This window comes from the organism of the source record quoted next, unplaced genomic scaffold (assembly GCF_019419815.1).
Source record: "Pyrus x bretschneideri cultivar Hongxiangsu unplaced genomic scaffold, Pyrus_bretschneideri_v1 Contig48, whole genome shotgun sequence".
NCBI lineage: Eukaryota > Viridiplantae > Streptophyta > Magnoliopsida > Rosales > Rosaceae > Pyrus > Pyrus x bretschneideri.
Genome location: NW_025999785.1, coordinates 2,130,336 through 2,244,078, shown reverse-complemented (window position 1 = coordinate 2,244,078; position 113,743 = coordinate 2,130,336). Strand labels below are relative to the sequence as shown.

Genomic DNA, 113,743 nt, shown 5'->3' with positions numbered 1-113,743 from the left:
TTAAAAAATAACATTTCCCATGACTTATATAAAAACACGTGGTGTACCCCGTGTTCCGGTCAGAATGAAAAATTTCTCTGATTTTATACTGTAAAGTCATCCCTACGAAAATTCGTATTTTCCCACCAAGGATTGTTCTACATGGCCCTATGTGGTATAACAAAATACTTGGCCCATTTTCTAGCAATCATGAATCTATATAATTGTTTGATGGAGTCCTTCTGCATATAACACTGCAGATGTACCAGAGTGGACGACTAGACTGGAATTAATGTTTAATTAAAGTATGCAAATTTGACCGTTAACTGCACCAATGCATCTACTACAACTGTAGGTGCATTGTAAAATTTTCGTTGTTGATGTTCACAGCTGCCTTTACTTGAGCTTACTACTGACTTTAATTCTTATTGTGGTTTTGATTTCATGTCTAACTGAGTAATGTAACTTATCGATCATGAGTTCCACACCACGTAATTGCGATTATCACTCATCTAAACGTCCATATGGAGTCGATATGGATTGATGCCCCTATTTCTCCCATTTCTTTTTATGAATGAAACATGGAAATAGTATTGTTAATTGCAAGATAAAAGAGCAGCACTTGGCCACAATTAGACATAAATATATAGTACTCATGTAAATTAAACCAAGAGAACAAAGAGAAGTTCAAAATTTGGTACACCAAACCAAGCAAATTAAACAGCATTAATTAGACATATATATATAGTAACCATGTAAAGTAAACAATACATATTAACAAAATCCAAAATCCCCATACAGATAATCTATTATATATACACTTTAGAAAAGTGAAAGGGCTTTTTAGCCACTTAGATGAGATGAAATCAAAGCCTTGAGAAGAAAGGATTTGATTGGAGGCAGGCGAATACACTTTTTTCTTGTTAGAATTGGAAATAATAACAATGATGAAGCAAAGGTATTCAGTGTAGGACAGGTTGGTGAAAGACGTACGGGGGCGGTCGACAGATTGATTAAAGCTTTTAGATGACAACAATTTTTGCTGTTTGTTACGATGGATCTGGATAAAGCGTCTGCCTTTAATTATGTATTTTGTTGCTGAATTTGGTACTAAAATAGCCAACAGGACCGGATCTTTTGGTGAGGATTTTGAAGATCCGTAAATTGTGTCTGTTTATCGTATATCATGCGGTCAGCTTTTATTAAATATTGTTTGTGTTTAATTTTAAATAAAAATATTTAAAATAATTTATGACTCACGATGTACGATGAACGAACATGATTGACAGATCTCCAGGATTCTCACAGAGAAGATCAGGATTTGGATTCCTAAAATAGACCAACGACAGTGGTAATTCAATGGCCTTTACACACACACACACACACACACACATATATATAATAATAATATTTTTTGCATGCACAACAAAACACAAACTATATGCACAAATGTACTTATCATTAATCTAGATACATCTTGAAGAAAGTTGGGGTTTTATCATAAAATTAATTGGCAAAATAGGAAGTAGTCAAACACTTATAAGCCTATGCAAGGTTTATTCTTTCACCGATATAAGAGTCTCTTTTACCTTCACATCCTCACATATGATAGATTAAGAAGAAAAAGAAAACAAAACCTATCCTGTATTTGTTGGGAGCAATATCATAAATTGCTTGGAAATTGAAAAAGAAGTACACATATCTTGTGTTTCTATATGGTTTAGTGGGAAAATGTATTAAGGACTAAACTGATTGTATTAAGGAAAATATAGATGCATAAGGATTTTTAATGGACTTGTGCTGATCAGTGTAAACCCATTAGGGTTATTTAGCTTATACAATATCCTAAAATTCATACTAAACACGTCACAAAATAATTCTCCTCGTTTGATATTATAACCTAGTGAGTAAAAACCAATTGAAAAGCCTTACTAGCCCGTCGGGAGAGATTCAAAAGGATGTCTATTACCTCATAAATCCAGATTAGTGCGTTTGTTTGATTTAATTCGTATGAACACTTTTTTACAACATATATTACATATTTTGAAACTAAAAAGTACAAAACACGAATTTATACATGATGAGTTGTGTAACAATATTATACCCATATATCATCCAATCACAAAAGCTTTCTCAATTCTCCCGAGTTTGGAGTCAGATCGAGGGAATATATAAATTAAGCACTTATCATAATCATGCACGAGAGAGAGTGCTCACAAGAAGGAGGGTGTGGTGGGGTATTGATAATTCACATCGTAGAATATAAGGAATACAAAGCAAATAGTGTTTTCATTTTTTCCTCTGTAGATTGTCCGGACGTCTTATAGGTATCTTTCAAAGTCCTTTGGTGTTTCCGCATGAAGTAAAGATAAAGCAAAGCAACCATTGTTTGATTAGTTGGACCATAAAAAAAGAAAAGAAAAGAAACCATTGTTTCTTTCTGGGAACAGCAAGAGCAAATGGAATGCATGGTCTAATTAATCATGGCCGTGGATCTGAGAATTATGTATAGTCTGCAGCTGTACCACATATACTGTTGACTGTTCTGTTTGGAACCGTTTGGTACGTGGGACGGAACGGAACCCATCCCACGTTTGGTGCGCTTAAAACGGATGGAACGAGCTGTTCCACGGGACGAGTTTTGGGTGAATTTTCATTCCACCTCACCCCCCTGAAATGACTCGTTTCACATCCATGGAACACAAAACTATAACCTCTCCGTCTCCTTCTTCTTCCTCCTTGTTTCCATCAGAGGGCATCTTTGCTCCCGTTCCGTTCCGTTCTGTACTGTCCCGTCCCATTCCGTTCCGTCCCGTCCCGTCCCGTCCCATCCCGTCTGCATACCAAACGATACCTCTAGGAACAAAACTAAACAATTATATACTCCGGTGAAGTGAAGAAAGGTGTTATCATTAGTTAAGGTCGTAATTATATGGAAATTAGTTTGAATCGCATCGCATGCAGATCTTATGCAAACTGCTGCGCCCGACCAAGGGCTATTTGGACAGTTTTTTGTATTCAGCAACAAAACTTATCGTTTTAGTTTTGTTCCTAGTACTAGGGTCTTCCAGAAGGAATAGGAATTATAATAAATTTCTTATTTGCTATTAGGGTTTAAGAATTAAGATTGCTCTCTGTTTGTTATATCTTTATAAATATACCTCTTCTAACTCTATACAAATTTACATTTTGGAAAGGTGTAGTATTCTTGGAAATCTTGTAAAAAAAATTTCGCTTATATCTATGAAAAATTTAAAGTTTTGCAATCAGTTTCCCTTAATGCATTTGTAGGTATACATAGAACCGTCAGAACATTAGGACTGTCCCTTAAACTAGCTAGCTAAGGTAGATAAATTTGGTTGGTCGTTTATGTCAAACATTCAGAGAGACGGGTCATTGGCGCATTCCTAGCTACACTGATATTGTCTCAACTTGACTACCTATTTTTAGGTGTTGGATTTTCTTTTTTCACAAAAGATCTCAGTGTTATTAGTGGAACCATACACTTATATATTTTATTTTATTTTATTTTTCAATCATCCAATGTGAGACTTATATGCAACACGCCCTCTCAAGTGAGATCAACACATAGTTGGCCACACGTGCAACCAATCCTAGATCGGAGGTTAAGTGCAGAACTATGGTGGTACATTAAACCCGGTAACTCGAGCACGACACAAACCCACATGACCCACGATCAAACCCGTTATGATACCATGTCAAATATTCAAATAGGCGGGCCATTAACCCACCCCTAAACACACCGATATTGTCCCACATTAACCATCTATTGCTAGATGTTAGGTTTTATCACAAAATATTTCGATATTATTAAAAGTGAAAATATATATATTTATATATTTTATTATTTTATCAATTCTCCAATGTGCGACTTATATACAATAGTTTATACCTAAGTATAATAAACCCAAGTCTACATATGAAGGGAGACAGATTTACAGTTGCACGAGGCAGCCCATCTACAGAAACATGCTAGCTCAATCAATCCATCTCTAAATGACATAAAGTTCAATATTACCTCCATCACTGCTAGTAGTGCCATAGAACTATGTAGTATAAATAGTTTGTTAATATTAATGTTAACTATAGACCCTACGATCCACTACTCTACTTATTCTGAATTATATGGCTTTTACTCAAATACTTGAGTCCACGTGAAAGTAGTAAATAGAGAATTTACTATAGACCCTATGATCAGTCATGCTTAATAATGTTGGTCATGATAATTTTTAGTTAGGTAAAGAATCGTATAAACATAAGGGTCGGTGTTACTATCTACCCACTTATTTTTAGAGAATTTTAACGAAAAGCTCCCGGTATTGTTCACTTAACGAAAAATCACATTTTTACATTAAAAAGTCAATTATGGTACTATTCACTTTACCCTGTATTTTGTCCTTATCTTTAAAACTCAAAGTTTTCAAGCCATTTTCATTAGTTTTCCTTTATTTTTACCTCTCAATTCTCACACAACTTTATTAATTTTTAGCCGTCGGATCAAATAAATTGAAGAATATTAATAGACAAAAATTAATAAGGAAAACTAATGAAAATAGTTTGAAATTTTTGAGTTTTAACGATAATGACAAAATAAAGGGTAAAGTGAATAGTACCATGATTGACTTTTTAGTGTAAAAATGTGGTTTTTTGTTAAAGTGAACATACCGGAAACTTTTCGTTAAAGTTCCCAAATTAATAAGGTTGTGTGAAAGATAAAAGGGAGTATGTGCATAGCACTACCCCCTAAGCATAATTAGGGTACTGAGCTGTGAAACACAATTAGGGTTTTCATTGCACCAAATAGATTAATAAATATAGGACAAAGACTAAATAGTCCGGAGGGGTGTGTGTTTCCACATCCTACGGCAAAAACAAAATCCAAATCATTGACAATGTTGACATCTGTTTCCTTCCACAACTCTACATGATACAGTCAAAGTTTTGGGCATACATTAATTACTATCACAATGTACTATACTAAATGTTAAATAACTTGCATTCATTAAAAATATGGGCACGTGAATTATTCAACTTCTTAAAACTTTCATGTGTTTACTAACACTGATTTAATTTCTTTCCTTCGTTTAAATATATTCCTAATTTAACATCTAAATCTAACAAATCTATTATTTAACAAAATATATATATATATATATATATATATATATATAATTTTCTTCCCTTACTTCTCTTATCCCTAAGTCGTCAGATTTCAATTCATCTCTCATTCTTGTTAATTAAATATGTCTGCTTCAATTCTTCAAAACTACGCTAAAATATGGTTAGGCCAATCCTTTAATTATACACCGACTCCCTGAGCAACGCAGCATTGCGAATTCATGCATGCATTTGAACTATCAACTTCACCAAAACTTGAAATCAAAGAGAAAATCTGCGCTCAAGCTCGATATTGGAAGACTTTGAATACTATGAAAAAGACAACCGATTAATTTGTTCAAGGAAAATGAGAATTTTAGTTGATTAATTAATTTATTTAAACATTGATCTTTGACTTGATCAAAGTGTTAATTGATGTGAGAGACTGGATCAAACTTAACACACAATGTAAAAATTAATTAGCTGGTGCCATCTTATAGAGACCTAATTCATGGGACCAATTAACCGGCCGGCGGGCCGGCGTAATGCCTAATAGTCGACTGGACTATATAGCTCTAACTGCAGACCAACTTTGACTGTATTCGCAGGATCGATGATCTACCTTCTAAAAAATCATGCATCCTTTGAATTTCTTATCAATTTTGTCCACGTTACCTCTAGACCTAAGGTCCAAAATTACATTAAAGTGTGAACGTGTATTTGCAGATAACAAATTTCTTATCATTTTTCTAAAAAAATGGAGACACCATCTTGACCGTTAGATTTGACTTTAATGAAATTGTGTGGCCTATGATTTAATCTCAACTACACAATTTCATTAAAGTCAATCCAACGGTCAAGAAGTTATCCCCATTTAAAAAAAAAAAAAAAATAGAGATCCATCTTGTTAAAGGGCCTATATATATCGATCAGTACAATTTATAGTACTTTTTGCATCAAATGAGACAATACGGTGGGAAATAGCATAAATTTGGTTTGTCTTCAAATGGGTAAGCGATACTATAGTATATATCTATATAAGTGTTCCACATATTTTTATTTTATTAAAAGGATAATAACAGACTAGGTGAGTCGAGTTACACATAAATTTTGGTCATTGATTTACCATATAGCAGTCTTACTCTCTACACCTATACAAAATGGTTAGAAAGAATCAAGACCCTGACTTTTAGCCATGAAATACAAAGTAAGACTACTTCCTTCTGGTTTAGAGCAATTAGAAAGGGCTAACTTGCTGATGCAACAAGCCCCCTCCTCGTCCTCTATTCTAAAAATTTATTGAATATAAAAGCATACAAGCGGGAGAAGTCAAAACCCACAAAGAAAAACAATACATCATTCACTTGGAACCAAAGTCTCAAACCGAGCCAAGCGAATTGCTAATAAACCACATGGATGATCAACTCCAAAATTAGCTAATCAATCTGCCACCGAAAAGGTGTAGAACGCATTAATTTGAGAAGCGGAAGGCTGGCAAGCCAACAAAGTCTAAAAAACAAAGCAAAACAAACCACCAAAGAATGCATTAATAATTGCATAAAGTTTTGCAAAGAAAGAATTGCGATGGCCAATACCCTTATAGAAACCACCAAGAAACCGACCATGACAATCCCTGAAAACTCCACCGTATGTAGCAGGACCGGAATTTTTCTTAGATAAACTATCTGTATTAAGTTTAATCCAAGAGTCATGAAGAAGACCATAACACGAGAAGAATAGTAGGGGCTTTGTGAGGAATATGATGAATCCTTAGGAAAAAAATGATACGAGTATCTAAACTTTGAGAGCATGGACGGATCCATATAGGGACCCGAGAGGTCCCGGGACCCTCCGGAAATCCGAAGAAACACTTGTGATCGACCTTTGGGACCCTCCAACAATTTGAGCAGGTGCAGCGGAGAGGCTTGTTGCCTCCATGGATGTGCATGTAGCAGTGCTTATAACAAAGAAGAAGAGGTTTCTAATTTTTGTTCCACCACCTTTAGCTGCCTAAATTTATTTCTTCCAAATTCATTTAAGTTTTTTAATCCTAGACTCTAGTCTCAACTCCCAATTGTAATATATATGTTACATTGAACAAATTTCATCTTTGTAGAGTCATTAATTGATGCGTTATGTTGCTGAGGAGAATTTGTTGGTTTTATTACCTTTGAGATTAATCTTGATTATTATTATTTTATTTTATTAAAGACGGGACAACTAGTGGCAAGCCATGGTTCTCCTGGCCACAGTCAAGCAGACTCATCAGCTTAGAACCTCGAACCCAGGACCTCTCTGTTTTTTGTATTTTGAGAGCCGAAATCCGCGCCCTTATCACTGAGCCACTTGATGTGGTTGATTAATTTTGATTATTCAATGAACCAAATTCAATAAAAAATAGTGCTATGGAACCAAACTAGTCTAATATATATATTTTTTTTGGAACTTTTATCTTGGGACCCTCCGATCTTGAAATCCTAGATTCGCCACTGTTTGAGAGTATCCAGGATTAATTAAACTTCCCACCATAAACCAGCCCAAAAATAATAGACATGTAAAGACAATGGAAAGAGATTGATCTGCCCTTATAAATAAACTTGTTCCGAATTTTCCAAACAGCCAAAATCATTAAAAAAAAATTAAAAAAAAAAAACCCCGCAAAATTTAGAAATTGTGCAACTGATGAGAAAAGCATATTAAAAAAAACAGCCAAAGAATCTAAAAAAAAAAGCGAAGACAAAGAGATTGTGCAACTCAAGAAGCAATTGCCATGTATGTGTCACATGCTTTTAGCATGGTTTTGATACGATCGAACACTCTATTTAACTAAAATTCTACTATGATAGGACCACGTAGCACTTTTTTGTACTCTTTTCGCATAATAGATTAACTCAACCACGGACAATGTAATGGTTAATAATATTTTCAAGAAGATGCTTGCAGTCTAGATCATAAATAAAAAGGTAAAAAACAAATCGTTTAGCTATTAAACGAGTGGTTAGTCCAAAATTGTTTTGTATTAGATGCATCCAAGCGCGGGCCAGTTGGGTCTACAAGTATTCTCTTCTATTCTATCAAATCCCAAGAAATCAAGCTAAGCAAATGGTGAGTTAATTCTGCACATGTCTTGGAGCTCTAGGAGAAACTTTTGTATATATAATGAACACTCTTATATAGTGATATTATTTTACGTGTTTTAAAATGAGTGGACGATATAATTGATATGTGTCACTTCTATAATATATTAATAAAAAAATAAATGTGTTATAATTTGAATAAAATAATAAAAAAATTACGCGATTGTTCCGAATACACTTAAAATTACTCGTTTTTAGAGCATAAGTTTCTTACCCTTAATTTTTATTAAGACTAATGTTATGTGGTTTTTGAGAATCTAAAGCATTGTGTACCTCATATAGTGGACTCAATTCATAAAAAGATTTGTGTTTTTAAGTGCCAGCAAAAACTCATTTCGTTAACCGAAAAAACATCCATATAAAATTAACCAAGTTCAGGAACTACTTATACTCTAATACTATATTGTTTTTAAGGGCCTGATTTGGTGTTTTATTGGTGGCAGTTAGCATGAACTCATGCATAAGATAAGAGAATTCCAATCCTATATTTTGATAAAACAAATACTTTTAGGATACCATCTTACTAAACTCAAAATGTTTACTTTGTTCTAAAAATTTGATGCATTCCACCAACTTTCATTGGTCTTGGTACGTACCACAAATACTCGATTATGATATGTGTTGAGAATAAATCCGATATTGATGAGAGAATGGGCCTTATATAAACTTACAAGTAAGTTGAGCTATTCCCTATATTGTCAACATGTTTTATTAGGGCTGGAAAAAAATCCCAAAAATCCCAAACCAAACCGAAAAAATCCCGATCCCAAACCAAAATTCCCGAAATTTTCGGTATGTCATCCCGAACCAAACCGAAATTTTCGGTACGGGATTCGGTATTGCATCTCCATTTTTTCGGTATTCCCATACCGAACCGAAATAAATATTATATATATATATTATTTTTAAATTATAAGAGAATTATTTCAACCGTTCATTGTTTTAGATTTAATCTGTGCCGTTCATTTGTTTTTAGGTCAGATCCCCCATTTCAATTTTCACTTCTGTTCCATCAAGAGCTTGAAGCGCAGCCACTGTGCCACCAGCCTTCCTTCACCAGAATCACCACCCAGCTTGGCTTATAACTATTATTTTTGCTTTTGAGTTTGTTACTTTATTTATTTTAAAACCTTGGCTTGTAACTATTATTTTTGCTTTTGGGTTTGGTACCTAATTTATTTTTATTGCATGCATGATGCATGTGTATTGGGCAGATTGAAACTTTGTGCACAAATGGGCAGTGGGTAAATTGAAACTTAATTTATGAAACTATGTCAAATTCGTGCAGTGGGCAATGGGCAAATTAGTAGAAATAACAAATTGGCAGTTTAGGCCCAAAACATAATATGTCAAATTTTAACCCAAAAGCATAATATGTCAAATTTTAGTCCAAAAGTCCAAAAGCCCAAAAGCATTTCGGGATTCCCGATTTGTCCCGAAATCCCGAAATTATTTCGGGATTCCCGAAAATTGGGATTCCCGAAAATTTGGTTTGGGATTGGTATTGAATTTGGGATTCCCGAAAATTTCGGTTTGGAAATCGGGACAAGGGTTTTGGTATGGGATCCCATACCGAACCACCCCTATGTTTTATAGTGGAAAGTGGAAAGTGGAAACCCAACTTTCTTCGTGGGATCAAAGCAAGTTGTCACACGTGTGAAGCCCAACAGCCACACATGCTCCACGTCTTCTCATTTGTGTTGTCCATGTGTTAGGTTTGAAAATTTTCTATACGTGAGGGGACATATTGATAATAAATCTCACATTGATAGGATGAAGGATCTTGTATGGACTTATAAATAAATTGAGTTATTCTTCATATTACCATTTAAATTTATGGTAGAATCTTAACTTTCTTCTAACATGTTACTGTAACATGTCTTTGCCTTTGCTGATTCCATTTTTAGTTAAAAAGAAAATAATTTTAAAGGAGATCGAAATGGTGATATAAAATATTTCCTTATTCAAGTTTCAATAAAGATGAACCTAGCTAGTACAAATGAAATATGAAACACAGTAGCCTAACATTCAGTGGACTCCTGTGTATGATCTACTTACAGACATCTTAATGAAGGCTATGAAGTGAAACTCCTCTCTTTGAAAGACCTACAAGTAGTACTACACTAGTCTTACAAGCAGTACTACACTAGTCTTTGGGGAGATGATGGAGGTTATAATAGACCTATGGCAAAACATGTACACACATACACGCATATACATATACATTATACATGTACCAATTAATATTAGTTCATACAAGGAAAATGTTAGGAAACTTCTCATTTGAAATTTCTTGTTCTACTTTTTCGGCTCTCCTTCTCATTTATATTTCATGATGCATGATCTTAATCGTCTATTTTTTTAGGCCACTCTTTAAAGATCATGTGTAAAAAAATTCGAAAGCATTTAGTTACCGAATAATTATCCAATAAATAGATGAATTATGTTTTTCAACTAGAGAAGTGATTTCCACATACCATTTTCCTTCATACTCACGTTTAGTTTTGTTAATTAATTTGGATTGAAGAATTCAAAAGTGAATGAATAGACATAATTAACATGATGTGCAGAAAGTCAAAAATCGTGTATAAATCATTTTCTTTCAATTACACGTTTTTTTTTTTTTTTTTTAGAGTTTATTTTTAACTGGTGAACTAAAAACTAGACAATTTGAATCATTTTGTAACATTACAAATTGAGAAGAATTAAGAAAGTAGAACGAATATGTGTGAGCGAGAAGATTCCTAGCACCCATACTTCATATAATTCACACAAAAATGAGAGATGTACAGTGATTGTGTCACACTGTAGAGTGGTGATGTAGCAATTGGTTGTTTGTATTGGATATATAACATTGATTCCTTCGTACAAGCCTATGCATGCATGACAGCTGCTGCCATACCGTACGTGCAGGGTTCTCTCAAAGTTCTCAGGTTTTTGTGGAGAAATTTTCCCCTGTGACGGGAACATGGATGGTATATCGCATGTTTTTACATAAGTAGTAAGAAATTGTATTTTTAAGTTATTAACTTTTAGCACACATATTCTATCATTAATATAATGACACGTGATATACTATTCCGTGTTCCAATCACACTAAAAAATTTCTCGCTTTTGTGGTCTCAACTTTGTAAGAATCTCCGCATCGATCATCACCCTTTGGTTCGGTCTTCTCTCCCATCAGATTGTACTATATCGATCCGACCATATTATCACCAAATGACAATGCCTTTCGGCCTCTCAGAGTCACAGGCTCACAGGTTCCTCAAGCTTCCATACAATTACAGCTAGCTGGCAGAGTAGTCGTGCATACCACACTTTATTACCTAATGCAAAACATCATAATTAGTTCACTAATTTGTTTCTTCCACGGGTAATGAAGGAGAATGTTTATTTACCCTATCACTGGCTTTATACAATTCTATGTTCATTGCTGTCATCGTAAAATTAGTCAAAAAAATAAAAAGTTACTTGTTCAAATCTTCATAAAAATAATAAAGCTTACTTACATGGATACAATTTTCATGAATTACAAATACTTATCCTATATCTTCAACATGTCAAAATTCAACTAAATCTTTGAAAAGCAACAGAAGAACTGGTAATAGATGATTATGAAATTAAGAAGCAACGGTTTGTTCTGGATTAATTTAAATTATAAGAAGACATATTTGAACTTACATGCATAAAGATAAGCACACTACTCTAACTAACTTTACTAACTACAACCAAATTAATGATGTGTAATATCATTTTTCTAATTTCGTAATTAATAATCCATAATGTTTATCATCATTTTCACTAGTGTATATCATTATTGTTGATTTTAATGGTAATATTATTATTTTCAAATCAGAAAGATTTGACATTAAATGTCATTTTCAATCCATTCATGACGTGACATGTGTATATATGTCTGAATTGTATGTATCTTTGTTAAATGCATATACATATGGATAAAATAATCTTCCAACCGAGATCACTTGATGTGCAGCTAGCATGCAAAGTTAAATTCCCTCTCTTGCAATAATTAGTTCAACTTTATATCACGTGTGGTCTGCTGTGGATTTGGAGAGATTTTTTGATGTACTGACAAACGTAGTTTGATGATGTTATTATTTCAGTTAAATTATAATGCGTGCATTTGTATTTTTTATCAATATATTTTAGAAGTAAGATAGATCAATTCTATTATCCATCATTATTATATAACACGTGAAATAATAACATAATACAACTATATTTCCCCACACACAGAAATTTCTTGTGGATTTGGTTCATCATGAAACCCTTTAAAGGCTCAGTTTCCGCAACCTTAAATAACTCATGAATTGCATTTAAAAGCCGAAGTACCAACTACCAAGAAACACGAGAGAGCTGGCACAGAGAAAATGGCTCTGGAAGCCGTCGTTTTCCCTCAAGACCCATTTAGTTACACTACTAACAAAGACCTCTACAACTTGTTAGGAGGAAATTTGAGCTATGTTGATGATCAACAGCAAGCCTCTCTTGATTTTCTCGACTACCAAACAGACCAGAATTACCCTAACTATGGTTCTACGTATTCCTCACCGCCTTCAATGGTACCTCACTTCAACGAATTGCACCTCTCCAATCCAAACCCAGTTGCCAGCACTACAAACCCTACTGGTGATCAACCCGAATTTCAACTACCATTGGAGGACACAATCAACATGTCTAGAAGTTCTCGTGTGAAACGACGTCGTGCCAAGAGTAAAAAGAACGAGGAGGAGATTGAGAACCAGAGAATGACTCACATCGCAGTTGAGCGCAACAGGAGAAAACAGATGAATGAGTATCTCTCTGTGCTTCGATCGATAATGCCCGACTCGTACGTCCAAAGGGTACATAATTACATATACCTTCGCACTACTACTTTGTTAATGTCATTCTTATTTGTATGGTAAAGTTAAGAATCGTTTGATAACAATTTCGTTTTTATTTTTCAATTTTATATCATTGTATCTGAAAATTGAGAATGTATTTGATAATTATTTTCAATTAAAAACTGAAACTCAAAATGTTATTACACACGCACTTAATTATTGGACCGACCAAAAAATGTTACATTTCGGTTGTATTATTAGGGAGACCAAGCATCAATCATTGGGGGTGCGATTAATTATGTGAAGGAGCTAGAGCAAGAAGTGCAATTCCTGGGCGTCCAAAAGGCAAATGATCGTGTGCCTTTTTCCGAATTCTTCACCTTCCCCCAGTACTCATCGAGGTCATCTACTAGTGATCATGAGTCTGCGGTGGCAGCCATGGCGGAGCTGCCGCTGCTCGAGTGCAGGTCGAGCAAAATTGCGGCTGACATAGAAGTGACAATGGTGGAGAGCCATGCAAGCCTCAAAGTAAGATCCAAAAAGGTCCCAAAGCAACTCTTGAAAATTGTTTCAGGGTTGCATGATATGCACCTTACCATTCTCCATCTCAATGTTGTCACTGTTGATGATATTGTCCTCTATTCTCTCAGTCTCAAGGTAATTGGAAAATCAATTCAAAAATTAATTTCGTGAAGAAAATTTAGAAGATTAAGAATAAGGAATTTGTATATATTTTTGTGATGAATTTTCCAAAATTAAGCAGGTAGAAGATGAGTGCATGCTGACTTCAGTGGATGAGATTGCAACAGCTGTCCATGAGATGCTAGCTAGGATTCAGGAAGAGGCAATGCTGAATTTGAACTGATCGTCAAATCTTTTTTTTTTTTTTTTTTTTTTCTTCTTCTGAATTTCAGTTTAAGAAACTCTTTTCTTTAGATAAAATAGACTGAGAGTGAGTCTTCTCTCTCATTTCATATTTTTCTCTTTTGTTTGTTTTTCTTTTAAATAATGGATAATTTGCACCACCTGACCTATTTAGGGTGCATGCAAATACCATCCAAATTAAAAATCTTGGTGATTTACCATCTAGACTTGAATTTTATAGTGTGTTTTACCACTTCTGTCAATCATCATTAGAAAATTCGTAAAAATTCATCATCTGTTGTGCACATGAGCACTTCTTCATGTGCATTTTCACCACTTGAATAACTATAGATGACTTTGGGTAAAAAATTCGTTGAGGATATAATTTGTTATCGGGGAAGTGGAAGATATGTCCCACGAGTTTTAGTCAACTAAATTTTTTAATCTTAGCCATTTAGGGGATTTTAAGTTGTGAAATAACCTTGCAATGATGATGTTACATACCATCAAGCATCGAAATGTGATGGATTTGGAAGAATACAAAAAGAGCTCTTATAAAAATATTAAAAGCACATGCAACACACTCTCTAATATTTCATAGAGAGGACCTAGACGTTGGTACCACCTATAGAATAAGTAGTGAAAGAGCAAGAGAAGGCAGCCTCGCCAAAGAAAAGGAAAAAATATGGCTTTCTCGACGAAACTTTTTTGTCGATAAAGCTCAAACTTCGCCGCAAGCGCTGCTATCAGTGCCATGCATGAACAAGTTTAGAAGAGCTCAGCATTTTTGTTCCTATATAACTCTGCATATATATATCAAACTACAACTACTGCAATGAATATAGAGTTTTCCGCAATACATTATTTCATTGTAATTAAACAATGTACACGTTACATCCAATAGTTAAAAGAAATGATGCTTGACATACATTTTCATAGAATTTTGTATCTTTAAGTGATATCTTACATAATTTTATATATCTTCGAAAGTCAAAATTCTATTGTGTTTCAAAATATAACTTACTTTAAGTGTTTTATGTTTTTAACTCAAGATTTAACAATTAAAAAACCTTAGATTGTATCGAATTCTCTAGAGTCCTAGACCACTGTTAAAAAAAATTCCCCGAATGCTTTGAGAGGATAATAATCATTGGCGCTTTGAAGATAATTTGATGCCAGAAGCCGTACCTTGTTCATTGTCGAATCCCTAGGTAATTTTTAAAGTTTGATATGCTGGTGGGGTTTATATTACCTTTAAGCAAACATCATGTTGGAAAGAGAAATAAAGAAAAAGAAAATAGTTAACAGAAAGGATAATCATAAAACTAAAAGGTTACAAATTGCTATGCTCAAAGTAATTTTTACACATCATTTTTAACTTTTTACACATCTTTTCATCATTGTTAACCATTAAAGCAAATATATCAAACGATATCAATTATCAGAATTAGACAAAAGTAAGCTAAAAAAATGCATTTTTATTACTCTCAACGAATAAATCAAACAAAACCAACAATCCAAATTAGATTAAAGTGTGTAAAAAGCTAAAAAAACATGTGTGTTAAAGACTGTTGACTTAAAATAGTGTGGAGAACTTGGAAAAATGGTCATTCCTTGTCGAGCATGCGTACCCAACCCATTGCTCTGCAAATCAGTGAAATTGTTTGATCTGAGCTATGTTATTTGTGGAACCCTCCTATAAGTGGGTTGTTGTATTTGCATGTACTATATCTCCCTTTGTAATTCAATAACATTTTATAGTTTTCCCTAAGAAAATTAACGTACCCATTGTCTTTGGTTTTGGTCAATTTGCTTACATATTGTTTGTTTGGGTAGAGAGAAATGAAGTAAACCTCTAAAAGGATACATGGGCTCTTGTTGCTAATTACAAATGATTCATTTTTATAAGTGTCTAATGAACTGGTGACACTACTAAAACTATGTCTTAATTGCAAGAGATAATCTTTCGCTAAAAGTTGATGCCCCTAAAAAAAGAGTGCTACAAAAGTTTTTGTTAACCAAGCTCAGGAAGCAAAAATGAAGAAAAGGAGCCATTTTTTAGTTTTTATAATTAAGCACGAGGTGGAAGTTTTAGCGTTGTTTAGTGTTAGTAGTTTTCATGCGAAAGAAAAGAGTGGGCAAGAGGGTGATGGAGAAAGAAAAAAATAAGAGTTTGAGCTTGGTAATTGACTTGTCTTGCAAATTTGCAATATTGTTGGGTTTCTGTTACTAAGGTGCGCGGTTCATGTAATGTCTTTCAAAAGTTATTAGTTTGTGGTTTGGGTTGATAATTTTACTGACGTTCTACACCAACATATGTCTCTCACATGAGTGGGAATAAGATTGATTCCAAAGCATTTTCCTCCATGAAACATCCATGCTCATATCCGTTTTTGTTCAATTTTGCAAAACCACCTTTGCTTAGTCTTGTTAACTACTACAGAAGTGCGGTGGTATCCCATGTCAATCACTCTCTGCCATCCGTTTGATATTAGGAAAACTAATGAAAATTGCTTGAAAACTTTGAGTTTTAACGATAAGGACAAAATAAAGGGTAAAGTGAATAGTACCAGGATTGATGTTTTAGTGTAAAAATATGATTTTTCGTTAAAATGAACAGTACTGAAAGTTTTTCGTTAAAATTCTCTCGCATGACATCCTATGGATATAAGCTATAATCTTCGGTTGGGCTGCATATTTTGGATAGGCAGCCTTCGCTATGTTCTTCTCTTTGTTTTTGTTGGGCTTTTGCCCCACAACTCTTACACAAAATGAACAAAGAATTGTTTGCAAATTATGTGAAGTATGGCATCCCTAATCCAAAGGTTTATCCCATTACTCACATTAGTCCGATGAAAAAGCTCATACCTACCCTTCCCCATCTACTCAGGTCTTGATACCGAGAGTAACGCTGGGAGACCACATTTTTGTACCACCTTTACAAACCACTTAATGCCGTAGCGATTCATACAAATAACATAAAATTTAGAAGATAAAATGACGGATTGAACCGATCAAGAACTTCTTCAACTTAATAAGGTTGAAGAGTTGATAATATCATGATTTATAACATAGAAAGATAGGAAAAGGTACATCACATTAGTCTTTCATTAGAATTACAACAACGAAATTCGCTTTTAACCTCTCTATAACTCACTCAACTCATATGAGGAATACAGGGATGGATAACCAACCCAAAAATCATTCTACTTCTACCGTTACGAATCTATCATAGTCAATGCCAAGCTAAAGAGCCTATATGTAAAACCTACACGTACTTGCCTCTGTATTTTGGCTTTGGTTCTTTACTGGTTTTTGCATCAGCAGCACCATTCAATGGAAGATCAGAAGGACTGAAAACTGCGGAATGAAGGTTTCCATCTTCCAACCACTTCAGATGGTTCTCCTTGAAGTCCTTGTGTTTTAATCTGGCTTCTTCTGCAATTTCTTCGGTGTATTGACTTGTCTTAACCATGGTCAGTAGTACTCTACTGTAACGCGAGCTAAGTATCTGCTCTGAAGTAGCAATCAGTTGGAAACACGGGTGCTCTGGGAAAGAGTTATTGACATTATCATCTTCTCTCACTACAGGGTAGAAGAACACAAGCCTCCCACCCATCACAAGCATCCTGCCGGCTAGGTCAAGCAAGTCGTGCACACACTCGACCAAGCTGTAAGACGCAGTTGATGGTATGTGGTCTGTCCTCTTGTCATCAGGAACGGTGTAAGGGCCGACAACCCCTTTCATCAACTTCCGGCCACCAGATTTGCGTCCCCCAGCACGAACACCATATGGAGGGTCACAAATTATGGCATCAAAGATCTACACAAGTGAAAATGACCAAACACAAAATTATCAAAGCAAAATAGGCAATTTACATTTTTCAACAGAGAAAACAAAATGACCTAAAATGCAAAAACAAATTACGATACACTGTTTATGTAACAAGTGGTTGAAAGATAGGCAATCTTTCGTTGAATATCAACGATATCAAGATAACTAGGCCTTCTAGCGGGTGGATCTTATGCCCCTTCATAAAGGGAGAGGTATGGGACTTGATTCTTATTAGAGTAAGCGGTGAAACTCCAAGACTACGAAAAGCGATGAGATTAAGAAGCAGATAAGATATAAACAACAAGGACAGCCACAACATTGTCATGCTTTATGACTCTGAGTGTTCAACTACTACATGTTCTTTTCAATCCTTTAATTTCAAAAACTACAATCGGAAAACTAATAGGCTACTCAAGTGCTCCGGAAGCAAAACGTGGAATAGTTTGCTTTAATCTGGTGGTTTAAGGCATGATGGTCTATATCACCCAACACTATGCCACGGTAAAAAAATACAACGAGAATCAGGTAGATTAGTAACTACCACTTGTGAAGAAAAAGAAAGCATATGCTACTTACAGAAGACTTTTAAGGTTGTAAGTAGAAAATAAAATTAAAAAAACTAGTATTTACGTTGCAACGAGAACCAAAATATTATAAATACATACATGTGTGTGTATAGAAAGAGACAAAGATACATATAAATATATTATGTAAAGAGAGAGAGGGAGAGTACCTCTTTCAATCCAGTACGCCAAGGAGGTAGGTTGTTATCTGCCCTTAACAAAGCAATTGGCATTGGTAAACCGTACTGCAAAAAGGTATGAACTTAATGATTGTACAATCACTAGCACTCTTTTTCAAGAAAAAGAAATTTCAAAGTTTGTGGCACAGAACACGAATGATCTAATATAGTAAGTAGAAATCACTAATAGGTTTCCATATCACAAACTTTGCACAAAGAGAAGTCTTGGCATATTCATCATCATAAGCAAATCATGTGCTTGGTGATACCATAAACAACAGCTTTCGAACCAAAACTCAATCTCAAAGAGCATATTTACCTGCTTGAAATTACTCCAGACATTACAATCAGGGCCACGGCCATCTCGTACCACCCTGATATCAATATCTGCACCCTGAAAAAATTAATCTAGTCCATTTAGAGAGATAGTTAACTGCATGCCAGACATAAATTTAAGTACCAATTGTGACAAAACTAAAACTCAGACAAAAGAGAAAGAAGTGTAAACCATTGTCATGGCTCCAAAATGAGCAGCAGCTATAAGAATGCTCCCGGTGCCAACAAAAGGGTCATATACAAGCTTCCCTGGTGTGACCAATGCTTGGTTGGCCATCAAGAAAGCAATTTCTGCATCCATGGCTGTTGGGCCAAGATAAGTACGGCTTTTCAACTGGTATGTTGGCAGAAGCTTTCTATCAGCACCACCAATTTCGCGACCGAAAAAGATTCTCCTTTGGACAATTGGCGGAAGACCATTGTTAACTCCATAATCATCAGTTTCCATAAGCCAGAACTTGTGCTCTGGACTTTTCAAATTAACTCGACCCTGCAACATATTGATCAGTAGCAAACATCACCATTACTTACAATGAAGGATAATTCGAAATCACGGGAGCTAAAATGCGGATACTTCAAGTGCATATCTTGCAAAACTTCCATCTCAATCGAGTAATGCAAAATCAATCCTAAATCGAAAACCCAAATGCATAAGTTACAGTAACAAATTCACCTTGAAAGGGATGTAGCTAAGTCCATGAATCCGTTGCGTTTGCTCCTGGAGGCTGATGACCTTACCAAATGTGTCAACATTAATCTTGAAAGTACTATCAGGCTCTAGGTACGGCAACTTCCGCTCATCTGGATAACTTCTAATAGCCTCTTCCAGCTCCTCATAGCTACCCCCTTCTCCCCAAAGCTCATACATTCCCTTCACAAGTATGCCTACCACATAACAAATGAAAAAACACAACTTTACCACAACGATCTTTCTTGAAAACCAACAACTCCAATACTAATAGTAATTTCTAGTCAACAAGATCAATAAAGCTTTAAAGTTTCTTCAGCATTGCTTTCTATTTGAGGAGATTACATCAAATCGAAAAACATAAGTTTAATACCACGGTTTTCTCAAAAAACTGAGTAATCCAAGGCTAATTTTTACCACAAGATCAATAAAGTTTCAAAATTTCTTCAGCACTGCTTTCGATTCGAGCAGATTAACAAGACAAGTTTACAGCAACGATCATTCTCGAAAACTGACAAATCTAATCCTAATTTCCACTCAATCAAATTAATAAAGTTTCAACATTTCTTCAAAATCGCTTTCGATTCGAGCAAATTATGCAGAAAAGAGAACTGGGAAGTGAAGGAAAGCAATGCTTACTTCGATTGGCCACGTTCCTGGCGACGTCTTCGGAAGGGAGGTCGACGAAATGGAAAGGGGAATCCGGATGGTGGTGGAGCGGCAGCCGCCATTTCAAACGCTGCGTTTTGTACTGATCTTCTTCGTCGTTGGCGAAGAGTTGGGCTAAAGATTCCACCTCGGCTTTCCGGTAGTCTAACAGTCGGTGGTAGAACATGCACAGATACCACATCTTCTTCTTCTTCTCTGCGTTTCGATTTTTGATGGCGACTCGCAGAAGCAAAAGAGGGGAAAAACCCTAAACCCTTTTGCGGGATCTAGACCTTGTACTTTAGCGTACAAGTCACTCAGCATGTGGCCGGCGTATCAAGGGATTTTTTTCTCAAAAGTGAAAATTATAATTTTTTTTTATTTATAAATTAAGAAATTTAAGTTCAAATCTCTTGAATAATAATTTTGAATTAATATAAAATAAAAATAATATTGACCAAAGAAATTATTTTATTGCTCGAACAATCAGTTTTCTTTATGTTGTCAATAATTTAATTATTAATGTTGTCCATAAATGGTTTCTATGTCCTTGATTTTTAATTCTAATCATTTTAACAATTAAGATTTTATTTTCTTGAAGGATCACTAATTACATTTCAAAATTTAATTAAAGAGCAAGTGGTTTGTAATTTAATTGGATAAAAATATTCGTCCATGTACATGAGATGTTGCGTTGGGATCCTATAGTTTATATAAGTTTAGTATAGATTACTTTACTATTTTTTTTTAACAAACGATATTATCTACACTAAAGGGAAGGAATGGGCTATGCCTCACAATGTGCTAGTCATAAGATCGTTCAAACTCACATTTGGCGAGAATCGAACCTAAGATCTTTCACTTTTAAATAAAGAAGAATACCACTAAACCATAATAACTAAATACCTACTTTACCATTTGTTAAAACAGAAAAAAAATTTAAAGAAAAAGCAAGTTTTATCATGTTTATGAATAAGAGAAAATAATGTGCTTTGTAAGGGAATAAATATCTCATGGTAGTGGCCACGTGGCCCAATCAAAGTCCGGAATCCAAAAGAAAACCCTACAACCCGTTGACTTGAATCGGTTCCCATCCATACACCCACAAGCTCGCTCTCAGTTTATTTAGGTTTTGTGTTCAAAGCCGAAAGCCAAAACCCTCTCTCTCTCTCTCTCTCTCTCTCTCTCTCTCTCTGCGCGTTTGAGATCTAAAGACTAAAACCCTAGCCTCTCTTCGCTGGTATGTAAATTCAACTTCTTCCACGCTTATTGTTAGTTCCTATTTTGGTATTCTTGCATTCAATTACAGATTTGGGGCAGATTCGCTGAATTTCTATGAGTTTAATTTTCCCAATTTTTTGCTGTTTTGTGTGGTTAATTTGTTTATTACGTCTCGATTATTTAATAAATTATGGGATTTGGATAATTTGAAGTTACATGCTTGTGTTTGTGTGCTCGCAAGGAGTTGTAGGATACATATGACCAAAACCCTAATTGGGTTTTTTAATTAATTCAGACTCTGTCTATCTATATGAATAAGAACATCTTGAATCTGATAGGTTTATGGGATATGAAAGGTTTTTCTCACTGAGCAGATTTTGTATTGGTTGTGGCAAATTCAGGCATGAAAGCTTGTACTTTGTTGTATCGTGTGTTGGAGTCGGGGATTTTATTCTGCTTCGATGGGGATTTTTTTAATATTCTCTGGATTATGCAATATTGGTGGAAAATCATGTTAGTTTGTTGAATGGGTTATCTTGATTCCATTTGTTTTGCTTCCATGATTGATGCCTTTTGTTGCAAAATTTCAGTTTAGAAGATGTCAGAAGAGCTGGAGTATCGATGTTTCATCGGTGGCCTTGCATGGTCAACATCTGATAGAAGTCTAAGAGAAGCATTTGAAAAGTTTGGAAAGCTCGTTGAAGCTAAGGTAATCCTTTGTTATTGTTTCCCTTTAATGTTTGGGGATACAGTTTAGATAGGATATATTTGATTTCAATCAAGCATTTTTTTGTAACTATCTTCTTTCTGTTGATCAATGCATCTGGTTTTGATGTCCTATAAATAGGGAAAATATGATTTTGATTTGGTTTGATTGAAAAATTAGGTGCTAATTGTTCATGCTTTATCCAATATGATATTGCTTGACATTCATAATACTCTTCTATGGAACTTTGCGGTGGCAATTATTTTCCTCAAATAGGTGGTGGTTGATAAGTTTTCTGGACGCTCGCGTGGATTTGGGTTTGTCACTTTTGATGATAAAAAAGCAATGGAAGAGGCCATTGAGGAAATGAATGGATTGGATTTGGATGGACGAACTATCACTGTTGATAAAGCTCAGCCTCACCAAGGTGGTGGAGGTAGAGATTTTGACAGTGACCGGGGTCGTGACCGCGGTCGTGATCGTGATCGTGGTCGCGACTTTGGTGGTGGAGGTGGACGTGGAGGTGGAGGAGACTGCTTTAAGTGTGGCAAGCCAGGACATTTTGCCAGGGAGTGTCCAAGTGAAGGTTCAAGAGGAGGGGGTGGCAGGTATGGTGGTAGGGATGATAGGTATGGTAGCGGCGGCGGCGGTGGTGGTGGTAGTGGTCGTTATGGACCTGAGCGAAATGGAGACCGACCATCTAGTGGGCGCAGCAGGGATTCTGGTAGTCGTGGAGGTTCTGGAAGTGATCGATACAGTCGTGACCGCTCTGGGCCATATGAACGTAGGAGTACAGGAGGCTTCCGTTCTGGATAAAATAATTGCTTCTGATAGTGGTACGTAAAACTCACTTTTGTTTAATGATTTTTATGCTTTTGACAGTTAGTATTGTACTGAAGGTAATTTTGTTGATGTGCTAAGTGCAGCTTAGGAACCCGAGGAGCTGCTCGGCTGACTGTCACTGTCTGCAATGCTTTGAAGTTTCCCTTGCTGGATGTGTTCTCTGATGATTTTCTGGGTGGATTATTTTAGTTGGACCAGTATTTTGAAGTGCGGATCTTTGAAGTTTTTCACCTGTTTTTTGTTGCTAAATGCTCAACCGAATGTTTGATCCGGTGGAATTTTATGCTTGCTTGCAAATGATATTTCAATTTGGCCTTATACTCTATGAATTCCATTACGACTGGTGGTTGTCTGTGACTTTCATGCATCGGTGACTGCAAATGCTATGATTGCTCTGTTCCTGTTGACTGTTTTGCTTGGGCACTTGAATTATTGGAAGGTCGTTTGGTTCCTGTTGACTGTTTTGCATTGGCAATTGCGATATTGGAAGGTCATTTGATGTTTGGTATGTCCGGGGATAGTTTGTGAGGGGTCCTCTATTGGGAGTTTGCTTCTTGTTACTTGGAAGTAGAAGTGGTCCTATAAGTAGAATGTCCTTTTGGCTGCCCTGTTTTCGGTATCTTTACTAGTAAATGGGAGTGAACCGGGTAAATTTTCTCTTGTAAGTTACTTTGACGCATGATATCTCTTACTTTGCTATTCCTGCTATATTAATGTTTTTAACCTTTTGGCAGGATCTGGTCTTTTCGATCCATGATATGGGTTTCTGTGTTACTAATTGGACATGATAGTTTTTACCTAAATTTTTTGAAAGTCTTTTCGGCCAGAACAAGCCATCTGCAATTTAACTGAACGTAAAAGTCCCACATCTTATACAGAGCACACTGGTGTGAGAGTTCCTTGTGGCAGGATCTGCTCTTTTTCGATACATGATTGGGAGAGTTCGATTCTTGATGAGTTGAATAACTGCTCGGTTGTTTTGTTCTCCGGGTCTCCGTATCACATTGCACTTGGTTGGAATTGCCTTGTTTTTCTGTTCCTGCCCATGGTTTGTTTGCCGCGACAAGGTTCATATGCTTCTTTCTTTAGTTCAGTTGTAGCTTTGAAGTAGGTTTTATTTTTGGAGAATCTAGTTTTTGGTTATATGATTTCCTGTTCAAGGCTGCTCTGTTTCTTTTCTGGTTAACTTGGAACCCATTATTGTTCTATTTCTGCCATGGAATGCTGTCTGCATAATTATGATTATTACTTTTAATGAAGCTTATGGCTGTTATACGTCCATGAAGTACAAGTAGCACGCACCTCGTCTTTAACAGGCTTCCATCCCCATACAAAGAACAAAAAGGTAAGATTCTGAAAGTAGAGCTTTAGAAACCCTAAATTTTTTCGGCGGACTTTATATCGATTTTCTTTACTTTTGTGTTTGAGTCTTGTATGTATGCGGTCCATAATTGATTGAGAATGAGATGGTGCTTCAGGATTTTGTTAGTGTCATGTTTCGAAATAGTGGAATATGACTACTCGTGCTCTAGCAGGAGAAAGACTTGCATGTTTCGAGGTCTTGTTGGCAAGGTGTATGCCCCATTGTTCCTTTAGCATGCATCACGGATGTAAGAACAAGTTTATGCAAGTTTTTCTCGTGGTAGAATGACTGTATTCACAAACCATAGATGTCATGTAGGTGAATGATAAGAGCATATCTAGCGGCCGCCGAAGGCCGGCAAATTAATAATCTCGCTTCAAAATTGAAAAAAAATTATAGTCCGACAAATTATGCCTGGTCAAATTGATGCATGGGCACCTTGCGATGTCAAATTAGCCCTTGTACAGGGCTCGGACAGCCCTTCACCACCAAAACCGAAAAAGTATTTTCCCCTGATTCCATTTCTTCGTAACCTCCCAACAGAATCTGATTCCGTGCGTCAATAGGCCCTGGCAAGCACCAATACAGAGACTTATTTATGAAGCCCCTCATCAAGGACAATCAAGTCACATCCAATTTAGTCACATCCATTACCTCCACCCTAAACCTCACAAACTTCTCACCAGTAACTCTAGCAGCCTCCACTTCTTCCACCTCTAGCAGCCTCGTCTCGGCATCCATTCCCTATTGTCTCGTTTGGTAGGCTGAATGTGATTGAGTCTTAGGGATATGTTTGAATTGATAGGGATTTGTAAGACATGACTCGTAACTCATGTATGAGAATAGATTAAATAACGCGTTTCATTGTAAATTCATAACACATCATGCCAGTCATGTCCAACTTACATTTTTACATAACAAACAAAAAACTGGACTCAAATCAATTTTAATTGATCACAATTTATCTCAACCTGCCCACCAAACAAAGGTGCTTCTTCCTCTCACTCCTTGTAGGGTTTGGTCTTAGAACATGCCCCAATCTTGACCCACACCCAACCACGTTATAGAATCCAGTCTCAGTGGGTCAGGAAACTTTCACTCTCTTTTGCATCTTATCTGCCACATGCAACATTGATTTGAACCATTGGATTAGTATATAATTGGTAAGCAACATGTAACGCCAACTGGTTTCGGTTGAATGCCTATATGTGGATAGGTTTCAACTTTCTTTCCATGAAAGCATGCATAGTCCTATTAGCTACTATAATATACATATTTGCAGGATTTTGCCGCTGAGCTGCTGGCCGCACTTTCGTAATACTTATGCATCAACTGATCAGTAGGAGTACTATCATGATTTTGTCAAAACTGAATTTAGTGGGCTGGAGGCATAAATAGAAAGTTATTTGCGCCAAGCAGTATGCGTAATGCTTATCCATCAATCGGTCAATAGGAGTACTATCATGAGTTTGTCAAAATAGGATTCGGTGGACCAAAGACATAGAAAGTTTTTTGCGCATTGCAGTATGCATAATGCTTATCCACTAACCGATCAATATGAGTATTATCATGATTTTGTCAAAACAAGTTAGTGGATTAGAGACATGAACATAAGTCAATGGATTGGACACACCTCGTCTTTAACAAGCTTCCATCCCCATACAAAGAACAAAAAGGTGATTCTGAAAGTAAAGCTTTTAAAAACCCTAAATTTTTTCGGCGGACTTTATATCGATTTTCTTTACTCTCGTGTTCGAGTCTTGTATGTAGGCAGTCCATAATTGATTGAGAATGAGATGGTGCTTTAGGATTTTGTTAAGAGTCCTGTTTTGAAAATAGTGGAATATGACTACTCGTTCTCTAGCAAGAGAAAGACTTACATGTCTCGAGGTCTCGTTGGTGAGTTGTATGCCTCATTGTTCCTTTAGCACACATTGCGGTGTTGGCGTGCTGTATGAACAAGTGTATTACAATCTGGTGTATGCAAGTTTCTCTCATCTAGTAGAATGACCCTAATCACAACTCGTAGTTAGTGATGTAGGTGAATGATAAGAGCATATCTAACGGGGCCCTAAGGCTTAGGCAAATTAATAATCTTGCTCCAAAATTGAAACAAAATTCTAGTCCGACAAAATTTGCCTAGTCAAATTGATGCATAGGCACCTTGCGAGGCCAAAGTAGCCCCAGTACAAGGCTTGGGCAGCGTGGAATAACATTTAAAATCCTAGTCTCTAGCCCTTCACCACTAAAACCGAAAAAAGTATTTTCCCCTGATTCCATTTCTTCATAACCTCCAACAGAATCTGATTCCATCCGTCCCCTCATCAAGGACAATCAAGTCACATCCAATTTTGTCACATCCATTGCCTCCACCCTAAACCCCACAAACTTCTCATCAGTAACTCTAGCTGCCTCATCTAAGCATCCATTCTCTATCGGCCCGTTTGGTAGGTTGAATGGGATTGAGGTTTAGAGATATGGTTGGATTGATAGGAATATGTAAAATATGACTTGTAACTCATGCATAAGAACAAATTAGATAATTCGTTTTATTGTGGATTCATAACCTATCATGTCAGTCATATCTATCTCATATTTTTACACAACAAATAAAAAACTGAACTTAATTCAAATTTAATTAGTCATAATCTTTCACAACCAACCCACCAAACAGAGGTGCTTCTTCCTCTCACTCCTTGTAGGCTTTGGTCTTAGAACATGCCCCAATCTTGTCCTACACCCCTCGGAATGCGCAGGTGAAAAACGATGTCAGAACCACGTTATAGAATCCAGTCTCAGTGGGTTAGGAAACTTTCACTCTCTTTTGCATCTTATCCACATGCAACATTGACTTGAACAATTGGATTAGTATATAGTTGATAAGCAACATGCAGCACCAACTGGTTTCGGTTGAATGCTTATATGTAGATAGGTTTCAACTTTCTTTCCATGAAAGCATGCGGAGTTCTATTAGCTCCTATAATATACATATTTGCAGGATTTTGCCGCTCCGCTGCTGGCCGCGCATGCGTAATACTTATATATCAACCGATCAATAGGAGTACTATCATGGTTTTGTCAAAATAAAATTCCGTGGGCTAGAGGCATAAATAGAAGTTGTTTGCGCCAAGCAGCATGCGTAATGCTTATCCATCAATTAGTCAATAGGAGTACTATCCTGAGTTTGTCAAAACAGGATTAAGTGGACCGGAGACATAGCTAGAAAGTTTTTTGCGCATTGCTATATGCTTAATGCTTATCCACCAACCGATCAATATGATTACTATCATGATTTTGTCACAACAGAATTCTGTGGACTTGAGACATAAATAAAAAGTTGTTTGCACCAAGCAGCATACGTAGTGCTTATCCATCAACCGATCAATATGAGTATTATCATGAGTTTGTCAACACAAGATTCAGTGGACTAGAGACATAAATAGAAAGTTGTTTGCGCCAAACAGCATAAGTAGTGCTTATCCATTTCAAATGGGAATAGTAACTGAATTCAATTCCTTAATTATTCTTGAATGTATCGGTTGTGTTGTTTCCATTTCAAATGTTTGGTTAAATCAAGGAACTATGCTAAGGAAATCCTCCAATCATTCTGCACCCTCTCTGGAACCCCAACAGCAAATGGAACCTTATTCACAACCAAGGACAATTTAGTCACAACCAATGCCTCCACCCTAAACCCTACAAACTTCTCACCGATAACCCAGCAGCCTCCACTTCTTCCACCTCCAGCTGCCCCATCTCAGCATCCATTCCTCAAGTTGCTTCTCCCTCTCCCTCCTTGTGGGGTTTGGTCTTAGAACATGTCCCAATCTTGTCCCACAATTCCCCCTCGGAATGGGCAGGCGAAAACGATGTCAGGACCACATCATAGAATCAATATCAGTGGGTTAACAAACTTGACATCTTCTTTTGCATCTTATCATCTTATATGCCACATGCAACATAAATTTGAGCCATTGGATTATTATATAATTGACATGCCACATGTAACATCAATTTATTTAGGTTGAATGCTTATACGAGGATAGGTTTCAACTTTAATATTTCCGCATGACGAGTTTTATTAGCGACCGGAAAATACATATTTCCGGGATTTTGCCGCTCAGCTGTTGGCCGCGCATGCATAATGCTTATTATCTATCAATCTTTCTTTTTTTTTTAAAACAAAAAAGTAAAAATCTATCAATCAATTATACTATCACGAGTTTGTCAAAACATGATTCAGTGGATTGAAAACATAAATAGAAAGTTGTTTAAGGCCAACAATATTCTTAATGTTTATCCGTCAACCGATCAATATGAGTACATCATGAGTTTGTCAAAACAGAATCTAGTGGACAGGAGACATAAAGAAAATTGTTTGCACCTAGCAGGATGCATAATGCTTGTCTATAAACTAATCAATAAGAGTACTATCATGAATTTGTCAAAACAAAATTCAATGGACTAGATAAAAAGTTATTTGTTACTACTAGCATGCGTAATGCTTATCCACCAACCGATCAATATACATATTATATTGAGAAGTGTTATGTTTCACTGCTTTTGCATTCCCATAGTCTTCTGTAATACTAATAGCATCTGAAAAGTGCATGAGGGGTTTCGAAAGTGCAAATATTGCACGTACGTACGCCACCTGTATGTCCAGCAAACGGAACTTTTGAAAAACATTTAAAATCTTCGGTGTTCATTGCGTCCAGGATCATGAGATGGCTAGGGTTTCTGCAACTGAACATTCATGAGTCAACAACTAACTGTTTGCTAGCAAGGAAAAAACTTACTTAGCCCCAAGTGTATACTCTCTTGTAACTGTACAAAATCACGTGATCTGGTCATGTGATGTGGAGAAGAGGGGTTGGTATCACTTGATGAGTATTATAAACGATAATTATATGCAAGTTTCTCTCCTACAAGAGTGACGCTAAATTAGTGAGAGCATGCAAGCCTCTACCTCATATAGGGCTTGATGGGTACTATATGTTAGTGCAAGTTTGTTGCTCATAAGAGCTTTTATTAGACTTTTTTTATTTTTAAAATCATGTTGAAGATTTTATAACCTTCGAAGTGGTATGTAGTTTTCCAAAAAATCTTTTCGTCGATTACCTCGAAGAACTTTTAACATTTCTCGTCAAAGTAATCAGAAGCACTTATCGTTGCCGAAAACTGTTTACCATTCTAGAAACAATCACAAATAAGTATTTAACCACAACCAATAAATAGTTGCATAGCAACATTATTTGATAAACACAACTTAATTACACATGATTTTACATGTCTGCGCCTCTATGCAAATGGTGTTGTCAACAGCTGCAAAACCACCACTAGCAATAGCAGCAACGTCAACGAGAACAGAAATTAAACACAATGACAACAACAAACATGTAATTTATCACATCTGCATACCACTAGACCCAATTAACTTGGTGAGTGCAAAAGTTATAGTCATAGCCATCCATCCTCCAACAAGTACTCTTGCACAAGACTTCACCACCGATGACCCCCCCAGCCACGCTCCTACCCCTCCAAACACAACCAGCGCAACGCTCACCAAAGCCGCCACTACGGCCAGCCTCACCTTATGCTCACTTATAAATGCAGCTCCCAATAGAGGCACCACCGCGCCTATCGAAAACGCAACGGCTGACGCCAAGGCGGCTTGCGCAGGATTCGGCAGCATCTTCTTCTTTGCCTCCTCTGCATTCTCTGTCCTACCATTTGCTTTCATCTCTCTCTTCATTTGAGATATCTCTATGTCGTACTGAGTGTACACAGAGACAAACTCTCCTATTGCCATACTACACGCCCCGGCCACGAGCCCCGCAAAACCGGCTATTAGCATGGTCTTTACATCTTGTTTCACAGCACCCACGCCCATCATGAGCGATGCAACGGAAACCAGCCCGTCATTGGCTCCCAACACAGAGGCGCGAAGCCACTGTGTCCTCTGGGAGTAATCAAAGGTGTCATCTTCGTCGCCTTCTGGGATTGGAGATTGTCTTGGTTGATCAGTCACATTTCCATAAACTGGAATTTCTATGTGGTTAGTTGAAGTTTGGTCACGTTGGGAAGCCATGTATGAAGTTTCGAAGTGTAGGATTTGGTATGAAAAGTAAAGAAGAGAGATTAGGATATTGATTGCTTGTGGAGGACACACGCCCTCATTAGGGTATTTATAGAGAGGTAGGGTTTTACGATTTTTATCTATTGTGGTTAATGCACATGTTGATGAACCATTGGAGCTTAGTGGTGATAAGGAGGGAGACACTACATGTGGAAGGCACTCTCCATAAGAGTTACTTAATCAAGATTAATGGTTGATCAAAATAGGGTTTGTATAGAGTCATTACCCACTGCAAATGACAGTCTTCAGAGACATAAAATGTCATTACCCACCGCAAATGACAGTCTTCAGTGACATAAAATGAAAAGGTGTGTCAAAGTATACTGATGCACCACTAATCAATATCGATACAGTACTGAACTTAATTAATTAAATTGCGATATGATTAATGTGGAGTTTTACCTTAAAAAAATCTCAACACAATTAGTAATAAAACCATTTAGTATAAAAGAGTGATTAAACTTCATGAGGTTTTCGATGTGAGACCTGCTTCAACACATATGTTAAGTTTTAATTTGTCTAAGAGAATGAATAATCTCTTATGTGTAAATAGCCTAAGTTTTTTTTTTTTTATTAAATATGTCGTTTTTATAGGTTTTGGGCTCATTACTTCTATCTTGAGTGCATGCATGCATTTCTATTTAGGCAATCTAAGACCTTCTTAACTAGAGATTTTCAGTATGTTGGGAACATGGTTTGGTATACTCAGTGTAACAATACAATTGGTTAAAAACTTAAAGAAAAAACAATTTAACCGATTATATTATTACATTTGTTGTACTGAGCTGTTTCCGGCACACTAAAATTTTTTTTCCTTGTTAACCGTGGTGGCGTTTGTGTGTGTGCAACTTCTTATTCAAATCCACATGGTGTACGTAGTGGGGAAGTGCTACAATTGTTCAAATACCTAATAAGTGTTAATTATTTGAAGTGCGCATTCCACACAAATGCCACCAGCAAATTACCAATTAAACAATACAGATTGACCGAAAGCAAAATCCATCTTTTGGAGATTTTGGTAGGAAATATCATTAAACAATTGAGTGGAGGGTGCATTCCACACGAAAGCTTGTGGGTGTTGATTATTCCTGATTTTACTGTTTGTAGTTCAATGATCAAGTAATTTGAAGCATTCAATTTGAATCTGATAATTCTCATTAACTTATTTTGCAGATCAATCTCACACAAATTAAAGGCTCTAATTCTCTTTCATATAAACCAAAGTTCGAATTTTTGATGTTTAAGCTCGGGGCACTAAGGTCTGTAGGGAATTCAAATTCCAAAAAAAGAGGGTACGTTCTTGCAAAATTTGTCCAACTTGTAAAACGAGCTTTACTCCTTTAAACCTTTCCACTAAAAAGCAATTATACCAGTAATGTTTAATGTTGTTTAGTTTTCAATTAACCCACTAATTAAGGATATGACTCGGCGGGCTGCTGCAGCAATTAAATAATGATAATTTCATAAGTGATATCGGCAAGCAGAATTTAGAACCTGTTTGCTATTTAACTTGAATTCAATTTTTTAAACTTAAAAACAATTTTCAAGTTTTAGGCCTTAAAAACTTGTTTGGTAAGACCATTTTCAAAAACTAAACTCAAGATTAACTCAAAAATATAGTCTATTGTCTAAAAACATAAAAATTGAGTTTTTAAACTTAAATTTACTCATTTCTTTTCTCTCCCTCCTCCTCTCTCACTCCATCTATCTCCCTCTCTTTTATTCTTTCTCTCTCCTACTTTTTTTTTATTTACCTTTTTCGTCTCTCATCCAGTCCACTTTCTTCATTATCGATTTTTTCTTTCACTCCTCTTGCTCTCTATGTCGTTTAATCCAATCTCTTCTTTCTTTTTCCTTCAATCAGCTCTTACTTTCTTTCCTCCTCTCTTCTCTTTCTCTGTGACATCCCACATCGCCCAGGGGAGTGATCCTTAAATGTATATTCTCATCCCTACCTAGCACGAGGCCTTTTGGGAGCTCACTGGCTTCGGGTTCCGTGGAAACTCCGAAGTTAAGCGAGAAGGGGGCTAGAGCAATCTCATGATGGGTGACTCACTGGGAAGTTGCTCGTGAGTTCCCAAAAACAAAACCGTGAGGGAATGGTAAGCCCAAAGCGGACAATATCGTGCTACAGTGATGGAGCGGGCCCAGGAAGTGATCCGCCCCGGGTCGGGATGTGAAAATTTGGTATTAGAGCCTAACCCTGGCCGCGTGTGTACCGACGAGGACGTCGGGCCCCTAAGGGGGGTGGATTGTGACATCCCACATCGCCCAGGGGAGTGATCCTTAAATGTATATTCTCATCCCTACCTAGCACGAGGCCTTTTGGGAGCTCACTGGCTTCGGGTTCCGTGGGAACTCCGAAGTTAAGCGAGAAGGGGGCTAGAGCAATCCCATGATGGGTGACCCACTGGGAAGTTGCTCGTGAGTTCCCAAAAACAAAACCGTGAGGGAATGGTAAGCCCAAAGCGGACAATATCGTGCTACGGTGATGGAGCGGGCCCGGGAAGTGATCCGCCCCGGGTCGGGATGTGAAATTCTCCCTCTCCTGAGACCCCTTCTTTTTAGATCTCATTGTATAGTTTAAGTTGTAAGATTTAAAAATTTTAAATCGCTTTTTAACAATTAAAAACGCTTTTAATTTTGTTGAACTGAAAAAGTGAAAAATAATTTTGACCATAAAAGTATTTTTCGGAAGTTTTGATGACATATCACTAACAAATTAAAGTTTTGACATGTCAAAGATTACGCGTCGCGCACCGTAAGTGTCACAAATTGTACACATGACATATGACTCATAAAACGAGTCATGACACACGTCAATATTTGGTGGAAAATAAGTTTAAAAAAAAATTCTTTAATTAACCTTGTTTAAGTCAAACAAATCACGGGAGATAATCAACAAATAAAGTGGATGTCAAATGGGGAGATTGACCAAATAAGAATGGCTAGATTAGGGATAAGTTGACTGATTGAGTCTTAGGTTCAAATCTCATGGATGACAAATTCGATACCAAATTAGGCTGCCCATTGTGTGGCTTAGCCGAACTCCCCTTATCCTTAGTGTAAAAATATTGATGTACTCAAAAAAAAAAAAAAATGTCGTTGGTAGGGGTGCAACTTAGGCAGGTTGGAAGATCAGCCCAATCCTACCCCAACTTTTACAATTCGAGCTCTTGGTTCAGGTTGGATTTCATTTGGGTTCGAGTTTAATTGGGTTAGGGTTCACCTGAGTTGGGTTCGGATTGCCCAACTTTTTAAAGTTTAATCTTGTAACAACTTAGTTTCCAAGAATTCCTAAAAAAAATTAAGCCAAGTAGCATCAAAGCTAGCTAACTTTAATTTCATAAATCAATCTACTATAAAGCTTTAGGATTTAGTGACTACGAATATGGGATGATTAATCATAGTCTCTTATTCCCTAAACACTTAAGTAATTATAAAGGGTAATTTATTAAAAAAAAATATTAGAAAGGACGTTGGTTTTTGAATTTGGCTCACTTGGATGTAGTATGAGTATTAATTGATATGAGTTACAATCTAGTTAGATTGAGTTTGGTTAGTCGGGTTGAGATGGGTTGGGGATGGACAGGTAAATGATGAACCCAACTCAACCCAATCAATGAACGGGTTGAAATTAGGTTGAGTTCAGGCAAGTTATAGTTAAAAAAAAACTCAATTGTTCGGGTTTAAGTAGGTTTAGACATGAACATGTTCGGATTAACCTAACCTAAGTTGCACCTCTATCCGTTGGACCGCAGAAACTACCACCCGCCATATAAGCCATATAAGCAAAGGTTTTACCATACAAGCTAAAAAGAGAGCGACGACATCGTTTTGATGATAATATAAAATGCGTTTGGTCCCACTAAAGGTAGTAGGTTTGGTTCGATCTTGTTTGATTCGGTCTGATCGGTTGTATTCGATTTGGCCCCGCTAAAGTTGGTACGTCGACACGTGTTTAGCCAAATGCATGGCAGCATGAGGATTTGTGAAAGAGGGTGAAGCCAAGAACTGAACCGGTCAAACCAAAATTGTTTTTTGAATTTTTTTCTGGTTCGGATCGGATCAGCACGGTTCAATGCTTTATCCGTTCAACGTCTGCCCCTAATCCCACAAAATTACAGAACGACACGTCGTACTGTCATTTATATGGCTGGTGGACCCGGATTCCCTCTTGATCTAAAAAATTTGAGTTTAAAAATCAAATGATCTGAACCGTTGAAATTTGATCCAACGGCTATATCCTCTTAAAAATTATAATAATTGAAATCGTTAAGTCAAATTTCAATAACCTAAATTATTTTATTCTTAAACTCAAATTTTTTGGATCCAGAGAGGATCCGGGTTCATGGTAGGTGTGCGTGCGCGCTTGTAAAAAACTGGTACAGCTCCATTCCGTAGTCCGTAGTGTCGCTCTCGAACTTCACATTTTCGCGCCTAAAATCCAAAGTACTTTCTCCGTCTCACGATCTCTGTTGATTGTTTGGTTGCCTGGAAAATGTAGGAAAGTTCCTTCGATTTACAATTTCTCTATCGTTTCTCAGTAGCCAAACAGATTTTAAAGCTCGCGATTCAGGAACGATTGAGATTTGTTCACTCTTTTAGCTGTTTGGCTGCTGAGAAAATGAACCTACATCATTTGAATTTCGATCAAATTTTTACTTTTCGAATCTGACTCGACCACGATCGTTCACTTCAAATTCTAAGATTTCTCCCCATTTTGAGCAACAATAGCAATAATCTCGTATAAGAAATCCGATTTTCTTTTATTTTCAAGGCAACCAAACAGATCGTACGAGTTTTCCTTCCTAACTGACGCTCTTTCTGTGTTTTTATTTTTTGCAGCTTCGAATTAGCTTCTGAACGCGGCAAGATAATGGCGAGTATGACAATATGTGCTCGATTCCGGCCTTTGAGCTCCAAAGAGAGAAGAGATCACGGCGATGCAGTCTGCATTCAACACGTAGACTCCGAAACTTTCAGTTTCAAGGTTTTTTCTCATGAATCCATGGATTCCTGTAACTCTGCTACTATCTTTTCGTGCAAAACTGTTTGAGAAACAAAGTTTGAAAAGATTTGAATTATTGTACGGCTAGGATGAGAAGGATGAAGAATTCACATTTAGCTTTGATAAGGTGTTCTACGAGAAATCTGAGCAGGCTCAAGTGTATGAATTTCTAGCTTCGCCTATTGTGCGAGGTATATCTTCGAAACGATATTAATCGATGAATTACGCTTCTCTTGCTTAATTACTTGAAAGAAAAGGGTTAAACTCTAAAAATCTTTTATCCATGTACCTTGCATAGAAGTTAATTGATTTGGTATTATAGTGGTTCCTCACATTTTCGTAGCACCCGAGCTTATGGAAGGTCTTACTAATTGGGAATAGTCTTAGTCTGAATTACTGATTTTGGGTATTTCCAACTCAATTTCTGCTATTTATCTGCGCTGACCGTGATACAGATGCTGTTGATGCAATCAATGGGACGATCGTTACTTATGGACAGGTGACGTAGTTGTCTAACTTTTCTCCTTATGGCGATCGCCTGTATGTGTTAAATTTCTATCTAGTAATTGCATGTCTTAGTTGTTTTGTTGGTTCTAATTTACAAAACCTTTTGCAATGAATGCAGACTGGAGCGGGTAAGACATATAGCATGGAGGTGAGGCTGCGGTTTCACAATATTGTAGTGATGACTGCTAATCGATATTCAATTAATTAAGCTCACACACGGTGATGTTTACGTATTTGGTGCAGGGGCCTAGCATACTGGTACGTGACGAGCAGAAGAGAGGATTACTTCCAAGAGTAGTTGAGGGTCTGTTTGATTGCATTAAATCTTCTGAAAGAACAATGAAGCACTCAATCAAATTGTCAATGGTATTGAGATTTGCTTATCTTTCGGTGACATAATTGGTTTCAAGTTGTAACATCTCTGCCAATGTAATTCTCTGTATCTGTTTGTTTCTCTTTTCAGGTAGAGATCTACATGGAAAGAGTAAGGTAGGTATAACCGTAATGACTCAGTTTGGCTCGAATGCACTATCTGTTTGGAACATGAAATAAGCCGAATAGGATGGAACTCCAGGAAGGTTCTAATAACTATACCATACTTGCGATTAGTGCTAACAGTACTTTTTATTCAGGGACCTTTTTGATTTAGCAAAAGACAACATACAGATTAAGGAAAGTAAATCGCAGGGGATATTGTTAAATGGAGTAACAGAGGTATGCTTATCCTTTGAAGCAATAAGTTGTATACCCATGATATCAATGGGAGTACTTATTGAATTTTTGAATCATCCCAGTCATGTTTTGATTTTTGAATCTGTTGCTTGCTTGAATCCTTTATCGTCACACAAATTACTATTTGAGCCCAAGAAAACTGACGATTACAAACCGACTCCAAGTTATGTATGATTTAGACATTGAGTATTCTGAAATATATGCTGTATGATGCCTTCGGATTGAGTAACAGCTTGTGAGTTGTGATCCCACCCCCACCCCCCCCCCCCCCCTCCTTCTTTTTTTGTAGATCTCTGTGTCGAGTCCTGCAGAAGCATTGCAAAGCCTATCTGTAAGATATATTTTCTTCAGAAATCTCCTATAGTTTGTATATATGGTTTACATTCTAACGGCGATGTTGATAATGCAGAATGGCATAGCTAACAGGGCTGTGGGAGAGACCCGTATCCTTTGCTTTCTTTTTCCATTCTACTTATTTCTTAATTTCCTAGTATAAATAGCAGCATTCTTTTTTGGCTGACAATGTTATCCATTTTCTGTAAAACTTAATATCGATATAGAAATGAATGTGTCCAGCAGCAGAAGCCACTGCATATACATATTCACAGTTCAGCAAGAAGTAAAGAAAGATGAGAGGTAAAATTTCTTTAATTTATATTGGTGTCAAGTTTTCAATTGTATGATCTTGAACATTCTGAATCCATGTACAGGTCGAAAGCTGGAAAGTTAATTCTTGTAGACTTGGCTGGATCTGAGAAGGTAGAGAAAACCGGAGCTGAGGGAAAAGTTCTTGAAGAAGCTAAGACAATCAACAAGTCTCTCTCAGCCCTTGGAAATGTGATAAATGCTCTCACATGCTGGTCATCGGGCAAAGCAAACCACATTCCCTTCCGCGATTCCAAGCTCACTCGGATTTTACAAGATTCACTGGTCAGTTTCCCTCCCTTTAGTCCTCGCCATAGCATGGTCGATTTGTACTGAAGATCTAAAGGTTCTCATCTTGCAGGGAGGTAACTCGCGTACTGCATTGTTGTGTTGTTGCTCACCAAGCCCTTCGAATGCGTTGGAGAGTCTGTCCACTCTTCGCTTTGGGATGAGGTATGCTTTTCAACATCCCATATCGCTTAATTACGAATTAGGACTCAAAATTGAATCTCAGGATTCTTAAGGTTAGATTCTTACTCTGCCAGGGCAAAGCATATAAAGATGTCACCGCGTCTCAAGGGTCACGAAGATAAATCTGCTAAAAAGAACGGACCTCCCTCCCCAACTAAAGATGAGTCATGCGAGATAATTCTTGAGATGGTTAGAATACTCTTGTGAAAATGTTTTCTGTGACGTTTTTTTTTATTTTTATAGCTTCTAATACCTCCATACTATAGTTGAGGGAGAGATTTGATGCCGAAGATGTGAAGTTACTCGAGGAGTTGTTCACATTGAGTGGAATTCTCTTTGATCCTTCTTCGCCTGAAGAGGTAGACTCAGCATTGGCGGATGTTACTTCACAGACGATTACCTTACTGCAGCAAGCAGTGGAAGATCTTGCATCCACCGTTGAGGAGGTACGTGTTACTTGGTACCGAGAATGGCGTGTAAACAGCCTTGTCTACTTTCTTCAATATGAATTTTGTTGTGCCGGTTTTATGCCGTTGCAGCTTAAGAGGGAGAATAAGGCACTGAAGAACGAATTAGCAGCTGCTAAAAGATCGGATGCACAAAGCGAAGCGGCTGGAGATACTTCAATTGTTCTGCATAAACCTTCAGGAATTATCAGTTCCGTTGTGTCACGGGTCAGGTCACTCTCTTCTATCAAGTTGTTGAAATGATAAGAGTATAATCCTGCCTGACATGTGAGATTAATCGAACATCGCTCATATTTTAAAGAACTGCAACAGTAGGGTAGAGGCACCGACCGTGTCATACATAGAGCATTTCTCACAAAAGCATGAGATCTCTGTATTTTAGTCTCACTCAACCTTACGTAGTGCTAACCGGTCTAGCTGCCCTAGTAAGGCAGCCTTACTGAATTCTTTCAAAGCTAAGTAGAAATATAGAATATTTCACTCACCTCTACTACGGGAATCGCTTTTGCTTTCTTTTCCTCTAGCTACTAAGATGTTTCAGTTCGCTTGCTAGAGGAGTGTGCGCCTATTAAACTGGTTTGAGAAGAGATCTTGGGTAGGGCTTTTCAGTCCAAATAAAAAGAGATATCTTGCGTTGGGCTTTTGAGGAGTAAAAGTGTTTTAGTTTAAAAGCCCAATTATCTTTATGACAAGGCATTATTGTCATTGTAAAACACACAGTTGCGAATTAATTTTTAATGCAAGAGAGCAGACACACTGTATTAAGTTTTTGGAAAAGCACGTCTTTGAATATTGGGTCCAACGGGACTTAGAACTCAAATATGAGATTGCCTGATTGGTAAGCTTTCTACAATCGAACAAAATTGCATCTCACAAAATCTTAGATGAATCACAGAACAAAAAGAAAAGTTTTGTGAGACGTTTTTCAAAATACAAGTTTTGACCCCTTGCTTGCTTTACTGTCCTTCATGTAGTTCTTGCTTAAAGTAGTAAAAAATCCCACCTGGTTTTCTAAAATTCCAAATACACCCCTTAGAAGCTGTTTTATTACTTGACCTAGCAAACGGTCGTGTTTGTCGTGTTCATGTCATTTTTGCATCATACATATTATCTTAAAAGGTCATATTGTGTCAAACCAGTTATTTTAACGGGTTCTTAACATGTGATCCAATAACGACTCAACTTGTTAATGGAGTATGTCGTTTTGTGTCGAGTTAATAGGTCATCCAAAAAATTGTCACATCTAATGTTTGGATTTGGTAAACGATATCTTATTGGGTTTTTAACGGGATACCCGATAACGACCCGACTTGTTAAAATGTGACATGATAGCGACCCATTTGTTAAGGAATTGATCTAAAATCTATTATTTTCATGTCAGGGTTAAAGGATCTTATTATGGGTGACTAATTAACCAAAAAATAATATCAGAGAGATCAAATTTTTAAATCAAATTTGCAAATTAAATAATGTGTCACCAACTTTTAATTAATAATCAAATCATTAACAACTACATCATTTAGTTTACACAATTCAGTTTAAAATTTTGGTTTCCCTTACATTATTCTTAGCGAAATATAGCTGTGTTCGTTGGGTGTTTTGGTACATTCATTTGCAGATAATACGTGAAGGGCAAAACCGTAGTTTTATACTTTGCTTTTTTGGCAACATTGAAGGTCTTTCCGAAACTCGAAGGAAACCTTGGCTTTCCAACTAAAAATAGGAAAAGAAAACTTTGGCTCCGTTACCCAAAACAACCCTATAAATATTACTTCTTGTCTCACATGCTTAACGCTTCAATCACATTGCAGCTGCTCTCTCTTTGAACATTAAGCTTTTCAAATTCCAACATCCATGGCTGCCAAGAACTCCATTATTCTCCAAGTTTTTGCCTTCCTGATGATTGTCTTACCGGTTGCGAATTCGATAAAGTTCAGCTATCCGGCGGTTTTTAACTTTGGGGATTCAAATTCCGACACCGGCGAGCTCGGTGCCGGGCTCGGTTTCAATCTTCCACTGCCTTATGGACAGACCTACTTCAAACCTCCGTCGTCATCGGGGAGGCCTTGCGATGGCCGTCTGATCGTAGATTTTCTAAGTAAGTTTCTGACCTTATTAGTCACATAGTCACATGCACTACTTCCGCATGTTGATAAACGACTGTGTATCTCGTGCATGCACTAGTAAGTACATCCTATATATATATCACATCAATTTTTACCTCACACACACCTTTGTTAATTTGTTGTCATTGATCTTCTTTAATTAATTAATTCATTCATTCAATCTAACGGCAAAGATTGAGAGAGGTATGCGAGAGGTAAAAATAAGTGTGTAGATATCATTACCCTATATATTAGCTATGTAGAACAATATCTTTAATTTGGACATTCATGTGTAAGAAAATAAAAGTGTGTGAAAATCACTTTCATATTAAGTGTATATATGTTCTTTTTAAAATTTAAGTAATTAAACGAGAAGCGTGAAAGTCACTACTTTTAATATTTACAAGAAGAGAATTGCTAAAACTCTCTCAAAAATATGACTCTGTGTAGACTCTCTAACACCTCATGTTTTTGGCACAATGTTTTATAATATTAGCACATGAATTAACGTTAAAACTGTGAAGTGACATAGAGTCTATTTTGGAAGAGTTTCTTAGCATTTCTCTTAGGAGAATGATGCTACATTGCTTACATAAAATATAACTTTGTTCATTGGGGTTTGTAGTTTGTAGTGTTGTACACTTGGCCTTTTGCCTTCATTCATCCTCTCCATAAGTCAAAGCAAACTTTTCAAGCTTTCACCATGCTCATAAACTTGGCTCCATACGTCACATGACATGATGCATGATTTTATATTTTGGTGGTTGGTACATAACACATCCGTGAACATTAAGCCTCTTCATCCATGGCTACCAAAATTTTCACCCTCCAAATTTTCACCTTACTTTCCATTTTTCCACCTTCAAACTCAACCGAGTTTCACTACCCGGCCGCTTTCAACTTCGGCGATTCAAACTCTGGCACCGGCGTGCTTGCTGCCGGCTTTGATTTCAAGCTTCCACCACCTTATGGACTGTCTTTCTTCAAAACTCCCTCCGGAAGGTTTTGTGATGGCCGTCTCCTCATAGATTTTCTCAGTAAATTTCTCACAACGCACCTTTGGCAATGTTTTTACTTTACCCTGCAATTTTTCGGTTTAATCCACGTTCACATTTTTATACATTACACATGTAAATGTATATGGATATTGTCCGAGATATAAGATTAAACTGGTTAGTCAAGACAGTATGTCCGCTCTGTACCTCTCAATTTGAACCCTCCCTTCCCATGGATTAAATATCGCTTTTGTCTTGGGCCTTTAGCTTTCCACATGTGAAAGCAAACCAACAACTAACACTTGAGCCCCACTGCTCACCAAACAAAAACTTATCATCAAAGGCTTCATAAAGTATATATATTTTTCTGTTGGTTTGTTTGCATTTAGGTGAAAGCAACAGCCTAATAAGTGAGAGAACTTCCTGTTGCATTTTCCATGGCTACCAAAATCTGCATTATCCAAATTCTCACATTGATTTCCATCTTCTTGCCTCTTTCCAAATCCATCCACTTCAACCACCCTGCCGTTTTCAACTTTGGTGATTCGAATTCCGACACTGGCAACCTTGTTTCCGCAGGCATTGAGACCATTATTTCTCCTTATGGACAATCTTATTTCAAAACCCCATATGGGAGATACTCCGATGGCCGCCTGATCGTCGATTTTCTTAGTAATTTTCCATTTTTTTTCCCTCTAAGCTTTGTTCTGCTGCTTTTAATTCATGTTATGAGTTCGACTTTGATCTAAAGTTTATGCTAGTTCTAATTTCTTTCAAAAATTGTTTACTGACTGCTCTTTATTCGCGCCTTCTCGTGACTGCTCTTTGTTGTGTAATGTTTTTGCAGTGGATGCAATGGAGCTTCCGTTTCTCAATGCCTACTTGGATTCAGTTGGCCTGCCGAGTTTCAAAAATGGTTGCAACTTTGCCGCGGCGGGGTCAACTATACTTCCTGCAACTGCAACATCGATCAGCCCTTTTTCTTTCGGGGTCCAGGTCTCCCAGTTTTTTAGATTCAAAGCCAAGGTTCTTGAATTGCTAGCTGAAGGTAAGAGCTTTCCCAAGTATCTGCCTACGGAAGATTTTTTCGCGAAAGGGCTCTACATGTTCGATATAGGCCAGAATGATCTCGCTGGTGCATTTTATTCGAAATCATTGGATGAGATTCTCGCGTCTATTCCAACGATTTTTACAGAATTCGAAACTGGAGTAAAGGTCAGTACATTAAACACAACAAGGATGGTCAATAATTTTGAATTTAAGTAAGAAGAACATCCACCTGACATTCTTTGTTTTCGTTTCAGAGATTATATGACCAAGGAGGTAGGAACTTTTGGATACACAACACAGGTCCTCTCGGATGCTTGACGCAGAATGTTGCCAAGTTTGGAACTGATCCCTCGAAGCTTGACGAACAAGGATGCGTGAGCGACCACAACCAAGCTGCTAAACTCTTTAACCTGCAGCTTCATGCTCTCACCAAAAAGTTGCAAGACCAGTACTCAAATGCAAGTGTCATATATGTTGATATCTTTTCGATCAAATCTGAGCTCATTTCAAATTATTCAAAAAATGGTTAGTACATCTGAGTGCCTTGTGATTCTTCATTGCGAATTATATCGGGTATTACGTATGTACGTAGTCCTTTCTGTTTTAATCATCTCATATCTGATTTTATGGATTGTATCTGCAGGATTTGAGCAACCTATTATGGCTTGCTGCGGGTACGGAGGTCCCCCTTTGAACTACGACAGTCACATTACCTGTGGACAAACAAAGACGTTGAACGGAACAAATGTCACGGCCAAGGGATGCACAGATAGTTCTGATTACATTAGTTGGGATGGAATTCATTACACCGAAGCTGCGAATCAGTATGTCTCGTCCAAGATACTCACCGGGAAGTACTCTGATCCGCCCTTCTCGGATAAAATGCCTTTCCTTCTGAAGCTCAAGTTCTGAAGCCCCAACATGTTTTATTTACATATTTTAACATTTGTCCGATATTCGTAAGGCCAACTCTTAAATGTAACAGTAAACCTTAAGTTCTCACAAATTTATACAGAAATACCATTTCAAAGTGTGGCACCGGATGCATATTTCTCACATAAAAATTCATCTGTATAAGCGGGTATACACCGTTGCATCATACGCAAGCGGACAGGTTGTGGCCGAAAATGAAAGCATTCGGGTATAATCACTCAATTCGATTGTATATTTTTACAAATGTCAACAAGAACCATGTTCCTCTCTGATTTCAAGTCTCTCATCAACCATTTGAATTCGATCGATTTGTACAACTGCATGTTATGCATGTTTTCGAAATTTATGAGAAATAATGAAAGACGAATCTAACTGATGAACAAGTTCCACTCTTACTTCTACTTCCTTGAGACATAAGCATAGTACTGTGCCATAGGAACAACAAAGGCAATCACCAGCAATCCTCCAACTACAAGAGAGAACTGCCCGCGTTTCTCGTCTGTCTCCTCCTTGGTTTTGAAGTTGGATTCGCGTTTGTTTTCATTAACTTTGGGTCCGCCAGGATCTGGAAGTCCGTTAATCGCAGCAACTAGCCGTTTGGCACTGCTGAAAATGGCTTCATTGTACTTTTCTTCTGTTGCCAACACTGCAATCAACACATCCAATAATCTCATCAACTTAGCTGCAAAATCCTTACAAACTAAAACTATGGCGTATCATGTATGGAACTATCGACCATGTAGTCCTTCACCAAACATTTTGCAAGGGCTCGCCGTGCACTTGGTGCCCTTTAATTTGCAGGAATTATTCACTTCAACAGTCTTCTATGATTATACGGGTTTCCAACCTACAAAGATTTCTAACTAGATCCTACTTCCCCTGTGTTGTGCTCAGTACTCATATTACATTTCTCTACTTTCCGCCACCCGACATTTCAATCGAACAAAACTAGTTCAACTCCCAGTTACGTATTATATATAATCTGAATCATGCTCAGAAACTAAGACTTGACACGAAATATTAGCATTGTAAAAAATCGTTGCTTGAAGTAAGAAAAGTGAAGGCATATAGTTACCGGGAAGGTTTTCGGATACAGTTGCATCAAGGATACTTTCTCCAACAGCTTGAACAAATGCAGGACCACCTGTGACCGCACCTTCTTTTTGGCTGGTGACAAGCACAACAATGCCCTTATTGTTGCCCTCTTCAACAGAAGGGTACCATTTTTCCAAAACTTGGTCAGCATACTCAAAAGCATCAGCTTTGCTCTGCAACCAAGCCATAAAAAATTCTAGAGTCCGTTAATGTATGACATATATTTTTGAATTTAACGGTTGGATATGCGCTAAAAAACAATAGGGATTTGACAAGTGAATCTGAGCCACTTGAAAGACAACGTAGACGGAGTTAAAAACTCAAAAGGATCCCAGAAAAGGTCAATATCTACAAAACTTAAAACAAACATACATTAGCGAACACTTAGAAAACAGAAGGAAACTTACAGTGAGCTTTCTAACAGTGATGAAATTGATCCGGAAGTTCTTTTTGTACTCCAATTCCTGCATCAAATTCTTTATATCCGCTTTCATCACGCGGCTAAGTACGCCGGCATCATCAACAACGTAGGACTCTTTGGGGGGTCCTTCATTGAGCACATCAAACTCAGATGCTAGTGCATTACCATCAGGCAATATTGGGCAGAAGTTTAGTGCCAATGAAAGTGCAAGAGCAGCTAGTCCTTGCTGAGCAAAAGAAACCCAATTTGTGGGTGTTGGTGGAGATGTTTTTGGTGATTGGATTGAGTGATTTTTGAGGCTTGAAGTGATGAGGAGAGGTTTGGAATTGGGTTGGAGGGATGGGGGCAAAAGGGTCTTCAAAGAAGAAGGTTTTGGGTTGAAGAGAGGAGAGAGTGAGGGAGAAGAAAGAATGGTTTCCATTGGGGAGAGAGAGAGAGAGAGAGAGAGAGAGAGAGAGAGAGAGAGAGAGAGAACAAGAGTTTTAGGAATGGTGAACCATAAGAGGAGGGAGAGGAGGGTTTGATTTTCTAAATGTTTTTGTGTGTTGGGATTGGTTGGCTGAACTTGAATATGGATAACATGTAGGCTCTCTGTTGGTTTTCAAAAGTGGCTTCTTGAGGTGAACACATCACTTGTTTGGTTACGTGCTTGAGTCTTGATAACAAGGGCAAAAATGGAATTTACACAAAATGAACCCAAATTGTAGCTTTATGGGACTCAAATCTCCTCTACTCAGATTTTCTTTGTTAGAAATAGAATCTACTTGACCTAGAATTCTAAATGGTGGATTCCAGATCGAATATACGGATTAATTTATTGGGTAAATCAATTATATCGCATCATTATATTAAATATTGTATAAAGATATGTCTATATACTGGATAAAATGCATAACTTAAGAACATGCAATATCACTGAATATCTAAATGTGAAATTCTAAATCGTGAATTCCAAACTGAGTGGGCAAATAATTGTTACTTTACTTTTTAACTTTTTAGATTAAACTTTAGTTATGACAATTTTTTTGTTAAGAGTCAAAATATCCAATTATTTCAAAGTGACCAATTTAGTTGCAAAAATCTCCATCTTTGTGCACAATTTAGTCCAAATGACTAAACTACCCTTTCCATTTAACCAAAATTTCAAATCCCTAAAACCAACTTTCCCAATCCTGACATACAAAACCCCCAAATCCTGTCCCACATTATCTCCCTCCAAATTTTTCAACAGCCATGAATGCCATCCTCATTCTCTCATGGCCATTCTTCTTCTCTCCCTCTCTCCCCACCCACCAAATCCTCCCAAAAACCCTAATCCCACCACCCCAAAACCCACAATCTCTCTCCCCACCACCACTACCACCACCACCACTCCTACCTCCTCCAAAAGAAACTTGATCCTCAAGACAACCTCCCTCTTCCTCATTTCTCTGACCCCTCAGCAACACCCAGTTGCCCATTCTTCACCGGAATCTCCTCCGCCGCCTCCAAGGCCGGCTCTTTCTGGCATCGCCAACACGAAAAATTGGTTCCAGTTCTTCGGAGATGGGTTTGCCATTAGGGTCCCTCCTCAGTTTCAGGACGTTCAGGAGCCGGAGGTAAGATTGCATTCAACAACTTTGAAGTACTTTCTAAATTCTTAGGTCCCCCATACATTTTAGATAAATTCAATATGTTTTTCGGTACTCTGTGAGTGGTTCCAATTTGCAGCATATGTTTTTGCATCCACTTTTTAGGCTTAATTTTGGAGGAGAGATAATGGTAGTCTGTAGGGGAAGTTCGTTCTCTGGATATACATAGAGTTTATAACTGGTAAAGTTACTGCCTTTTTTGGGTAATTCGCTTTCGAGTTGATTGTATTACTTGGTATTTTTGCTTCTGATATCGGAAACTTCAGAATTCATTTTTTGTTTCTTCAAGTTGTGAATTTTGTACCAGAACATACTACAATTTGGTAAAGTTACTGCCTTTTCGGGCAATGCAAATCCACTGCCTTTTGGGTTGATTGTGTTACTTGGTATTTTTGCTTCTTCAGAAACTTCAGATATGAGATACTTTGGAGTTTTTTTTTTTTTTTTTTTTTGTTTCTTCAAGTTAAATTTTATACCAGTAATATTAGGATTCAGAATACGTAATCTCGAAATTTTCATTGCTAACTGACTGCGTTATTATGTTTAAAATCTAGGATTACAATTCTGGGTTGTCCCTTTATGGAGACAAGGTAAAGCCCAAGACCTTTGCAGCGCGTTTTGCATCTGCTGATGGGTATGCCATTTTTACAAGTTCGCTGCACCTCAAAGTTTTTGTTATGATAACTTATTGGTCTCGGTGTGGTCCAAGACCTTTAAAGATAATTTTCTTTCTACATGAAGCAAAGCTAACAATGTAGAACGTTATGTTTTTCAGTGATTCGTATTCGTTTTCATTTGTTTTTCTCCTTGTTATTTGTTGATGCAGATATGAGGTTGTGAGTGTTGTTATTCGCCCATCGAATTCACTCAAGATCACCTTTTTAGAGGTTTGCAATGACAGTCATTGATTTTTCTTTATAGAATTTGTCCTGAACTGATTTACTTCGTTTCATTGCTAACGCATGTGTGTGCTGTGCACACTCGTGAATTTACAACAGTACTGCTTTAGGTTGTGGATATTGTGGCCTTTTCTTATTCTCTCTCGCTCTCTCTAGTTAATTTTTTGGTTTATGGCCACTACGTTGGTTGAGGTGGTGGCTGGCCAAATGGAAAGTTTGGTAGACATAGGGGGTGGCTGGCCGAATGGAAAGTTTGGTAGACATAGGGGTCGTTTTTGCTTTTTGCGTAGGCTTATTGTTATATTTTCTGGTGTTCTTTGTGCGCGGGGAGAATGATGGAAAGTTTGGCAGGCTGGAACTTCTGCATTTATATTAGATGTGCTATAGCAAGTTTTTTCCTCTTAGATTTATGTTTGACTGGATTTCTGCCATCTAAATGGATTTGTTGATAGTTTTTAGCCTTCTCTCTGACTTCCTTTTCATCCCATGTATCATGGGTGGCATGAATTCAACGTTTTGCAAACTACGCCTACTTATGAGAAATGTTCTTTCGTAATGCTCACCTTTCGTTACTAGTCTGACCCTTCAGACATATTGGCTTCTTAAGATATAAACCTTGCAATATATTTACATATCTTAGAGTAATTTCACCGTCTTATTCATGGCCGATCAGGTTTTAGGAGCATAACATCTTCCATTACATTGTCATGAATCCACATTAGGTGATTTATTTACGTGCTCTTTCTCAATTGCTTGATAAAATGCTATTTACAATAATATATGCTAACTTGGACAGGCCAAAGACATAACGGATTTAGGTTCCTTGAAGGAGGCTGCAAAAATCTTCATTCCAGGTATATGTACTGTAGCACGATCTGTGCCTTCTCGGCCTCTTATTTGGTAAACCAAAAAATTAGATTTAAAACTTTAGTTTTACATAAGAGTTTGATCGAGATTTTACATAAGGGCTGATCGAGATTTACATTCTCCTTGTTCTAAATTCTAATATTGGAATGTGTGCAGACCTCTTGTCAGCTTCCCCTCCTTCAGCTTTGTCTTGTATTGATCCTTAATCCTAATCATTCTGCAATTGCAGTTGGATCTACTGTATACTCTGCCCGAGCTATAAAGATAAAGGAAGAAGAAGGTTTTAGGTAAGTTTGATTTCTCTCAAGAAAGAAGTCGCGCCTATTATGCTATTGCCATTCCTTCATTCCGTACATTTAACTCAATATCATGAATTCTTGTCTGTAAATACACTACTCGGAAGGCTTCAAAACTCATCTCTATTTGTAAAATATAGCTGGTGGAAGAACATATGAGAACATAGGTTATTTTTCGGATGTTTTTGCAAATAGTATTTGCAATATGTATCTTGATATATGTTATTCCACATGTTTCAGGACTTATTATTTCTACGAGTTTGGTATACAACAACAGCATGCAGCACTTGTAGCTGCTGTTAACGGTGGAAAGGTTTGTCAACACATAGTTTCGAAACATTCAAAACCCTACCTTTGAACTTGAACACTATAATCTCAACGAACCGTTCCTGCAAAGGTTTCTATATCTTCATCAAGTTAACACTTCTCCCCATTTTCCGTTATAGACATATATCGCTGGAGCTACTGCCCCGGAGTCTAAGTGGAATGATGATGGCGTGAAGCTTCGCTCTGCTGCTATATCGATGACTGTTTTGTAGTATGTTTTGGATGTCGGATTTGAAAGGCGCGTTGCAGATTTGCAGCTCAAAATTTTTGAAATGTAGACGAATTCTAGAGTCATCTGGAGACGGTGTGAAAGCAGAATAGCTTGTATCAAAGTTACAGTCGAGGTTCCTCGCATCATTGTTGAGATTTTACAAGGCCATTCCTTGTCGAAATTATGTTGACAGTTTGAGTGGTGTACAATTCTTTCGGCTTCAACTCGTTAGCTGATCATTACTGGTGCTTATCTGTGTATTAATCCGAGTTTTGTTAAACAAACGTCATTAAAACTATCAGTACCCCCAGTTTTTATGAGATTTCACAATCAAATGACTGAAAACATATCGGATTCAAAGGACCTTTACGCGTATATTTTATGAAAATTTTTAATTTGGAGGATATCAAAGGACCTTTACACGGATATTTCTCAAACTTTGAATGGTCCTGGAGCCATCTAGGTCCCAATATGCATCCGACATTAAATATGTTGACATCAGCAGCTTGCAAATCCGGCAGCGCCCATTGAATATAATCTCGTCTCAACATCTCCACAAATTATTGATATAAGAAAACAAAACAAATATATAATTGGATTTTGGCTTAATTAATATGATTTGGCTAGACATGATAAGATTATTGAACTGGCATATTTGATATTCCTTGGTTGATATATAGTCATTAGTCTCGTGATGGTCAATCAGCGGCAGGAGATCAGTTCAAGTAATTACGCATGCAAGTTGAAAGTTAAGTCTTAATCAACTATCATTAAATTGGAAATGAGCGGAGTAGGTGAAGAATGATGGAAAATTATAAAGAAAATTAATGAAAAAGGTTTAAAATTTTTAATTTTTAACGATAATTGGATTTTGACTTAATTAATATGATTTGACTTTTGAGATAATAAGATTACTAGTACCAGGATTAACTTTTTGGTGTAAAAATATTGTTTTTTGTTAAAATGAACAGTATAAGAAGCTTTTCGTTAAAATTCTCAAAATTATATGCATAAAAAAATAAAATCGATGAACGAAAACTAAAAATTGTTTTAAGTTGTTTTTTAAAGATATTGTGTTTACTTATTCTTCTATATTGTCTTTTCACCTCTCCTACCATTCTCCATCAAATTTAAAGTACAAAAAATAAAAACTAAAAAAACTAAAATCGAATGACTATCGTTTCCTCAATTATTCACATTATATTTCTGTAACATCCCACATCGCCCAGGAGAGTGATCCTTATATGTATATTCCCATATCTACCTAGCATGAGGCCTTTTGGGAGCTCACTGGCTTCGGGTTCCGTAGGAACTTCGAAGTTAAGCGAGAAGGGGGCTAGAGCAATCCCATGATGGGTGACCCACTGGGTAGTTGCTCGTGAGTTCCCAAAAACAAAACCGTGAGGGAATGGTAAGCCCAAAGCGGACAATATCGTGTTACGGTAGTGGAGCGGGCCTGGGAAGTAATTCACCCCGGGCCGGGATGTGACAATTTCTGTCTAACGCCACCTAGACCTTGTGTAAGTGCTAGATGGCTAGCTTTAGCTCGATTAATCCCTAAGTGTTTGGAAATTAAGAAATGACGCATAGACCTGCTTAAGCACCCGCCTAGGTCGCGACTCTCACTTTGACTGAAAATAAATAACTTTCATTTTGCATTTCACTTTTTTAATAAATTGTAGGAGACTTGTTGAATTTTTTTTTTAGGTCAAAAAGACTTGTTGAATACTTAGATGAACACATATTATATGTTTGTTTTTCATGTTTTCATTATGTTCTAATACTTTATAATCTATATGTCATTCTATATTCCAGTTTATGTATCTCAATGAAGTTATGTAATTTTTAAGTATGAGCAAGTATTTATTTTTATAAGAAATAATAAAATTACTTAGGTCCGCATAGCTGCTTAGGCACTAGACTTCAGGCTACCACCTAATTAGCGCCTAGCGTCTTTTAGAACCTTGATTATTCATTTGCGAAATTATTTATTGTTTTAATGTGTATAATAAGGAGATACAATCATACATGCAGGCAACCGAGACTAGCAATCTATAAACCAAAACCGATTAGTTAGGTGAAGAAGCTCAACATCTTCTATCTAAGTTCAATCAACTGATGTGATGGCAAGTGATATGAGACTTTGTCGATTTAACTATACATTTTCTAATAGTGGTCGTCTAGCTCGATCGATGTTATAACTAAATTTATATTTGAGAATTTGACCCAATATGCTTGCTTGTAAGTTTGCAACTAATAACAATTGGCCTACAAAAGACTACTATTATAAGATACTGATCATTTTTTGATATTTTATAACTTTGATATAGTATTAAATGGAGAAAGATTATACGACATGAGCTCTTCGACAGTAGTTACGTACGAGAATTCTCAACAATAGTTGATTACGAGAAATCTACTTTCTTATGTAGAGGTGAAGACAACTATACTAAAAAAAAAACCTTTGCCTCTTCCTCCTTCGTTATTTTTCAATACTAAAAAAAGTATAAGAAAAAGATTTGAGGAGATGAAGTCAAAACCCGTAAAGAAAGAACCATCAATAAAAACAATATTTAAAAACAATACAAAATATCATGTGCATGTGCAAAAGTTACAAAAGTTGGAACTGTAAATTACCCGTGATGTTCTTAAATAAGAGAACTTTATAGTTTGTTGAGAATACGATCAGATACACTAAATATAATAATATAATTAGTTAAAAAGTTTCTTTTTTAATTTTTAATCAATTATTTATTACACGTATATCCTCGCCCGTATGCTAACACACAAAAAAATTTCCCCCCCAAATAGAGCCAAAGAAAGACCTTGACAAAAAAATTTCCCCCAAATAGAGCCAAAGAAAGACCTTGACTATCTTGGATAATTAAAACTTGATTTTAAAGGGTGTTATTTGATTGATTAATTACTCAGTGTTTGAGAGATTTTTTAATGTGACCGTCATAGGAGGTGGTATATCACGTGTTCTTATATAAATAGTGGGTTATGCGTGTTAAAAAATTATTAACCTAAAAATTAAATTTTTTTACCACTTACATAAAAACACGTAATGTACTATTCGTATTCCTGTTACAACTAAAAGTTTCTCGTTGGAGTTGAAGTTTGAGTGGAGTTGGAGTTTGAGATCAGTCACCTGATCATGCAGGATGCATCATCATCGTTGGTCACTCTCCCTCGAGAGGAGTATTCGAGGAGGGAAGTCAGATTAAGATCTGATCAAAGTGGGACCCCTCGGATCGTCACCTGCAAATCGACGCATGTTTTGATTGGAAACTTTTGCCACGTCTGCCTGTGGAAAAGCTGGGAGGACACTGGATCATCACACATATGATACGGCACGTCCGCCTTGTATATGTGAAAATGTGAGAACAAAGTCCCACACACATACCATACGGCAGTGAAAAGTGTGTGGCCGGACAATGCTATCACTGTCATTGATATGTTTGAAGCCCTACTGTAAGATTCACTAAATCTTGTGTTAGCGTTACTTGTATAAGTGCAATCAGCAGTAATTTCCGCACATAGTTTTTTATTCAGCACATGATTTTTGATTTAATCGAATCTAAAAGTTGGAAAAAGAAAAACAACATATGTTTAACACTTATTAGAATAAAATTAAACGTGCGTAAATTACTTCTTAATTTACTAAAATTAAACGTGCAAAGTAAATAGAATTAAATATGCGAAAACTAATGAATTGGATCTCATCGGAATTCACTTTTGTGGGGATGGCCATCAACTACCATTCTTCCCTCCATTTTTATGGTCCAAACCAAACCCGTCCTATTCAAAGACAACCATACACAAAACCAACACAGAAGCCTCATCACTTCAAGAAACTTCAGTTCTTTTTCGTGGTCCAGAAACTCCAGTTTGTCTCTGCTTTGTCCTCTCGTCTCCGATTCGGATCGAACTCGAATCCGACCAGGTGAATGCCAAATTCATATACACAAAAACCCAAAAAAAAATGGCAGTTCTTGAAACCATACAGTCTCAGTTGCCACTTCAAGAATCATTTCTCAACACCAGCACTGTCGTTGCACTCACTGTGTTCTTCACGCTCCTCTGCGTTTGTATAATTATCGGTCATTTGCTCGAAGAGAACCGCTGGGCCAATGAATCGATCACTGCCCTTCTCTTGGTGTGTAAAATGTTGTACACTTTTGTTTGTGTCATATAGTTTTTGTGTCGAGATTTTCTGGCCAAGAACACGAAAATTATGCAAAATTTCAGTGTTTTGTGTTGTTGGGTTTCAGGGTTTGGTTGCCGGAGTGGTGGTGTTGCTGGTGACAGGGTTCGAAAGCTCAAGGATTTTGATCTTTAGCGAGGACTTGTTCTTTCTGTATCTACTTCCTCCAATCATTTTCAATGCCGGGTATGAATCAACTTTCAATTCTATGAAATTTCAGCTTCGATTTCAATGCTTGGTTTGAAATTTCTTTCATGATGTTCGAATTTGGATCTCGAAATATCACCTGTGTGCTTGAATTTAGGATGCAAATCTTAAATTTTGTCACATGGGATCTTCAAGTTATGATGAAGAATTGTTTCTGATCTCTGAAGGTTTGATCTTGTTCAGTTTCCAGGTCAAGAAAAAGCAGTTTTTCAAGAATTTCACCACAATTTTGTTGTTTGGAATCGTCGGTACAGTAATTTCTTTCTGCATCATATCACTAGGTAAGACCTGAAATCTTTTGAAATTTAATGGAAGGGTAATGATTTCCGCACACAACTTTTCTCCTTCTCAGAGGCCAGACATAAACAGGAGTGCGGAAACTGCTTCTGTGATGGAATTATAATTAATTTATCTTCTAACTGCTGCTCTTTTTGGAAACATTTTGTAGGTGCCGATTTACTTTTCAATAGATTTGGTTTCTCAACTCTGACCATTAAGGACTTCCTAGGTAAGTACAAATCCATTTACGAATCATGGTTTCGATACAAATGATATGTTTTCATGGTTATATTATATAGTTATCATTTGTGCTTACCGGTTCCTCTATGTGCAGCGATTGGTGCCATATTCTCAGCAACTGATTCAGTTTGTACATTGCAGGTAATCTATAATCTCAATCCGAATACAACGTTCTTCAACTCATGTCTAATCTTGTAATCTTATTCTCATGTGCAAAGGTTCTAAATCAAGATGAGACACCGTTTCTTTACAGTATCGTGTTTGGGGAAGGAGTAGTGAATGATGCCACCTCCATTGTGCTTTTCAATGCAGTACAATCGCTAGATGTCAGCAACGTCAGTGCGCTTACAGCGTTGACCTTGTTGGGGAATTTTCTTTACCTCTTCTTCACCAGTACTCTTCTTGGTCTAGCAGTAAGTTGTAAATTCTTGCTTAAATAGTGAGGAATCACTTTGTTTGGACTGTATCAGAGAGCTTGATCTATGTTCTAACATGATTTATCAAAATGTTTCAGGCCGGTCTGATTAGCGCTTATATCATAAAAACGCTTTACTTTGGAAGGTATGAGCAGACACTTCAAATTTTAGCCTTTGGTACTGCATTTCCTCATCTGTGTAACCCTATGCTTGTTCTAGTATGTTCCATACTTATGAGTTGCGTTCCCTGACATTATGATTTTCTTTCGAACAGGCATTCTACAGATCGTGAAGTTGCGCTGATGATTCTTATGGCTTATTTGTCATACATGTTGGCTGAGGTACCTTAAACAAAAATCCCATAATTAGTACTGGTTTTTACACTACCTGGGTGTGAACCTCAGAGAACTAAGAACTGATTTTGACTTTTAATACCAAAGTACTTCTCTAGTTCTTCTCGATATCTTGTAATCAGTCTATCTTGTTAATGCATTTATGGTAATCGATCATCTATATATTTAGCGGTAATCTATAATTTTATGAACTTTGCTTAGTATCTGCCACAAAGACATTTATCACAATGGATCAAATGAACTGATTTCAGAGTGGAATTTAACGAGATAAGAGCAAACTATATCTAAATTTACTTTCTTTTGCAGCTTCTGGATCTAAGTGGAATTTTGACAGTGTTTTTCTGCGGCATAGTTATGTCACATTATACATGGCACAATGTTACAGAAAGCTCGAGGGTAACAACCAAGTAAGAACAGATTATCCGCTGGTTGAGTTACTATTCGTACGAGCCTGAAAGGAAATGCGAGATATGAATCTTTAATCCGTATTGTTTGATGGTTTCTTTCAGGCATGCATTTGCAACATTGTCATTCATTGCAGAAACCTTTATATTCCTTTATGTTGGCATGGATGCCTTGGACATTGACAAATGGAAAGCCAGCAAGGCAAGGTAATCATCTCACTAATCTAAGTCATCTTAATATTATCTTCATTAAATACTTCATAATATTCGAAGAAATTGTATATTTTCCCTACTCTGATGTTATAATGTTGAAACATGTTCTGCCTGACTTGTAACGTACTCTTTCGTTCAGTCCGGGGACTTCAGTTGGTGTCAGTTCAATCCTGTTTGGTCTAGTATTAGTCGGAAGGGCAGCATTTGTCTTCCCGATTGCGAACATCAAAAACTGTTTTAAGAAAAGAGATGGTACGAAAATCGAGTTCAAAGACCAGTTTACAATGTGGTGGGCAGGCCTAATGAGGGGTGCCGTCACTATTGCGTTGTCATACAACCAAGTAAGTTGTGCTGTTTCGAAACCTAACAGATCAATATTTTTCGGTTCTGCAGAAGTACTAAGTAGCACAATCTGATAATGCAGTTTGCAGACAATACCGAAACGACATCAACGCAAGATAGTTCTTTGATGATCACCAGTACCATAATTGTTGTTCTCTTCAGCACAGTGGTATGCTTGCGTCTCTATAACTTATATTGCACAATATGAAAATTCTAGAATACTTCAATGAATATCGTGCATTGCTGAATTTCACGAGTGAATCTGGGCCACTGAAAAGGCAATGCATATTATCCATTGATGTATAGTTGTAGGACTCATTGCAGTAAGGAGCACTAAGTGCGAACTCACTTTTCATATCATCTCGGGTTGGTAGCTTGAGTCCCCGGACTAGTACATTACTACTGTTTTCACTTGGTGCTATGAAGCACGAAAGAAAATCGCCATTTTTGTACTTGGTCATCGAATTTGTCACATATATGAAAATCGGTCTTTAGAATCCTTTTTCCTCTTATCCAAACAGGTATTTGGCTCCATCACAAAGCCATTAATCTCAGCTCTGATGCATCCACATGCAAAAGCAAACATTTCAGATGCAACTGATATGCCTAGCCTAGAAGACTTGAGGCTACATTTCCTGGAAACCGGTGAGGCAAGTGAGGGAGGCAACAGTGAGCCAGCCAGAAAACCAAGCAGCTTTAGGTTGTTAATAACATATCCAACTTCAACTGTTCACTACTTTTGGAGAAAGTTTGATGACAAGTTCATGAGACCGGTTTTCGGGGGACGGGGTTTTGTTCCATTTGTTCCTGGTTCACCTAGTGGTGCAGCAGAAGATCAAGCTGCAGAACATACTGAACATATTGAACATACTTCTTGAGATCAAGGGTTAAATATAAATGTAAAATTAAAAATAATTATTTTTGATGGATAGTCAAATGTATTAGGAAGCTAGTTCTAGTTTTGTAAAGTGAGTGTGAAGTTTTTGTTGTAGTTAGAACATCCTCTCTTTTTTTTCCACGGTCTAAGAGGGACTTTTAATATGAATTTCTGGCTGTGCCGCTGTAGATTCTATCTGTATTTGCGCAACAATTTAAGCATACGAAATCGAAACTTACAAGGAGATAAGATTATTGCACTAGAAATGAATGTTACGAGCTGAGTATTATACATGAGAATACATTGCCGCTAGTAGTCCGGTGTGGTAGTAGTACCTCCACTTGTAAGTATAAAGTTTAAGGTTCGACACCTATATATATGGCTTGTTCAATAGCAAAAGAAAAATATCTCATGGGTTCGATTCTGTTTCCTGAGACGTCTCCAAGTATTTAACCTTGCATATAACCACCTCTCTGGAACAATATCAAGATGCTTCCACAATTCGAGTGCCATGACCTCGCCAGATGCTTACAAATTGCTGAAGTACTTCGACATTTATTTGGAATTTGTGGTGTTGGTGACTAAAGGGACACAAGCGGGATACCGTTATAGGATGACCTTTCAGACAACATTATATCTGGAGAGATCCCGGAGGAACTAACCAGCCTCACCGGCTTGCAATCATTGAATTACCGAAAGCTCTTTTGACCGGGAGAATCCCTTCAAAGATTGGTAACATAAAATGGTTACGGGCTGTGGATTTATCAAGGAACCAACTTCACGGTGAAATTCCTTAAAGCACAAGGAGTTTGACATTTCTGAGTATCTTAAACCTGTCCTACAACAACTGGACCGGAGAAATTCTGAAAAGCACTCATCTTCAGAGCCTTGATGAATGTAGCTTTAAAGCCAATGCACTTTGCGGACCTCCACTCGACAAAAATTGCAGTGAAAGTAGGATGGTACGACCAACTGTCGAGCAAGACGTAGGAGAATATCGTCTACTGAAAGACAAGTGGTTCTACCTGAGCTTGGGACTAGGTTTCTTTTTCGGGTTTTGCAGCGTACTTGGTTCTTTGCTTGTAAACATGCCCTGGAGCGGTTTTCTTTCTCGGTTCCTCAATCGCATAGTACTCAATATTAGGGGTGTAATTGTTGAATACATTTAGCTAGTTTCGTACATTGCTCCCATCAATGACATTGTCGTTTGCTTTTCGATTAGGATTGACCTGTATAGGACCGACCATGCTTGTAGGAATTTTCCTGTTCTTGTTAGTTAGCTTTTCTTTTGCACCAATTAAAACCGTTTGAGTTTGGTTTCCTTTGTGAATTAGTAGGACCCATGTTTTCTTTCCCGATTGAATCATGGTTTGTAAGACTATAAAACAAGTTTAGTGTTGTGTCTCATCAAATCTTTGCAATGGCCAGTACCTTTCAATTGCTTTCTCTCGTCTTCTCCATCGCACTTTCGCTAGCACTTGGACCTAATTCTGCAGGTGGTTCTCCAATCGGAGTATGCTATGGAATGGTGGCCAACGACTTGCCACCACCAAGATAAGTAATTGACATGTACAAATTGAATAATAATGAACGAATGAGACTCTACAATCCGAACCAAGAAGCCCTTGAGGCCCTTTGCAATTCTGGCATCAATCTCCTTGTCAATGTGAAGAATGAGGATTTTCAACAACTTGCAAGCTCCAACTCCACTGCTGAGAACTGGGTTACAATAAACATGAAGCCTTATTCGCGCCAAGTTCAATTTTGATGCATTGCCGTTGGCAGGTCATCCCAGGAGAGCTTGCCCAATATGTCCTCCCAGCAATGCAAACCTTGCAAAAGGCATCGAGGTCTGGGTGTCTTGATCACCTCAAGGTCTCAAGTTCAATTGCAACATCAGTTTTGGGTGAATCTTAGCCTCCTTCGACCGCAAACTTTTCTGAAGCCGCTATGGCTTACATGGCGCCTATCGCGCGTTACCTAACAGTGCCATTACTAGCCAATGTGTGTACTTATTTTCCCTACAGTGGAAACTCAAAAGACATCCCCCTACCTTATGCATTGTTCACTTCTAACAGTGCTGTCGTGACCGATGGTGGTCTAAGTTAACTACAACCTGTTTGATGCCATGGTGGATGGACTATACGCATCACTGGATAAAGCAGCGGCGCCTCGTGTCCAGGTGGCGGTGTCTGAGACCGGTTGTCCCTCCGATTGGAATGGAAACGTGACAGCACCCGGCAATGCGCAAACATACAACTCGAATTTAATAAAGCATGTGTTGTCGTCCAGGGGAACTCCAAGGCGGCCAGGAAGCTCCATCGAGATGTACATTTTTTCCATGTTTAATGAGAACATGAAGCCCGGCGATGCAGTGGAGCAACACTGGGGTCTGTTTTATCCGAACAAGAGTTCCGTTTATCCAATCAACTTCGGGAGCAAAAGATCGAGAGACATAAAAGTAGCATACTATTTTGGCTGAGGAATATTTTGGTCCAATTATTTTTGTCAAAGTGGGTGACACCAATGTTTTTGTCTCATGTGTAAAGAATAAAAAAATGAAAGGGAAGAGAGAAAATAATAAACAAATGACAAAGTTGATGGTGCCCACATGATATAAAAAATGTCTTTAACACACGGATAATAATGTGATTGAATAAGTTGTCAAATGATTGTTTTTTACTATATTATCTACACTAAGGGGAGGGGATGTGTTTAGCCTCATAATAGGCTAGCAATAATGTGATTCGATTAGTTATTTATTAAATTATTTTCTCTATTTTTAAACACGTTCAAAACACTGTAAGAAGCGTGTAATGCTGGTTAAAAAAAAGGTCTTTCGCATGCGGATAATAATGTAATTAAATTAATTATCAAATGATTTTTTTTTTTTAACAAACAATATTATCTACAGTAAGGGGGAAAGTGTGAGCTTGGCCTCACAATGGCTAGCAATAATGTAATTCAATCAATTGTTTATTAAACATTATTTTCTCTATTCTTAATGTAAATTCTATAGAGACTAATTTTATTATGTGAATTCAGCTGCTTTAATTGGTTTATAAGAGGCTACTTCTTACATTTAAAATGTGTAAGTCAAGTTGGTGTCACCAAGCTTCAACAAAGAAATTTGAACAAAAATGCCCTCAAGACAAAAAAATAAGGCATCCCAAAATAATGCATCAAATAAGGCAGAGACATTTTCGTCATTTTAAGAGTATTTTTTTAATAATTAATTTGGTGCTATTTTTTTATTTTTATAATTAGTACCTCACAATAGGCTATCAATAATGTGATTCAATTTTTCCATTTTTAAACACGTTCAAAACATCTTAAGAGGCGTGTAATGCCAGTCATAAAAAAAATCTTTCACACGCGGATAATAATGTAATTAAATAAGTTGTCAAATAATAGATTTTTTTTTTTTTTGTAACAAACGATATTATCTACACTAAGGGAATGGGGTGGGCTTAATCTCACAATGAGTTAGCAATAATGTGACTGATCAATTGTTTATTAAATATTATTTTCTCTATTTTTAAACACATTCAAAACATCCTAAGAAGCGTGTAATGCCGGTTATAAAAAAGGTTTTTCGCACGCGAAATGTGATTAAATTAATTGTCAAATGATTGTTTTTTTTTTTTTAAACAAAAGATATTATCTACACTAAAAAGGAGGAGATGAGTTTGGCCTCACAATGATTAGCAATAATGTGATTCAATCAATTGTTTATTAAATATTATTTTCTCTATTCTTAATGTAAATTATATATAGATCGATTTTATTATGTGAATTTAGCTGTTTTAATTGGTTTATGAGATGTTACTTCTAACATGATCTAAAATGATTCATTCACTTCAAATATTTGACTTTCTTTTTGTCAATTTATATATATAAATACATTTAAAATATGTAAGTCGCGTGTAGCACACCATGATTTAAAAAATACCTTCTACACGCGCGTGAGCGTGTGCATGAAGGCTAGTGAAGTAGAATGTGATTTGTGCAAAAAATTAGAACATTTGAGCAAAATATAGTTACCACCCTTTTGTTTCTTAACTTTGGAAATAAGTAATGTCAATAGTTTTTAATTGTATTATGATCTTACTGTCCGGAGCTCAAATAATCCGAACTACTTAAATTATATCTGATAGTTTTCAATGATTTATGCTGCTAACCCACTTTATACAAACAAAAAGTTCCAATTTTTCTATATACAAACCAAATACTCTGATTCACCTGATCCTTAAGTTCCAAATACTAAGGTTCGAAGAGGATTCAAAATTGTTAAAATGCTCTCAACTCGTTGAGCCCTTCAATTGAATAATCATGTAGTTGCGATAGAATCATCCTAGTCGATAAGAAGCGAAATCATCTTTACTTTAAACAAAATTGTTGGATGTGTGGGTGGGGGACCACGTGGTATAACTGCGAAGCACCGTATAATTCCTCCTTAAACCCTATTACTCTGGAAGTCTGCCAACTAAAGAACCCCCCCTCTCTCTCCCTCTGTTATCGATCTCTCCATGTTACGTAAAGAAACTCAAATTGGGGTCCTCAAAGATTTGTGATTAACGATGGCTTTCAGAAGCTTACACCGGATTCGAGCTCTCTATCGTACGGCCCAGATTGCAGAATCCTCCCATCTGTGAGTAGAAACGATTGGTTAATGTCCTGCTTGGTCACTGACAATTTGAAAATTTCAATTTTTCCAAGCTTTGGATTGGAAAGGAAAATGCTTCTGATGATTAATTGAAATGGGTATTTCAAAGATTGAATCTTTTTTGAATTTTCAGGCTTGGAAGCTCAAAAGGCTATGCCGCTGGTATTTCAAATGGTAAATTTGATTTTTCTGCAAGTGGGGGAGTAATTTCTTATGGATTTATTGGGTTCGGATGCAATTTGTTTTTGGAAATTGACATTCTTTTTTGTCTGTGATCAGTCCCTGGATTCTATTGCCGGAACGTATCGTCTTGCTTGTCCAAGGGCAGCCATGGGGCCCTTCCTTGGACTCCTGGAAGTTCTATAACATTGCGTTCTGCACTGGTGAGTTTCAAAAACTTGTAACTTGATCGGTTCGATGCCACTGCTAAACTTTGGATTATGAGCATCCCTTTTTCATTGTTTCTTTATTGTGCGTTTAGGCTGTTGATTACTAAAACTTAAAACTTGAATTGTTTGGATGCCAATGCTAATTTTGGATTTTGAGCATCCCCTTTAATTGTTTCTTTATAACTTGAATTGGTTTGGTGCCAATGCTAGATTTGGATTATGAGCATCCCTTTTGATTGTACTTCATTGTGCATTTAGGCTGTGTTGAGTTACTAAAACTCCTTTTTTTATTGCTTCATTGTCTTACATTTAGGCTGTTGAGTTTCCGATTTTCTTGAGTGACACAAGGTCACTATCAACACAAGTAAAAGCCCCTGCACAAGCAAGACAAATGGTATGTTATCTTTGTGCTCAACTGTTCTTATTTAATCCCTTTTGGTTCAGTTTATGTGGACGATGATCAGTGCTTTTGCTTCTTCTTAATATATTATGTTAGTTCTTTACTGAAACAAGTATCCATTTTTAAAGGTTAGAGTTGTATCTGTCATCTTGTGCTCTTGATCAAGAGAACCAATGAACTTCTAGTTTCCTTCGTCTGCTCGTTGGCATGACAGATCATAATACCATGTGTGGTTTCCTTATGATATATGCAGGGTGCTCTTAGAGTAGCCATGTTGAGTCCAGGTTTTATCTATGAGCCTTATACACCTCGTGAAAAAGTCTCATTTTTCAAGAGGTTAGTTATTTCAAAACTGAATTTTATTGATCTTGTAGAAAATGGTAATTAGAGTAGGCTTGCAAACTGGTGGAACTCTACCGTGTATCACTACAAATTTTAGGCAGTTCTCACTTTTCACCGGATTAATAGTATAATCTTTGTTTTCTTTAACAATTATAGAAATTAGTTATGCTAAGTTTCTCGTTAAATTCTCTTAGTTTTAGTTTCACTACATAATTTTAGACTTGGTTACTTATATTTTTTCTTTCAATCTCCCGTTCTTATATATGAAAATTCTGATGTTTTACGTATCAGGTGGTTCACAAGAAGCGGGTGGAAAAGAACAAAAGAAGATATAATTATAGAGGTAAGTTCTAAGGTTGTCTTGTTTTAGTGATTCAATCTTTTGGTTAATTTTGTTGAATCTTCTTTCTTCTGTTCTTTCATGACTGTCCTTCATTCCCGCGAATTTTTCTAAATTCCAACCCACTCCTTTTTATGTTTTGGTTTGGGATTGTAACCCGTAATATATATAGATTGCTGATTGAACTTAATTATCGATATTTCAGTCAATTGAGGTCTGATTTTGACATCTAAGGTTGATATTTCTGGTTTTTAACTTTTCAGCTCAAAAGTGCATATGCCATTGCCAAATTAAGAAAAAAGGGGTACTCAAAGAATCTATTCTACAAAGAAGCAATAAACTTATACAAGGAGGTATTTATATCTACTTCTCGGTTTTTTTCTTAGGTTTATGCATTGTATATTTCTTATATTCCAGCTTTTCTGGTCCTTTCAATTTTGTGTTGCTTCTTTCTGCTGCGTTGTATGGGTTTCTCCTGTAGCTAATCTATTCACCTTCTTCTCCAGATAAATACTTTAATGGCAAACGGGGACAAAAATACTTTAAGGAAAGCAGTTACAGAGAAAATGTTTTCCGTATGCTTCTGTACTTTTTTGTTTCTGTTAAGTTTCTGCTGTATTTATGCTGATTATTCTGATGTAAAGGAATTTCTATTGAAGTTCTGAGACATCATTTATGATCTTTTCGTATGCAGGAACTAAAGAATGAAATAAAACAAAGAGATTCCATCTGGAGTAAGGTTTACTGGGAATTGGTGGAACCAGTTGTGAAAATACGAACTTTGCGAGCACGACTGGTAAGTGCTGTCTAATTAGTATAATTTTTTATTCACACTATGGAAGCACTTCTATAAAACAGAAAAGAGGATTTACTAATCGTGAGAATATTTAGCTGCTTAGGTTGAGGAAACTTTCAAACCATCAAATCGAGTGAATTATTGATATCGACCTGTAAAGTTTTAACTGCTAGGTTAAAGGAAATTTTCCTGTTTTTATACTTTTGTTTGCCATCTCTTCGCTCCCGGCTGTATTCCTGTCCTTCTTGTGTATAATAGGTTCTCTAGATATCTCTTGACTATGTTAGTTAACATCTCTTAGTTGCCATGAGACCCCGAAGTTAATACTCCTGTTAGAATCCATCACATAAATTGCTTTGAAATCAAAATCTTAGCTATTTTTGCTTCTTTTCGCTATAAAACTTGAAGAAATTGAAGCTTTAGTACGGGCTTACAGCTGATAAGCTTTTTATTTCTTATGCCTTACAAGATAAGCAAATTTAACAATTGATAAGCCGTGTTACATTTTTTCCGTAGCTCATAAGCTTGGGAACAATTGAATGTTTCCTTGATTTTAGTGCACCGGTGTCTTATTGTTCTTTACAATTACTTTATGCCATGCCTTATTCACTTTTTAATCACAGATTGGCGTTGATCGAAATGATCTTGAGAAGGTGTTCATACAGCTTACGCTTGAGTTTCTGACAAAGCAGGTACATGGACAGCTAGACTCATGGCTCATTTATCATTTTTATGTTGCTTTCTTTCATTGTTTGCTTTTAATTCAAAACTTCAGCTTACTGAGATTGCTGCTACTTTTCTTTTTTCCTCTTTGTTTTTCTGGCAGAAATTCGAAGCATATGACTCGAAGGGTGCTGTTGTTGCTGGAGATAAATCGAAGGAGGTAAAAGTGATAGAAAAATAAAAATTTAAAAACACCAGTACATGTCTGGTTAAAAAAAACAAAAAAAAAGAAAAAGAAACCAGTGCACAAGAATATATTTACCAATAACACCAAACATACCAAGTGATGATGACATGCTTTTCGTGCTCTGTAGGTCCTTGTTCGCGATATCTGGGTATTTGAAAAATCTCTCTTCCAGCCTAAAGCTTTCTGGCGTCTATGCGGGAGGATTTCTGTCTAAGCAAGTTATCCATCCCCATAAATCTACCGTGTTGATGACGAACTAAATGCTGTTACCCAATTTTGTAAACTGAGCATATCACGGTTTACCATACTAGTTGTATGCATGTAGCTACAGCTTTTATTGTTGAATTCAACTTTTAACCCGAGTTACGCACTTGGGGATCGATCCTTGGAGCATTCTAACATTATTTGTACCTTATTCTTTTGCAATTCTAAAGAAACTCTCCTTTTTGCAAGGTGTATCTTCACCGAGAATGTATCGGAAATGTATTCCAGTACGTCTCAGGCATGTCATTCTTCCAAACAATGTCTTCCTAGATATTCTGTCTTGCTCCATAGGAAAGGGCAATGCCATTTTTGGTACTCTTTCATTCCATCGAGTTTCACAGGAAACTTTGTTTTGTTTTCTATTTTTTGTTTAAGAAAGAGAGAATACCTTGCTTCAAAGTTTCAAATTACAACTCCGAAGAATGGTATCCACACCAGCAAACCTTTCATCCAAAACTCCACATTATCTTCGCCTCAGTTCTGCAGTCGTATTCGACGTTTCACAATTATTTTTTAGGGGAAAAAGATCAACGGATGGATAGAAGAGAGGAGCATTTCCAGTTTCTGGGCATTTGCCAAAGGCTCTACAACTTCATCACGAGAAGCCTCGCCTCGCAACGCTTCAAGACCGTGAAACTAGGCCCTCCGATGAACCAAGGCTACCCCGAAACAGCCATTTCTGAAGCCGGGACCAGAAGAGGCCAAAAGGTGGGCCCGATGGCTCGAGAATACCAAACGCAAGATCAAGTAACGGCGGTTGCACACCAAGCAGAAGCTCCAAAGAAAATGGTTAGCATACATCACAGGGTGGAGGACATAGACGAAGTGATGAAGGTAAGACGAAAATCGTTGAAAAAGTTGAAATGTTTAGAGCTGGGAAGAGATGAGCCAAGACCGTTGAGATCCATTCTGAAGGTGGGTTCTGATCTTGAGCGGGAAGATGGGCATATTTGAGAATCAACCACTCCCACATATTCATAAGTTATTATCATGGTTTGCAGCTGGAATCATATCAGATTATCATCCGTTGATAACAACAATAGCAACAAAGTCTTATTCTATCAAGTGACGTCGGCTGTAATAATTCTAGAATGTCACTACGTTTGACGCAAAATCGAGCGTAGTCACATTCTAGGACTCCTACAATAAGGCTTTTCATGTTGTTGTGATTGTTATCATCTTTGATTCTATTGTGTGTCCTAAATCACGGAATCCGACTAATTTGGCATCACCAGTCGATTAAATATGTTATGAAGATGGTTAATTATGAATGTTTATAGCCTTTTGTTTCCCTTGAAGTTTGGTAATTAACAAAAAAGTTACTTGTCTTCCAATATGCTCGTAAAATATACACAAACAAAACTTAATCAAACGAAGAATTGGATGAATACTACTTAGACAGTAAAGGACATTGAAACTGCGTTTACATACAGCTTATTGCCGGTTTAGCATCTATTAATTTTATTTTTTATTAAAAATTTATAACCGATACTATCGACGCATCTTTAACAAAAATTATTATAACATTCATTTATTGTTATCTTGATGACGGGTAACGAAAATACAAGTCCATGCAGCCCACAAAATCAGAACTTAAAACCATAAACAGAGAAAAAATAAGAAAAATTTAACGCTGAATTTGGACGTAATCGTCAGAAAAAGAGTTGCCAATTGCAAAGCAAAAGGCATGGCGGGTGTGCAACGCAGCCCAGTTGATGAGTTTAAAGCCACTTTTAAGGCCACTACCCAAAAGGGTCAAACATGGGCACTTCATATTCTTCGTGCTCTCATTCCACCACCACACTCTCCACTCACTCCCTCCTCCTCACGCACCCCAAATCATCTGCCTTTAAGCAATCAAGATTCCCAAATCCCGATTTCAAATTCCATTCCACCCACCAAATCCTGCAGACCCATCTGAGGATCATGTCCCAGAAACCCTCTCAGGTTTTGGGTGGGAAAGTTGAAGTTGGGGAGACCCAGGAGGGAATTTCCGAAAGACCCATGATTGATTTTCACGGGATTGATGAGGGGCTGGTGGAGAAGATGGTGTATGATGCTCTTGTTTGGAGCTCTCTTCATGGGCTTGTTGTTGGTGACAAGTCCGTTCAGGTCTGTGTTTTTGTTGCCCTGCTGAATTTTTGTTTGGTTTTGAACTGATTGGAACAGAATTTACCAAAATTGAAGCTTTTTCTGGCTTAATTGTGTGTTTTCTGTTTTGGTCTTGGAAGTCTTTAGCTTGCTGCAAAAGTGGAACATTTGATGCATCATGTATTGTAGAAGATTCTTTTTTTTTTTTTTTTTTTTTGTCAAACGATTTGTTAGATTAGATGTTAGTTTATGACTTGTTTGGAAATGCTTTAAAATGAAAACGCTTTTGGAAAAAATATTTTATGGTTTCAAAAGCACTTTAAGTTTTTTCTACAAGAAGTACATAACTTGTTCTTTATAGTTGTATGTGAAAAAGAACACTACTTTTAGATCAAATTTAAAGGCTTTTAGTTGCCATAAGTTATAGGAAATTTTTAATCTACAATAAATATGTAAATGCATAACCTTTTTTTTTTTTTTTTTTTTTTGAGAATGTAAACGTATAACTTAAACTCTTGAATTTGATGTTGATGTTGAACGCTGTAAATTACAGAGATCAGGAAAAGTACCTGGTGTAGGCATGGTACATGCACCATTTGCTTTGTTTCCGATGCCGTTTCCAGAAAGTCATTGGAAGCAAGCATATGAGTTATCCCCCATATTTAATGAACTTGTCGATCGAGTGAGTTTGGATGCAAAGTTTCTGCAGGATTCACTGTCCAGGTACTTTTTCTCATCGAGTGAGATTGGTGTAATCACGTAAGAACAATTGTGGGTTAGGACAGCCATACCCTTTTGTGTGTCTCACCATCTCTGTAGAAACTTGCCCCTAACAAACTTACTTTGAACTTTAACAATTGTGCATGGGGATAAGAGAGAATTAACATACATGACATCTGCAGTTTTTATCTAATGGCTCTAGAGGTTAGAGCAATTCTTGAAGGAATTTAATTGTAATCTTCAAATCGCAGAACGAAGAAAGTGGATGCTTTTACATCTAGACTTCTAGATATTCACTCCAAGATGATAGAGATTAACAAGAAAGAGGTAAACTTTCAATACAGCATTTTCACACTAATTATTGTAAGAGGAGAACTTCATAGAATGTGATTCATTTAGTTGAATGAATCGAGCGTATGTTGTTTGTTTAGCAACTGATTCGTTTCTTATAAACTTGTTGGATGAAGTTCTTTTGGATACATATATTTTAAGTTATGTGATAGATATACATACCCATGATGTGATACAACGGAAAAAAGGACCATTACAGTATGTAGTTCCGGATGCCACTCATGTGTTCATTTGATTTGATTTAACTTAGCTTCTGTTTGTGTGTAAGAATCTTCTTGTTTGTTGGTGGTGAAGATGCTAAACTTTTCTAATTACTGAAATAGGATATACGCTTGGGTTTACATCGCTCAGATTATATGCTTGATGAAGAAACTAAACAACTCCTTCAAATAGAGATGAACACAATTTCATCTTCATTTCCGGGACTCGGTTGTCTTGTCAGCGACCTTCACAGGTTAAGTAATAGGAGATTTTGTGATTAACATGTATTCCGTAGTTTGTTTATGAATTTCTGAATTCTCAATTTAATGCTAGATTCAACTAATGAAATTATTCCTGTATATTAGTGATATGTGTATATCTGTTAAAATCTCATATTTCCAATGCCAAAAATTTCGGCGCAAATAATACCATTTATTTTACACTTAGCCTCTCATTTTACAGGAGCTTACTTAATCACTATGGGGAATATCTTGGATTAGATTCCAGAAGAGTTCCTAATAATCCTGCAGCCACTCGGTTTGTAGAGGCTTTGGCTAAAGCTTGGACTGAATACAATAACCCCAGGTTAGAACTGAAACAATTTTTCATCTGTCTTCTTCTGCTCCTGCTATATTCAGTGAAGCAATTAAACGAGTAGTTAACTCGGCATATATGTACAGGTCCATAATCCTGTTCGTGGTTCAGCCTGAAGAGCGGAACATGTATGACCAACACTGGCTTTCTGCTCTGTTGAAAGAAAGATATCCTTTTTAGCTCTAAACAAACTTTCATGTTGGTGAAAGTGGTATTTCTCGGAAAAATATATAATTGTCAATTATATGCTTATATCTTTGGTAATGAACTAGTTAGTAATGTTCCTTAACTGTATAACACACATAATGTATCAACTCTTCGGAAAACATTGGCTGAAATTGATTCAGAGGGGAAGCTTCGATCAGATGGAACACTTGTTGTGTATGTACCCTTCTAGATTTGTGGATCTAGCATGTTATATCTTTGACTTTAATATCTGAGAAAGCTTTGAACTTGCAGGGGTGGCCAAGAAGTTGCAATTGTTTATTTCAGAGCTGGGTATACACCAATTGATTATCCATCTGAATCAGTAAGCAAGTCTTACTCTGAAATACTGATTCTGTTTCAAGAATAATGGGAGATTCTTCCCTTTAGTGGTGAACATCTGTTGTTCACTAGCAGAAAATGTAGTTACTTATCCGCAAAAAGGGTAAAAAGTAATTTCAAGTCCGTAAATTCATGTATTTATCTATGTCTGTTCGGGGGTAAATTTGGTTGGCTAATCCTGCATGTTTTGTTTTTAGAAGTATGGGTACAGCGACCTCTGTCTGCTTGCAAGCGTCTTTATTTATCTAACCTGACTTGAAATAATTTGCACGCATGTAGCGATGTAACTTGGCCGTGTAAAACTTGTAATTGCTCGTTGCAGTTCTTTGTTGCGTTTTGAAATATGCTTAAGATGGTACTTAACGTGTTACTCATAAAAGAAAAATGATACTTCAGTTGCATAATATGACCTCAGGGTGTGACGATGTCTGCTATATGGCTTTTAATACCGTGTTTCTCAATTTATAGGAGTGGAGAGCAAGGTTCCTTATGGAGCAGTCATCTGCCATCAAGTGCCCCTCAATTTCTTATCATCTAGTCGGGACCAAAAAGATTCAACAAGAACTTGCAAAGCCTAACGTTCTCGAGAGGTATTGCTGGCTTACAACTCCGTTCAAAATTTTCCTGGTGTTATGTATCATAATTTTAGGGAAGAATGGTTACCATTGTTACAACCAGTAACGTCATAACTTCTTGTCATCTTCATGTGAGCAGGTTCCTTAATGATAAAGAGGACATTGCAAAACTGCGAAAATGCTTTGCAGGATTGTGGAGTTTGGATGACTCGGATACTGTCAGAAAGGCAATAGAGAGCCCCGGGTCATTTGTTATGAAGCCCCAAAGAGAAGGCGGAGGTGAATGAATTTAGACTTTGTTCTGCTATTGTTGTAATGACAAGTATTATTAACGAGTCATTGTTACACTTCAGGGAACAATATCTACGGTGATGACGTAAGGGAAGCCCTCGTACAATTGCAGAAGGAAGGGTCGGAAGCAGATGCTGCTTATATCCTAATGCAGAGGATATTCCCAACTGTTTCTTACACATTCTTGATGCGTGAGGGCGTATGTTATAGAGATGATACCATATCTGAGCTCGGGGTATACGGTGCTTACTTAAGGTATATGACTTTTCTGACTAAATCTTCGGGTTTCTGTTCTCTTTTTCCCTTCTCTTTATTTGCACGGGTGCAATCTACTTCTGTCGGCATTGTTTATAATGTGCGAACAAAGCTGTACCAAAGGCGTGGAATCTTAGTGCCGCGTTTTTCATTGATGCAGGAACAAAGATAAAGTGATCTTGAACGACCAATGCGGCTACCTGATGCGGACAAAGGTTTCCTCATCAGATGAAGGTGGGGTTGCAGCTGGATTTGCAGTCTTAGATAGTTTATATCTAACCTGAAGAAGTCGGCTCCTAATTATACTTAAACGGGTTAGTTTATAGAGCTAAACAGTTCGTCAGCGATTTATTTACTCAAACAAAACATATGCGTGACAAGATCCGAGGTTTCTAGGGTAATTTCAGTGGAGCAAGAGGCTAAACCAAGAATGCTGCTTTAGTCTTTAATGATGCTGTTTCGTTGAATACAGGAAGCCCTTGTTTTTCTTTTTTTGTCGGTAGGGCTTTCGTTACATGAAAAACTAATACAAGGTCCAAAAGAAACCCGATAAACAACAGATAAAATAAAAGGTTAAAGCAAAATGAGAGCTGCAACCCAAGATAACGGGAGGCCCTAAAAAATTTAGGCCCGAAGGCTGCAACAATAAACAACAAAAATAATTCTAATCTCAAGCAACATAAACCAGACCGTCGTTGCCACATCCTTAGAGGAAGCCAAATTTCAAACCGAGAGAGTAGACACCAAAACCAAGTCTCCTTCACGAACCTCATCTCCTTCATGAACCTTTGCAAATATATGGGTAGAGAGTGAGGCTAAGGGGATATGTTAAGTACTCAACACTTTGCCTCGATGGGGATTCAGCATGTCAGTTGGGACAGGGGAAGTGAAGGGGGTAATGGATCTAGTATACAATTTCTATTTGGAGCCTGCCGATCTGAGTACATGGTGGGATGAGGATGGAGTATTATAACTAAAAAGGAGGGAGGAAGGAAAATTAAAAGATAGAAAGCAGTAAAAGTAGGCGAAAAACGCCAGATAAAGGGCATGAAGCCCAATCTAAGATAAGCTCAAGGGATAGTTGAGATCCGACTCAGGAAAAACTGAGATAAACTCAGGAGAGAACCGGAAATAAAAACGTAGGAAGGAAACTGAAAAGGGGGAGGAAGAAGAGTTGGATGCAAGGAAGGGGATGGGGCAGAGGAGATGAGAGGGGAGGAAAAAGATGGAAAAGACAAAGGAGAGAGGAGGGAAGGAGGAGGGAAGGAGTAGCAGGTTGCCACCTACTCTAAGCAAGAGGCAAGGGGCGGCAGCTGAAGCTTGAAACTGGGGATGGAGCTACTAGATCTGGACTTCTAGAGAGAGAGAGAGAGAGAGAGAAACAAAGAGAGAGACCCTTACACTAATTAATTATTGTTGGAAGCCCTTGTTTTCTGAAAGATCGAATTTGGTTTGGCCAATGTTTGTTACATCACGTCTCTCTCTCATGTGGAGATTCTTGTGTAAGCGATGGCATATTTACACATTAGTATTTTTCTTATTTTCTACTGACTACTTACATTAATTTCTCTATCATCATGTGATATATTAGTATCTGTCTCATCACGTGAAACATCTCACGTAATGAGAGCGGTACTAATTTCGAGATATATCCCTAGTTTCATTTTAAAGTTTCTCCTCTCACACCCAATCCCCTGTCAAATGCTTCATCTCATTTCTTTTTTTCCCTTCAACTAGAATATTCTAAATGCATTGGAGCAAGAACGTCAAGCTGCACTTTGTTGCTTAGCACTTAATGAATAAATGTGAGAGAGAGAGAGAGAGAGAGAGAGAGTTCAATCAAGAAAACATCCACCAAATCAAACATCTGTTTTCTAATGGAATCAGAATATTTCCTATGCTGAAATCATTTGAACACAAATTTGTTGTTGCTAATTTCTATTTCGAATTTTCGAGAGTATGAACATACAACAATTAAGTACAAGGTCAAATCACAAGGATTCCTAACCCAATTGCTGGTGCAGTCTACGTTCATATGCTAAAAGAATCAGTTTGGTTCAAGAATTGCATAATCAATTCGTTTGCGGAATTTTTTCATCAGTTTCATGCCAAATTTCGTCACCGTCTCCGTTGTCTTCTTCCGACTCAGCTAGTTGGTCGAAAAAAGCATCAAGGTACCAGGGGCAATGTTCGGTCCAATCAACCCTGTTGGCGCGGGCTCGCCACTTTTGGTCTGCTATCATTTCGGGTGAGAGACCCCATTCTTGTAGTTCTTCCTCAGTGTGATGAATTGCTAAGCTGTACTCTCCACCCTTTCCTAATTGCATCACTCGAAATTCGCAATTTCCAAGGTTGATTAGGAGCTCAAATTGCTCGACCGTCCACTTGAACCACTTCATGAGGAAGACGCGTGATGCTAACCCGTGCGATATTATTATAAGATTCAGGTCGTGGCAAGGGTCATGACGAAGCCTGTTCATGTCTATGTCCCTCCATAAGGATTCGAGAAAACCTGCAATCATCTGTCTCATTAGGCAACATATTCATTTCAGTAGAGAAATCTGTGAAACCAAAACTTTTATGCAGCAATCAATTGCATAAATGATTAAATACACACGCTTTTCAGCGTAAAAGAATTTCGAAACCTTCATATATTCATCTCATCAGGAAGAGTGATGTCAAACTGATCGTACAACTCTAACGATGAATAATACCGGAAGCCAGTGCTATAAATTTAACATACACAGAATTCCCAAAGATTAGTGTTCTAGTTCATATAGCTGCACGGAGTACGCGTTGTTCGTATGGCAGTTTTATTAAAATGAACTTCCATTTACGGCTCTTGCCATCTTCCATTTTCGGACCATGAAGCAGTATCTCGTCAATAACCTCTTAATTATGTGCAAGACAATACTTTAATCATCATTACTTTTAACAAAGCGATATTCTACTCTACTCAAACCTACGAGGAGGGGGATTCGAACTAAAGTGCAAGGGGGCGGGGCACTGCTAGCCAATTGGCCTAACCCACACATGCATACTTCAATCATCATTTGGCATTTGCCTAATATCACTCTCTATGCACAGACATTTGGGGCAAGTTTTGGTTCCCCCAAACAAAAGCATTCAATCATAATATGCCACTCCAAATGGAAACCCAAAATTCAGATAGCACCTAACTCTCTCTCTCTCTCTCTCTCTCTAAATGCAGACATTGGTTAGGCAAAGTTGACCACGGCAGTGCGCCCGCCTCTTAGCACCTAAGTTCGAATCCTCCAACCCGTAGTTTAGAATATCGCCTTGTCAAAGTTCGAGGCATTTATACACATACGTTACCTAAATGTTTCCCCAAATGCCAAACCACCAAAAGACAAAAACAACGTAAAAGTTTTGAGCTTTACTACAAACAACCAAAAATTCCCAATTGGGGTACTTCCAAAATGCTAAATAAACAAAACCCAAATCCAAAAATTGAGGAAAAAAAGACGTACTCGAAACGCGATCGTAGACGTCGGCGGCGGACTCCCCCTCCGGAAACCGGTAGAAGAACCGGCCGAACCGCTCCCTGGTCTCCTTAGTGGCCTTCATCCGCTCCTGCACTTGGAAGTTCCCGAAATCCTGCTCCCGTATCCGGCACTCCTCGCGGACGCCGATGATCCGCGTCCTGGAGAATGACCGTCCGATCTGGCAGAGCGTGGACCGCGTCCGCTCGTAAGGGGAGACGTAGAAGTAGACGCGCCAGTTGGGGCTGTCGGCGCCGGTGGTGTCGGAGACGACGCGGTGGAGCTCGGCCCCGGCGAGCCGGGCCTGTGCCAGGCCCTCTTGGGTGAGTGGGATTTTGTTGTCGGGGGTGGTGGTGTAGGCGGCGTGGTCGAGATTCCCTTCGGACTCGCCGTGCCGCATTAGGATTATCCGCTTCGGTAGAACTGGCTGTAATCTCCCCTTGGAATTTTGTTGCTGCATTTTAAGACCTCTCTCTCTCTAAGATTTTCAGTCTGGAAAATCAGAGTTTCAAATGATGGAGTGTGACAATGTTGGCTTTTGGTTTCACTCCCTTAATTTATGGACTCTCTCTAGTTCCCTTAACATAGCTTTTTTGTAATTAAAAAAAAAAAGTAACAGCTCGAGTTTCGTTATGATAGTTTATTTTTTTAAGGCACGGAAAGATTCACATAAGCATTTCAATTTCATTGATCACTATTTTATGATTTAATAGCATGAGGAATGACACTCATAACATATCGTGTAAAATACGAATATGAAAGTCGTCCTCAATTACTACATCTATAATGATAGTTTTAAATCTTTTAACTTTACTCGCGTCTGACTTTTTTTAATATTTTTTTCAAAGTATAACAAACAAAAAAAGAATGTGTATTTTGTGAAAATGGTGACCGACTACCTTGGGTCGACTGCCAACTCAACACTTCAATTATTAAACGTGTCGGTTCAGACCACCAGCAGTCCACCATACCCAGTGTCGCATCCGACGGCGAAGAATAAAAGAAGAAAATGGAAAAACACAATGGAGACGCGGGGAATCGAACCCCGTGCCTCTCGCATGCGAAGCGAGCGCTCTACCATATGAGCTACGTCCCCGCTGTTGTTTAATTGAACATGTATATTTATTTAAACAGAAGAAGAGATAATGTTAGCTTGACCCTTTCTATTCATTCTATAAAAGCACAATGGTTAACTATAATTTATATCAATTAGAGGCCGTTTGTTAATAATTTTGTCTTCAGTTTTCAATTTTTGGAAAAACAAAAAATAAAAATGATAACGTGAAGACTTAATGCTAAACTTTGTAAACTCAAGGAAATAGTTTCCATTTTTTTTTTTTTTTGAAAACTGAAAATAGTTACCAAACAATATTTTAATTTTCAAAACAAAAAATGAAAACTGAAAAAACAAAATGATTAACAAATGGCCCCTTAATTTGTTATTATTATTTTTTTACTCAACCACATCCACACAACACAATTGATTGACAGGCTCTTAGGGGATGTTATGTTCCTACATATATAGTCTAGAGATGATGTACAACTCTTAGCACTTTCTTAAGAAACTAACAAGGGACAAATATTTGAACAATCGTGAATTCAACGGTCAATACTCCAGTAATTCTCATCCACAATCCCAATAAATTTAATCTTACTCATTGATGTCTTCAGTGCTCAAAATTTATCCCTTGGGTGAACACTACCTGATATTAACTTTCTTCTTAGTCAGTCGATTCATGATAGTTTCTTTCAAATGTAAAAGTATGAATAGAATTCGAAACTTGTAAAATAATGATAGAAGCGAGGATAGTCATAAGTGTCGATATGTCCGAGTGGTTAAGGAGACAGACTTGAAATCTGTTGGGCTTCGCCCGCGTAGGTTCGAACCCTGCTGTCGACGTTTATTTTATTTCATTTTTTTCGCCTTTAATTAACTTTTTGTTCCACTGATTTTTTTTTTTGTTTAATTATTTATCAATTCCTTTGGCAAATAACATAAACTGAAATCTACTTGCTAACCAGTTAAATATGCTGTAACAAATTAAGAACTGCAATGATCAAAGAACTTATAAATTAAATTGTTATTAAGGCTCGTTTCATAATCATCCTTTTTGTTTTGTTTTAAGTTTTACGTTAGAAATGGGGGAGAATACATTGGAATAAATAAAAGATACAAAAGCGTGAAGGAAAGATATAGTTGAAGCGATGCAGGAGCAATGCACAAACAGAGAACGCAAAATGAAAACTAAAAATCAAAGGACGATGTAAGTTGTTTTTACTATCAAATTATATTTTTATTCTCTCATCACCTTTCTTAATCATTTTTTCTCCAATATATATACTATCTATTTCAAACAAATAAAAATAAAAATAAACCGAAAAAACAGAATGATTATCAAACGACCACGATTATGAGTATGTATAGATTTTAGTCAATAATATATAATTGATGTATGCCTCTTACGATGCTGTTATCGTATTGTATAGCTGGCAATGAATTTTTTGTTGGTCGAAGTCTTCCGACCTTTTAATGGTAGCAGACTAGCAGTCAAAACCATTCCCAGAAAAACCCTAACCATTTTAATTTCGTTCCTGTATATTTTTTGTCTTTAATCTGTACGTTACCTCGCAACAAGTCCCTCTCAATCCCTTTCTCTGCAGTTGACTGGTGGTGATAACAATATTATTAGCTCAAGCTTATCTACATAGTAGTAAATATGAACCACTTGTCACCCAAATTATAGGGCCAACATTCTAATCATAGATAATTGACTTATGCATGCACATATCTTAACTTCAACACGAATCCCATGAAGCTCATGAGTGGTTAGGTAGCATTTTTAGTTAACTAACTAGCTAGCCAGCCAAACTTCAACACGTGTGCAACATATAATCACCAAATTTTAAGAGATTCAACATTTTCCATCCATTTTGTGTTTAGTTTCTTTGTCACCTGAATCACTGCAGATTGATATGTGTTAAAATTATGGTTACAAAGTTAAGAAAAGTTAAGTTTATTAAAACGTGTCAATCAATAAAAAGATCACAAAGAAGGCAACACAAAATGAATGCTGAAGATCTGAACTCAAATTCTAAACGACCAACTTGGTATTAGACTAGTGCTTGTCAGTACTGGTGGTCAATTTATCCATCAATTTGTTTGTCTCAATTAATCAGTGAACATCAAAATTTTAAGCCATCTTATCTAATTCCATATAATATATATTTTTTGAAAGAAATATCTGCATGAAAAGATCATCGAGTGTGGATATTTGAAATTATTGCCATGTGCAAAATAGGACGGATAATATAATAGAGGATGATGTATCATGTATGTGAAAGAAAATAAGAATTTTTTTTTATTTTTAAAATGTATAAGAAGATTGTTTGGTATACGAAGTATCACGATAATTGATTAAATACTTTAAAAAATAATTCAACTAATTGCTTGTGATACTTAATGTGCAGTATCATGTTACACGCGCAATGAAAAATTTCTCCGAAAAACAGTGGAACTAACATCAACTGACCTCATTAATAATACATAAATAAAAAATAAAAAAAAAATCAGAAACCAGTAGCAGATTGCATTGGAAATATAAGTGGAAATAGCGTGCTATATATAAATATATCTTAAGTCTGAAAAACAGAAACTTCCGGAATTTGGGAAACGCAAAGTGATATGATCATCTGTGCATGTGTGTTTCTTTGCTAGGGCCTTCTGGGCCTCTGCGTTTCCAGAGTCTTCATCTGCAGAGCCTGCCTGCTGTCAACGGCAGAGATTTCACACCGTCTTCACATTAAATTGGCAGAAAAGTGTTGAGACACGTCAACCATGCAATTTATATTTCACTCACATTCACAATAGTACTAATGCTAATTAATCAACTTAATCAGCATGTACATAAGATAATTTACAATCGACCGGATTAGTTTTTTTTTTTTTTTTTTTTTTTTTTTAACAAAGAATAGGAAATCCATGATAAATTCATCTAAACTTTATGATGAGTAAATTCAAACTTAATACAGAGAAAGAGCAATCTGCTTTAATCAATTTGGCTAAGCCAAAATGTGCCCTCTCTACCATTAATTAATTAAGCTGGCCCTTTTAACCCTAATTTCGAGGAAATGCCCTAATTAACTACTTGTCTCCTTCTCAACGCTGCCACTTGAACATCATGCCATGTTCTCCTGATCTGCTAGCCAAGTGATGAGATCATGCTATCATCACCTGGTTGTCACGCAATGCTGCTGCTGGCTCCACACAGGCAAGTTGCGGTGGTGGTGGTGGTGGTGATGGACATGGTGGTGGTTCACCAGATTTTGACACCGCCGAAACCCTTCTGCTCCTCCCTTCAGCCACTCTCCACCAACACTGTCTTCCTCTTTCTCCTCCTCCTCCTCCTTCTCCTCCTCAACAATTTCCTCCTCATCATCAAGAAATGCTTCTTCTTCTCCTTGTACTTCTTCTATGCCTTCTAATATTGGTTCTTCCTCTTCTTGAATGTGAGGTTCGTGGCTAACAAGATGCAATCTCAACCGTCCATCTTCACGATAAGCTCTAAAAATCTCAGGCCTATAAATCCTTACCTCCGTAAGCTCCAACCTCCCATCTTTCCTCTCAGGCCTCAGATAATACCTAGGGTGTCCATTTTGATTCAACGATGAAAGCGGTGGAGGATACTTCTTAGGCTCCACTCTCCTCTCCCCCATCTTCGTCCATTTCGGCGCTCTCTTCATCGAGTGCCTCAGCATCCTCAAACATGCATCCTCCTCGACACCATCTTGATCATTCTCATCAACCTTCTCATGAACATGGCTGATTCTTTCAATGATCTGATGATCGTCCACCAGCCTCTCGTTCGAACTTTCAAACCCTAGACTCTCCGTGCACGACGTCAAGCCGTCCACGCCACCTCCTATGTCGTCTATGAACCCAAACCCACCTGGATCTTTCTTTTTTCCAAATTCAAACACCACCGGCGGCAAAGCTTGTGTTGATGAATCTGATGGTGATGACGAGGAGGAGGCGGCGGATGAGGAGGATTTGATGGATGAAGATTCCAAAACAAAAGTTTGACTTTTTTCGTGATCGTTTTCGGTTGCAGCAACCAACCCCAGTAACCCTCCTCCTCCTGATCTTGTAGAACTTAAAGGAGAAATGTAACGGTGACATTTTAATGGGAGCTTTTCATGACCATCAATGGAGGTTGTTGTTGTGGCGGTGGTAGTAGTTGTTGTGGTGAGGCCAGGGATAGAGTGAGGAGTGATCTTTCTACAAAAGCTAATCATCATAATTGGGTTTAAAACAATTATAATATTAGTAAGCTTATTATTTTTATATAGATTCAATAGAGAAATGAATAGAAGGAGGAGGAGGAGGAGGAGGAGGAGAGGATAGCAGTAGTAGTAGTACATAGAAAAGAAGCAAGAAGAAAAAATAGGTTCGGTTTTGTAATTTGCAAAGGAAAAATGGCGAGGAAAGAGAGGAGTGGGAATGCTATTAAAATATAGACCTCTCACCAAAGATAGGGCAACCAAAATGCATGATGGTAGAAACAGAAAGTTAGAGAGTATAGTGGGTGGTGCTAGTGGGAAGAATGGTGAAGAGAGCGCCAGCGTGGCAAAAAAAAAAAAAAAATGGAAATCCTTTCCGAACTTCTTAGTTCGGAGTTAACGAATATAAAATCAGAGTCGTTTAAACGAAAGAAAGAAATATGAACTTTTAATTATGTAAAGCGAATCAGTTGAATAGACTAATAAAGATTGTAAATTTTTTAAATAAATGGTTCGGATTTTTATGTTCGTTAACTCCAAACATAGAAATTCGAAAACGATCCCAATTATAAAAGAGAAGTGTTATTAGCATTTCAAAAATTTCATTTTACACTTCTTATCCATGCATTTTTCTTTACAAATATAAAAAATTTAAAATATTGAATTAGATTTTTAAAATATCAATAACAATTCCCTTATAAAAAAAAGTATAAAAGATGAAGAAATAAAGGAGAGAAATTATATGAGCTGTAGTGAATCGTGATGGAAAGTAGGGAGCAAAGTATGCCGGGTCCCACGTAGGATGGCCTCGGACATCTGCCTTTATATTCCACTAGCCTTCATAACGCAATCCTCATCACCAACTTCTCTTCACAATTACTTGTTTTTTAAGAATTCACAAATTAAATGATTTATCATTAATAATAAATGAGTACGAATTTAATTATCAACTTCTATATCATTAGTTTATAAAATTTTATTTACGAATTTAGTTTCCTTAGCAGTACCAGTGTTTCTTTGTTCTTTCCTTCATTTTCTACTAGCATATGGACACACACAAAGTGTGTGAGAAAAATTTCTATTTTTGTTTTTGAAATATAAGTAGAGAGGAAGAGAGTGATAGAGAATGTGAGAGTGGGAAGTTTTTTTTTTTTTTTTTTTTTTTTTTAATTAATTTTTAATTATAGATATATTAGAATTACATATAGCTAAGGTTTTGAAAAAAAAACAGCAAAATTTGATTATGTGAAATTACATTTCTGCTCCATATTTCTTATTCATGTTTCGTTTTAATTAGAAGGTTAAACTGGTAATTTCATAGAATTTTGGTTGACAATGAGTGTTTTATTAATTAGTAGAGATTATAGTATTTTTTTCCCCGTTTTATACAGATTCTACATTTGACACTGGAATCAATTTCATTATAAAGTTAGAGATAATCGGAATCATTCACGCTGTTTATCAACCTTTAAAGTATTTAGAAAAAGTTAATAGTTTTTGGAAATCATTTAAGTTTAATTACTAGCAAATGATACCTGCGCGAGGCTGCGGGATTAAAAACCATATAATTTTTTTTTGTACAAAGAACTATTTTCATACAAAAAATAATAATTGATGTGTATTTACAAACCATTTACATGCAAAAGATTTAGTAGAGAGTTCAAATAATCAGCTTAATACAAACTATAAGGAAGCCGCCTTGCAATATGACACACCCCGACCCAGGAAGTCCACTTGGACCCTGAATCGAGCTGTGCTGGCCGACACCTGGAAGGTGACGAAGCCATAAAATGTGATAGTGTATAAAAAGTGAATGAATTTGATTCCAAAAGTGTATAAATACCAGAGTGCGCTACGAGTGGGAGCGAACCCATTTTCACGCGCGATGTCAGAGCATAAGTAAAGTACAGTAATGTGAGTAAGAATCATACCCTCAAAAAATATCCATCAATACTAAGATTCGCCACAGATTCTTGTCGATATAAACTCAGCAGCTAAAACCTGGAGGGCACCAAACAGAAGGTGTGAGTAAGCAATAAAACCAAGCTTCCCAAGTTACTACCTCTCTGAAAGTAATGCCCCTAAATGTAAAACCCGTATCGTTTTCCATAAAATAGTACAACATATATATATATATATCCAAACCATACTAGGAAATGACCAAAACCACGGTTTGCCGTCAAATCCACCATACATTAATAAGTAGGCCAAATGAACTAAATCAAATACAAAGGGATATATCAGTCAGAGTCAGCTAAAATAACATGTACAACTTATCTGTATCTCATCAATCATGACTAGCATATAAGTCGGAATCACCTATAGTGACCTGTACGACTTATCCATATCTCATCAATCCTGGCTAGCATATAAGTCGGAGTCACCTATAGTGACCTATACGACTTATCCATATCTCGTCAATCCTGGCTAGCATATAAGTCGGAGTCACCTATAGTGACCTATACGACTTATCCATATCTCATCAATCCTGGCTAGCATATAAGTCGGAGTCACCTATAGTGACCTATACGACTTATCCATATCTCGTCAATCCTGGCTAGCATATAAGTCGGAGTCACCTATAGTGACCTATACGACTTATCCATATCTCATCAATCCTGGCTAGCCAATAGCTCAATAAGTATACCTGCACACGAGTCGGAACCACCTAAAGTGGTCTGTACGACAGGACTGGGTGTAAATAAATACGCTCAAGTGCTACGATCACGTGAAGACTGGGCGAATAATCGCGGGTCACCTACGAGTCGGAACCACCTAAGGTGGTCTGTACGACAGGACTGTGCACCTACCTTGGATCCAAGGTGAGCATAAGGTGCGGGAGGTGAACATCACGTGAAGGACTGTGCCCTGGCCACGGGCGGGAGCACTAACACCGAGGTGCAGGTTTATGAGCTCTCAATGCATCTCAATATAACATGTGCAACTCATGACAACCAGTACGACCGTATCGAAGTTGCCTAACTCATAACTGTAGTCATGCTATAACGCAATCGATTCAACTAGTACCATAAACTCACCTGAACTTACCTGGGTGTCCTGAGTTCACATTTGCACTTGAAAGCATTCCCAATAATTATATGCAAATAATATACATTTAGACATATCATGATGCAATCTACTACAAAACCATGCCGTAGCATTTTCAATTATAAACAATATAGGGTGAAGTGTACAATCAATAACGCCCTACTCCCGAACTACTTATTTTCAAGGATAATTATTCATGACAACCCAATCAAATCTAATTTAACTAACTAACTCACAATAACTAAAACTTGTCTTTACCAATTTCCTTCGCATTACTCAATTTCCCAAGCAAGGCTTTTGTCTCAAATATTTTATGGCTGCATCTAACGTCTCGTTAGACTGCCTACGTACCCTAAATAGGGATCAAGCCATTCGTAGTTCATATAGGTACTTTAAGCATTCACAATAATTATATAAAGGTAATATACCTAATCAATTTAAAAGTGTCGATTGAACTCTCAATAATATGCATAATAAAAAGGAAAAGATCCACTCACCTGGAGTTCACGCTATGATTCTCTAGCGCACGCATCGAGGCGTCCTGAATGATTGGTCCCTGTGACCAATCATCAAACCACATCTCAGAACTCTTATCTGTAGAATATGTAATTCACATAAAACACAACCTCAACGACATTCTAAAATAGCTTGAGACCCATTGACCACAAGTCAACCGTCGATCAAAGATCAACGGTAGGGTTTACAACCCTGTATAACCTAACCCGGAAGATCCGCACATCAGATTTCCAATCCGCAACTTCCAACGATCCACAATATGTTTCTAGAATAACATATTAAAATTTCATTACGATCCAACGGTCAGATCTCCGCCAATTGCCTAAAACAAGTGGCCGTGAACATTTATTTTACTAACTTACAAATCCAATTCAGGAAGATCCGTAAGTCGGATTCCCGATCCGTAAATTCCTATGATCTTTAAATATTACGTATTATAATGTATCCAATTTTGGTGACGATCCAACGGTCGGATCATTGATTCACATTTTATCAAGTAACGTATTGTAACGAATTTAGGTTCCAACGATCAACCTACGTCATTCAAATGACAAAACTGAATTCAAGACATTTGACATAGCCTAAAAATAGCATTGGCGGCCCACTGGCCACGCGCCGCCGCACGCGCCGCCGCGGGTGGCGGTCGGCCGCCCCGACTCGCCGGAAAATCCAACTAATTCCAAAAATTATCAAACTTCACAGAAATGAAGATCTCAGTGAGTGGAGCAACTTTCATACCTGCCACGAAGTCCAAAAGTGGACGGAAGATGGTCAATTTTGCCCACGAAGCCGGCGGTGCCTAAAACTTCCCGACGTCGATTCGTCGTCTACGGTGGTCCAACGGGGTCAAGGTTGGTTGGGTTTTGCTCCTGGGATGATGGGCTACAAAGCCCAAGTGGTGGCATCGGCCATCGCTTTGCCGATTTTCCGGAAAATGGAAAAGGGTGGCCGGAGCACCCTTGATTTTCGTCAACTTTCGTGGCCTCAAACCTCTACATCCCGTGGTCAATCAAGGTGGTTCTTGGGTGGGTTTTGTAGAGGGGAATGAGAGCTTCAAAATGGTGGTGGTGGCATCGAAAAACTCCACCGGAGTTGGCCGGAATCGGCCTTGGAATATGGTCTCGCGGTGGTGCGGGTATGGGTGCACGGGAAGCCTTTTTCCCTTCTTTTTTTTTTTTTTTTTTTTTTTTTTCTTTTCTTCTTTCTTTCTGATTGGGCTTCCATTAATTTAAATAAACACTCACCTTGAATAACCAATTTCGAACGTCCGTAACTATACCGTTATAATCCGGACTCGCAAACGGCTTTCGCCTATATGTTCGTACCAATGAGTACTACGAGGATATGCTAAAAGAATAAGTCCCACATCTTTCAAGTCGATGGTCAACGGAAGTCAAAGTCCTTGCCTGTAGGGCAATTTCGTAAATTCACGCTTTTAAAATAAAATAAAAACGTAAAATTTGGAACGGGTTGTCACACAATATATGATTTGGGTAAATCTAAACAATTGAACTCATACAAAAAAAATAGTAAAAACCTTTTCAATGAAAAATATAAGCAAAACAAGAAAAGGGTTTCACTAAGAACCACTTGATTTGCTGCACACCAAATTCAATCCCAATTTCCTTCACCAATTGTCTCCTCTAATCCCACCTAACTATTATCAACATAAGTTCGTATCCTATATGCCTTGAAATGCTAAACTTACGATTCACATACCTGCAAATTGCAATTCAAAAATCGAAATACAAACATGAATCAGAAAACTACCAAACATAAATCCAAATCTTAGGAAGTTTAAATATTATAAATAAATTATTAAAGAAAAATCCATGATCCATAGACAGCCACCAACAAACATTTGTTCCTTTAAAATAAGGAAAACTAATGAAAAGAACTTGAAAAATTTGAATTTGAACGATAAAGACAAAATAAAGGGTAAAATGAATAGTACCAAGATTTACTTTTTAGTGGAAAAATGTGGTTTTTCATTAAAGTGAACAGTACCGGGAACTTTTCGTTAAAGTTTCCTTAAAAATACCCAAATTAATTTCAAACAAAATTTGGTGGGGGTCACTTCAAACGAAATATCTACAACCAACATTAATTCCACATCTTCTTTTACCTCCGTAGAAACCCTAACAACTGCCACAAATTGTGATGAAAAAGTTAAAGCATATAGCCAATAGTTTATTGCAGCAAGGCCATATGATTCAGACATAGAGAGGAAGAGAACCAACCTGAATAGGCATAAGCAGTTGCATGGAAAATATACAATATGCATAGAATATTTACAGCTCTTTCTTTTGACTGCTTAATGCTTACTACCATATGCAGGACCTGAATAGGCATAAGCAGACGCATCCGATCCCTCTACAAGTAGTCGGAAAGATTGTGAACAAGAAACTCGACAAATTTTCTAGCTCTAAGTGGCAAATTCATGGTTAGTTCACTAATTCCCAGTTCAGAAAAGGAGCTTTGCACACTGGAGTTGCTGAAATCAAAAACCAAGAACACAAACAGTGACATAAAGGCGTGAACAAAATCTATGAACTTTATTCCAAGGTTCTAAAAAACGATAGGCGCCAGTCAGGCGGTCCGCTGACGTCTAGCACCTAGGCGGCTAAGAGGGATCTAGGAGGGCGCCTATGAGGATTTAGGTAAATTTCTTGTATATCTTGTAAATAAGTGCATATTGATACTTACAAAAAATTATTCTTGTAATCTTGGAATAAATATGTTATATACCATATGAACTAGTTAAATTTATAGTAGATGATTAAATATTGAGGAAGATGTTATTTAAAAAAAATATACATATTTAACATAAGAGTATAATATAAGCTGATTTTATTCTGATCATAAAAAGAAAAAGAATAAAATAAATAATGCAAGAGTGTAATATAGACTTTAAAGAGATAAAGGTGTCAAATATGTGGGTGTAGAATGCAAAGTGAGACATTGGACGCATAGAGATGGGGAGCTACACCAATACTTAATAGCAAAAGTACACCGAAGGACTCACATCCCATGTTTTTTTATGAGAATAATCAATAGCTAGATACTGACAGCTCATTTTTTTTCCTTGAAAAATTATCTTGATGCTAGCTGTACAAATGTGATTGGACAAAATTAATAAGAACAGTTTGAGAGTGGTCACATGAATGAAAGGAAGAGAGAGAAACTTATTTTCTCATCTTCTTCCTTTTTCATCTTCGCAAGAACATAGAACCAACAACCCAGAAAGTTTAGAACGCACTGCATTCATCCTCTCAAGTTCGAAAATAGAAAAAAATTGAGATTCCAGACCGCCTAGGCCAACCAGTCGGCCGTCTAGGTTGCCCAAGGGGCGCCTAGGCCGCCTTGACGCCTACCTAATCCCTTTGCCGATTTTCCTTCCGATTAAGAGTTAATCCCGATGGCTAGCCATCGCCTAGCGCTTAGACTGATTTTTAGAACACTGTTTTATTCTATGCTTCTTCAAGTCCCTATCCATGTCCTCGGCGTTACTGCAGTTGAAAATGTACATGCCTTTGAATGTAGCAATTCCATAGTAGAATTTTCGATAGTTATCCATGAAGTTATCGGTAAACGAAAATAAGAAACAAAGGAGAGCACAAAATTTAGTGACACATGATGTGAGGTACTGTTGACCCTAAAAACTACCAAGCCTAAATGGCACGCAGGCCGAGTAATCAATAAACTAACTATGTCATTTGGTTGTGTGCGGGGTGTGCCAACTCGTCAGCCAAGCTTGGTCAGGGAGTAAAATGTGTTGATTCGTGTTGGGTACACTGCTGACTTCTTGATCTTGCGAATGCGGCCGAGGAAGGAACACGTCTTGGCCTTCGTGTTATAGAGTCTGAAGACAAGGCTGTAAGTTTTGCAAAGTTCAATATCAAATTCGGCTTTCAATATGCCGAATATAGTAACCTGTAACACCTCACTTCGCCGAGAAGGCTAATGAGATGACCTCTGCCAATAAGGATTCGAAAATCCTTCTCGACTGAGACTTGGATAAATAACCAGTCGGCCTCGACGCAATGCTATGTGGTCGGCTGATTCTACGACAACAGTGCTGTTTATCCAAACTGAAGATGTGTCGGCGAGAAAAGAAAATAAAAATCTCAAGGTTGTTGAGAGGTTTTGCGTAAAACGAGAGTTTGCGCATGGCATTTTTGTGTGTTGAATTGGAGGGGGCTTTATTTGTTGCCATGCACCTTGTATTTATAGCATTCATATCTCCCGCTTAGCACGGCTAAATAATTTAATAGAGTCCAACTGCAACTCTAACTTGTGAAACTGAAATTGATCCATGTCAGATTGCCAAGACATATCCTTCAGATTGCTATATGACTTTGCAAACAAAATAAAAGCCTATCTAGGCTTATCACATCACATCAGAAGCCTAGCCTACCTAGGCTATTCCATCACCTTTAAACTCATCCATGCATGCATCCTGATCTCCATCTAAATGAATTCCAAATTCATTTGTTTACTAATTATCAACGTACTTTAAATGGATAATAATCAGTTTGCAGCATACCACTTGAATCCGTCAGTCAACTAAACTGATCTCATCCACACATTCACACGCCAAACATCCAAATTAACTTGAATTGTGCCGCCGTGTTTCCAGCATGGAGATATATATCTCATCTTTCAAAATAAATCATTAAAAGATAATTATCATAATATTATCCTTCAACAAAATTATCTTCACTTTTCTATCTAACGATGGTGTAAAATCGGGTCCAAACAGGTACATATTGGAAATTGGCAAGAACCATTGTTGGAGAAAGTAGGAATAAGGGTGTGAAATGGAAGGACTGTGCCAGTTGGTCAAAGGTTAGCGAGATTGGCCGCACTGGCTAGGGTTTGGTGGACGGGCTGGTTCGAGCTGTGCTTGAGAATCGTGGGAGGGGAAGGCGGTGAGTGTGGTTGCTCGGAGGATGGTACCTCAGCCATGGAGAGAAAGAAGAAGGGAGTTCAGTTTATATTAGTTGGAGATGGTAAAAGGCAATGCTTTATAGGAAATGAGGACATTGGAGTTTTGGGTGTAAATCACGTGGACTCTGTTTTGAGAGAGGGATAGCGTCAGGGACTCCAAAAATGGCCTAATTTCTATGCCATAAGAAACATAATGACATGTGATTTATGCAGCCATTTGGTAGCTAGGTACCTAATATGACCAGAAAATTAACTCATATGCTAGATGTTTGAAAGAATGCATTTTCCACATCGGAAGCTTGGTAGAATAAATTACAACATATATTGAATAATTTCACTTCTAATAATTGAATACTTGGCGGGTTGTTATCAGTGTGATTAGTAGTGGCCGCTAGCTCGACTCTAAAATCTTGAAACTAGCTAGTTACTTATCTTTCAAGAGTTGCGCACCTTCAACCTTCATCAGTAATGATTTTATAGGTCATTTCTGTCTAAATTGAAGTAACCAAAAAACTTTTCCATTCTGGTTCCATACAGATTAATAAACAACTTCAAACAGAAATCCGATTTGGCCTCCTCCTCAATCCAACTCTTTCTCAAGTCAATTACTCCAATCTTGATTACGGATTAGTAAACATGCTATTAACGTATTATATATTGCTAATCTTTAGGAATTAGAACAACGTACAACATTGAATATTTGGGAGATGCTTCTCCTTCGTGTGTTACAGGCAGCATTTGGTCTATAACCGTGGATCAATGAAAAAAATACACAATTTTTCGAAGGTGCTAATCACCAACTGGTTTAATACAAAGAAAATGAAATTAGTCTCATGGATCGGAGCTACGGTATAACCTTGAATTGCAAAGCTGTGCTGACATTCAGAACATGCTTCCTTCTGCCATGCTGCAATGCGCAATCAATCATGGATAAAACCACATCTGGAAATGGATTGACAATGTCATAATTTTTCTGAAAATCGGTTCAACGATGTTTGTATTTCTTCCAGCGTTCGCCCTTTTGTCTCCGGTACCAGCTTGGCAACAAACAGAACGGTTACAGCAGATACGCTTGAAAACAAGAAAAAAGTTCCTGAAACAGAAAAATATATCCAATGTGTAAGAGGGAGTCAGCTCAAATCCAGACAGAAATAGGAAGCAAAAATTTTATGGCATTACCTGCGGAGCTCCAATCCATTAGGAAATTAAAAGCGTATGAGACTATCCAAGAACCTAACCAGTTAACCAATGTTATTAGGCTGCCGGCTGACCCCTTCATGTTTATGGGAAATATCTGAAATCCAAATTAGGCTAAATTAGTTAGAAATGCGGTATATCAAAATGTATGTGACTGAACTGAATTTCGAACTTTCTATCAATACTGTTGAGGTCATGCTTGTTGAGTATAGCCTACCTCGGACATTATAACCCAAGGAATGCCTCCCATGCCCAACGAGAACGATCCACTAAATGCCTGATCGTAGGTTTCAAATAGGTTCACCCATACTGTGAGTCTGTTGCCTATTGGCATATATCAGAAAGAAAAACAAGTTCTGAGATTCAAGTTAAGTTGGATTTACCAAAACGCCGACAAGTGCCAAAATGGGAGTAATCTGCTTCCACTGTTGAAGGTTCTACACAGGGTACACTTCATTCTTTCAAGGTAATTTACGAAGGACAATATGAAACTGAAAGAGGATTAGATTTTGTTCAAGGGTAAACCTGCAACGAGAATGACAACCCGAGAAGGAGGCAAGCTAAGCATGTTCCTGCTGAAGATACCTGTAAGAAATACGAATTATGAGACTTCAGCATTGGATTTTCATTTGATCCCAAAATTACACCAGAATTCTCGATCTTTTCGGTTCATACCAGAAGAAGAGGACGCCGTCCAGCTTTGTCCATCAAAATTACACCCAATGTTGTCATTGGAACCTGCGGAAGACATTAGAATTACGAGTCTGAAGAAAACATCAGGAAACCAAAATTGGAATTGAGCTAAGATAATGAAGCACCTGAACTGCAACCATAGCTATAGTCCCAACACTATCTGAAAATCCTGTCATAAGCCATAGATTTACTTCGTTTATCATCTGTTTTCTTTTGGAAATTATTAGATACATGAAAGAAGCTCGCAAAGAAGGCTTTTTGACATACCAGCTGAAATGAATATAGTACTTGCATAGAAGGCAATGCCATTGACCCCTCCAAATTGTTGTAGTACCATAAGCCCAACTCCTACCTAAGGAATTTACAAATTATGAAAGATAACAAAAAAAAAGGAGGCATGTCATAGCAGGGATTAGCTTAGAAGCTCACAACGAGGGAATAAGCGTATCTCCTTTGAAATAAGTCAAGAATTCTCGCTTCTGAAAACCGTTTCAGAGTTTCTGTATAATCCTATCAGAGAAACAAACATATATCAGTCCTTTTTCCATGCTACTATCTTGACAGTAAATAATTACAGCAATACTCGAAATATATGTTGTTTCTAGTTAAATCGAAACAAAAGAGATGTAATTCAAAACTTACTCTAATCTCAGCTAGTTCTTGAGAAGTACTGGAATTCTCCCCCCTAAGGCGCTGAAGAGCGGCTTCACACTCTTTCCATTTACCAATCTTTGCCTGAAAATGGTCTCACAAGCAGAACATGTCAAAGGATCCTCAACTTTTCCATATCGTCTCCAAAGAAAATGATGCATGTGTATAACATTTCTGATGACAAAATTACATAATTGACTCACCAGCCATCTAGGAGACTCTGGAATGAAGAAGAGACCTAAAATCTGTATAACACACGGAATAGTCCCTGACATTTAGACGAGAGAAACCTCCGTCATATAATTCAGATTATGTTTCTCCCAGATGTCATTTTCAATTCTACTGCAAGGTACAGTTTGTGGTAATCTTATATTACAACATAGAGGAAGAGAAAGCTACCGAGGAGAGCCAAAGCTCGCCAGTTCAAAAAAGCCCCGATAAGGTATGTCAGTGACAAGCCACAGCATATCATCAACTGTAAAATCAGTGGTGACTGGTGAGCAGGTAAACAAACAATCAGCTGGTTTCCAAATTTTTTAACTTTACCTGATGAACAGTTGTAAATCCTCCCCGCAGATTCTTCGGTGTTATTTCTGCTATGTATATAGGCACCTGTTTGTTATAAAAAAAATAAACAATTTTACGCAGAACTTCAACAAAAATCTTACATGAGTTCTGTATGCAATTGCAATCCTCACAAAAATTACCACATAAGAAAGAAGCCCCATTCCACATCCAACCACCAGTCTTCCAAGTTCCGCCCACCAAGCAACCTTTCGAGAAGAACATAACTTAAAAACCATGAGCTGAACAAAAAGTTCCAATCTTTCGAATATAAAGAACAAGTAAAGAGAGATGGCCGAAAGGATGCAAAACCTTAGAGAAAGCTATTGCTAGCCATCCCAAAATGCAGAATATCTCGGCAAATGCCATTGCCTGCTTCATCAAAACAAACCCGAATCAAGCAAAATTGAAGAGATTAGAACTTGGGTCGGAGTTAAAATGTTACAATATTACTTGAAATGAGAAAAGTTGAATGGAAGGAAGAAACTTACACCTCTTCTGCCTATATAATCTGCTATTCTTCCACTCACTACTGCTCCTATCATTGCTCCGATTGTCAATATTGAACCAAAAACCGAGTACTGCAAAATGGACAGCAACCGTAAGACACATACAATCACACACACACACACATGCTCCATCCATATTAATGGAAAAATTATGCAAACCTGAGCTACGGTGAGGCCCAGATCATTCATGACCCCAGACCGAGCTGGTGAGGAATATCCCACCTGCAAATCGATTAGGAAACCAATCAAACGGCTAGTACCATTCCATAGAGACACCAAGATATTTATCTTGCAACACAACAATTGATTACCAAAATATTTAGAAAAAAAAAACGCGTACACAACAAAAAATATTTTTTCCTCAAACCCAAAAGTTTCTAATCAAGTTTAAACATTTAAGAACATGAAATTTATCTACGCCAGACACGTCACTGTGACAGTATTCCAATATAATCACTATTATGCATTCTAACTTTTTCACGTGCCTAATTGACTTGAGATATTGTTGCACTAACATCTCTGCCTAGTTGATGGTATTCCAATAATCATGTGCTATCATGTGTCAAAATACTCATACTATACTTACCGCAGACCCAAAAACATAGGAACCAGAGACAGCAACCAGAGTGCTGACCATAACCATAATCGTGGCTGATGAGCTACTTTCACCTCCTTCTTCATAACCAGCACCACCGTTGCTATTGCTGCCACTGCAACTACCACCGCTGCCGCTACCGCCACTGCCACCGATGCCGCCACTATGGAGCTTCGATGTACTATTTTTGACGAGCAAAGGATTTGAGAGTTCTGCTTCTTCTATGTTTTCTCTGCTCATTTTTTAGTACTCCTTCAAAGACAAAGGAATCATATGAAAACTCAGAACAATTGGGTTAAAGTCTATCTAAAACAAACAAGGGAAAGAGTGAGAGACATGTGGAAGTGTTTGTCGTATTGTTAAAGCTGCTTTCCATGTAACGGTGTCAAAGTTGTCGTTTTCTAGTTTATCAACACTTATTGATCAAACATCGTCAGCGAGACACTGACCAAGTTGGAGGCCATCCATCCTCTCTGTGTAATAATTCGTGGGAATTGTTTGGGTGTCATGGCTTACTTATTTTGAGTCCGGTTCTCCTAGATCTCAGGGTCTGAGGAAATTTTGGTCATTTACTGTTTGATACAATTCAATGACAGAGAAAAAATACAAGAAAAATTAAAGAACCACTTACTATCAGTTATCCCTTTTTTTTTTTTTTTTTTTTTTTAAAAGACCACTTACCGTTAAATTATTGATGATGATGACCACTATTCCTTTGTATAAATGTCTAGGAAAACAAGTGAAAAGGTCATTCTCTTTTAACTTTTCTAAATAATTAAAAAAAAGAAAATATAATAGTAATATTATCACATATTATCACATGATGTTATTAAAGCATTTCTTAAAATATAGGTAAACATAGAGTTGATACCTCATAGATGTAACATATAATATTATTAAATAGATTCACATACTACAACATGAATAAATTGGTAATACTACGTGACGGTGTAAAATTTACACTAGACCTTCTCCTTAAGATGGTTTTATAAGAATATTCTCTTCTGACTGAAAAAGGACAATTGGCTTCAAATGATCATAAACAAATCTCATTTACTGAACTAATCAAAAGATTAATGAAATGTGCAATAGGGTTCAAAAGACAGCCTCTATTCTCTGCTAGCATGGCTTCTTAGTTCATCTGATTTCACAATGTACAATAGATGCTTGTAGTTCTTCAAGCGTTCTCCCCTTAGTCTCCCTCACAAGTTTTGCAATGGACACAACAGTTAAACTGCAAATGGCCGAGAAGATGAAAAACGTTCCTGGGAATTGTGGGATCGATCGTGAGCATGCATGAGAAGAAATGAAGAAAAGAGATGTAAAGAAAAGTCGGTGAGTTGGTTGCTGAGATACCTGCTGAGCTCCGATCCATTCCATCATAAAGTTGACCCGTTGTATGATAATTGATACATAAAACCCTGACTGCAGTTAATATTGATTTTTTTTTAATTCATTTGATTCGACGGTTGAAAAATTGAGAGGGATGTGTTAGAAGTAAAAGTGAACGTGTATATAGCACTAGCCTAAACAATAAATGAAGTGCGAAAGTTGTACTTATATTCATACAAACAGAGAATAGAATGTCAGTTGGAAAGCTAGCAGCTGGGGCTTCAATCAAACAAACAAAAGTTAGCGATTATGTGATAAATTGGTAGAGAAACGTAGTTGACAAAATTTGGAGAAGAGTTATCAAAGAGGTGAAATACTGTGCAGTTGTACAGTCGAATTGTTGTCACAATGGACATAGTCACAAATTTAGTGAGGATTGCTTTTCGTTCAACGTAGCTGTACAGTTGGTTAAGTTGGCACAAGTACATCGTATTCACGTGCTGGCACTAAATTTAAATGACACATGCGAGATAGTATGAAGGTGGTTAAGCTTACACAATTACCCGCAAAGGCACCCAGGGACAGAGTAGGATTCTATCTCCTCTTATTCATTTCTCATTTCTTTTCATTTTTTTCTCTCACACTTTTTATTTTGTTATTTTCTCTTTATAAAAAAAATATATAAGATGTTGACATGAGTTAATAATGATGGTTCAAATAGGATGGGAGGGAAGGAGAGGAAAAAAAAAAGGGAAAAGAATCATACTCCACAAGAAACTATGGTGGTCCTGAGCCTATCCTGACCTTAAAAAAGTATAACTATATATTTGTGTGTATCTTGCTCTAAGTCCCTCCTATTGTTCAACACTTCAAATAAATTCAATATCCTTTGTTATGATCTTTTAACTATCACAAATCAAACCTTTAAAATTAAACCCATTATTCACTTTTATTTTTAAAACTAAAAAATCTTGCAGCACACTCTAATCAATCTCTTTCACTGTACAATTTACACTATGTTTGGGTGAAGAAATTTAAGATTACTAAGGAATTTAAAAATGACGGAAATTGAAATGACGAGATTTTATTTTCTAGAATTTGTAAATTTTCTTGTTTAGTTAACCTAAAAGAACAATGGAATTGAATACAGAATTTGTTATTTTTAAACTCTCAATCATAGAAATTGAGAAATGGCACCTATTTACATGGAATTTGAACTTGGGATTTGGAGGTTCCAGATTCCAAGTTTTTTTTCCATGCGGGAATTCTAAATTTCTATGCTTATGAATCCAAACAAGAGAATTGGTGCCTGTTAATTTATAAATTCTGACTTTTACCACAGCTATTCCCTATCTCATTCTCGCACCTTTATATTTTTTTGTCATTCCAAATTCCAAACCCAATTCAACTTATCAAACAAACAAATACAATTCCATTTAGTGAGTAACAATAAAATTTGTAAATTTCTATTGTTGTATATCATTTTTATTCATTTCTATTATATTCTACCTCTTATTTGAGCGCTAGGGTTTATAATTTTTTTTATTAATTCTCCCTATTGAGTCTAATAATTCTTTCAATAGTATAGATGACTAGGTTATCATGGTATGGTTTCAAAGGAAGCTTTTTAGGGAAGGGGTCCCTATTTTTATATATTAAAAAAAAAGAATTAGTTGTTAGGCCCATATCGTATCGAACTTTAGCAATCCGAACGTCTATTTTTTTAGTTGCACCTCATAATCTTACAAAATATTAGTCAAATCAGAAATATTTGTGGCATTTAATTGAGATCAAAGAAATTTGCGAACACTTTGTTCTCTAAGAATCATTGAAATTTCATTTTGATAATTAAATAGGCAAACAGTTTTGGATTGAAATGCATTTTCTGCAAGGATGATCTTTGTATCGAGACTTACAAAATAAACCGTTCGGATCGTTGAAGTTCGATATAGAGTGACTCCCATAACTAATCCCTATTTTATTTTTATTTTTTTTACAAAAAATAGGAATCCCTTCCCTTAAGGGGAATGTTGTTTCAAAATATGAAAACTTATCAGAGAATAAATATGATTATTTTGGATGCATATTATGATATTTTGGTTAGTAATTTTATGAATACTACCCTTTTTTTCTTTTACTTTGTGAGAGGTTCTCCTCACAAAAAATCTTGGCTCTAATACAATATTGGTGTAACTAGCGTTGGTTCGATGACTCGTTTATTATTAGTCTCTCATATTACATCAAAAGCATAATCTAGAACTGTTACTGGAGAATTAAAGAGAAAAACTCAGAAAATTATGAAAGGAAAAATGCATCTTCTTTGATGTATTTTTGTAGTGTTGTACGCTAGGATCAAGAATGCCCTCAGACTGAGGAGTGATGAGGGGTCGGAAAGGTTCGACCTTTGAGTCGGTGAAGCTTCTGGCCATCGCGCGAGGAAGAAGACGACGGCACTGAGCCGTTCATAGAGTAGCCGAAGAAGCAGAAGACATGAACAGATAAGATAGTCAGAAATGAGAGAGGATCCTGGCCGGTTCCTCCAATTATATCCGTTCATCGTAATTTTCATTATATATTGTTTATATTTAATTTAAATATAAAAATTTACAATAATTTTTAACTACACGACGTACGATAAACAAATGTGAATTAAAAATTCCTATAATTCTCACAAAAGAATTCAAGGATCCTCACTCGTAAAAAAATAAGGCACGTCTGCGGTGTGCCACGACCCCACCAACCAAAGGTTTAATTAACCAAATACTAAAAAGTTTGACAAAATAATTCTCATTTTATTATTACGAAATATTGTAATTTTTTAATTTTTATAAGATTCTTTTCATTTCAATATATATTTTTTAAATAAATAATATTATCTACATTAGGAAGGAGGATGGGCTGAGCCTCATAATAGAGTATCAATAATGTGGTTCAAATTCGGATTTGGCGAGAATCAAACTTAATACATCTCTCTTACAATTTAAGAGGAATACTATTAACCGTAGTACTAAGTGACTAATTTCAATCTCATACTTAAGGTTACATTTTCTCACAAATTCCTACTTCTGTTAAGTTGACCATTAATAAATTCTGTTAAAGCATGATGTGGACAATTATGTATCAGTTAATTATGATATTTTAAAAGATAAATTTTAAAATAAATAAAAAAAATTGAGTCCCACCCCTTCGAGAACCATGAGTGAGGCTTCCACGACTTATAATTTGTTACAGTAGAGATTTATTTCTATAATTACAAAATCATTTAAAATATATATACCCAAGACTTAATCAACTTATGGCATTCCGCGGCCGGGAGAGTTGTGGATAGAGCAGGACTTTGCTTCCGCTCTATCCGCTGCAGAGTTCGATGGGAATTCGAACTGGGCAGTTGTGGATAAGAGTGGGAATCACAAATTACAAACCTATATATGACACGAGAAAGCCAGGCTTTGGGCTCTAAATACAGCCTCTGCTGTACTATCATGGCTTCATAGTTCATCTTATTAGACAAAATGTGCAATTGATGCTTGTAGTTCTTCGAGCGTTCGCCCCTTGGTCTCCGTCACTAGCTTCGCAACGAACACAACAGTTGAACCGCCAATGGCCGCGTAGATGAAAAATGTTCCTGAAATCATATGACCGATTACGAGAACGCAGGGAAAGAAATGAAAAAAAGAGATACAAAGAAAAGTAGGGGAGTTGGTTGCTGAGATACCTGCTGAGCTCCATTCCATCATAAAGTTGAAGGTGTATATAACAATCGAACGAGCGCCCGTATTCACCAGAGTCATTGGAGATGCGCATCAAACGAAACTATCTACTCACTTGTGGAGTGATAGTTTTCAGACTCATCTACCCCAATAATTGCCAATGATATAGTCCCAATGCTACTTGAGAAATTTGCCAGTAAATGGATGCGAAATCATATTTTCTGCTATACAGCATTTGAATATATGAAACAAAATAAAAGATTCCGATCCAGCATCAAATGCTGTGTAGCAGAAAATATGATTTCCATAAAATGTTACTGCACTGGACCCCCCCAAATTGCTGCAGTACCATCAATCCAGCTCCAACCTAAACCAGTTAAAATATCCGTAGAAAGGTAAGACACCTCATGAAAAGAAAAGGTAATGCAGTAAATGACTTGTTCAATTGTATTTCCCTTGAGAAAGCTTACAATGAGTGAGTGAGCGTATCTTCGCTGAAACAAGTCCAGCATTCTTTCTGACTGCTGCTGAAAGATCATGGTATAATCCCGCCACGATATACTATTATGTCTTATTCTTTTTAAAAGCTAAAGAATATAATTTATCTCCAAAATAATTCCTCAAGTTGAGGATACCAAACAAATAACCTTTAAATGATAACATGAAGTTCGGATTTGGAAAGTTACCATGATATCAGCTGCTTCTTGAGATATATAAGAAATTTTCCTCTAAGACGTTGCAGAGCAGCGTAAAGGTCCTTTTATTTATCAATTTTAGCCTGCAAACTAGTGTACCATAATCGATTCCAGCTGTGTGCACTGTTGGCAGAATAAGGTCACAGAGACGAGTAACTCATTCTTAACTCACCAGCCACCTTGGAGTCTCTGGAATGAAAAATAAACCTATGACATGTGGTAGGGATGGATTAGCTCCTGAATCAACTATATCTTGTACCAACTAGAGCAATGGTACACCAGTTTAAGGCATTTCCAATGAAATACATAAGTGCGATGCCGAAGCTAACCACCAACTGTGCACTTGATGAAATTTAGACTACTGATTAGAGAAGTGGAAAGTAACTAGTAAGTGGGGAATCATCATGAATTATAGCTGAAGTAAACGTTGCCCTAGGATCCTTGAGTGTTACTTCCGCTATGTAGACAGTACCTGTTAATGGGAGAGAACTTGATCATTTTATATATCTTTTATATGGATATGTTAGAAACTGATTTAAATTTGAAGAAGAACGAGACGGAGTTTGATTAACCACGTACATACTTAACCCAACGCCAAATCCCGAAAACAGTCGTCCAAAATCCAGCCACCAAGCATTCTACCATCATCAAGCATTAAACTCAACTACTGATTGAAACACAATAAGGGAAGAAAACAAAAGGCAGGCAGGAAAAAAGAGAGAAATAGAAAACAATAGGTTGCATTCATCATATGTATATGGAGACAGGAAAGAGAAGAAACCTTTGCAAATGCTATACTCAGCCACCCTGCAGCACTGAATGTTTCGGACAGCCACATTGTCTGTTTCAAGATATCAACATGAAAAGAACGAAAAAAAAATATAGATAATATAAGTTTGAGCATCTGCACTAGGCCTAGGGACGACGGAAAATGCGAAAACTTACACCTCTAAGACTAATGAGATCCGTTGTTCTTCCATTTACCAATCCACCAATCACTCTGCCGATTGTTAATGTTGAACCAAAAACTGAGCACTGCAGAAGGAGAAGAAAGTTTACCAAATGCAGAGGAATGAAAACCGAAGAGACTATAATCTACTTGATATATATACAAAGGTGGCGAACATCTAATTGCAATTTGCAATCAAGGTCGGTTCACTCTTATCATCTACAAATGGAGTTGTAGTATATCTCGAGGTCTTAAAATTGTATCTATTTACGTTTTTCATGTGACTATTTGATCTTCTGTTAAATTGATGATATTGAATTTGTTTATAGGTTCTGCGAATAAACCATTTTTGCAACAAATTGACTAACTCTGCTTGTTGTTCAAGAATATAAAACAACAATTAAAAAAAAAAAAAAACGAAACTTCATGATATCACTTTTAGTGTGTGTGATGCGAGTGTCGCTTCCGATTACATAATTAGGTCCTATAATGCCTCAACATAACTTTAACACATCAAAAGATTATACAAACGTAGAAGAAAATTGCTATGATTTAACAAATATTATGGTGTTTTGAGAGAAAATTGATACATCGTGACAAACACGTGACACTTTGTACTCCATGACCATGTACCCTTTCAGTATCACGTGACAAGTACGTGACATTTTGAAAACAAGAAGCGAAAAACGACCATCTCTCTAGATCTGCGCCCGTCTGTTCACACGCACGGCGAATCCAAGCCGATGAAACAGAAAGATTCAAACTTCACCGAACCCTGATCGAATCTCCGCCATGGATTTCGTGGAACTGGAGGCGATCGAGGGCCTCCGATGGTCCTGGAATTCATGGCCGCCGTCAAAATCCGAGTGCGCCGCCCTTGTCATCCCTCTCAGCGTCATGTGCACGCCGTTGATGCAGCAAGCCGAGCTCCCGATACTCCCCTACGACCCCGTCACTTGCCTCCGATGCCGCGCCATTTTGAACCCCTACGCCCGCGTCGATTACCCTTCTCGCATCTGGTTCTGCTCCTTCTGCCACCACAAGAACTCCTTCCCTCACTCTTACTCCAACATCGGCGAGACCAACCTCCCCGCCGAGCTTTTTCCGACTTACAGCGCCGTCGAGTACGCCAAAACCGCCCATGGAATTCCCAATTCTGGCTCGAATTCCCAGAATTGGGCAAGTGGGTTGTCGTCATCGTCGTCCCTGTCGTCTATGGGGTCGTCGTCGGCGGCGGCGTCGGTGTCGAATGGGGATTCGAGAGGGGTGAGGCCGGCGTTTGTGTTCGTTGTGGACGCTTGCACGCCTGGGGACGAGCTTGGGGCACTTAAAAATGAGCTCTTGCTTGTTGTGGAGAAGCTTCCGGAGACCGCTTTGGTGGGTCTGATCACGTTTGATTCGATGGTTCGCGTTCATGATCTCGGGTTTTCGGAGTGCTCGAGGGCCGTGATGCTTCACGGCGAACGGGAGCTGTCATCGCTTCAGGTAGCTGGTTTTCTTCTTTGCTTGCCATAATTTTTTGGTGTGTTGAAGTGAAAGATGTTGCATTTTGCGTGTTTTTTACTTGTTAGCACTTATTTTGGATATCAATGAGTTTCTTTTGGTAGTTTAGAAGACATTCAATTTGGAGTTCAAAATTTTGAAGCAGTCCATTTGAATTTGATAGTCTGAACTCTAAAGTTGTAGTTTAATCACTTCATCCATTTTGATATTTGTGGAAATCTCAGTGCTTTTCGGGTCTTCTAGAAACTAGAAATGCTCTCGTCCTTTAAGAATTAGTCTCCTAGTTTGCTCAGAGGTTGAAAGGAATCAAGTATACTAACTCAGATCCAGATTCTCGCCGATTGATCTGTTTACTCATGTGCTTCATATTCCCTAGAGAATGTTCTGTGCCTAATTTGAATTACTGAGTTTTCTCATTGAATGCATTTTAAGTTTTAACTCATCCTGTATGTAACTGGAATTTAATGCGTTACATTTATATTTTGAACTCTTAGACCCAACAATTTCTAGGCATTAAGCGACCAAAGCATCAGCAACTCGGAAAAATATCAGTTAATCAAAAGCAGGGCTTTTTGCTACCTGTTTCTGAATGTGAGTTCAACATCACAACTGCAATTGAAGAGATCCATTGTTCAGTTCAAGTCAAGCCCAGTCATCGTCCTCAAAGGTGTACCGGAGCAGCAATATCAGCTGCACTTGGACTTCTGGAAGGATGTTCAGGGAGCACGGGTTCCAGGATCATGGTATTCACATCTGGACCAGCAACTTTAGGCCCAGGAATAATCGTTGATTCCGATCTTAGCAAGTCCATCAGAAATCACCGAGACCTCATCAATGGTCATGCCCCTTACTATAGTAGATCTTGCAGCTTTTATAGGCAAGTGTCGCAGAGGTTAACTGATGCATCTATTGTTCTCGATTTGTTTGCTTGTTCTCTTGATCAAGCTGGAGTTGCAGAGCTGAAGGTCCCTGTTGAGAAGTCTGGTGGTTTCATGATGCTAGGTGAGTCATTTGCGTCAAATCAATTCAGAAAATGTTTAAGCCACATTTTTACTCGTGATAAAGGGGGATATTTGAAGATGTATTTTGATGCAACTATTGAGATAGTAACCACTAGAGATATTAAAATCTGTGGAGCCCTAGGTCCTTGTGTATCTCTTCGAGAAGTCAACAATTTAGTGAGTAGCAGTGAGATTGGGGAGGGTGGTACCTATATGTGGAAGTTGGGTACAATCACCAATAAAACATGCATTGCTTTTTTCTTCCAAGTGAGCGATGAGCAGAAAGTTCAACCTGGGTCGGCATTCCTGATACAGTTCATAATAAGATACCGTCATGGGAACATGGGGATCCGGAAAAGGGTAACAACTGCAGCGAGAAGATGGGTTGGGGGCAGTTCACCAGAAATTGCTGCTGGGTTTGATCAAGAAGCTGCAGCTTCAGTGATAGCCAGGCTTGCTATTCGCCGAGCTGAGACTTGTTTCGCTCGAGATGTTATCAGATGGCTGGATGACACATTGATCCGCTTTGCTTCCAAGTTTGGAGACTATGCGGAGGAAGATCCAACCTCTTTCCGCCTGTCATCCAACTTCTCCCTTTTCCCTCAGTTCATGTATTACTTAAGGAGGTCTCAATTTATTGATGTCTTCAACAGTAGTCCTGATGAGACTGCTTTCTTCCGGCTAATGCTGAATCGTGAGGGGGTGGTGGGTTCCCTTATCATGATCCAGCCCACGCTTTTCCAATACTCCTTTGATGGTCCACCTGTTCCAGTCCTCCTAGATGTTCGCTCCATCTCTCCAGATGTTATCTTGCTCTTTGACTCATACTTTCACGTGGTTATTCATTACGGGTCCAAAGTTGCTCAGTGGAGGAAGCTTGGGTATGACAAGGACCCAAACCATGAGAATTTGAGGAAGCTGTTGGAAGCCCCGGAAATTGATGCAGAGCAGTTGATGGCCGACCGAGTTCCTGCACCAAAGTTTATTAAATGTGACCAGCATGGCAGCCAAGCGAGGTTTCTTCTTGCAAAGTTGAATCCATCTGTTACCCAGAATTCAACGCACACTGACGGTTCAGATATTATTTTCACCGATGATCTGAGCTTGCAGGTATTTTTAGATCACTTGCAGGTCCTTGCAGTGCAAGGCTGATGAAGAGGAGCACTTTATATGGATTTTCGATTTTCTCGTCATACAAAGGTATTTTTGTGTATAGTTTTGAAGAGGAAAAGGTGTCTAGTTGTATTAACCCACTGTGCTTTTGATAACAAGTCATTTTATTTTCCAAGTATCTGTTATCATTACATGATCGACATTATCGACAAAATGGAAAATTGGTGCTCAAATGACGTGAAATTCTACAGATATTAAACAAAATGGGCGATTGATGCTTGTATTTCTTCTAGGGTTCTCCCCTTGGTCTCCGGCACTAGCTTTGCTGCGAACAAAACAGTTAAACCGGCAATGGCTGCGTAGAAGAAAAACGTTCCTGAAATCATTCGAACAGTTATTAGTATGCAGAAAGACCGAAAGGGCAGGGAAGAGAGGAGAGGAGTGGATTTTATACCCACCTGCCGAGCTCCACTCCATCATAAAATTGAAGGTGTAAGTTGTTATCCAAGAACAAGACCAGTACACCAAACTCAACAGGCTTCCGGCCGAACCTTTAATGTTTACCGGGAAAATCTGAAAAGAAACGCATCGAATCTTCGTTATAAAAGTCGATTTCTGGTCAAGTTTCGGATAATCAGTTGGTAGAGCTGTACCTCTGACATAATAACCCACGGTAATCCTGACATTCCGATCAAATATGTCGTACCATAACCCTGAACGCAACATCAATTGGTTCAAATATTCTCATTTCTCTAATAACTTACAAGGAGACGGAAGATGTGATCGGTTATATTGTACCAGCATGCCGATGAGAACGAGAACTGGAGTTCCTTTCTTCCACAGGTCGAGGTCCTGCCATGACGAAAAAATGTACTTCAAAGCACGATCGAACATTTATGAAGCAAACAGCAAATCAAACAAGAGAAGTATCAAAGTTTAGTTTGGGGAGAAACCTGAAAATAGAATGCCAAGCCCACAAGAAACGAACTCAGGCACATTCCGGCAGCAGAAACCTGCAAACATTACACAACTTCGTTACGGACTTACTGGTATTCAACATCGAAAAGTTAGATTCTTTGCCTTTCTCACCATTAGAAGTCGTCGTCGTCCAGATTTGTCAGTCAAGAAAACACACAACGCAACAGAAGGTATCCCGCTAATAGCCAATGCAATAGTCCCGACACTACTTGAGAAATCTGCCCGAAAATGGACATGAGAGCATATTTTTCGTTATATTGCCTTTCAACTGTATGAAGCAAAATAAAAATGTAGTTTGATTTACCGGCATCTACAAATATAGAGCTTCCATAAAAAGCCGTTGCATTAGCCCCGGAAAATTGTTGTAGAAACATCAGCCCGACACCAATCTGAGACGAATCAAATGTGTGTACAAATGTCGGACACATCAGAAAACGGGGAGGTGAAACAGTTGATGAATTCTGTAAATATATTTTCTTTGAGAAATTCATACGATGAGCGAGTCAGCGTATCTCTTATGGAACAAGTCTAGCATACTTTCTGAGTGCTGCTGAAACATTTCTGTATAATCCTGCCAAGATACAAGAGAACACGATCTCATTTCTTGATTGTATGCCGAAAGAAATATCTTTAACCTTAAAGTGTTGAAACTTGGAACATTACCATGATATCAGCTGCTTCTTGAGATACAGAAATCTTCGTTCCTCTAAGACGCTGCAGAGTGGCTTCAAGGTCTTCTTGTTTACCAATTTTGGCCTGCGGAGCTAAGTGTTTTAGTTACTTGAGCGCTTGATATAATTAAACTTTACTAGACACGCACTCACCAGCCACCTTGGAGACTCTGGGATGAAAAATAAACCTATAATTTGTAGTAGGGTTGGAATTGCACCTGATAATGTAAAATCTCATAGTATTAAGTGTTCCAGTAAATTTTTATGCCTAGATAAACTTAACATAAGGTTTAAGACAAGCGTATAAGTTACCGATTACTGCAATGGTGCGCCAGGGTAGGGCGTTTCCAATGAAATAGAATAGCGAAAAACCGCAGCTAATGAAAAACTGTGTACTTGATGAAATTTAGGCTAGTAATTAATGAAGAGGTAATTAGAGATTATCTCATATTCACAGTGATTTTGTTATCGACATCATACCTGATTAGCTGAAGTAAATGTTCCTCTGAGATTCTTAGGTGTTATTTCTGATATGTAGACAGGTACCTGTTCATGTATAAGTAAGAAATCATTTCAAAAGATTTCAGGAAAAAATATCTATACTTCGTAGGAAATTCGCACATACCACGTACATAATTATCCCGATGCCAAATCCCACTGACAGTCGTCCAGTATCCAGCCACCAAGCATTCTAACATCAAGTATTTAATTCAAGTACTGAAAGACTCAGAAAAAAAGGAGAAAACAAAACTTAAGCGACATTCTACTGTAAACTAATTTAAACTACGGGGAGGGGTCTGAAATTCGGGTGCAGCACATTTGCTTTGGCCAATGTGGCTACAATCACATCTGCTAAAATTTAGTATCTAATCATATATATGGAGATGGGAAAGAGAAGAAACCTTCGCAAATGCAATAGTGAGCCACCCTGCAGAGCTGAATATTGCAGAGACTCCCATTGTCTGTTTCATAAAATGAGCAGGGAAATTAAGAACAAGAAGAGTTTAGTTCATGAGATAATTTAAATATAAAGGGTAGTTAGTAGAAAAACTTACACCCCTACGACCGATCATATCCGCCATTTTTCCATTTAGTAATCCGCCAATCATTCCTCCTACTGTCAGTATTGAACCGAAAACTGAGTACTGCGTAATGAGAAGAAAGTTTGTCAAAATGCAGATAGAGAACTTCGCAAAGAATCTGAAACTTTTCTTCGGCATCCAAATTTTACGAAACCAAATCCATGTTTGTAAATTCCACAATGGGAAAACTTAACGGATGAACTTCATATTTAACACTGTTCTAAAAATCCCCGTCTAGTGCTGCTTAGGCCCTGCCTAGGTGCTAGGCGGTTGGTCACCGTCCCGATTAATGCCTAGGCATTTGAAAATTAAGAAATGACGCATAGACTTGCTCAGGTGCCCACCTAGACCACCTAGGCATCCATCTAGCCCGTCCAAACCCGTCTAAGTTGCGACTCACTTCGGCAAAAAAATGATAACTTTCATTTTGCATTTTATTTTTTTTAATAAATTGTAAGAGACTTATTGAATACTTAAATGAGCACATATTATATGTTTGTTCCCCATGTTTTCATTATGTTCCAATATTTCATAATATATGTGTCATTCTATTTTGTAATTTATGATGATGTTATATATATTTTAAGTATAAACATACACTTATTTACATGAAATATAATGAATTTAGTTAAATCCGTCTAGACCCCGTCTAACCGTCTAGACGCTAGGCCCTAACTCGCCGCGCCCGAATAGCAACTAGCGCTTGGTGTCTTTTAGAACCTTTATTTAATACCTGAATCCCACGTGAGGAGACTAAAGAATTGCATAATAGTTTAAATGATTTGGGGTCTCGCAAGTCTCAACCCACACCATTGTACTTACGGCAGCAAGAGTAAGGTCCAAGTCTTCAACGATCCCAGATTCAGCAGCTGATGAATATCCTGTCTGCAGCAGATCATTGTAATTAATGCTTATCAAGATTAAAACCGGAAGATGATTTTTTCACTTCCCTCTTATCCTCTTGTACTCCTCCCTTTTTTCAAGCACTTTGACTGAATTAATATATCAAAGGAGAATCAAGGCACGGAAACAAGAGGAGGAATGCAGAAGGAGAAAATGGGATTGTAAATCACAAAATTACTTACGGCACAGCCAGCAGAGAGAGATCCACAGAGGGCCACCAAAGTGCTTAGAACAACAACAATGGTGACTGATGGGGACCCACTGGGCATTGTTTGACTCCCATCAACTGCATCCCCATTTATGTTACTGAAGACGTCTCTTAGTAGTCCTTCTTCCATGGTTTCTCTATGATCCAAACAAATCTTATTTTCTTGTGAAGAAGGTGAAAAAATACACGCGGAAAAAGAGAACGGTTTGCAGAAGAATGAGAAATGCAGGTACTCATAAAAATGAGAAATGCAGGTATTCATAAAAACAACCGTAATTTTTTATTAATTCTTCACTATTCATTGGTTATAATTAACGAGTTTTTTATTCTGTAAAGATGTCTCTCAAATATTTTATTCCCAACCTTTCCTTTGGTTCAAACTTCACCTACAAGTTTATTATAAATATATTTCAGTTGGTGGAGTTTGATCGGTAGGACGATTGAAGCTAAATAGCGTTTCATCTGCCTGATTTGTGTTAGAGTTCTAATGAGAAACTGATATTTTGGTGTGTAATTAATAGGGAAGTGCGGAGCAAAACGTTGCTGCTACTGCAGTGATGATTTCATTCGTTGACTTCCATAGGATTCCTCCATTTCTGTAGTACAAGCTTAACTATGTCAAAGCCGTACTCACTAACAGCTGTTTTCTTCAATCTAAGGTTTACAACACATACTAGTTTTACCCTTACATGTATCTATAAGATAAAACTTCACCTAACTCTATTAACATTTGAATTGAAAAACTAGCCGTTGCTTTCTTTTGGCCTTCCTGCTGACTAAGGCAAGATCAACGGCAGATATTCATTTAGTTCCAACACCTGGTTTTCTACCCCTGAAGGCTTCAAATGGTGTCTTCTTGTGAAGAGCCCTTGTAGGGCTTCTGTTGATCAAATAGACAACAGTATTGACTGCTTCACCCCAGAAAATATATGGAATTTTCTTCTCATAGAGCATGGACTTGGCCATCTCGACTATGGTTCTATTTTTCCTTTCTTCCACTATATTCTGTTGTGGAGTTTAAGCAACTGTAAGTTTTCTTTCTAGGAAATATTCTCACATAAATTCTTGAGTTCAAGTGAGGTATATTCATCTCCCCTATCACTCCTTGGTTTCTTGACTTGAATCCACTCTGCAACACTACGTACCATGGACTTGGAACTTCTTGAAGATACTATAGACTTCAGACTTGTATCTCATAAGTCAACCCAGCACATCCTCGTGCAGTCATCAATAAAACAAGAGGAAATACCTGTTTTCACTCATAGTTTCAGTCTGCATTGGACCACACACATCTTTGTGTATGAGTTCAAGAGGTTCTGATGCTCTCCAAGACGTTCCACTCTTAAATGCTTCTCTGTGATGCTTGCCAATGTTACACCCTTAACATACTTTCTCTGAGTTCTTCAATTTTGGCAAGCCACTGACCATGCTTAATTTTTGCGGATCATTTAAACTTTAGTAGTTCAGGTGCCCATATCTTTAATGCCAAAGTTTGGTGTAGTCTGTAACTTCAGTTTTCACCCTATAGAATTGTGATACTACATCAGTAATGGAAAGCTTCGATTTTCGGTCATCCCGACCCTTGTGAACGAGTTCTGGAGACTTCTATCATCAAACACTTCAACCATTTTGTCCCCCAAACAACAGAAAATAATGATGATCATTTGACCAACACTTAGCTGGTTTTCATCAAGGCCAAGTACCAACATATCACCTCCTTAATGAACTTTTTGCCTCTTCTTGTTTTAATCACAATTGTTACCTTGCCAAGCTGTCTATTTCCCATTTTTATTCGGTCATTGAAGTTTCTATCAGTGTTGATAAGCATAGATTCGTGAACTGTCATATGGTTACTGCAACCACTATTTATGAACCATATATCATTTTTCTTTTCAACAGTAGTGACATTGCAAGCATATTAGACAAATAAGTTAGCCAACTGATTTCTTCTTGGATTGCAAGCATTTGCCAGGTGACCAAATCCATTACATTTGAAACACTTGGGTTTCCCCTTAAACCAACATATACATAGTGCAATTCATTATAAATTTTGCACTTGGTTTTGGTAGCATTTCCATTGTTTTGCTTTAATTGCTAAGTAGGCTTATTATCCCACTTTTTATCCTTTCCCTTCCAAGCTTTCTTGTATTTGGACTCACTACCTTGTCCACTAGAGTTTCCTTCCTTTGTATTAATACTCAAACCAGCAAAAGCCCCTTTCTGTCACACCATTCTCTGTATTAATACGTGGAGAAAAAAAAAAATGGTTTGCAGAAGAATGAGAAATGCAGGTATTCATAAAAACAGCTGTATTTTTATTTTTAATTCTTTATTATTCTTTGGTTATGATTGACGAATTTTTTATTCCTTAAAGATATCTCTCAAAGATTTTATTACTAAACCATGCCTTTGGTTCACACTTCACCTATCCGTTTCATGTGAATCATGTGTATGTACAGTGACGTTGACAGTTAGGTAGCTGAATTTGGTAGTCCTATTCTATACAAGTTTAATATATATCAAGTTCAGTACGTGGAGTTCGATTGGTATGACGATTGTAGATAAATAAATGCACTGGCGGAGCCAGAAAATCAAATTAGGAAAGGCCTTTAAATCATGGAAAGAAATTAGCCTTTGAAATATAACTAATGAAGAAAAATCAAGTGTTTTGTTTTTTCTATTTGCATGGAAAAAAATTCTAATCAAACAAGAATGGTGGAGCTTTACATTTTGTATGAAAAAAACTTAGTACTGAAATGATTCTATCATAAGAATAAAACTTGTTTATAAGCTTGGATGAAAAAAAAAAAAAAAATTAGATTCAAACAAAAAATTAAGATCATAACTTAAAATTAGATTTTGCCCTAGACTATATAGGCCTTTGATTCATATTGACTGGCCAAAATAAAGGGTAGATTTGTCTATATCAAAATATAAGGCTAATTATCACTACAAGAAAACATGGATTAAGTGACCGAATTTTTTGTGGCTTGTGAAAATTCATCACATAGAGGTAAAACAAGTGACACTTTTTTAAAAATCGTCACTTTAAGATTTTTGCAGGACACCAAAATATTTTGCGCTACTTATACTTCTGGATTCACCACAAAAAAGTGGGCGGGCAAGTTTACCGTCAAACGAAATTTTATTAAGTGACACAATGTTAAATTCATCACATAAGAAGAGGGAAGGCCACCTAGTCATTCCTCACATATAATATTGAATTAAAAATACAAAAATATAGATGCAATTATCAAAACCCCCAAATAACAAAACCTATCCATTTATTCTCATTTCTTCCCAATCTTCAGCACCCTTTCGTCTACTCCTTCACCCTAACTTCGACGACTAGGTACTTGGTGGTTGCCAGCTGCGACGGCAACTACCACCTCTCCTTCGTCTCCCTCGCTCAGCCATTCTCCCACCCTTTGATTCTCGTTCACTAACTCTCTTATCTCTCTGACATAACGAGATCAAATTGAGGAAAAAGAAGTTCGAATTTTTCTCAAGTTCTTTCAGTTCACAACAAGGTACTTGTTTCTCTATATTTCTTTAATTGTTTTTGGATTTTTTTTTCTTTAATTGTTCCCAAGATTCTGATTTTCTTTCGCTAAAGATCCTATTGCTGGTGAATTGTTCTCTGCTTCAGGGAGAGTTATACTAGCAGTGAGTTTTCTGTTCCAGTTTTGATTCTTCTTTACTCTTTGGAGTCAAAATTTTGGTCTTGATGGTTCGCCTTGAAAAATTTTGGGTAGGGCCTACAATGATCTTAGTGCTGTTTCTTACTAGTTACTTGCGCTGGGAATTCTTTAGATGTGTACTTTCTTGTGTTTTGGCTGGCTCAAAAAGGGTGATGGTAAGAGATCTGGTAGCACATAAATATAAGAAATGATTAAAACTACTTACATCCCTCCAGTATAGCTCTGCAAATCACTCGTTCCCTGGAGTGAGTCCTAGACTTTTATAGACTAGGAAAATATAGTTTGACTAGGACAATACCTGAAAATCCTAGAATTTAAAAGACTAAAGCTTGTTTCAAAACATGAATTATCAATATTGTATCCTTTGGAGTGATCCTAAGATACTTGATTATGTTTGTAAACCTATTTATAGAAATATATGTAGAAGTATTGATCTCAGCGAAAGTTCTTAATTTCTGAATATATTTGAATTGCTTTTATGTCTTTGCTATGGTATATGCAAGGTTCTAAAAAGCGCTAGGTGCTAGTCGGGCGGCAGACAGGATTTAGGTAAATTTATTGTATATCGTGTAAATAAGTAGAGATTACATAAAGTACATGTATCGAACAAACTTACAATTTGAAAACACATTAACCATGTAATCAATCTGAGTGTTTTTGGATGATACATGTATCCAACAAGGCAACAAGTATCCATCAAGCTTACTTACAAAGTTACAACATACAATCAAAATAAATGTTCTTGGATAATACCTGTATGCAATAAGCATCCAACAAGTTTCCGTTTTAAAAGCACATTGTCATTGAGCATATAATCAAAATGAGAGTTCTTAGATAATACATGTATCCAACAAAAGAATATAAATAATCTCGGGAAAATGCTCAACTCCATCCAACAAGTAAGACTATAAATGATCTCAGGAAAATGCTCAACTCCCCCTCTTAGTCTTTCCTGTGAGATGAATAGAGAGAAACAAAACGGAAAACTGTATAATTGAGAACAACTAACAAATCATAATCCCAAACAATGCAAAATTCAGCAGAGCATGCATCATTAGATGCCTAAGGAGACGTTACATCACAAGGCCCCATTGAATTAGAGAGACACCACAAAAGTAAAAAAGCAGATGTTCTTAGTTGACAATGGCAAAAAGCTCAGAACGATGTCATGCACTTGACCAGCCTATACTGACTAAATGAATTTTTGAGAACCTAAAATTAAAGCTTCAGTGAACTTATTAGACGATATTAGGTGACTGATGCAGCATCTGTCACCCCACTGGAGGGCAGGAAAGCCAAACTTTTTATAACATTAAGAGAGTGAGATAACATGAAAGTTGTTTTGCTGAGTATCCATTGATTAGCGACGTCGAACAAACTCCGTTGCCCGGTTGAGTGATTCCCATATTATCTATCGCTGTCTCCTTGAGACTCCGTGGCTCTCTTGCATCACTAAGTTCATGTATTACTTGACGAGGTCTCAGTTTATTGATGTCTTCAACAGTAGTCTTGATGAGACAGCTTTCTCCTCCTAGTGTTCGCTTCATCTCTCCAGCTTATCTTGCTCTTTGACTCGTATTTTCACGTGGTTATTCATTACGGATCCAAAGTTTCTCAGTGGAGGAAGCTTGGTATGACAAGGACCCAAACCATGAGAATTTAAGGAAGCTGCTGGAAGCCCTGGAAATCGATGCAGAGCAGTTGATGGCTGACCGAGTTCCTCCACCGAAGTTTATTAGATGTGACCAGCATGGCAGCCAATCGAGGTTTCTTCTTGCAAAGTTGAATCCATCTGTTACCCAGAATTCAACACACACTGACGGTTCAGATATTATTTTCACCGATGATCTGAGCTTGCAAGTATTTTTAGATCACTTGCAGGTCCTTGCAGTGCAAGGCGGATGAAGAGGAGCACTTTATATATATATTTTCGATTTTCTGTTGTCATACCAAAGGAATTTTTTGGATAGTTTTGAAGAGAAAAAGGTGTCTAGTTGTATTAATCAACGGTGCTTTTCGTAACGAGCCATATTTTTATTCGAGTATCTGATATCATTACATGATCGACATTATCGGCAAAATGGCAAATTGAGCTCAAATGACTAGAAATTCTACACACATTAAACAAAATGGGCAATTGATGCTTGTATTTCTTCTAGGGTTCTCCCCTTGGCCTCTGGCACTAGCTTTGCTACGAACAGAACAGTTAAACCGGCAATGGCTGCGTAGAAGAAAAACGTTCCTGAAATCATTCGAACAGTTATTAGTATGCAGAAAGAACGGAAGGGCAGGGAAGAGAGCAGGGAGTGGATGTTTTACCCACCTGCCGAGCTTCTCTCCATCATAAAATTGAAGGTTTATCTTGTTATCAAATAACAAGACTAGAACACCAAACTCAACAGACTTCCGGCCGAACCTTTAATGTTTACCTGACATTCCGATCAAGTGTGTCCAACCATAACCCTGAATGCAGCATCAGTTAGAAATCATTTGTTGAAAAAAACATATGCATTTTTTCTGTTACTTACCAAAAGAGAAAAGATCCATTTTTCTATATATGTATTCAATTTATTATTTCATTTTTTCTGTTACAATTTGGAAGGAATTTAATCCTTAGACATAATCAAATCACAACGCATCTAGATTTCGTACTATTTTTAGCTAATTCCTTTCGCAAAAGAGGAAAAAAAATTACATGTTTCTGATCTGTAGGTATCCGATTTCTTACCTTCTCTTTCTTGTTACAATTTTAGGGAATCTAGCTCTTGACCACCTACCAATTAATGGACCTAAATTTCTAAACATTTTTAGCTATTCTTAACCTATATAATGTAATATTATTTCAAGGATTCTTCCAAGTAATTCAGTGCAGCAGTAAACATAACCACATCTTATACATTCCTGCTAATTTTCTAACTCAAAAGATATGGACAAGTCTTCGTCAAAACTGGCATTATTGGTTGTGTTCATGGTTATTGCGTCCGGTAAGATATTATATATCATGATCCTCTCATTATTTATATGGGAAGGCATACATTATATTGGTTAAATTGAATCAAATTATAATTAACTGTTTGGATGCAGGTCTGGAGCTATGTGCTGAAGCAAGGAACATAGCGGATCCTTATTGCAAATCAAATCAAGACTGCTTGGATTGGTGCGGCATTTGCAAAACTTGCCAATGCTTGAATAGGCAGTGTTTTTGCACCAGATCCGAGTCTGGGCCGCTGATCCCGATTTCTTCAATTCTGGCCATGAACTGAAATTCCAGACAACATGTATTGTCTTCAAGCGTTTATGCGTCTTGAATAAAGCATCTTATCCAACTGAAAAATAAAATAAGAGCTGAGTTTGTTGCCCTAGTTCAATAAACTTGTAAGCCCTAGAGATGAATAATATTTGATAAATTATGTCTCTCCTCTTCTATAATTGTAAACATGATAGGTTAAACTATCAATTTAAATAATCTTTGTTACACCGATTCTGCACATTGATTAAATTAAAATAAATTCTCGTGCGAAACCTTCCACCTTTTTTCCTACCGTCTCTCTCCCCCACATCCCCTTCCTCTCCATCTCTCTATCGATCGTTTGCTACCCTTCTCTCCTTTTGAGTTTTTTATTTTTTAACTTTTCGTGTATGAAAAGGGGAGAGGGACCTATTTCAAAATTTTCACCGTTGTCAGAAAATTTCATATTTGAAAAAAGGGTTTACACCTTCATAAAGAAGGGGATCTCAATTTTCAAAACCACACAATCTCAAATTTTTTGGTGCTTTGTAACTAACTGGGTTTGAATATTATTGATAAAACCCAGTTAGTTACGATCCAGCCTCAAAATTAAGGACCTTAGGCCATCTCTAACAGAAGGAAGGCCAGAGGGCTCGTCTTAACCCTCTGGCCCTCCAAGAAATAAATATTTTAATGAACAGTGCAGAGCCATATTTCTTACCATCTCCAACCGAGGGGCCAGAGGGCCATATGGCAACCATAGCCTT

General features: G+C 37.3%; 16 protein-coding genes, 2 long non-coding RNA genes, 2 other non-coding genes and 2 pseudogenes across 31 annotated transcripts; 12 read left to right on the top strand and 10 right to left on the bottom strand.

The window, feature by feature from the left end:
- Window positions 1-12,470: 12,470 nt before the first annotated feature.
- Window positions 12,471-14,198, top strand: LOC103962914 (transcription factor bHLH94). The gene is made up of 3 exons (XM_009375697.3): window positions 12,471-13,099; window positions 13,343-13,738; window positions 13,845-14,198. The coding sequence occupies exons 1-3, from the start codon at window positions 12,626-12,628 to the stop codon at window positions 13,944-13,946; spliced, it is 972 nt and encodes a 323-aa protein (XP_009373972.2). The 5' UTR covers window positions 12,471-12,625; the 3' UTR covers window positions 13,947-14,198.
- Window positions 14,199-16,985: 2,787 nt separating this feature from the next.
- On the bottom strand, window positions 16,986-20,520 carry LOC103962913 (tRNA (guanine(10)-N2)-methyltransferase homolog). The gene is made up of 6 exons (XM_048568618.1): window positions 20,186-20,520; window positions 19,532-19,743; window positions 19,031-19,348; window positions 18,842-18,916; window positions 18,514-18,588; window positions 16,986-17,768 (listed from the first exon to the last, which is right to left on the bottom strand). The coding sequence occupies exons 1-6, from the start codon at window positions 20,394-20,396 to the stop codon at window positions 17,214-17,216; spliced, it is 1,446 nt and encodes a 481-aa protein (XP_048424575.1). The 5' UTR covers window positions 20,397-20,520; the 3' UTR covers window positions 16,986-17,213.
- A 774-nt stretch (window positions 20,521-21,294) lies between these two features.
- Window positions 21,295-23,282, top strand: LOC103962912 (glycine-rich RNA-binding protein RZ1A). 2 transcript variants are annotated; one of them, XM_009375695.3, is made up of 4 exons: window positions 21,295-21,434; window positions 22,006-22,124; window positions 22,398-22,957; window positions 23,048-23,282. In XM_009375695.3, the coding sequence occupies exons 2-3, from the start codon at window positions 22,014-22,016 to the stop codon at window positions 22,935-22,937; spliced, it is 651 nt and encodes a 216-aa protein (XP_009373970.1). In that variant the 5' UTR covers window positions 21,295-21,434; window positions 22,006-22,013; the 3' UTR covers window positions 22,938-22,957; window positions 23,048-23,282. The 2 variants fall into 2 exon arrangements, with proteins under 2 accessions (XP_009373970.1, XP_048424474.1); XM_048568517.1 differs by having other exon boundaries at window positions 23,043-23,282.
- A 6,090-nt stretch (window positions 23,283-29,372) lies between these two features.
- LOC103962911 (vacuolar iron transporter homolog 4-like) lies at window positions 29,373-30,468 on the bottom strand. The gene has a single exon (XM_009375693.3). It carries the CDS (start codon window positions 30,416-30,418, stop codon window positions 29,735-29,737), a length of 684 nt encoding a protein of 227 aa, XP_009373968.1. The 5' UTR covers window positions 30,419-30,468; the 3' UTR covers window positions 29,373-29,734.
- A 4,367-nt stretch (window positions 30,469-34,835) lies between these two features.
- Window positions 34,836-38,785, top strand: LOC103962910 (kinesin-like protein KIN-1). 5 transcript variants are annotated; one of them, XM_048568351.1, is made up of 15 exons: window positions 34,836-34,918; window positions 35,315-35,459; window positions 35,933-35,976; window positions 36,103-36,132; window positions 36,228-36,350; window positions 36,448-36,473; window positions 36,617-36,698; window positions 37,006-37,047; window positions 37,126-37,159; window positions 37,277-37,352; window positions 37,427-37,646; window positions 37,723-37,814; window positions 37,907-38,021; window positions 38,099-38,278; window positions 38,372-38,785. In XM_048568351.1, exons 2-15 carry the CDS (start codon window positions 35,363-35,365, stop codon window positions 38,540-38,542), a joined length of 1,332 nt encoding a protein of 443 aa, XP_048424308.1. In that variant the 5' UTR covers window positions 34,836-34,918; window positions 35,315-35,362; the 3' UTR covers window positions 38,543-38,785. The 5 variants fall into 5 exon arrangements, with proteins under 5 accessions (XP_048424308.1, XP_048424305.1, XP_018506831.2 ...); XM_048568348.1 differs by adding an exon at window positions 35,566-35,668 and having other exon boundaries at window positions 38,099-38,785; XM_048568349.1 differs by lacking the exon at window positions 34,836-34,918 and adding an exon at window positions 35,566-35,668 and having other exon boundaries at window positions 34,947-35,459.
- Window positions 38,786-40,118: 1,333 nt separating this feature from the next.
- Window positions 40,119-43,479, top strand: LOC103962909 (GDSL esterase/lipase At1g54790). 2 transcript variants are annotated; one of them, XM_048568290.1, is made up of 4 exons: window positions 40,119-40,397; window positions 42,247-42,614; window positions 42,704-42,974; window positions 43,093-43,479. In XM_048568290.1, exons 1-4 carry the CDS (start codon window positions 40,154-40,156, stop codon window positions 43,359-43,361), a joined length of 1,152 nt encoding a protein of 383 aa, XP_048424247.1. In that variant the 5' UTR covers window positions 40,119-40,153; the 3' UTR covers window positions 43,362-43,479. The 2 variants fall into 2 exon arrangements, with proteins under 2 accessions (XP_048424247.1, XP_009373965.2); XM_009375690.3 differs by lacking the exon at window positions 40,119-40,397 and adding an exon at window positions 41,777-42,071.
- Window positions 43,480-43,593: 114 nt separating this feature from the next.
- On the bottom strand, window positions 43,594-45,352 carry LOC103962907 (UPF0603 protein At1g54780, chloroplastic-like). Its single transcript, XM_009375689.3, has 3 exons — window positions 44,885-45,352; window positions 44,458-44,650; window positions 43,594-44,028 (listed from the first exon to the last, which is right to left on the bottom strand). Exons 1-3 carry the CDS (start codon window positions 45,317-45,319, stop codon window positions 43,781-43,783), a joined length of 876 nt encoding a protein of 291 aa, XP_009373964.2. The 5' UTR covers window positions 45,320-45,352; the 3' UTR covers window positions 43,594-43,780.
- Window positions 45,353-46,100: 748 nt separating this feature from the next.
- LOC103962906 lies at window positions 46,101-49,446 on the top strand. Its single transcript, XM_009375688.3, has 7 exons — window positions 46,101-46,496; window positions 47,084-47,163; window positions 47,356-47,416; window positions 48,225-48,282; window positions 48,525-48,582; window positions 48,832-48,904; window positions 49,038-49,446. The coding sequence occupies exons 1-7, from the start codon at window positions 46,155-46,157 to the stop codon at window positions 49,128-49,130; spliced, it is 765 nt and encodes a 254-aa protein (XP_009373963.2). The 5' UTR covers window positions 46,101-46,154; the 3' UTR covers window positions 49,131-49,446.
- Window positions 49,447-52,919: 3,473 nt separating this feature from the next.
- On the top strand, window positions 52,920-56,862 carry LOC103962905 (sodium/hydrogen exchanger 1). Its single transcript, XM_018651314.2, has 13 exons — window positions 52,920-53,288; window positions 53,404-53,522; window positions 53,727-53,824; window positions 53,992-54,051; window positions 54,157-54,203; window positions 54,281-54,475; window positions 54,577-54,623; window positions 54,753-54,819; window positions 55,138-55,238; window positions 55,341-55,442; window positions 55,588-55,789; window positions 55,873-55,959; window positions 56,312-56,862. Exons 1-13 carry the CDS (start codon window positions 53,115-53,117, stop codon window positions 56,666-56,668), a joined length of 1,656 nt encoding a protein of 551 aa, XP_018506830.2. The 5' UTR covers window positions 52,920-53,114; the 3' UTR covers window positions 56,669-56,862.
- Window positions 56,863-58,087: 1,225 nt separating this feature from the next.
- Window positions 58,088-59,149, top strand: LOC103962945 (annotated as a pseudogene).
- A 1,988-nt stretch (window positions 59,150-61,137) lies between these two features.
- Window positions 61,138-64,962, top strand: LOC103962904 (39S ribosomal protein L45, mitochondrial). Its single transcript, XM_009375686.3, has 12 exons — window positions 61,138-61,318; window positions 61,467-61,507; window positions 61,613-61,716; window positions 62,036-62,116; window positions 62,376-62,458; window positions 62,756-62,807; window positions 63,068-63,157; window positions 63,311-63,379; window positions 63,499-63,600; window positions 64,224-64,292; window positions 64,427-64,483; window positions 64,638-64,962. The coding sequence occupies exons 1-12, from the start codon at window positions 61,248-61,250 to the stop codon at window positions 64,722-64,724; spliced, it is 906 nt and encodes a 301-aa protein (XP_009373961.2). The 5' UTR covers window positions 61,138-61,247; the 3' UTR covers window positions 64,725-64,962.
- A 1,484-nt stretch (window positions 64,963-66,446) lies between these two features.
- Window positions 66,447-70,885, top strand: LOC103962902 (glutathione synthetase, chloroplastic). The gene is given in 13 exon segments (XM_009375684.3): window positions 66,447-66,522; window positions 66,525-66,886; window positions 67,419-67,588; window positions 67,837-67,912; window positions 68,260-68,390; window positions 68,600-68,722; window positions 68,818-68,898; window positions 69,032-69,112; window positions 69,191-69,260; window positions 69,746-69,867; window positions 69,992-70,131; window positions 70,206-70,398; window positions 70,559-70,885. Coding segments are annotated over 13 exon segments (1,734 nt in total). The 5' UTR covers window positions 66,447-66,461; the 3' UTR covers window positions 70,683-70,885.
- A 1,350-nt stretch (window positions 70,886-72,235) lies between these two features.
- Window positions 72,236-74,451, bottom strand: LOC103962903 (phosphoglycerate mutase-like protein AT74). Its single transcript, XM_009375685.3, has 2 exons — window positions 73,890-74,451; window positions 72,236-72,910 (listed from the first exon to the last, which is right to left on the bottom strand). Exons 1-2 carry the CDS (start codon window positions 74,359-74,361, stop codon window positions 72,471-72,473), a joined length of 912 nt encoding a protein of 303 aa, XP_009373960.2. The 5' UTR covers window positions 74,362-74,451; the 3' UTR covers window positions 72,236-72,470.
- Window positions 74,452-74,924: 473 nt separating this feature from the next.
- Window positions 74,925-74,997, bottom strand: TRNAA-CGC. The gene has a single exon. It is a non-coding gene; the product is annotated as a tRNA-Ala (tRNA).
- A 722-nt stretch (window positions 74,998-75,719) lies between these two features.
- On the top strand, window positions 75,720-75,801 carry TRNAS-UGA. The gene has a single exon. It is a non-coding gene; the product is annotated as a tRNA-Ser (tRNA).
- A 2,076-nt stretch (window positions 75,802-77,877) lies between these two features.
- On the bottom strand, window positions 77,878-79,608 carry LOC103962897 (protein FANTASTIC FOUR 3-like). Its single transcript, XM_009375679.3, has one exon. The coding sequence runs from the start codon at window positions 79,317-79,319 to the stop codon at window positions 78,129-78,131; it is 1,191 nt and encodes a 396-aa protein (XP_009373954.1). The 5' UTR covers window positions 79,320-79,608; the 3' UTR covers window positions 77,878-78,128.
- Window positions 79,609-88,329: 8,721 nt separating this feature from the next.
- Window positions 88,330-92,109, bottom strand: LOC103962900 (sugar transporter ERD6-like 5). Of its 4 annotated transcripts, none has more exons than XM_048568234.1 (18): window positions 91,893-92,108; window positions 91,466-91,528; window positions 91,289-91,378; window positions 91,110-91,169; window positions 90,941-91,006; window positions 90,780-90,845; window positions 90,633-90,708; window positions 90,437-90,501; window positions 90,225-90,317; window positions 90,012-90,092; window positions 89,850-89,934; window positions 89,708-89,751; window positions 89,565-89,627; window positions 89,415-89,474; window positions 89,273-89,314; window positions 89,107-89,166; window positions 88,872-88,986; window positions 88,330-88,785 (listed from the first exon to the last, which is right to left on the bottom strand). In XM_048568234.1, the coding sequence occupies exons 1-18, from the start codon at window positions 91,947-91,949 to the stop codon at window positions 88,655-88,657; spliced, it is 1,317 nt and encodes a 438-aa protein (XP_048424191.1). In that variant the 5' UTR covers window positions 91,950-92,108; the 3' UTR covers window positions 88,330-88,654. The 4 variants fall into 4 exon arrangements, 3 of the variants coding, with proteins under 3 accessions (XP_048424191.1, XP_048424190.1, XP_048424192.1); XM_048568233.1 differs by having other exon boundaries at window positions 89,273-89,326; window positions 91,893-92,107; XR_007252279.1 differs by having other exon boundaries at window positions 88,759-88,785; window positions 89,273-89,340; window positions 91,893-92,109.
- A 4,342-nt stretch (window positions 92,110-96,451) lies between these two features.
- On the bottom strand, window positions 96,452-97,078 carry LOC125469957. Its single transcript, XR_007252280.1, has 2 exons — window positions 96,949-97,078; window positions 96,452-96,858 (listed from the first exon to the last, which is right to left on the bottom strand). It is a non-coding gene; the product is annotated as an uncharacterized LOC125469957 (long non-coding RNA).
- A 42-nt stretch (window positions 97,079-97,120) lies between these two features.
- Window positions 97,121-99,381, bottom strand: LOC125470002 (annotated as a pseudogene).
- On the top strand, window positions 99,306-102,639 carry LOC103962901 (protein transport protein SEC23). Of its 3 annotated transcripts, none has more exons than XM_048568232.1 (3): window positions 99,306-100,072; window positions 100,585-102,291; window positions 102,498-102,639. In XM_048568232.1, exons 1-2 carry the CDS (start codon window positions 99,380-99,382, stop codon window positions 102,241-102,243), a joined length of 2,352 nt encoding a protein of 783 aa, XP_048424189.1. In that variant the 5' UTR covers window positions 99,306-99,379; the 3' UTR covers window positions 102,244-102,291; window positions 102,498-102,639. The 3 variants fall into 3 exon arrangements, with proteins under 3 accessions (XP_048424189.1, XP_048424188.1, XP_048424187.1); XM_048568231.1 differs by having other exon boundaries at window positions 102,456-102,596; XM_048568230.1 differs by lacking the exon at window positions 102,498-102,639 and having other exon boundaries at window positions 100,585-102,379.
- LOC103962944 (sugar transporter ERD6-like 5) lies at window positions 102,442-106,225 on the bottom strand. Its single transcript, XM_048568236.1, has 17 exons — window positions 106,021-106,225; window positions 105,758-105,820; window positions 104,909-104,998; window positions 104,756-104,815; window positions 104,479-104,544; window positions 104,334-104,399; window positions 104,166-104,241; window positions 104,007-104,071; window positions 103,846-103,938; window positions 103,676-103,753; window positions 103,487-103,571; window positions 103,294-103,400; window positions 103,158-103,217; window positions 103,003-103,056; window positions 102,858-102,917; window positions 102,663-102,777; window positions 102,442-102,580 (listed from the first exon to the last, which is right to left on the bottom strand). The coding sequence occupies exons 1-17, from the start codon at window positions 106,174-106,176 to the stop codon at window positions 102,459-102,461; spliced, it is 1,416 nt and encodes a 471-aa protein (XP_048424193.1). The 5' UTR covers window positions 106,177-106,225; the 3' UTR covers window positions 102,442-102,458.
- Window positions 106,226-108,559: 2,334 nt separating this feature from the next.
- Window positions 108,560-113,224, top strand: LOC125470020. Its single transcript, XR_007252303.1, has 2 exons — window positions 108,560-109,576; window positions 112,832-113,224. It is a non-coding gene; the product is annotated as an uncharacterized LOC125470020 (long non-coding RNA).
- Window positions 113,225-113,743: the final 519 nt, after the last annotated feature.

What these genes read in the sequence shown, in the direction of transcription:
- LOC103962906 (XM_009375688.3), top strand. Translation starts at nt 46,155, where the DNA reads ATGGCCATTCTTCTTCTCTCCCTCTCTCCCCACCCACCAAATCCTCCC. An exon ending in TCAAGATCACCTTTTTAGAG is followed by an intron (nt 47,417 to 48,224) that starts GTTTGCAATGAC and finishes TAACTTGGACAG; the next exon opens with GCCAAAGACATAACGGATTT. An exon ending in TGCAAAAATCTTCATTCCAG is followed by an intron (nt 48,283 to 48,524) that starts GTATATGTACTG and finishes CTGCAATTGCAG; the next exon opens with TTGGATCTACTGTATACTCT.
- LOC103962900 (XM_048568233.1), bottom strand. Translation starts at nt 91,949, where the DNA reads ATGGTTATGGTCAGCACTCTGGTTGCTGTCTCTGGTTCCTATGTTTTT. An exon ending in CAGAGTCTCCTAGATGGCTG is followed by an intron (nt 90,318 to 90,436) that starts GTGAGTCAATTA and finishes GACCATTTTCAG; the next exon opens with GCAAAGATTGGTAAATGGAA. An exon ending in CTTGGGTTATAATGTCCGAG is followed by an intron (nt 88,987 to 89,106) that starts GTAGGCTATACT and finishes TTTGGATTTCAG; the next exon opens with ATATTTCCCATAAACATGAA.
- LOC103962914 (XM_009375697.3), top strand. Translation starts at nt 12,626, where the DNA reads ATGGCTCTGGAAGCCGTCGTTTTCCCTCAAGACCCATTTAGTTACACT. An exon ending in CCGACTCGTACGTCCAAAGG is followed by an intron (nt 13,100 to 13,342) that starts GTACATAATTAC and finishes TTGTATTATTAG; the next exon opens with GGAGACCAAGCATCAATCAT. An exon ending in TCTATTCTCTCAGTCTCAAG is followed by an intron (nt 13,739 to 13,844) that starts GTAATTGGAAAA and finishes AAAATTAAGCAG; the next exon opens with GTAGAAGATGAGTGCATGCT.
- LOC103962911 (XM_009375693.3), bottom strand. Translation starts at nt 30,418, where the DNA reads ATGGCTTCCCAACGTGACCAAACTTCAACTAACCACATAGAAATTCCA.
- LOC103962912 (XM_009375695.3), top strand. Translation starts at nt 22,014, where the DNA reads ATGTCAGAAGAGCTGGAGTATCGATGTTTCATCGGTGGCCTTGCATGG. An exon ending in GAAAGCTCGTTGAAGCTAAG is followed by an intron (nt 22,125 to 22,397) that starts GTAATCCTTTGT and finishes TTCCTCAAATAG; the next exon opens with GTGGTGGTTGATAAGTTTTC.
- LOC103962901 (XM_048568232.1), top strand. Translation starts at nt 99,380, where the DNA reads ATGGATTTCGTGGAACTGGAGGCGATCGAGGGCCTCCGATGGTCCTGG. An exon ending in GGGAGCTGTCATCGCTTCAG is followed by an intron (nt 100,073 to 100,584) that starts GTAGCTGGTTTT and finishes TTGAACTCTTAG; the next exon opens with ACCCAACAATTTCTAGGCAT.
- LOC103962944 (XM_048568236.1), bottom strand. Translation starts at nt 106,176, where the DNA reads ATGGAAGAAGGACTACTAAGAGACGTCTTCAGTAACATAAATGGGGAT. An exon ending in CATTTACTTCAGCTAATCAG is followed by an intron (nt 104,242 to 104,333) that starts GTATGATGTCGA and finishes TCAAGTACACAG; the next exon opens with TTTTTCATTAGCTGCGGTTT. An exon ending in GACGACGACGACTTCTAATG is followed by an intron (nt 103,218 to 103,293) that starts GTGAGAAAGGCA and finishes TAATGTTTGCAG; the next exon opens with GTTTCTGCTGCCGGAATGTG.
- LOC103962913 (XM_048568618.1), bottom strand. Translation starts at nt 20,396, where the DNA reads ATGTGGTATCTGTGCATGTTCTACCACCGACTGTTAGACTACCGGAAA. An exon ending in TTAGCTACATCCCTTTCAAG is followed by an intron (nt 19,349 to 19,531) that starts GTGAATTTGTTA and finishes AATATGTTGCAG; the next exon opens with GGTCGAGTTAATTTGAAAAG. An exon ending in ATTTTGGAGCCATGACAATG is followed by an intron (nt 18,917 to 19,030) that starts GTTTACACTTCT and finishes TAATTTTTTCAG; the next exon opens with GGTGCAGATATTGATATCAG.
- LOC103962904 (XM_009375686.3), top strand. Translation starts at nt 61,248, where the DNA reads ATGGCTTTCAGAAGCTTACACCGGATTCGAGCTCTCTATCGTACGGCC. An exon ending in ATTGCAGAATCCTCCCATCT is followed by an intron (nt 61,319 to 61,466) that starts GTGAGTAGAAAC and finishes TTGAATTTTCAG; the next exon opens with GCTTGGAAGCTCAAAAGGCT. An exon ending in AAGAAGATATAATTATAGAG is followed by an intron (nt 62,808 to 63,067) that starts GTAAGTTCTAAG and finishes TTAACTTTTCAG; the next exon opens with CTCAAAAGTGCATATGCCAT.
- LOC103962910 (XM_048568348.1), top strand. Translation starts at nt 35,346, where the DNA reads ATGGCGAGTATGACAATATGTGCTCGATTCCGGCCTTTGAGCTCCAAA. An exon ending in ACTCAATCAAATTGTCAATG is followed by an intron (nt 36,351 to 36,447) that starts GTATTGAGATTT and finishes TTCTCTTTTCAG; the next exon opens with GTAGAGATCTACATGGAAAG. An exon ending in ACTCTTCGCTTTGGGATGAG is followed by an intron (nt 37,815 to 37,906) that starts GTATGCTTTTCA and finishes TTACTCTGCCAG; the next exon opens with GGCAAAGCATATAAAGATGT.
- LOC103962897 (XM_009375679.3), bottom strand. Translation starts at nt 79,319, where the DNA reads ATGTACTACTACTACTGCTATCCTCTCCTCCTCCTCCTCCTCCTCCTC.
- LOC103962903 (XM_009375685.3), bottom strand. Translation starts at nt 74,361, where the DNA reads ATGCAGCAACAAAATTCCAAGGGGAGATTACAGCCAGTTCTACCGAAG. An exon ending in CGTCTACGATCGCGTTTCGA is followed by an intron (nt 72,911 to 73,889) that starts GTACGTCTTTTT and finishes AGATGATTGCAG; the next exon opens with GTTTTCTCGAATCCTTATGG.
- LOC103962905 (XM_018651314.2), top strand. Translation starts at nt 53,115, where the DNA reads ATGGCAGTTCTTGAAACCATACAGTCTCAGTTGCCACTTCAAGAATCA. An exon ending in CGATCACTGCCCTTCTCTTG is followed by an intron (nt 53,289 to 53,403) that starts GTGTGTAAAATG and finishes GTTGGGTTTCAG; the next exon opens with GGTTTGGTTGCCGGAGTGGT. An exon ending in AGCTCGAGGGTAACAACCAA is followed by an intron (nt 55,239 to 55,340) that starts GTAAGAACAGAT and finishes GGTTTCTTTCAG; the next exon opens with GCATGCATTTGCAACATTGT.
- LOC103962907 (XM_009375689.3), bottom strand. Translation starts at nt 45,319, where the DNA reads ATGGAAACCATTCTTTCTTCTCCCTCACTCTCTCCTCTCTTCAACCCA. An exon ending in TCACTGTTAGAAAGCTCACT is followed by an intron (nt 44,651 to 44,884) that starts GTAAGTTTCCTT and finishes GCTTGGTTGCAG; the next exon opens with AGCAAAGCTGATGCTTTTGA. An exon ending in TGTATCCGAAAACCTTCCCG is followed by an intron (nt 44,029 to 44,457) that starts GTAACTATATGC and finishes TGTTGATTGCAG; the next exon opens with TGTTGGCAACAGAAGAAAAG.
- LOC103962909 (XM_048568290.1), top strand. Translation starts at nt 40,154, where the DNA reads ATGGCTGCCAAGAACTCCATTATTCTCCAAGTTTTTGCCTTCCTGATG. An exon ending in TCTGATCGTAGATTTTCTAA is followed by an intron (nt 40,398 to 42,246) that starts GTAAGTTTCTGA and finishes ATGTTTTTGCAG; the next exon opens with TGGATGCAATGGAGCTTCCG. An exon ending in AATTCGAAACTGGAGTAAAG is followed by an intron (nt 42,615 to 42,703) that starts GTCAGTACATTA and finishes TTTTCGTTTCAG; the next exon opens with AGATTATATGACCAAGGAGG.